The sequence below is a fragment of the Ascidia mentula genome, chromosome 3 (genome assembly GCF_947561715.1).
Source record: "Ascidia mentula chromosome 3, kaAscMent1.1, whole genome shotgun sequence".
In the NCBI taxonomy this organism is placed as follows: domain Eukaryota; kingdom Metazoa; phylum Chordata; class Ascidiacea; order Phlebobranchia; family Ascidiidae; genus Ascidia; species Ascidia mentula.
Window position 1 is genome coordinate 21,748,781 of NC_138568.1, and position 144,179 is coordinate 21,892,959.

General features: G+C 38.3%; 9 protein-coding genes and 1 long non-coding RNA gene across 10 annotated transcripts; 2 read left to right on the forward strand and 8 right to left on the reverse strand.

Moving 5' to 3' along the window:
- Positions 1–4,912: 4,912 nt before the first annotated feature.
- Positions 4,913–6,666, reverse strand: LOC145895213 (uncharacterized). Its single transcript, XM_082983983.1, has 2 exons — positions 5,863–6,666; positions 4,913–5,711 (listed from the first exon to the last, which is right to left on the reverse strand). The coding sequence occupies exons 1-2, from the start codon at positions 6,612–6,614 to the stop codon at positions 5,561–5,563; spliced, it is 903 nt and encodes a 300-aa protein (XP_082840109.1). The 5' UTR covers positions 6,615–6,666; the 3' UTR covers positions 4,913–5,560.
- Positions 6,667–32,401: 25,735 nt separating this feature from the next.
- On the reverse strand, positions 32,402–33,331 carry LOC145894589 (uncharacterized). The gene is made up of 2 exons (XM_082983206.1): positions 32,979–33,331; positions 32,402–32,609 (listed from the first exon to the last, which is right to left on the reverse strand). Exons 1-2 carry the CDS (start codon positions 33,311–33,313, stop codon positions 32,402–32,404), a joined length of 543 nt encoding a protein of 180 aa, XP_082839332.1. The 5' UTR covers positions 33,314–33,331.
- Positions 33,332–41,377: 8,046 nt separating this feature from the next.
- On the forward strand, positions 41,378–42,843 carry LOC145895237 (uncharacterized). The gene is made up of 2 exons (XM_082984009.1): positions 41,378–42,184; positions 42,317–42,843. Exons 1-2 carry the CDS (start codon positions 41,397–41,399, stop codon positions 42,393–42,395), a joined length of 867 nt encoding a protein of 288 aa, XP_082840135.1. The 5' UTR covers positions 41,378–41,396; the 3' UTR covers positions 42,396–42,843.
- Positions 42,844–46,687: 3,844 nt separating this feature from the next.
- LOC145894044 (uncharacterized) lies at positions 46,688–56,946 on the reverse strand. Its single transcript, XM_082982484.1, has 18 exons — positions 56,183–56,946; positions 55,517–55,870; positions 55,086–55,283; positions 54,268–54,663; positions 53,797–53,991; positions 53,078–53,476; positions 52,654–52,833; positions 52,041–52,166; positions 51,923–51,985; positions 51,320–51,543; positions 50,487–50,737; positions 49,868–49,999; positions 49,527–49,700; positions 48,905–49,201; positions 48,415–48,595; positions 47,975–48,143; positions 47,451–47,659; positions 46,688–47,019 (listed from the first exon to the last, which is right to left on the reverse strand). Exons 1-18 carry the CDS (start codon positions 56,389–56,391, stop codon positions 46,742–46,744), a joined length of 4,035 nt encoding a protein of 1,344 aa, XP_082838610.1. The 5' UTR covers positions 56,392–56,946; the 3' UTR covers positions 46,688–46,741.
- Positions 56,947–57,117: 171 nt separating this feature from the next.
- On the reverse strand, positions 57,118–59,029 carry LOC145895332 (uncharacterized). Its single transcript, XM_082984125.1, has 4 exons — positions 58,775–59,029; positions 58,108–58,461; positions 57,676–57,873; positions 57,118–57,254 (listed from the first exon to the last, which is right to left on the reverse strand). Exons 1-4 carry the CDS (start codon positions 58,981–58,983, stop codon positions 57,161–57,163), a joined length of 855 nt encoding a protein of 284 aa, XP_082840251.1. The 5' UTR covers positions 58,984–59,029; the 3' UTR covers positions 57,118–57,160.
- A 4,857-nt stretch (positions 59,030–63,886) lies between these two features.
- On the reverse strand, positions 63,887–70,962 carry LOC145894045 (uncharacterized). Its single transcript, XM_082982485.1, has 4 exons — positions 66,289–70,962; positions 66,040–66,156; positions 65,371–65,481; positions 63,887–64,723 (listed from the first exon to the last, which is right to left on the reverse strand). The coding sequence occupies exons 1-4, from the start codon at positions 66,993–66,995 to the stop codon at positions 64,552–64,554; spliced, it is 1,107 nt and encodes a 368-aa protein (XP_082838611.1). The 5' UTR covers positions 66,996–70,962; the 3' UTR covers positions 63,887–64,551.
- A 7,097-nt stretch (positions 70,963–78,059) lies between these two features.
- LOC145895109 (uncharacterized) lies at positions 78,060–80,628 on the reverse strand. Its single transcript, XM_082983864.1, has 2 exons — positions 79,725–80,628; positions 78,060–79,574 (listed from the first exon to the last, which is right to left on the reverse strand). Exons 1-2 carry the CDS (start codon positions 80,477–80,479, stop codon positions 79,424–79,426), a joined length of 906 nt encoding a protein of 301 aa, XP_082839990.1. The 5' UTR covers positions 80,480–80,628; the 3' UTR covers positions 78,060–79,423.
- A 4,282-nt stretch (positions 80,629–84,910) lies between these two features.
- On the forward strand, positions 84,911–85,930 carry LOC145895335 (uncharacterized). Its single transcript, XR_014401617.1, has 2 exons — positions 84,911–85,175; positions 85,319–85,930. It is a non-coding gene; the product is annotated as an uncharacterized LOC145895335 (long non-coding RNA).
- A 4,136-nt stretch (positions 85,931–90,066) lies between these two features.
- LOC145895957 (uncharacterized) lies at positions 90,067–99,736 on the reverse strand. The gene is made up of 19 exons (XM_082984726.1): positions 99,673–99,736; positions 99,159–99,306; positions 98,500–98,853; positions 98,071–98,268; positions 97,240–97,635; positions 96,770–96,964; positions 96,045–96,443; positions 95,621–95,800; positions 95,048–95,173; positions 94,930–94,992; positions 94,339–94,562; positions 93,826–94,076; positions 93,213–93,344; positions 92,870–93,043; positions 92,249–92,545; positions 91,755–91,935; positions 91,311–91,479; positions 90,782–90,990; positions 90,067–90,344 (listed from the first exon to the last, which is right to left on the reverse strand). The coding sequence occupies exons 1-19, from the start codon at positions 99,734–99,736 to the stop codon at positions 90,067–90,069; spliced, it is 4,038 nt and encodes a 1,345-aa protein (XP_082840852.1).
- A 23,446-nt stretch (positions 99,737–123,182) lies between these two features.
- LOC145895958 (uncharacterized) lies at positions 123,183–135,899 on the reverse strand. Its single transcript, XM_082984727.1, has 21 exons — positions 135,836–135,899; positions 135,303–135,450; positions 134,636–134,989; positions 134,204–134,401; positions 131,987–132,340; positions 131,556–131,753; positions 130,738–131,133; positions 130,267–130,461; positions 129,548–129,946; positions 129,124–129,303; positions 128,511–128,636; positions 128,393–128,455; positions 127,830–128,053; positions 126,984–127,234; positions 126,352–126,483; positions 126,009–126,182; positions 125,384–125,680; positions 124,904–125,084; positions 124,461–124,629; positions 123,940–124,148; positions 123,183–123,490 (listed from the first exon to the last, which is right to left on the reverse strand). Exons 1-21 carry the CDS (start codon positions 135,897–135,899, stop codon positions 123,213–123,215), a joined length of 4,590 nt encoding a protein of 1,529 aa, XP_082840853.1. The 3' UTR covers positions 123,183–123,212.
- Positions 135,900–144,179: the final 8,280 nt, after the last annotated feature.

The window sequence follows — 144,179 nt, forward strand, 5'->3', positions numbered from 1 at the left end:
AACGCACAAAAACTAAGCCATATTACCACACAACCATTAATAAATATTCGCACACGAACCTTACCCAATATTACGGTTCGTACAAATAGAAAAATTGTGCTGAAATGTTCAGGTTACATCGCAAGTCACCGCAATATGACGACAGTTGTGCCATCAGATTTCGCGAGTCTGGCCATATGCATACGCGTCACACACTTTCGCCGATAAATGTTGGCATAAACCGAGTCGCAAGCTTTTCTTTTTCACAAACAATCTTAACCATCCCTTTATCGAATGAAATCAAAGTTGAACCAATTCAGTCGAACTGATATGCTAAATTCAACGATGACTTACTCCAACCCGACCGTCGCCCGCCGCTCTTTTAAGCCGTCAAGCCATATGCATCCGCGGCACACCTTTGCAACATCTCGACTTTTGCAATAAAGAATCAAATATTTCAAAAGTTTGTAGCAATTTTCTGGCAAATCGCTGAAAGAAATAATTTTACGATTTGCCTGCGGACCTACTGGCCAACATAAATAAAGCATTCTTCAATACATCATATGGACACAATGCAAGAGGAACCTTAATAATGACAAACTTGCGCCATACAAAACTACGAATCTTTATTGACAGGAAGCAAACCATTTTAAAACTCCAACAGTGATTTCTGGTCGCAACTTTTCGCGATGATCTGTTGAATTTGTTAATGGGTCGAACGATCGCCGTCATGTTTGGCATTTTCTATGCACGTGACCTCCGTATCCCAATCGTAATTTTTTATGGCTGTTTCTTCCCTCCAGATTGCCTCGTTAGCGAAAACCCCCAAAACATGTTGAAAAGTTGAAAAATGAACTCCAATGCAAGTTGTTCGTTATCGGACAAATTACCGCCAGGCGTGCCTGCGTTTGTGGTTGCGTCATATCAATCAAAATCGCTGGCGTCAAACACCGAGTCAGCCTTTTCAAACGCTTTAAACTTAATCGTAATCTTCACCGTTCAATTATCACGTAGAAGGTGGCACCACTTTGCGTAATGACGTTTAATAAAACACAGAAAAAGAACACTACCGTATATCTGACTCCTGCTAAAGTAAGTCTTAAACCCAAGGTCAATCACTTAATTTAATCACAACATTATCAAAATCACAACGACACTTTATAACCTTACTAAGTGCATCAAGATTATATGACACAATCGGTCACACTCACAATACAATTCGTTGCTAATGTTGTCAGGTAGGTAAGTGTATAATTCACAACTCGAAACCTGTTACCCTTGCTGTCAGACATGTTGCCCAACAGGTGCTGTACGGTGTCCAAGGCTTGACATGCGGACGAACTTACGAGAGGAGCAGGTCTTGGCGCAAGGAATGAGTTCCGCGCATGTGATATGGTTTGTATCGACAGCTACTAAACAAAAGCATTTAATCCCTGTATAAAACCCCAGCAAACAACCACCTCGTATCAGGTGAGGGTTCATTTGCAAGGCGGCTGGTCACACATGGCTTAGCAAGTTCGCCCAACGCAGAAACCTATCCCATTTTGCTCCTCACAAAGTTGTTTCTTCCTTTGCAATGTCTATTAATCAACACATCGCAACTCTGCCGTTTCCTCTCTCTAGTCCATTGTTTCCCAAACACGTGGGTCACAAGCCAAAGCTGGGATACCTGAATTTTGAGTTTACGAACTATGTTTTCTGGAATGTTTTTTTCTACTTAAATGCGCACAATATTCAACTGCTACCACATTTAATAACATATCATCCAAATTGTGTAAAGAAACCGGTTGAGAATTTTGAAGATTTTTGATGCAAATTAGGATTCTTTAAAACATTTGGACGCTTTAAAAAACAGGTTGGGAAACTCTGGTCAAGCCTACGTCACCAAACAGACCCATCCCTACCAACATTATTGCCCATCACGCCAATTGTAGTGGTTTATGTTCCAAACTTGTTCCACACAAAACTGCGTTCAATGTCACGAAAACTCTACACACGTCACCACATACTCCGTTTCTATTACAGGAAAATACGCTGTCAAGGTAGTAAGTGCAGCGATGCCTGCTTAAAACAAATATCGCGTTCACCACAACCCCTATTGTTATTCCTCGATTGCGGGAATATTAATTCGCTTATCCTCTAATATTAGAAAACACGCTTTTTATATTGTTACCAAACAATGTCGCGTAAAAACAGTCTAACATACAACTCATTGCAACTCTTTTATAGCGCAGGAGCTCCTAGTCTAGCATTTTCTTTCTTACGTCACACCAGATTCCAGAAACTTCTTTCTGACCTCATCACACCCGATTCCAGACACTCCAGACGCTTTTCATAGTTGTCGAACCTTCTCGAAGACAGACGATCATTGCGAATGGAGCTCTTTGGCGACAGCTTCCGTCCGGACAACGATTAAAATGTGGACACCAACCGTCGCACAGTGTTTTACCGATGCATTGGGTGCGGCCTCGACAAAACTCAACACGACGAATCGCATAAGTTTCAATCCAACCCAGCGAACGGGGCAGCGAGCAACTTTTTCAGTTTAATTGCTCTATCAATTATTCTTATGTGAAAACACAATGTATTTGCGTGTGAAGTCAATACACTAACCAGTACATGTAGTTATTTACGGCGCTCACGCTTTACATACGCAATATATTGACTTTCTGAATTTCTGTCAAACCATACCAGCAATTGTTTATGGCAAAGACTTATCGTATTTGGATAATACAGGACTGGACAACAATAAAACTTTTTTTTGCATTGCTAGTGGGTGGCTTAACTCAGCCTACAGTATAGTTAAACGTACATTAAATATTCCGAAGAAATGTTGGTTTCTTTCATCACTTTTGTCTGGACAGTCCGCGAAGTTGGAACAAAACCGATTTTGTAATATACTGATAAGTCTAAGCAATCACAAATCACATACCTGAAGTACTGGAATGTTGAAAGCTGAGTGAAAGGAGCAGGATTAACAAAATGATGGAGCCCATGTCAGTTTGAAGTAAAATATTTACTGACTATCGTAACATACGATTTTATTAGTGGTAAAGTTATTTAGAAACCAAACACACACCTCCTGCCTCAGCTCGTTAACGTCTAAATGCAATTAGAAATTGCAATTCCCTGCTATTTATATTGATTAATTGACAACACTTTGCACTAAGCATCAGTATCCGCCCCACTAATACGTGTGTAAATGAATGCAATAAATTTACGGACTTCATCAGGAGTTTGACAGGTTGTGATATCTTTCACTCTAAATATGGGAAGTCTGCGTCAGTTGATTTAACGCGCGAGCGACGCGTGTAGGTACAATAACCTCGTCAAAAGTTAGACGGGCAACCGCTTGTGGCCGATGCATAGATATCTTATCTGGGTTTTTTGTGTTACAAAAAGTGCCTACAAAATCTAAACCTTTCAACTGAAAATTTATAAACTGAATCTAAATCCGTCGTGCATAAATTTTACTAACCCGATTATGAGGTAAAAATCCGCCTGCAAAGTTCGCATTCTTGGCGTCACCAAACATGACCGGTTACCATTCAATATCGGTTAGCCAGGTTCTTTGTGCAGTTTTTTTTGTTGAAGATCACATGAAGTTTTAGAACCCAGCGTTTACGGAAAGAATTCGTTTTTAACCAAACAATTTTGTATCTAGTCATTTTAAAGCTTTGCTTCTGTAAAGCTCCATACTAATTACATGTGGTGGATTGGGTATGGATCAGGATGCGTCAAGAGCGCATCCTTATTCCAGCGTCATCAAGTTGTGTTTACAAGAAAAATCTATAATTATCAGGTTGTGAGGAGGTTGTTGTGGTGGGATCAGGTTCTTTCTCCTATCACCCTCAAATTTAAGACGCCAAACAATCTTTGCCAATCTTTTAAATCTTTGCATCTCTTCAGCTGTCTCAGTCCACATGGTGATGCCAGAGAGCCAGATTTCCAATTCTACAATTTCTGATTTGTTCAATTTGTTGATAAAAGGAAATATAATGCGTAATTTTTGTATTTGGTGAAGCCGCTATAAAATTTATTGTAACATCCATACGTATCGCAGCTTGTTTTCCGAAGTTCAAGTGGACGAGTTTCATGCCACAACATCCCACAACACCCCACAACACCCCACAACTAATGAATATCCTTTTCAAATTTCGGTTCCTACTTCAGTGCGAATCCGTTGTTGCAAAAGTTGTTGAACTTCAACCTGAACATTCCGGGTTGGTTAAAAATACGCTTACTCAGTCATGCGAGAATTTAATTCCGAAAAGTTCGCGACTACTGTTGCCGACTGCAACAAAGACAAGAGTGTTAGTTTTTGGAACTCATCTTATTGTTCTGCCGTAATTCCTTGCGTGCATTATTCATTCCCGTATAATTTCGTCACACCTGACTAACTCCAAGTTTCTCGGTTGTAAACACCAGTCAAGCATTTCGTTCAACTCAATTGTAGACCAGGTGGAATGCCAGTCGCCTGTATAACCAGGTTTAATTATATAGGGACCGTGCATTACTGGCGAGCGGTGCTGCCTATTATGCTGTTTCACGACCATTGTGATTTACACCATAACAACCGACTGATTCAACGCTTCACCGGTTTTTAACGCCTTCTTCACTCAACTGGATTGAAAATAGTCATCGAGTTACCTGGGGTTTTCCATTTCGTTTCACTGTTAAAAAAGATTCGTTCATTGTTTTTAGTTTAGTTTTGCGATTTGCTGGTTTCTGTTGAATGGAAGGTTTAAGCTGGCTTTATCCCTGCAATTTCATTCGGTCGCTCCAAAAAGTATCCCGAAATCTTGTTTTCAAGCTTGTATGAAGTTTATTTACAGAATTAGAGAACAGCAAACTTGGTATAATTTACTACACTGGGGATAGTCATACAAAAATATGCGCTACATGACGATAAAACGATGAAACGTAGGGAAAATACGATGAGGACATTTTCATTCAAAAACTTGTGAACATAATCTTGTTTAATATCGGTCAATGATTCAACATAAATTTACTGTTTGACGAGATCATGTCACGATTATAAACACATTCCATGAAATCGGATTTAGATGCGAATTAAATTTGCTTGCTTTTAATTGTAAACACATTAAAAACAAACAAAGAAACTAACTAAACTCCTCTTGTAAAAACAACAACGATTTAATATCGGTTGCCTAGAAAAAGCTGCATCAAAAAGCAGTATCTGATTTTGCTAAATATGGTCCACAAGAATTTATAATTCAATGCATAATTGTTGATTCAAAGTTTCACCAGCAAACAGTTAAATCCGAACAAACAGTGTATTATCATTCTTTGGGAATAAATTACCGAATTTAAGATAAAAGAAAGAACGATCTTATTGGTTGATTTAGTCACATTAGTGAAGTTGCATTAGTAGTAAACAATGTTCCGACTTGCTGGTAAACTAGCCATGCCCAGAAGTAAAAGCAAAGTGCTAAAAAAATGCTGGACTTTACTTGTTTACTAGCGACAGAGTAGTGCTATAGTCACCAACTGCAGTGACGAGACTTGTTTGCTTCTGAGGGTAAACCATTGTTTTTTTTATCTTTACTTTCTTCTATTCTCAGGTAGTGGGACCCCCTGACTCCGAGTCTTCAGAACTAGAATTTTCATCAGATACAGTGTCTTGGTCATTATTTTCTGTACTTCTAAATTGTGGATTAAACAATGTTTTCATCAGAGCTTCTTTTTCTTCCTGCCTATTTCCGTAGTATCTGTGAAAATATTAAATTCATTAGAGCGGTATAAAGTTTCTATTTATTTTTTAGCGATTGTTTATGAATGGAATGCCCATCCAACGGACAAGAACAATTCATTTTATTATTCTACAATTTTAGGTTTATTGTTTCATGACTTTGTATTAACCTTGTAAAAATTCTTTCCGCTTCCTCTTTCCGTTTTTTGACTGTGCCTTTAAATATACTGGATTCCTCAGTTTCTCTCAAGATATAAATGTTTTTTTCCAAAAGACAGACGACGATGCAAGACATCACTGGAACGGAACGTTGTTCATCATTTTTAACAAGTCGTCTGGCGATTTCAAACAACAGCAGGACGGCGATGTCGAAAAACTGACCTTCCTTTTTCGACTTATACTCGGTACGAACCGATTTAGTCATAAAGTTTTTGAAATAAGCTGGAAATTTATCAAGATCTGATTTCGCTCTCAGAGTGGCTTTTATAGTTTTTGGAGTAAATTTTTTTTTTAACCTTATAACTTCCTTACTGTCTGCAGAGGTTATAATTGCGCCATTTCCAGGTTGCTTTTTAGTTGGATTGGCAAGCAACATAACGTTCTGTTTGGTACCACAATCGAAGTAGAAATAGTTTCCCTCCTTAAATTTGTTTTCGTTTCGCACAATGTCAATGAACGTGTAAAGTAACTCCTGTCCGTTGCGTTCTTTTTGAAATGTGTAGCTGTCTACCAGGTTTTCTGGAGGGGGAGGTGGAGGAAGATGTGACTCTTCTTTTTTTTTATTTTTGCACCACAACTCCAAATCATCCCGCAGTTTGCCGTGTGTTGCTATACGTTCATCAGGATCAATCCCTTTGCGTTCCAACAACTGGGTGCGAAATTGTTTGTCAAAATCTAGAAATTCCTCGAAAGATTCTCCCATTGTTTCAGTTATAAATAAATCAACTCTCTTTGATAAAATCTAAACATTCAATTTAGCGACTTGTTGACAGAAAAAAGTAACAGTTGGGTAAATTTTACATATAGGACACACATCATATATTTGATCAAAGATTTTTTTTTAAGTATTTGTTTCCTTCATCTATACACTAACACGCTTGAAAATACCCAAAGTAGTTGCTCGATATCTGTGTGATCAATTCATCCAGATCTTGCCTTTCATGAAACTTTACGGTCATGTTTTGCGAGCCTGAAATTACCTTGTGCTTTGCTTTGTACGGAAATTTGATTCTGTGTAACTTCTAACTCCACAGTGTCTCTCTCTATATGTATCCGACCCTTTGATTCTAAACACAATCTTTGTTGTGATTGCTGTAAATGCTTTCCAAAACGAAGTTCGATGGATCGTTTTGCTTTCGGCCACGATTTCAAACCTGAATACCCGAAATTCTAAACCAGCGCATGTGGCGTTACCAACATGCTTTTTTTGCATCGTTACGAAACAATATCACTTGGCGACATAACCAATTTAACAAACACAGTTCGACGTGGATTATTCAGCGACAAACTTTTCCCACAGTAATTTGACGATGAGATTACAAACCGACGACGGATCAATGGGAAAAGTTTTAAACTTCAACTAACAAAGAAGAGTCAGGTTGATTAGCAAACATTTTACACACACATTGGTTAAGTTTGAAGTTTTCAAACCTATTTAGTTTATCGACGCCCAATTTCAAACACCTTTTCGTGATTCCCCCCGGGGGTAAACACCATCATACACGTGTGTTTTGTTGATATTTCTTGTGGTTGTACGTCTATGTATATGTGCCAACACTGTTAAGAGATTGGGAAACCTTGCGAACTAAAGTTGACTGGCAAATGTTTTTGTTTCAAGTATAAGCTATGAAGGCAATGATGCTTTTTTTAGTGAGTTGCGGACAAGGTGAATGATGTTTCCATCTAACAGGTCTCATCAGTGCAGCTATGGCGTAACTTACAACGGTCTTGTCAGCTAAATATATTTTTCTTTTATTTGTCTTAAATATATTTGTATCAAGTAGTTAATGGAATGTTTAGGCTACATGCAGTCAAGCGGAAAATATTTTCTTAACTTTTACTATAAGAAAGAATTAAGACAAGGTCGGAGGCGAACAAATATGAGGCACTTGCTTCTTATATGTGACGTATTAAGGTTTTGTGATACAACAATCGTTACTGATGATCAATTTTTTGTACAAATGTATGTCTTACCCAAAAAGTCAGCCATTTTGGTGCAACCATGTTACAAGTCGCAAACAATCACGCTGTGAGCAGCAAACCGCTTACAAGTTTTAAATTTCATTTTTTTTATATCAATATGACGACCTCGGGAATAATTATATCCTTCTGCGGCAATCTTTGTTTCGATTCCCCGCGGGCTATTTTTGTCTAGTATTAACTTTACGTGGAAATTATTTGGGAAAGCTCCACGCTTCGTCACATTAGCGAGAGATTACGATCAAATGCCAAATCATCACACGATGTTAATTTAAAGGCGTAATGATGTTTGTGTTGCGGCTTGAGATGCATTTCTTTGCATAATTTTGCAAACACCCAATCAATAACTTTATTTTTATACATATAGATTAATAGGCTATGTAGCTATTGAGCTTGCAGTTCAAATACAAAACAATCCCATTAATTACGATAACGTCAGGTAAATATTTGGATCACTATCAAATATAACTGCAATAAGTAGAACCAAAGTTTGGAAAGTTTGGAACACAGTGTAGAGCAAAAACAAACGTGGGTCCTAACTGCATACACACAAACATAAACACCCACATATTCTAATACTTTTCGCTTAAATAAGCGTCTGTCAAAAATAATCAAAAATTTTTGGGAAATTATTCCACTACACACACAGAGTAACACATAGCACCGATGTTCATCCAGAACGTGCATACCTTTCGTTAAAACTTAAGGTAATGTTTTGTGGACCTGTCATATTAACCTGGTGCCTTGCTAACTCCACGGAAAAACGAATATGTGTAACTGTCTTCTACTGCATAGTGCCTCCCTATATATATCCAACCCTTTGTGAATTGGTCACGATTTAAAACCTGATTACTCGAAATTTCACCCGAAATTCTACTTCACCACCAAGCGATACCAACCGCTTTTTATATTGTTACCAAACAGTATCACTTACGTTGCTTCCACCTAGGTTTAACCACGTGATTCGAGTTTGTAAGCAAACAACTCACAAACCAAAACAAACTAATGACGACCGAGTATATGCTGTTGTTTATCTGAGTTGGTATCTGGCAGTTTCCCATCCTTTCAACCTTCCCAAACCTTCGTACGGTTAATCTACAGCTAACGTTGGTATTGGTTCCGCCCCCTGTACCCGCAGTCGTCACGTTTGTCGTGCCAGTCTCTGGAGACCAGGTCTGTCAATAGCGAACCTAACCAGATATACAAGGTTAATATTTGCGAGCGCTCGACTCAAACTATAGCTACAATGCAGTTTGTAATTTGACACAAAGTCTTAACCAAGCAAAATCAAAGCACGTCAAAACACATGATTTTCAGGGTTACAGCCCAGAGAGTTTAATAAGACGTACGTTTAACAACATTTATAATTATATGGAAGCAAATAAGCCACAATAGAATCATTGCGCTGCAGACATTAAAGCAGTACGCCAGCCTGCAAGATTTCATCAGTGCGGGTGGTGACCGTAGGGGTGGACTAGATGTTAAATTGCAACTGCAGTTTGAAACATTGTGCACTGCTGTCTGCAACAATGAATACAACGCAAAATTTGACAAAAATAATTGATTTGAAAGCGTTTTCCTTCAAAGTAACTAAAAATTCAAACTGAAACAACAAACCCAAACTAACACACTTGCAAACAAACATCAATTTACAACAATTTAATATCGCGCGTAATATTCGGTAGCTACGCAATACAATGCTTTCAAAATGCCAAAGCGTTTCTATACCACTAACCTAAGCAGACTGTAAATATTCATAGGCTTCAACGTCCGCCCTTATGCCTCCATTGCACGCCATTGAATGGTTAAAACTGCCTATCAATCTATTGTTACGTTGCTTCCGCCTTCCTCCAACTTCCTGTTTACTCTGCTATATCTCTATGACCTAATGCAGCTGGCATTGCTGCCAAACGTGCGTTATTTTGTACTCTAACTGCACTTTAGTGTGGATAAATTTGGCCAATTGTGTACGGTGCAAAGCCATGTAAAACGAATTGTTGAGGCAAATATGACTTATTTTAAATGATTGCTAGTTGTACATTTCGCCGTAAAGTATATTGCAAATGGTCAACGCAAGCCTCACACTTTGTAGAAACAATGCAACGGAAAAGTACTTTTAAACTGCACCAGACACATAACCGAATCCCAGACAAATACAGCCTGCCCTAATTATGTTGCCTTTTTTACCTAACGAAAATAATTGCTAGAACCGCCGGAGAAAGTAATCCATAGATTTCTCACATCAAAATGGAAAACTTTTGAACAAACTTCTATGCACGATCACAACACAAATGTCGAACTTCTGAAAAAGTCTATTCGGTTCCTTTTGGTCGTGACCTGTTCCAGTGTCATTTGCAGCTAGAAAAGGGACAATCCTCCGCTGTACGTGAAATTTTTTGTTGCTCCATATCTCCATCTTGCGCCAGTTTTTATGAGGTCTTAAATAAAGCAGAAAAATTGCAAACATACAAAAAAATAAGCAGAAACGCGGTGTTTATTGTGAAATTAGTACGGAATAATTCTTTGTATAATACATGCGTGAAACAAAAATAAATCACAATGAAAATCGACACAGTTAAAAGCGCTATTATAAAGTACAAGTATCTAAGTGCCCTTTATTAATACATTGAACTTAGTGCAAAACGAAACACAGTTTACATCGCAAAAGCTAACACATGCACATTTACGGATTGTGAAATTGCAGACAACGTATTGCACATTCAAATAACATTATGCGATAAATGTAAATAAGTATTATCCTTGCAATCGCGAAAGTTTTAACTTATGTTAACAAATGGTTTGTGGATATTCACAAACATCTTTGTCGTCCAGTTATGTACATCATTGTTTAATATCGGTTGCAGCTGGATTGAAGAGTCGTTTCACAGCTGAATACTAGAGCTGTGATCGCCAAATATAAAGGGCCTGTGCAGTGGGGCGATCCCGCCTTGCTATGCGTAAGCATGGCATTACTTCTGCGTTGTCTGATTACGGTGGTGGAGATCCTCTACGCATGTGAAGGTCGCCTGACAAGTTGTGCGCTTGCGCACCAGTGAACCTTGGCCACAATATACCCCGTGAAGCCACTGAGCTCCTGTAGCTCAGTTGGTAGAGCGTCGGGCCTGGTTAGCCCAGGGTCGTAAGTTCAAACCTCACCGGGAGCTTGATTTTTCAGATCTCGCTCCGACTTGTCGGGAAAAGTGGCTGATCCAGCTTGGCTGCAATGCCTTGGCTGCGAAGCCTGTGAACCTTGTGATCAGAATACTAGAGCTGTGATCGCCAAATATAAAGGGCCTGTGCAGTGGGGCGATCCCGCCTTGCTATGCGTAAGCATGGCATTACTTCTGCGTTGTCGTTTCATTAGTTTTTCTTTTTCTTCCTTCGTACCTCCTTCCACGTAAAACCTATTTTAACCCAACCAAAAAGTTATAAATATAACGTGTTTTAAATATATTTGTATATCCAGTCCAATGTCTCAAATTTTAATGGGCAGCGTAGACTCAGTTACACTACGATGTGCATTTTGTAGAAACGAGCGATTCGAAAGCAAATCCTGAAAACATTTTTACTTGTGACGTTCTTTGCTTTTACTTGTGTAAAACGATTTAGGGATATGTAGAAAAAACTTCAAGGTAATTGGGGGCCAGCATTTTATTTTCTATATGCGCTCTGATAAATAAGAGTTAGTTTCAGTTTTTCAGGAGATATATGATCCCTTCCACACGCAAATGTGCACAGGCGAAAATATTTTCTACACCAACCATAGAGAACATGTCACGAATGACTACAGGAAGCAGTCTGTTTGACCGACGGATTTGTCTTTTTACGCATCAACATTTGCCGGAAACTCGAAAGGGAGTAAGTGTTCTTGCTGTTAAGTTTTGTTGTGATTTTTGTTTTTTTTTGCTATTCTTTTAGACAGAAACCGAGAATGCCAATAGGCACAATTATTATTTCTTTCAAAAACAAAGACCTTGCATTGGCGCTTATCGTCTGTCACCCCCTCTCGAGTTTCCGGACAGCACTAACCTCTTCAGGATGGTTCTTGTTGCATTTTTCCTCATATCCAAATCCCCTTGAAACACTTTTTCCAGCTGCCTAAATACATCTAACTCATTTTCCTTTCTCTCTGACATGGAAATCCTCAACATAGAAACGGAGATGCAGGATGACACAGGGATGGATTGGTGTACATCACCATCAGCAAGTCGTCTGGCAATCTCAAACAACAAGAAAACAGAGATCTCGAAAAATCTACCACTAAAATTTCTGTGGGTTTTGATGTAAACTGATTTTGTCATAAACTTTTCAAAGTAATGCGGAAAACCTTGAAACTCGTATGTTTTTGGCGGTTGAAGCAAGTATTTGAATGTGTTTGGTTGGTTTGTGAGGGAAGAGGTCATTATTAAACCATTCCCGGGTTGATTGGAAGTTGGGTTTGCGAGCAAGATAATATCTCGATTCTCACCGGGTCCACAACGGAAGAAGAAGTAATTTCCTGCTTCATACATTTCTCTGTGTTGAACAATATCAATGAACTTGTACAGCAACTTTTGACCCCTGACCACCTCAAAGTTGTAACTTGCCACTCGTTTACCAGGAGCCAGGATCTTCTTTTCATCGCAATATTTTTCCAAATTTGTCAAGAGGTGATGGTTGGTTGGCATGACAACTTGTGGAAAATTGCTTCGAAATATTTTGTCGTACTTTCTAAACTCATTATAACTTTCTGTCTTGATCCCAATGTTTCGTTTCCACGAGACTTGTCCACTCCATATTTTACAAGACTGCAAAACGCCGTAACATTTAATTACTCTGGCCATCCAATACCTTTTAACCAACTAGCAACAAATCTTTCGACTAACAAAATTCTGTGGTTAAAATAAAATTAATATTTCGTACCAAGTCTACCCAGTTGGGAACCCAACCGATCGGTCGTCTAACAGCCATCCCAGTGCCAGAGTCACCAGCTGCACTGATGAGACCTTTCAGGTAGAAACAGTGCGTACATTTGTCTCTCAATCTTGTAGTTCAGTTTAAGAACTCTTTACCGATATTTTGTGTTATCAGATCTTTCGCTTGCAATATATATTGTGGAAAACACACAAACTTGTCCTTATATCGACCCTGTTGTCCGAACTTGCCCGGTTGCTGCTACAGTATCATGATGGTGTTTTGTTGTGACAAACAACAACCACGTTACCTCAACGAAGCCACAGAAGTTTAAACAAAAACCCGCTAATGTAAACACCAGGAAACTACTTACTCCTTCACAAGAGTTTGTAAACTCAAATATCAACACTAGTATTCTCATAAAATTTGGTAAATTGTTCACCACGAACTAGCAGGCGCACCATGTCGCACCACTACTACATCATGCTCATTAATAGGAGTTCGAAATTTGAACATGTGGTCTTTACTTCACGTGAAAATTTTGCTTTTTTCGTGAGAAAACACATATATTCCTATCGATGTTCACACCAGGTAGATACGCCAATTTTCAGGCCATGACATATTCGCAAACTGTCGTAGATCAACGTTTTAATATAAACGTTTGGAACAACATTCATTGAGCTGCTGACATTGTACGCAGTTTCGACCTGCCAGGTCTCATCAGTGCAGCTGGTGAATGGAGTTGGTCATGCCGACTAGCTAACTATAACCAGACGGATACTATTCCACTGTGGTGAATTTACATTCGACGTCGTTAGGAACCAAACTGCAGGTACGACATACCGGGAACGAACCACAGAGCGCACAATGGGTAAGCAATCGGTTGAAAACCGATAGTGTTGTCGGCTATTGTCACCAAAACAAAGAGCTTATAGGTCGAAACAGTGGCCATCTGTATGCAGCTCACAGAAATCATATCATTAGCTCCATTTGCTCATATATATGCGACAACGTTTCTATACCACTGACCTGAGCTGACGGTAAATATTTTTATATGCTTTAGCCTTATGCCTCCATCGCACGCCATTTTATGGTAATCACTGCCCATCAATCTATTGTTAAGTTGCTTCCGCCTTGGTTAACTTCCCGTTAACTCTGCATTCTCAGGTCTTCTCCCTTTGGTATTAATATCAGTGGTTTTTTTGCCATTGTACTTTTGCGATTGCGATCCCTCTGCTAAAGTTTGTGACAATTTTATTCATTCAAATGTTTAACACTGGATTTCATTCAGACAAATTGTGCGACCGGTTTTAGAGGTGATGTCACATATAGGAAAAAGAAAACAGTCGTGTTGCATGTCAAAAATAAACAACCAACTAACGAACTAACTGATGAAAATCCATAATTTGTGCCCTCCGTTACCTGGACAACGTGGATCTGACGTAATGCACCACATTCTTGCGCAATTTATCCAAAGCGAAGGAGTATGTGATAGGGCAATGGCGCTGGAAAGGAGAATAGCTGCTGAAAAGATGCAAGACACAAGGAATTAACCACGTGAACAATTAAGTGTACTGGAGAACATACATTGCTAACAATACACATACTCTAACCATACAAAAACCTACTATGGGGAAAACTAGTACACAGCCAACATAATCTCAATTTTGGGTAAATCAGTTCCAATTTACTCATTCTTATGTTTCTACCCAAAATAACTCCTTGTTTTACCGAGCTTCGGATTCTGTGATGTTTTGGTTTTCTCATCGGATAACACTGTACATTAATGCCATATAAATATTCTTGATCAGGCTTATGCTGTTCATGTGTCGTTAATCACCTTCTGGGAATTCTGGCGTCTCAACTTTTTGTAAATTCATAACTTACAAGATGCACCAACATTCAACATATTAAGGCACCAGAAATGGCATGTTTTTCTATTGCATCAGGCAAACCCCGACTGTTCAAACCTGCACAGAATTGCCACAGCAAAGTTAGTCTTTCAACAGATGTTATGTTTGCATTACCTGAAAGACATACTCAATGATACGTATTATGGAACAATAAACATTGCGTATCGAGACCGCCAATCCCCGCCAGTAATGCCATCGAATTTGTTCATTTATTTCGTCACTTCGTGCTATTAACCTACGAACCAAAGCGAAGTTGGAACACATTTTAAAGTTATAACGATATTTTTATGAGCAAATTCGGAACGTTTAACGACAACAAACGACTGCGTTTCCCGGGACATGTGTGACACGACCAGACTAGTCCACATTTGCCCGTAACCGACAAAGAGCAAACCCAGATACAAACGATAGGTTTTATTAACTGCAAGCATTTGTTTGATCGCTTACAGCTGTATCAACCCACCAAGTTCGGTTACCAACTGACTGAGTTACAAAAACATTAGTCTGAAAATGTCAAAGTGCTTAACTTAAAACAACTGACGCAAATCGCATTTTTAAGTAAACACTATTTTCTTTTGTCAATAATTTACATAGACAGTATACAACTAAAATTCCTGGGGAGCTGTCATGTAACAATGGTCATATAGCCATGCAATATGTATTCAAGCTGAAAAAAAAACATTTTTTTCAAATATTTACTGGTTATTAATTTGTTATAGCTGCAAAAACTGTGCCTCGCTGCAACACTGTATGTCACTCTTATATGATGGTTATTTTGTACTCTATCTGCACTTTAGTGTGGATAAATTTGGCCTATTGTGTAAGGTGCAAAGCCATGTTAAACGAATTGTTGAGGCAAATATGACTTATTTTGATTTATTACTAGTTGTACATTTCGCCGTAAATATATTGCAAATGGTCAACGCAAACCTCACACTTTGTAGAAACATTTGTACCGGAAAAGTACTTTAAAACTGAACCAGACACACAACCGAATCCTAGACAAACAAAGCCTGTCTTACTTTTGTTGCCTTTTTTCACCTAACGACAATAAATGCATGTTTGCTAGCACGGCTGGAGAAAGTAATCCATAGCTTTCTCACATTAAAACGAAAAACTTTTTAACAAAGTTCTATGCACGATCGCAACACAAAAGTCTTCCAGGAACAAGCAAAGTCCTGTCGACTTTCTGAAAACGTCTATTCGGTTCCGTTTGGTCGTGACCTGTCCCAGTGTCATTTGTAGCTAGAAGGAACAATTCTCCACTGTACGTGGTATGTTTTGTGGCTCTATACCTCCATCTTGCGCCAGTTTTTATGACGTAAAAAAAAAACCGGAAACGCGGTGCTTATTGTGCAATTAGTACACAATAATTCTTTGTATAATACCTGCGTGAAACAACAAAGAAATCACAGTGAAAATCGACACTGTTCAAAGCGCAATTATAAAGTACAAGTATCTAAGTGCCCTTTATGAATACATTGAACTTAGTGTAAAACGAAACACAGTTTACATCGGAAAAGCTAACACATGGACATTTACGGATTGTGAAATTGCAGACAACGTATTGCACATTCAAATAACATTATGCGATAAATGTAAACAACGCAGTAATATTTCATGCAATGGCATGATTGGCAGGATCGCCCCACTGCGCAGGTCCTTGCTTGGCGATCACAGCTATCGTATCGCGATCATTAGGCTTTTTCCTAACAAGTCGGAGCAAGATTTAAAAAATCAAGCTCCAGGTGAGGTTTGAACTCACGACCCTGGGCTAACCAGGCCCAACGCTCTACCAACTGATCTACAGGAGCTCAGTGGTGTCACGGGGTATACGGTGGTAGAGATCCCCTGCGTATTGCTTAATACTGCTCTTCTGGCAAACTTTATTGTATTTACGCTTCTCGACGTTTCGGCTATTATGCAACAGCCTTCATCAGGAGGAAGTATCTAAGTTTGGCACAGTGGACAATTTGAGGCACATAAACAAAAACGCTACAAAAGAAAGAAGAAGTGTTCGCTTTTTCGTTGTTTCACTTCTTCTTTCTTTCGTAGCGTTTTTGTTTATGTGCCTCAAATTGTCCACTGTGCTAAACTTAGATACTTCCTCCTGATGAAGGCTGTTGCATAATAGCGTAAACACAATAAAGTTTGCCAGAAGAGCAGTATTAAGCAATAAAATATGCCTGGCAGCATCAGTAACAATTTATCCCCTACGTATATGTGAAGGTTGCCTGGCAGGTTGTGCGCTTGCGCACCAGTGTACCTTGGCCACAATATACCCCGTGAAACCACTGGGCTCAGTTGGTAGAGCGTTGGGCCTGGTTAGCCCTGGGTCGTGAGTTCAAACCTCACCGGGAGCTTGATTTTTCAAATCTTGCTCCGACTTGACAGGAAAAAGTGGCTGATCCAGCTAGGCTGCAATGCCTGGGCTGCCAAGCCTGCAAACCTAATGAAATGTAAACAAGTATTATCCTTGCAATCGCGAAAGTTCAAACCTACACAAAATTGCCACCCAGTGACAGCAAAGTTAGTCTTTCAACAGATGTTATGTTTGCATTACCTGAAAGACATACTCAACGATACGTATTATGGAACAATAAACATTGCGTATCGAGACCGCCAATCCCCGCCAGTAATGCCATCGAATTTGTAAATTCATTTCGTCACATCGTGAGAATAACCTACGAACCAAAGCGGAGTTGGAACACTTTTTATTGTTTAACGGGATTTTTAAGAGCAAATTCGTCCCTTATAACGCAGAAAAATGACTGCCATCCCCGAGACAGGTAGGGCCACGCGTATACCAGTCGAAATTGCTCGGCACCGGTTAAGAGCTTTGTTTTTTTCTAGCACCAGCTTCGGGCGATTACAAAGAGAACGTAACGCCCATTTTTTGAACTGGTCTCAAATGTCCGAATTGACCCCGGTACCGGGGTAACATCGGACGTGACCGGGGATATTTCGGACAGCAAGATTTAACAAACGTTTTTTTTTTGCTTGTTTAACAAATAACTGAAATCAAACTTGGTGCAGTATCAGCATTGGGGCATTAGCGCTTAAAATATCATTCAAGCTTCTAGGAATCGGGGCGTGGCCACTTGTCGTTTCGACCCTTCCACACGTTCGTGCTTTGGGTAACTCGTGTACTTTTTACGGAGCACGGATATCATAGATTTTCGGGTCAACAAACGATTTTTTATCTTTGGGGCTTTTTCTTACTGTCAAAATTCGATCATTTCATCCAGACTCTGTTTATTCTCTACTATGACCGATAATTTTTCATAAAACTCAAAAAGTGTTGTCTTCTCGCGATTTCTTGCCACGATGTCCGAAGTATCCCCGACCACGTGACGACAAAAAAAATTATTAAAATACGGCCTTATTTTTAAAGGTTACACAAAATCATCATTGGCCTATCCAAGAATACGTATTTATACAAAAATTACTGCATTTTGATTAACTGTGACAGATATATAGCCTTACACATACAAATAGAAAAACTTGGTTTCACTGATAAATTGACATTTTCGATTATAATTTTCTAAGCAGACATGATTTAATTCCAAAGTTCCTGTTAACCTTTGATGAAGACATGAAGCTTTTGTATAAGTGTCGTAACAATATCTAATTGTGACGTAAAATACCTGGTCCGAAGTATCCCCGTGTCCGAGGTATCCCCGGTCTCCCCTATATTAATACATTAGAAGCAAGGAAAATGTTTCCAAAATATGCGGATTTCGTGATTACTTACCAGCTGGCTTTTACGCAATCGTCGTTCAAATGCATTTAAATCACACACAATGTACCCACGTAACGGGACAACGATTAAGCGAGTAATCAGTTTGTGGAAAAGCAAACATTATGTGACATGGAAGACCATGCGTTGCTTTTGTGGCATCATATAAACACCAATTAATGATTAACTTCACACAAAAGTTGGCGCAAAGTTCAACAAACGCATCCTTTATAACCCAGCATAGCTCTTCAATCGTTACTGCTCCAACTCCGTTTGTAGTAAATCAGTAACAATGAAATTTTATTAAAAATTTATTGCAGTTACACCGTCGTTTGTGTCTTCCAGCTGCCTCTTTTCAACACAAGAATCATCACCTATGCCGCGCAATTTAAGGTTCTTTTCGGCTAAGTATTTTTTCACTTTTAATTTGTTAATTTAAGATGTGCTTTAATGTACTGACACCTCTGGACGAAATTTATGTCTGGTGCTTGGTTTCCATGTACTTTTCTGTTTGAAGGTCATCTGAAAAATGAGATAATTTCCACTGGAGAACGATATTGTGTTTTTGTGAATGAAGACAAAGTAGCCGTAGGGTTCGTGTGTGGCATATAAAATCAGTCCGATTGGTGTACCGGATCGCAAGTATCCGAAGAGAAAAAGTCTGGACGCCCAATTAAGCCGGGTTTTTAGCGGGCCCAAAACGTTTTGGTTTGGTCGAGTTAAAAACATGGCTATGTGGTTTCACGCGTCGAGGTGTTAGCCGCCATCGATTGTAAGCGCACGTAAATGTTAAAAGCAAACTTAGGTGCCCTTCAACAATAATTGTCAACAAATCTGTCGTTTAAATTGTCATTAGCTGGGACAAATTTAAACGGGGTCGATGAGACTTTTTGATTAGATTGGCATGTTTTGCCTGGATTTAAGTCAGGACTAACAGGTCACGATGTGCTTCACGAACGCAATTTAGACTGCGCCCGTCTTTGGACGCACGATGCAACGCAGAAAGTAATTCGCCGGTATGAGCATGTCGGTTTCAGGCATAAATAAAAACCCATGCGTCATCTTGATCGCGAATCAACCTTAACGCCTAATACGCACACCACGACCTGAACTGAGGGGCACGACTTCAACTGAGGGACAAGGATCTAACAAGGGACAACGCTAAAAGTCTTTCAGAGTTTTTCTCTGCACTCTTTTCTTTTTGAGGAGAATTGTATCGTACTCCTTATCATGACCGGTAAACAGAGAGTAACTGTATCTCCGTGAGACGATTGATTTGCCATTTAAAAAGCAAATTATGAAATGTGCCGCATCAGTCTTACGTCTACAAACTGAATTATCCGGGTTGGGCACTTTTTAAGAAGACTGACTGTTGTTTTGTAAAGTTCACAAGCATGTGAGACACAGGTTTCGGCCGGAAAAAGTAAAATGATTGTCATGTAGCGGCCTATAATCCAACTTTGCCTACAAATGTTTCTAACGATGACCCAGCAGGCATTTTTATGTTATGATATATCAGTTTTTAGGAGGGATGAACCCATGTATTCCAAACAATATCTTCGCATATATGGAATACATTTGCCTCGTAGGTTTTCAACAATTTCTTGGGCATCATTGCTGATGTAGTTTCTCAGGCTAAGGTAACCTTCATATTTGCAGTTGTAGAACCCACATACTCATGACTGAAAGTGGTTCTGGCATTTAATTGCGGTGTCGTAGGCATTTCAAAGAAACATAAGAACATTCTGTGTACACAAAATGATATTTAAAAGACAGAAATAGTCTTTCGAGTAAAATTTCAAACAAAACAACACAATGTCAAATGAAAAAACTTGAAAAATTATAACGACAACGGTTTTTGGTTGAACAGTGTTTGCAGGAAATCAGTAATTAACAAACTGATTAATACACTCAATAAAATGTGTAAGACTCTTTTGACACATGCGATAATCGACAGCCAAAGCATCTTGAAACACAGTCACAAGTGAAGGGTTATTGATCAAGTACAATTAAGTGCACACAACTAACAGTTAATCAATAGATGAAAAGCATTCTACGTCATAGCTATGACATCAGAGAACATGAACATTGAACATTTAAAGGTTCTAAAAAATATGTCTCTCGTCACAACATAACGTATATATAAAACTAGAACATAAAGCAAAGCACAAATCGAATATAAGTTGACAGCCTATATATATATGTATATATATGGATATGTGGAACTGCAATTCATAAGAACAAACAGAATATATTGGAAACTGGTTTCACGAAAGTTTAATGTTTTCTCACTTTAAGATTTGTTGATGCTTCGTCAACAAGTTTTCGCTTTCTTCCAACTCTTTGATCAGTGAAAATTTTTGTATTATTGACAAAAGCTGGTTTAAAGAGTTGTTTCATCAGTTGTTCTTTTTCTTCCTTCACACATCTTTCCTGTTTAAACCTATTTTAAACGAACACATTTTACAAACACATTAGAATACACAAGCGTGCAGAGCTTTCTTTGGGTGTTATTAATAAAATACAACAGACTAAGTGCAAATGAAATTGTTTCTGTTAAAAGTTGAGTTGAAGGGTATTTTTTAAAACTAACCTTTCCAGCATTGTTCTTGCGGCTTCTTCTCTTTCTTCAAATTCCATTCGAAAAATGTAAATCAGATCTTCGATTATATTCTCTTCCCATTCTTCCGACTCCTCATCAGTCTTCTTCCTGGCGATTCTCAATAGACAAGCGGCGATGCAGGATGACACAGGAATGGAATCAAGCTTTTTCTTCATATCTGGACTATTTTCATTGTCTGGAACAAGTCGTCTGGCAATCCCGAACAAAAAGAGAACAGAAAGCACGAAGAACGGCCCTCTTTGCGTTTATTGCGGCCTTCGGTGTTGACTGATTCTGTCATAAACTTCTGAAAGTAATCACAAAACCCAAGCAATTTGTGGACGTGATCATCATTCATAAAGTAGCTGTAACCGTTGGGTTGTTCTGTAAGAGCAGAGGTAATTATTAACCCGTTCCCAGGTTGGTTATCAGTTGGATTGGCGAGCAAGATTATATCTCGATCCCCAGCATCAGATCCGCAGCAGAAGAAGTAATAATTTCCTTTTTTATAGTTGGATCTGTTTTACACAACTTCAATGAATGTGTAAAGTAAGTCTCGTCCCTTGAGACCTGTAAGTTTGTATCGAGGCATTAAATCTTTCGATGGCAAACAATGTTCATATTTTTCACAATGTCTGTTTAAGTTTCTTAGCAAAATTTCATTGAGTAACGTTGATGGATCAGGTTCAATTCCTGGTCTAGTTAGTTGATCGGAGAATTTTTTGTCAAACTCCGCAAACTTCTCATAATCATCGGACATGGCAGCAGTTGAAGCCTTTTCAGATTCTTTATTTCAAACCTAAGCTGAATTATTGAAACAAATAATTTCCCTTTTGTAATCGTTACTATTTATGACCAAATATGATAACAATTTGTACAAACGTTTAAAAAAACACAACGAGTCCCTAAGGTTCTCGGAAGTTATCAGACTCAGGTCTATACTCACTGTACGCTTGATATCATATCTGGCTTCAAAATATTATGGCGTCACACTAATATGCCACTTTTATGCGCAGTAAATGGCCACTTCCTGCTTATTGTTTGTCTGTGCGTCCCAGTATGCGTAAGTGCATCAGTCTCCAGTAGGGATGTGCCAAATGGACAAAGATTCGGGTTCTTGCGAATCCGAATAATTAGAAACATCATTCGTGCGAACCCGAATATATTCGCATGTAAGTGTGACGTCAATAATAGTTGGTCGTTTGCATCACGTGCGCAAGTATGTTGCTTCCCCAACTATTGTTTTGATATCATACGACAAATAAATTGCGTACAGTTGATTTCTGCAAAGTTTATTACACTTTTGGAAACCAACAACCGAGTCTATACTATACCTCAGACGAACAGTGGCCTTTACCGCTAGTGTTTAGGAAAAACGATACTTTGATTGACATAACGTAGTAAAGCCGTTTTGTCATGATTGACCAAATATAATGTTGAACAATACAAGACTTCCGTTCTTTTGTTTTCAAATGCGCTTCTGTATTTTGGTGACGAAAACCCGTGCTACGAGTAGCGCCCAGAACTATAATACGATGTTAGACCACCGGGATTTTGCTAAAATCGCAACGGTATTTTCGTCACGTTTTGTTCAATCGTGGTGATAAACCAATAGAAAAAATGACTACACCAGTTCTCGTGGCGTTATAAGCGGTGTGCTACCGTTATTGGTCATGCGAAAAAGACAAAAACTTTGGCGGTTGTATTACACAACTATATTATGCTTCAATAAATATTCGCACACGAATCTTGCGCAATATTCGGGTTCGTACGAATATGAAATCTGTGCTAATATTCGGCGAATCTATTCGGGTTCGGGTTCGCCTTGGCACATCCCTAGTCTCCAGTGGCACGCATGGGGCATACAATGCAAAACATAAAGGAGAAAGTTTTTTTTATTTAAATAATGTAACATTTTCCCTTATCCTGCTATGGGGAAAACCAGTAGACAGCCATCAGAATCTCAATTTTGGGCAAATCAGTTCGAATTTACTTATTCTTATATTTCCACCAAAAATAAAATCTAACTAGCATCAAATCTTTCGGCTATAAAAAATATTGTTGTTACTTTCGTAACTAGTCTGCCTCGTTGAGAACCCAACCGACCGCCGATTGGCCGAAAGGAAATCTGTGTCTTCTCGTCTAACAGCCAGCCCGGTGCCACAGTCACCAGCTGTACTGATGAGATCTTACAAGTTCAGTTTAAGAATTCTTTACCGATATTTTGTGATATCTGATCTTTCGCTTGCAATATATATTGTGGAAAACACACAAACTTGTCCTTATATCGACCCTGTTGTCCGAACTTGCCCGGTTGCTGCTACAGTATCATGATGGTGTTTTGTTGTGACAAACAACAACCACGTTACCTCAACGAAGCCACAGAAGTTTAAACAAAAACTCGCTAATGTAAACACCAGGAAACTACTTACTCCTTCACAGGAGTTTGTAAACTCAAATATCAACACTAGTATTCTCATAAAATTTGGTAAATTGTTCTCCACGAACTAGCAGGCGCTCCATGTTGCACCACTACTACATCATGCATATTAATATAAGTTTAAAATTTTACCAGTGTACTGGAGAACATACATTGCTAACAATACACATACTCTAACTACACAAAACTTACTATGGGGAAAACTAGTACACAGCAAACAGAATCTCAATTTTGGGCAAATCAGTTCCAATTTACTCATTCTTATGTTTCTACCCAAAATAACTCCTTGTTTTAACGAGCTTCGGATTCTGTGATGTTTTGGTTTTCTCATCGGACAACACTGTACATTAATGCCATATAAATATTCTTGATCGGGCTTATGCTGTTCATGTGTCGTTGATCACCTTCTGGGAATTCTGGCGTCACAACTTTTTGTAAATTCATTACTTACAAGATGCACCAACATTCAACATATTAAGGCACCAATGCCAGTTTCCTAACGCAATAATATTCCGTCAGGGATAGTCCATGCGTATGTTAACCATGACTTCAACTAAAACTTGCAACAAAATGACGTAATACTATTTTTGTGAAGAAACAAGTACAAAATCTTGCATTGACTTGTTGGGTAAAAGTAGCTATGTTTTTTTCTAGCACGAGCTTCGGGCTCTAATTCGATTTATTATGGAACGTAATAAAAAACGCTAACCAAAATGCAATGCAAACAAGTAGGCTTAATATTGGTGGTAGGCCAAGGATTAAACTCTCCGCAAAACACGTAAACTTGATCAAAGTGCAACGAAATTCTCATAACGGTGGTCACGAGCTTGTGGCAAGAATTACTTGCGTTAACTTCTATGGACCGTCTTGATGATACCCCCCGAATATTATCAAGTGATTTAACCACGTGATTCGAGTTTGTATGCAAACAACCCACAAACCAAAACAAACTAATGACGACCCAGTATATGTTGTTGTTTATCTGAACCCTTTAACCTTCCCAAACCTTCGTACGGTTAATCTACAGCTAACGTTGGTATTGGTTCCGCCCCCTGTAGCCGCAGTCGTCACGTTTGTCGTGCCAGTCTCTGCAAGCCCAGGTCTGTAAACAGAAAACCTAACCAGGAATACCAGGCTAATATTTGCGAACGCTCGACTCAAACATTAGCGACAATGCAGTTTGTAATTAGACACACAGTCTTAACCAAGCAAAATCAAAGCACGTCAAAACACATTATTTTCAGGGTTAAAGCCCAGAGTGTTTAATAAGACGTAAAGAACGTTTACCAACATTTATAATTATATGGAAGAAAAATACCAGAATGCAATCATTGCGCTGCAGACATTAAAGCAGTACGCCAGCCTGCAAGATTTCATCATGCAGTGCGGGTGGTGACCGTATAGGGGTGGACTAGATGTTAAATTGCAACTGCAAATAGAAACATTGTGTACTGCTGTCTGCAACTCAATGAATACAACGCAAAATTTGAGAAAAAGCAATTGATTTGAAAGCGTTTTCTTCCAAAGTAACTCAAAACTCAAATTATAATAGCAAACCAAACTAACACACTTGTAAACCAACAGAAATATACAACAATTTTACTCCGGGCGTAGTATTCGGTAGCTAAGCAACACAATGCTAACCAGAAATTTGCAATTAGGCTGATTGCGTTTGTGATATAAAATAATAAATTTTCAGATTTTCCAAATGCCAGCACTCAAAATCTTAGCATGTTTTACATTTTCTTGTCGAAATCTTTGGAGAGTTCATCAATTTCGCTCCCCCAACTATCATCTAGTTCCTCTTCTTCATCCCTGTTGAAAAGATCTTTCTTCTTTTGTTTCAGCGCTTCATTTTCACCTCCTCCGGTTTCCAGGTGACTATTGTAATCAATCAAGATTATCAATGAAATGCGTTTAGTGTCTGCCTTAATCAACAAGTTCCTAATTCCAACACTCAATGCTACATATCAATACATGAATTGTAACTTAGTTAAGGAAATTAAAAACAACGATAAAGAAATCGATTGCACCTATTCAACATTCTGTTTGCTGCATTTTTTCTTTCATTAAGACTTCCTCGAAAAACTTTCACCAACTCTTTTATCAATTCTTCCTCACTTCTCTGGAGTTCCTTTGCTACGCTCAAAATACAAGCGGCAATGCAGGATGACACAGGAATGGAATGGTAGCCATCACCGTCGGCAAGTCGTCTGGCAATCTCGAATAACAAAAGAACTGACAACTCGAAATAACGACCCTCGTTGCTTCTGCAGTCAGGGGTGTCGACTGATTCTGTCATAAACTTCTCAAAGTAATTACACAACCCACGCAATCGGTAGGCATAATTGCCAAGAAAGTATCTGTAACTGTTGGGTTGGTTTGTAAGAGCTGAGGTAATGATTATTCCGTTTCCAGGTTGATCATGAGTTGGGTTGGCGAGCAAAATGATACTTCGATCCCCAGCATTAGATCCGCAGCGAAAGAAGAAGTAATTTCCTGTTTGAAACTTTTCCCTGTTTTGGACAATTTCAATGAAAATTTTTAGTAAATCCTGGCCTTTCCACGCTCTGAACCTTCCCATAAGTCAATGTGGAAGACACTGGATGCCCATATCTCTCAGGTAATTCTCCAATATTTTTTGGAGCTTTTTCATGAGCTCATCCTCTTCTTCTTCCTCTTCTTCTTCTTCTGTTTCCTCTTCCTCGTCATCTTTATCATCTTTCTTTTTCCCTTGCCCACTGTTACCACCTTGCTTTTTCTTTTCTTCTTCGTTTTCTTTTATCTTTTTCTGACCCATCAGCTCCTCCCTTCTCCTTTTATTTCCCTCTTCCTCTTTCTCTTCTTCTTTTTCTCCGTCTTCTTCTCTCGTAAGTGTTTCAACCAGACGATTATGCAATTCAACCAACGTTATTACTCCTCCACCCAAAATCGCGTTAAACAGCGGCATGTTTTCCTACAAATGCCTGTCTGAAGTTTGCACAGAGCTATCAAGTTCAATTAATTAATCCATCGCGAATACATGCCATTACCCGCCCTTTCAAGCCAACACGGGCTTAGTTCAAGGTACAAACCTTGATATTTGCGTTACCACTGCGCCCACTCTGACATTTTGATGCCTCTGAGTAAATTTACTTCAACATCGTGCAGTGTCTACTATGACATGAGAATCACTCACGCAGAAGTTAAAACAATTCAAATATACTCGTTCATTTTTTGATTATCGGGATTTGTTTAAAGCTTTTCATGTTTTAAGAAGGCAATTATGTGGCTAGTAAATCAACAGCGGGCATTGTTATTGACCGACATTATGCGGCGAACTAACAGGCGCGTCTGTGCCAGTCCCAACTCGCCGAGTTTGGTAAAGAACAAGCCCTGTTATTTAAACCATAGGTTAATATTTGCGAAGACTCAACGGCTCAGCCCCAGGATGAAATATCCATGTAATATTCTGCTGCAAGCTCAAACTTGCCTTTGTTTTACTGTTTCTGGCAACAGACCGGTATTCATTGGAAAACAGCACTTATGTTATTTTAGGTTATTTTTTTGTTAAATACTGCGTTAATTGCTACCACATACAGGTACTATAATGTCTTGGAACTTTGCCTCATTAGAAAATGCAGAAATTTAAGTAAACCGAATTAATTCAAGCCAAGAAATATTATTTGAACGGTTCAAGTAATTGCCGATTGTTTACTATGCAATGATATTAAGTAAAACATCGCCACATGTACAACGCAAAATAAACCCCCTCCCAGGGCTCAGCGTACATTAGTGTTGCCCAAAAATCTTTCATACTGAAGGTTTATGCAATTGTATCTGCCAACCCCTGTGTTAACGCACCCTTTACTTTATGATTACAACATTAAAACCAAATATACTTTGATAGCACTAACACCGTCAACAAGCCTGAAAAAACAACAACATCTAAACATGAAGCCTATCCAGTTGCAGTTTGCCGTAATAGGCCATCTATTGCAACTTGGAGCTAATAAAGAGGTGTTGCAAAGTCAGGTTTTTATAGCTCCGTAGCGCACCCTGGGGCCTGTGTTTTTTAGGTGTTAATATTAACGTAACAATCCATAGTTGCCTAAATTCTAAAAGAGAAAATCAGCAACACCATGACCAAAAAAAATCAACGTGGATGTGCCGTCAAAAATTTATTAAATAATTCATAAACTCAAGAAATAATTTAACACAGAAAAAAACGACAAACAATTTCTCAAATTTGAAATAAAACACGAAAATAAAGTAGTTACATTTTAGTCTTTAGTTTGTGAAAAGTACTGGGGCCAGGAATGCAAAAAAACACCCGAAAACTAAAGAAATAATCAACCGATTTCTTGCATGCTTACACGACTAAAACTTTATGCTACTTTGGATAGTGGTTCGACAGCAAACTTTCCTCAGCAACTCATGGAAGACGATGCCAACGCTGCAGGCAAATTACGGTCTTGAAATTAAAACGACACCTTTCCGTGTTTCAAAAATCATTTCTTGTCTTTAGAATTTAGCGAGATTTTACCGCAACCAAAAGTTTTAAAACAGTGGTCCTTATTTTTCTCTGCGCTAAAAGAATATTTTGTAATATATTTTAAAATAATATTGTAATTTACAGGATTCACAAAGACTAAAAACTCGGATACGAGTCAACTACTCGTGTACATGTTCAACGACAACAAAACGATAAAAAGATAAATTTCGTTTAAATCCAGGCATTGCTTGAGAGGGTGCACAGGCTGATTTCTGTAGTCATTCTGGACATTTACTTTAGTAAAACACATCACGTGTTTTCGGAGAATTTGTGTCGCCTAATTTTTGTGTTTTGCTGCTCGTCGCTTTAGAATCGCAACTTTTGCTGACAAGCTGCATTTTGTTGTTAAGATTATTGACGTTTCGTGTGGTTGGGAAGATTTTCCGTGGGGTTAATTTTAGGCTTTGACCGATACTTTGGTTAGGACGAAAATTTTGAGGAATGTCTTCATGCTCTTTACTTTCCTCTCTGGAACTTTGCTCCTCTTCATAAAAAGGATTGAAGAGATGCTACATCTTCTTTTGCAGTTTTTCCCTACTTTGTTCCTTCGTCTTCGCTGACTCTTTACCGCCTTCCTCAGCTTTGTAATAACTGTTCCAACAATTGACACATGAAAAGAAATTAAAACAGTTACTAATTATGATATCAAATGTATAAAATGCTGCTGTAACCCAATCTCTCAGACTGAACAGACACACATTTTTACTATGTTACCAAACCGTGTTACTCAGCAACGCCAAAAGTTTCAAAGGCGATTTGTGGAACAAAACATCACGTGAACACTAAACCAAATGTTTTTTTGTACAATTTTAAATCCTGATTACACGACACTCGACCTCATTTTCCAGAGATAGCAAACACGCGCTCTTGGCAACGTGATATTAAATTCACATTTTCATCTTATGTTCCACATAATCGTTTTTAGTTTTTTTTTTGAAAATACCGTACACAGGGTTTCAAAAAAAACTAATTTGTGAAGTAAAAATTAACAAAATAAGGTTTTAATCGATCACTATATGCACCACGGAATAATATTAACTTCTATGTATTATATTTCAATGGTATATTTTCAAGCGTTTGGCTTCAAGTTTGTAGATAATTGGCGTATAACAAAATATTTGGTGTATTTTTGGAAATGTACTTGACCCAAACTAATTCCACCACTCAGGAAACAGCCGAAGGGCCGCATGGGTCCCGCGAGCGCTTTGCTCGAAACGCTTGTCTTATGATGCTCGTTTCTGTCGAACACTTGCATTAAAGCCAGGAAAATAAACCGCATTCAAACATATTTCTGGTGTTTACGCCGCAATAAATTTTAAAACCATAGAAGGGTTTTTGCATTGATTGTTTTGCTGTTACTTTTTACTTTTTAAGTTATGATGTCATGACTGACGTAAAGCCAAAACAAGTTTGGGCTCCCTTGATCCAAACCATCACAGAGGAGCGAACCAGTAATGGTTCGTGAGTCACTCGAACAGAAAGCACAACCTCTGAAACATTTTGTCTTCGTACGATTTCAATTTCTGCGATGACAGAACAGAAAGTTTCGGTAACCAAACCACCAGCAACCGTATGTTTTGCAACTAACTTTGATTATTCCGCAGCGGAACATATAGTGCTCAAAATTCGGTTTATTGTGCATAATAATTCATTGTAAACAGTTAAAACTTCGCACAGAACTAACCAAGTAAATTATGAGGATTTTGTAAAACAATAATCAACTTTACGATATATAATACTTTTGTTTCAAAATTCTACTCACAATTTAAAAACTTTTAATTATTTGAGAGTTTTCTGTCTCTCTGCATGTAAATTGCGGAAATCTCCAATAACATTAAGAAAGAAAGAAAAGAGTCGTTGCACTTCATAGGAGCATAATCAAACATTATTTTAAGTAATCACTTTGATATTTATCGTTAGAAAATTATGACATAATTCACAAAACATAAAAACAACGCGTAGGGGTTGAACATCACGTGACATGTGAGTAGGTTTCCACATGTTTTTCCACCAATGACGTTTGTCTAAAAATCAAGGTTTTAATATGTTGTTATTTTTTGGACATGTTGCAACCTTGCCTCTCTACGAAGTATTGTCACCAAAAAACATTTGTTTTTTCCTCTGGTCTCTTGGTCACAAGCTCATTTATATAACACACTGATGAAACAAACGCGACTTCTGCACTTAATGCTTAACAGAATATCAGCTTGAGACTTTTTTGTTTATTATAACACTATTTATAACGCATATATGAATACATTAACATTGCATAAGTTACTTAGAAATAAATCGCGTTTAGCTAAAGTTAGGCAAAATGTTTGTATTGGCTATTTTCCCAACTGAAACTTGTATGCCAATGCTTTCGCAAAGCAGGTCGAATATATCCTAAGCTCTAAACCCCGCAGGCAAACCACACATGTGACTTTGTAACTGCATCTACCCACATGGTGATGCCAGAGAGTCAGTTTTTCCAATTATTTAACTCATTTCTGATTTGTTTCAAGTTTGAAAGAAGGGAGTACAATGCGTACATTTTTGTCTTTGGTGTAGATCGCGCAGACTATTTAGGATTTAATTTGTAATATTAAGTGTTACTACTACATGGGTAAGAGTGGATAAAAGGGCATTGTTCCAGAGTATACTTTGCGAACCAAATGCGCCTTTCTTCTTAAGCGAGACTGACTATTGTTGCTTTTGTGCGGAAACAAACAGTAATTACAAAAAACTACTGTGTTTTTATAAAAATATCATTATTTGTGACAAACCTTTTAAAAATCTTCAAATTTTTGATTTGATGTATTTGTTTTCAGTCCATTGTTACGAGGTTAATGTGGGTACGAATTTCGCCACGTTTGACTGACTCCAAGTTTCATTCGTTGCAAAAACCAGCAATCAAGCATTTCGTTAAAATCAATTACAAGCCAGGTGTGATGCCATACGCCAGTAAATAGACCATACATTACAGGCGAGCGGTGCTAGCAAACCAGAGGGATGTTAATTGACAAAAAAAAATCGCCGGTTAACAAAAGTTTGAACGCGGGTTACTCGGCTACCCTACGAGGTAGCAGCATGATTTTTTGCACGGTATAGTTCGTAGGCTGACCTTTCTAACGATACCAAAATTATGAAAAAAAACATATTCATAATCGGTTATGAATGTGACATGGGTATTATGACATAAGTCGCGAAAACAAGATTCGCTGGCAAAAGTTTTGAAACAGAGCATTCTACGCGCTTAACCCTAATAATGTATTGTTACATGACCACTGTGATTTACAGCATAACAAACCGACTGATTCAACGCTTCACCGGTTTGGAAACTCAGCTGGTTTGAAAGAAGAGTTATCAGGGGTTTTCCATTTCTGTCCGCGGTCCAATATCTTTGTTCAGCGCATTCAGTTCAGTATTTCGCTTAACGGGAAAACGTGGCTTAATAATCTGTTCTTCTGGCAAAGATAAAACGTAACTTTATTCACCGACGTTTCGCCTGTTATTCAACAAGGCTTCCTCAAGGTAATGGTACAGTGCAGCACACAACTAACGCCAAAAAACGTGCCAACACGAAAAAGGGGATAACGCTAACACCGCTTGTAAAATCATGTGATGTATAAAAAATGGGCGGGAAAACTACAGTTACAGTAAGTTGTTGCCTGGCAGCAACAAAAACATTATATTTGGGAAAACGTGGTTTCGGTAGAAAGGTTAAGACGGCTAGATCCAGCTTCACTCAAAACTTTTCACAAAACTTTTATCAAGTTTGTTTATGGTTTATTGACAGAATCAGCTAACTGGGTATAAACGAACTAAACTAGTTAAAGTACATGCAAAATTATGTGCTGCATGACGGTAAAACGATGGTAAAATACGATAAACGACACTTGCACTTAAAAAAATTTGAAAATCTTTATAATGTTTACAACTATTTAAATGGTGAAAATGAAATTTACAGACAAAATCATGTCACTAATATCAACGCAAACTATGCAATCAGGTTTAAAAGTGTTTGCTTCTGTTTGTAAACTCATCAAAAACAAATTGGCGAACTAAGCTACTCATATAAAAGTAACGGCAAGTCAAATTATCTTCCAAACAACGCAATGTTAAACAGCAATTCTGGTTGGGCCAATATCTGTTTTTACAAGAATTTTGCAATTTAAAGAAACGAACAAATCCACATTAAAAAAATTAAACTTTGTGCTGAAAGTAATTCAAAAATCGGCTGACAGAGTGCAAAAGACAAAAGGATGAGGAAATGAGATTATTCGAAACATGAATGATCATGTGAGTAAGTAGATGGTACCCAAGTTATTATTGAGGAGTTCAAATGCTAAATATTAAGTGTTTATGGTTTTGATGTCGGTTTAAGTTTTTGTTTCTCTCATCGTTTCTTCAGGTTCTTGTTTTTCTAGTTTGACTGCTGGTTGCTTTAGAAGAGCTTCTGTTTGGTCCTGAAGTTTCACCAGAACTGCTTATGCTGATGTCACTTACGCCTGCAGTAATTGGATGAACATCAAATTGTGGATTGAAGAGATCTTTCATCTTTTGCTTGAGTTGTTCTTCGAGCTCCTTTGGTGTCATGTTTTTTTCGCTGTAGTAACTGTCGCAACAAAACAAGATATCTGTGAGGGACTTATTACAGGTTTAAGAACAATAATGGCAGAAAGACGGGTAAGAAAATGAAGAGTTAATAATAAAGATTAAACCTTTGCTGAAAAGCAACAAACTGCAAATATTTTTTATTTTGAAGGGAGTTTGACTTAACATGACGATACAGGGTAACGATCCTATTGTTTGCTAACAAAGGGCAGCTATTGTTGATTGAAAACTTAATCTTAGCCGAAGAAAATTTATTTTCTTTATTGCTCGTGCGTAGAGTCAAAAAGGAGTTAATGATTTAAATTAAACCGTTTAAAAATACTAATATAATCTGTTTAGGAGCATTTTGATAACAAGGAATGTATTTTACCAATTTCGCATCTGATCTGCAGCCTTATTCCTTCGTTTAAATTTTTCTTTGGTATAAATTTTTTTATCGCCTGTCGTTTTGGCTCGCATAACATCGATCAACTCTTCTATGATCTCCTCTTCTGGTTTACCTTCCCCACCCGTCGAGACTCTCAAAATACAAGCGGCGATGCAGGACGACACAGGAATGGAATCAAGCTTTTTCTTCATATCTGGACTATTTTCATTGTCTGGAACAAGTCGTCTGGCAATCTCGAACACGAAGAGAACGGAAAGCTCGAAGAAACGGCCTTCTATGTATTTGTCGGTGCGTTCGGTGTTGATAGATTTTGTCATAAACTCCTCAAAATAATAACAAAACTCACTCAGCAGCCTGGCGTAATTTTCAAGAAAGTATCTGTAAGCACTGGGTCGTTTGTCCTTAGATTTCCTACTTGGTTTATAAAGTTTGGCGGAGGTGATGATTAATCCGTTCCCAGGTTGGTTATCAGTTGGATCAGCAAGCAAGATAATATCCGCACTCTCATTAGATCCACAACGGAAGAAGAAACATTTTCCAGCTGTAAAGATTGTTTGGTTTTGCACAATTCCAATGAATGTAGAAAGCATTTTTTGTCCATCGCATCCTTCCAGTTTGTATTTAATCATACTCTCTTTTATCGGGAGAGGGATTTTTGGTTCTTCTCTTCGCTTACTCTCTGTTTTGCAATATTCTTCCAGGTTTTTGAACAGAGTTTCATTGAGTGCTATTTCTAAATCAGAGGATATTCCCTGATTAGGCAGTTTGTCGCGGAATGTTTTGTCATCCTCTACAAATTTCTGATAACCATCAGCCATTGTTGCAGTTACGTAAGACATTGTGTAGTAAATTTCAGCTGCAAAATATTATTTAAAGGTTGCGGCCGTGTCGTTTGTTGCAGCATGCTTGTATAATGTCAATTTATAATTGCGAAAAGATGAAATATATTTAATAGTTAACGGCAATGTTAAAAATGTTGCATTGCATCATAAACAATTAAATCTATGTTATTATGATATTGACGGGCCAATATATTTGTCTGTTCATAACGTTTTGTTATTACGTTTTTATTATTGTTGTATAGTGTCATTATGCCACGTGAATGGTGTGTCCAAGTCAAATATTCAGATAATTGATATCCAGTATTGTCAAGCGATTTTACAAGACTCCGCTGTGGTATGTTACTGCGTGTATAGCAGTGTACCGGACTGATTATGTGAAACACTTTGTGAACCGATCGTTTTTTTTCGACGAAAAGCAGGTTTTCCGTTAGAAATACTGCCAGACGTCGGTAAAGCCAGGGGTAACCATAAACCACCGCGTTTTTTCAACAAACTCGGTGTCGATGGTGGTGCAGAAAACCCTACTACTTATTCACCTGCTTTTCCGTTTCAAAACGCAGCCGCTATTCAGCGTTTTTACCCACTGTCAAACTTGATACAAAAGTAGTTGCTCGATATCTGTGTGATCGATTCATCCAGACCTTGCCTTTAATGAAACTTTATGGTAACGTTTTGCAGGCCTGAAATTACGAAAACTTGATTCTGTATAACTTCTCACTCCACTGGGTCTCTATATATGACAACAATGAACGCAATGTTCATTAAATCGCAGCAATCAATGTTGTTTCTATTATTTATCAAACATGTCTGGTTGTGGACAAAGCGTCGGATCGTTTTGCTTTTGACCACGATTTCAAACCTGCATACCCTGAAATTCTAAACGAGCCTATATGGCGTTACCAACACGCTTCTTGCATTGTTACGAAACAATATCGCTTGGTAACGTAACGAATTTAGCAAACACAGTTCCACGTGCATTGTTTAGCGACAAACTTTTCCCACAGTAACTTGACGATGAGATTACAAACCGACGTCTGATCAATGGGGAAAGTTTAAAACTTTGCGTTGCCAGACACGCTTTTTATATTGTTACGAAACAATACCACTTAGCAACGTAAACAATTAACAAACACCATGTAACGAACATTCTATGTGAGTTGATCACCGACAAATATTATCCCTCGATCATATTATGTATGGATGGCGCGTCCTTCTACACCGTTAACACAAGACAACAAAAAAAGGAGTTTTCATTAAATCATATCAATCAATGTTATTTTCTTTTATACCAATTGGCACAGCTTCTCCTTTGATGGAGATGTACTTCTGTGTGTATCTACATTACAAACGATGGGATTTACCATCAACGCAACCATGGTTAGTCTAAATGTGGATAATTTTAGGCAATATTTAGTAAAAAGCAAAAAACAAGACATGTTGAAACGGTGATAAATTTCGCAGAGAATTCCGCATTGATTTGGCAAACTTGTCTGATTGTGGAGAGAGTGATTGCGGCAAAAAACTTTATCACCAGAACGAAGCGAATGAGATCACTTTGCTTTTGGCAACAATTTCAAACTTGATTGCCCAAAATTCTAAACGAGCCAATATGCCGTTACCAATCCCCTTTTTACATTGTTACAAAACAACATCACTTAGCAACGTAAACAATTCAAATACAATTCCACGTGAATTGTTCAGCGACAAACTTTTCCCACAGTAACTTGACGATCAGTTCACAAACCGACGACGAATCAATGGGGAAAGTTTGAAACATCAACTAACAAGGAAGAGTCAGGTTGATTAGCAAACAGTCTACACAGATAAGTTTGAAGTTTTGAAACCTTTTCAGTTTATCGGCGCCGTTTTTTTATGTTTTGCGATTTAACACCATCTGGTGATTCCCCCCGTGGGTAAACACCATCATGCATGTGTTTTGTTGATATCCTTTGTGGTTGTACGTCTATGTACATGTGCCAACACTGTTAAGAGATTCGGAAACATTGCGAATTAAAATTGACTGGCAAATGTTTTTGTTTTAAGTATAAGCTACGAAGGCAATGCTTTTTATAGTGAGTTGCGGAAAAGGTGAACGCCATTTCAATCTAACAGGTCTCATCAGTGCAGCTATGGCGTGACTTACAACGACCTTGTCAGCTAAGTAGTTAGTGGAATATTTAGGCTACGTGCAGTCATGTGGAAAATATTTTCTTAATTTTAACTAAGGTGGAATTACAGACAGAGGTGGATTTTATGTAAACAAATTCTTGCACAGCTACAGGGTAGGATGCGATTAAGTATGAGGCACTTGCTTCTTATATATGACGTATTGAGGTTTTGTGATACAACAATCGTTATTGATGATCAATTTGGGTTTTGTGACGGAATAATAAGCCTTCAAACAAATTTATGTTTACGCCAAAAAGTCAGCAATTTTGGCGCATCCATGTTACAAACCGCAAACAAGTACGCTGTGGGCAGCAAACCGCTTACCAGTTTTAAATTGCGAATTGTTTAGGATTTTTTTGGTGGTAGTCAATATAACGATCTCGGGAGTAATTCATTCCCTCTGCGGCAATCTTTGTTTCGATTCACCGCGAGCTGTTTTTGTCTGGTATTAACTTTACGTTGAAATTATTTGGGAAAGCTCCACGCTTCGTCACATTAGCGAGAGATTAAGTTCAAATGCGAAATTATCACACGATGTTAATTTGAAGGCGTAGTGATGAGCGAATTGTTTTGTTCATTTCTGCCACCAGATTTTATTTAACTTTGCGGTTTGAGATGCATTTCTTTGCATAGTTTTGCAAAGCAAACAACCAATTAGACAATCAATAACTTTAATTTTTTATAGAGATTGGTATAGACTCTGTATTGAGTTTGCAGTTCAACTACAAAACAATCCCATTAAATACGATAGCGTCAGGTAAATTGGATTACTTTCAAATGTAACTGCAATAAGCAAAAACCAAAGTTTTGCATTTTTTCCGTTAACACAGTGTAGAGCAAAACAAACGTGGGTCCTAACTGCAACAACACAAACATAAACACCCACATATTCTGAAACTTTTCGCTTAAATAAGCGTCTGTCAAAAATATTCCAAACATTTTTGGAGAAAAACATTTTTTTCCTTATTTCACTATACACACAAAGTAACACATAGCACCGATGTTCATTTTGAACGTGCATGGCTTGCGAAACTTTATGGTAATGTTTTGTGGACCTGTCATATTAACCTGGTGCCTTGCTAACTCCACGAAAACACGATTATGTGTAACTGCCACCCCACTCCATAGTGTCTCTCTATATATATCCGGTCCTTCGTCTTTTGTACACGATTCAAAACCTGATTACTCGAAATTTCACTCCATCCCCAAGCGTTACCAACCGCTTTTTATATTATTACGAAAAAATATCACTTGGCAACGTAAACAATTAACTAACACCATGTAACGAACATTCTATGTGAGTTGTTCAGCGACAAATATTTTCCCAAGATCATATTACCTATGGATGGCGCGTCCTTCCACACCGTTAACACAAGGCAACAATAAACACGATGTTCTTTAAATCGCCGCCATCAATGCTATTTTCTTTTATACCAATTGGCGCAGCTTCTCCTGTGATGGGGATGTCCTTCTGTGTGTATCTACATTAAAAACGATGGTATCTAGCATCAAGGTACCCCTGGTAAGTCACAAGTGTTTGTTTTTGTTTAAAGTCACTCCATTGTTACGGGGTTAGCGTGAGTTAAAATTTCGTCACCCCTGACTGGCTCCAAGTTTCTCTGTTGTAAACACCAGCAGTCAAGCATTTTAACGGTGAGGAAGGACGCGCAATCCATACGTAATATGTTCTTGGGGAAATACCTGTAGCTGAAGAACTCACAAAGAATGTTCGTTACATGGCGTTTGCTAAATTGTTTACGTTGCTAAGTGATATTGTTTCGTAACAATACAAAAAGCGTGTTGGTAACGCCATATTGGCTCGTTCATAAATGCGGGTATTCAGGTTTGAAATCGTGGCCGAAAGCAAAATAATCCATCGCACTTCGTTTTGGAGACGAAGCATTTGCCGCAATCACAATAAACATTGTGTTTATTGTTGCCTTTGTTAACGGTGTTGAAGGACGCGCCATCCATACGTAATATGATCTTGGGAAAATATTTGTCACTGAACAACTCACATAGAATGTTCGTTACATGGTGTTTGTTAATTGTTTACGTTGCCAAGTGATATTTTTTCGTAATAATATAAAAAGCTGTTGGTAACGCTTGGGGGTGGGGTAGAATTTCGAGGAATCAGGTTTTGAATCGTGCCCAGAAGACGAAGGATGTGATATGCAGAGGGGCACTGTGGAGTGAGGGGACAGTTACACATAATCATGTTTCAGTGGAGTTAGCAGGGCCCACAGAACATTACCATAAAGTTTTAACGAAAGGTATGCACGTTCTGGATGAACATCGGTGCTATATGTATTACTCTTTGTGTATAGTGTAATAATTTCCCAAAATGTTTTTTTGATAATTTTTGACAGACGCTTATTTATGCGAAAAGTTTTAGAATATGGGGGTATTTATGTTTGTGTTGTTGCAGTAAGGATCCACGGTTGTTTTGCTCTACTATGTGTTAACGGAACAATGCAAAACTTTGGTTTTACTTATTGCAGTTTTATTTGATAGTGATCCAAATATTTCCTGACGCTATCGTATTTAATAGGATTGCTTTGTATTTGAACTGCAAACTCAATAGCTACAGAGCCTACCTATCTCTAAATGTAAATTTAAAGTTATTGATCGTCTAATTGGGTGTTTGCTTTGGAAAACTAAGCAAAGAAATGCATCTCAAGTCGCAAGGTTAAATAAAATCTGGAGTCCGTATTGAACACAACCATTCACTCATCATTACGCCTTCAAATTAACATCGTGTAATGAATTGGCATTTGAACTTAATTTCTCGCTAATGTGACGAAGCGAGGAACTTTCCCAAGTCATTTCCACGGAAAGTTAATACCAAACAAAAACAGCTCGCCGGGAATCGAAACAAAGATTGCCGCAGAGGGAATGAATTTCGTGGTTCCGAGGTCGTTATATCGGCTTCCACAAAAAAATTCTAAACAATTCGCTTCCCACAGCGTAATTTTTTGCGGCTTGTAACATTGATGCGGCTAATTCACGAATTTGTACAAAGGCCTATTATTCCGTAACAAAACCCAAATTTGTCATCAATAACGATTGTTGTATCACAAGACCTCAATACGCCATATATAAGAAGCAAGTGCCTCAAACTTGATCGCCTCCTACCTCGATCCGTAATTCCACGTCTGCTAAAATTAAGAAAATATTTTCCACATGACTACATGTAACCTAAATATTCCACCAACTACTTGATAGAAATATATTCAAGACAAATAGAAGAAAAAAGATATATTAAGCTGACAAGACCGTTTTAAGTCACACCATAGATGCACTGATGAGACCTGTTAGATCGAAACATCCTTTACCTTGTCCGCACCTCACTGTGAAAAGCATTATTGGCTCCATTTGTTTTTCTTAAAAAAGAAAGAAAAACATTTGCTAGTCAGTTCGCAAGGTTTCCCAATCTTTTAACACTTTTGGCACATAAACATAGACGTACAACCCACAAAGGATATCAACAAGGCACACGTGTGTGATGGTGTATCCCCCGGGGAATCACCAAATGGTGTTAAATTGAAAATCATAAAAAATAGCGCCGGTAAACTAATTGGTTTCAAAACTTCAAACTTATCTGTGTAGACGGTTTGCTAATCAACCTGACTCTCCCTTGTTAGTTGAAGTTTTATAAACTTTCCTCATTAATCATTCTTTACGTTGCTAAGCGATATTGTTTTGTAACAATGCGAAAAGCGTGTTGGTAACGCCGTGAGGTAGGGTAAAATGTCGGGTAAATCAGGTTTAAAATTGTGGCCAAAGCAAATGACTAATTTCTTGTTTCTGATTTTTGCGACACAAGCCGACAACACTATCGGCTTTCTAGCGGTTGTCTGGCAATAGCGTGCTCTGTGGTCAATTTTGCGGTAGTGGTGCAACATGGTGAACCTAGTGGTTCATGGTGAACAAAAATAAAATTTTATGAAAATACTAGATTTGATATTTGAGTTTGCAAACTCCTGTGAAGAAGTAAAGTAGTTTCCTGGGGTTTACATTAGCGGGTTTTTGTTTAAACTTCTGTGGCTTCGTTGAGGTAACGTGGTTGTTGTTTGTCACAACAAAACACCATCATGATACTGTAGCAGCAACCGGGCAATTTCGGACAACAGGGTCGATACCAGGACAAGTTTGTGTGTTTTCCACAATATTGCCAGCAGAAACGAGGTTTAACAAAATAATGACAAAAACGTTAAAAAATCGTTGTATCAATAAAGTAACAAGCTTTGGTTCAATGCCAGCTGATGTAGTATTAATTGCAGAATCAATATTGCATACTTCCTATAAACATTACCAGTTTCCGCAAATAAAAACACATGTATTACAGCGGTAATATAATGTCGCTGAGATAAGATAATGCCTTAGCGGGGTACGGGTTCTTTAAACTTTTATTGAGCTAATCTAACTAGAAGATTAAATATGCAAGTCATGTTAAAGCCACTTTTTCCCGACAAGTCAGTGCAAGATTTTGTACTTGTTGCTTCACAGAAGTATCATTACGTCAATTTGTTGCAAGTTTTAGTTCAAGTCAGGATTAACATGCGTGTGGATTATCCCTGACGTGTCCGGAATATTGTTGCATTGATAAACTGTCATTACTGCTTTAATACCTTGAACGTTGGTGCATCTTGTAAGTAATGAATTTACATAATGTTGTGGCGCCAGAATTGCCAGAAGGTGATCAACGACACATGAACAAATAAAGGACATCCGTGCGAGTTATTATAGGCCATCACTTTTAAAAAGAACATTTGGCATGAGCCGATCAGAAATCTTGACATTAATGTACAGTGACGTTGTCCGCTAAGGAAACCAAACAACACAGAATCCGAGACTCTTTAAAACAGTTTGTCATTTTATTAGCAACATAACAATAAGTAAATTGGAACTGATTTGCCCAACATTGAGATTCTGATAGCTGGCTCCTGGTTTTCCTCATAGTAGGATAAGGAAAAATGTTACAATAATAACAAAGCAACTTTTACCTTTATATTTTGCATTGTCTATCCTGTGCGTGCCACTGCAAACTGTTGCACTTACGCATACTATGGGACGCACAGACACACAATATGCAGGAAGTGGCCATTTACTCCTACGCCATACGAAATGGAAATATGAACGTGGCGCATAAGGTGATTAAAAGTAGCATATCAGTGTGACGCCATAATAATTTGAAGCCAGATATAATATCAAGCGTACAGTGAGTATAGACCTGAGTCTGATAACTTCCGAGAACCTTAGGGACTCCTTGTGTTTTTTTAAACGTTTGTACTATTTATTATCATATGTTGTCATAAATAGTAACGGTTACAAAAGGGAAACTAAATGCTTCAATAATTCAGCTTAGGTTTGAAATAAAGTATCTGAAATGATTTCAACTCCTGCCACGTCCGATGATTTTGAGAAGTTTGCGGAGTTTGACAAAAAATTCCGTGATCAACTATCTAGACCAGGAATTAAACCTGATCCATCAACATTAGTCAATGAAATTTTGCTAAGAAACTTAAAAAGACATTGTGAAAAATACGTAGAAACAGACATGTTTTCGCCATCGGAAGATTTAATGCCTCGATACAAACTTACGGGTCTCACGGGACGAGACTTACTTTACACATTCATTGAAGTTGTGCAAAACAGATCCAACTATAAAAAAGGAAATTATTTCTTCTTCCGCTGCGGATCTCATGCTGGGGATCGAGATATTATCTTGCTCGCCAATCCAACTGATAACCAACCTGGGAACGGGTTAATAATTACATCTACTCTTACAGAACAACCCAACAGTTACAGCTACTTTATCAATGAAGATCACGTCCTCAAATTGCGTGGGTTTTGTGATTACTTTCGGAAGTTTATGACAGAATCAGTCAGCACAGTAGGCCCCACGGTAGACGAGGGTCGTTTTTTCGAGCTTTCCGTTCTCTGGGTGTTCGAGATTGCCAGACGACTTGTTCCAGACAATGAAAATAGTCCAGATATGAAGAAAAAGCTTGATTTCATTCCTGTGTCATCCTGCATCGCCGCTTGCCTGTTGAGAATCGCCAGGAAGAAGGCTGATGAGGAGCCGGAAGAATGGGAAGAGAATATAATAGATGATCTGATTCACGTTTTTCTAGAGGAATTTGATGAAATAGCCGCAAGAACAATGCTGGAAAGGTTAGTTTTAAAAAATACCCTTCAACTCAACTTTTAACAAAGAAGCAATGTCATTTGCACAAATTCTGCCAAAGAAAGCTCTGCACGCTTGTATATGCTAATGTGTTTGTAAAATGTGTTCGTTTAAAATAGGTTCAAAGAGCAAAGATGTGTAAAGGAAGAAAAAGAACAACTGATGAAACAACTCTTCAATCCAGCTTTTGTCCAATAATACTAAAATGTTCACTGATAGAAGAGTTGGAAGAAAGCGAAAACTTGTTGGCGAAACATCAACAAATCGTAAAGTGATGAAACATTGATTTGAAACTTTCGTGAAACCATTTTAGAGCATATTCAGTTTGTTCTTATGTATTGCAGTTCCATATATATACAGATAGTCAACTTATATTCTTTTGTGATTTGCTTGATTTTCTAGTTCTATATATACGATATGTCGTGACGAGAGAAATATAATTTAACGTTCTCTGATGTCATAGTTATGACGTAGAATGTTTTTTCATCCATTGTGTAACTGTTAGTTGTGTGCACTTAATTGTACTTGATTAATAACGCTTCACTTGTGACTGTGTTTAAAGACGCTTTGACTGTCGATTATCGCAAGTGTTAAAAAGAGTCTTACGCATTTTATTGAGTGTAATTAAGTTTGTTAATTACTGATTCCCTGTAAACACTGTTTAATCAAATATCGTCATAACTTTTCAAGTTTTTTTTATTTGACAATGTGTTGTTATGTTTGAAATTTTACTCGAAAGACTATTTCTGTCTTTTTAATATCATTGTGTGTACACAGAATGTTCTTGTGTTTCATTGAAAAGCCTAAGACACCGCAATTAATGCCAGAACCACTTTCAGTCAAGAGTATGCGGTTCTACAACTGCAAAATGTGATAGGTTACCTTAGAATGAGGAACTACATAATCTATGATGCCCAAGAAATTGTTGAAAAACTTCAAGGCAAATATATTCCATATATGCAAAGATGCAATATATGAGTTCATCCCTCCTAAAAACTGATATATCATAACATAATATGCGTGGTCATCGTCAGAAACATTTGTAGGCAAAGTTGGATTAAGTCGCTACATGACAATCGTTTTACTTTTTCCGGCCGAAACGTGTGTCTCACATTGTTTGTGTACTTTAGAATACAACAGTTAGTGTTCTTAAAGAGAGCCCGCCCGGATAATTCAGTTGGTAGACGTAAGACTGATACGGCACATTTCATAATTTGGGGTCTTTCCGTTTCCTATACGTATACATTTAAATGGCAAATCGTCTCACAGAGATACTCACAGGTACTTTCTGTTTACCGATCCTGATAAGGAGTACGATACAATTCTACTTAAAACGGAAAGAATGCAGAGAGAAACTCTGAAAGACTTGTCCCTTGTTAGATCCTTGTCCCTCAGTTGACTCTTATTGTGCCTCAGTTGAAGTCGTGGTGTGCGTATTCGGCGTTAAGGTTGATTCGCGATCAAGATGACGTCAGGGTTTTTTATGCTTGGAGCCGACGTGCTCTGACGGGTGAATTATTTGCTTTTTTCTGTTTCGCTGCTGTCCCTTTACAGGTTTTATTTGCACCCCTAATGATTATCTATTGCACCATTTCAGCACTTCTTCTTCTGCTGCTTTCGTTGAAATTTTTTGTGTGGATCAATGTCGTCCAAACGAAAATTCTTTTCGACACGAAAAACATTGATCAATTCCATGTGGCAGTTTTCAATTAAGGAGTGGATTGATGGACATCACCATCAATAAGTCATCTGACAATCTCGAACACCCAGAGAACAGAGAGCTTGTGTAAAAATCCACCTTGTCTTCAATAAACTTCTAGAGCGAGTCGTGCCCTCCTCCATCAAATACGTATACTTCTATTATAAATACCAGAATGTCTGGTGCAAAATCTATCCTTAAGTTCCATCAACTCCCGATTGCTTTGTTTCTGAACAAATTCGTTGCATGACGACAACTGACTGGGAATTCTTTTTTATCAAATTAAAACAGGGGCGGAAAAATACACAAAAGAATCTAAAAAATATACCAATAAACGATTGATGTTACAAATTCTGAAACGGCCATTTTATTTCCTGTACATTTCCACAAAAAGTTTACATTGTTACTCAATAATCATATTAATATTCTCGAAATATTCGCTTTCTTTGTGTGCAAGGTTCAGGGAATTACATAATTTTGACATCACCATTCAACGGGTTACAATCAACAGGTACACTTAAAATATTAACTTGTTCTTCCGAAACTTTGCAAATCCAGGCAATATATCATTCAGGCATCGTTAAACTTTCCGTATGAAGATCCCGTATATTGACCACATTAGCCGTCGAAAACGCATGTTTATTACATTTTGCCAATCACCGTTGGTTAAATTTGTTGGTTTGCTTTGCTTTCAGCCAATGGACAAATTTTTGTTTTCTGTAATTCCAACCAGCGTGTTGTGGTTTTCAACAAGTGAAATTACCTTTATGCATGGGTGTCTAGTTCTGTTACTCCACTCTAAACATTAGCGGTAAACCTAGTGTTAAATGTTGGAAATCGTGACTGCCTTTACAAACTTTATGAGACCTTTTAGGTCGAAACAGTTGCCATCCGTCTGCAGCTTACACAATTTATTTAGTACGTTAGTGATATTTTTTTAATGCAAAATTTTTCAAATCGAACCACGATTGAAACATTGGACCGGAAAGTCGGTGACGTCATTTCAGCACAAAACCAATCGAGCCAGGTGTTCTTGTTCATTGTGGTCAAATGATTGTTGCGTGTTTCAACCTGGACAGTAATTTGACATTTTTACTTCGATTCAACCTGAGGTCTTTCGTTGTTGTTAAACCATGAACAAAATCTTCACCTCCTGCATCCTTCTCCTCCTCATCAGTACCAGCGTCGCCATGACATTCCGAGGTGAGGTTGATTTTGAGTTCCTTTGTACGGGAATTTCTCACATATTATTACGTAGCTGGTTTAAACCTGAATTTTAAAGATGGTTGTTGGTTCGTTTTACTAAATATATTCCGGATAATTATTTTTGGAACTGGTATGGTCACGTGCGCCTCATGACACGCGATTATTAGTTGATAGGTTCAGTTACTTTATTCCTTTTTTGTTTGAGCAAACGATAACCAAAACACATGAGGCCTTGCCGTATAGTGAGCGAAAATATCGGTAAAAATTTACTCCACTTGAACGCATGAAAATATTTATAAAAATCTACGTTAGGTGAAGAATTATAAATTACGTTTTGTTGAATCAGTTGCAAAATAAAGTGGTTATTTTCCAGGAATGTCATGTGATTTCACCAGGCCCCCAGTGATATTACGTGGATATTACTGCACAGATGGGGGTTCACCGGATTGTCGTTCTGCAGCAATTTGCGCACCCAAGCTTCCATTCGATCAACTAGAACCTCACTACTGTTGTTTGTGTCTGGAGAGAAGGAGCTTTTGCTTAAGTAAACCCAAAATTTGTGAATAATCTGGAACAAATTGTCGCTTATAAATCACCTTCTGTTACAAAAATACCTGAACTGACTTAAACATGTTTCAAAGAGTTGCACAAAAGGTTTCATTTCCTTTTGTAAGTGTTAATGTTGTTAACCGTTAAAACAGTTCCATTGCGAATGCCATCAAGCACTTAATTCAAATTCTTCTGGCCAAAGGTATAATAGCACATATATATTTTTCGGTATATACCATATCGTTATACTTAAAACGCTCAAAACGAATCAACGGTACATTAACGTCCACAACAATCCTAACAGAAGTTTTTGTTGAAATAAGTTGAAATACCATAGTTGTAATTGGTAATTTATTATCATTTTGCTTGTTCATAAAGTGTATCAAAATTGATCTGTTCATGTTTAATCATCTTTTTATGCAGATGCAATTCCCCGTGATCACGACATTCCGGAACAATAATGCTTTGTACGTGAATTTAATGCTTTTCGCGTTGCTTAGCAACGGTGCTTGCCAATAAACAACAGTGGCATGGTTTGTTTGAATTTGCTTCAGTCAGAGGCCAGCATTAACTAAACGCAACCTTTCGCATTCATTATCAGATTGAATTTATAGTTGTTCAGTCGGACTTTGGAATGAATCCAATGTCCGAAGGTAATTCAACCTCTACTGCATATGTGATGATTCACTTTAAATTCCGCCGCATCCGTTTGAGACTTTAAACTTCCGTTCCGATTCGCTAGGTTTGTTCATTGTACCGACCTTAGAATTTCTGCACGTCGATCGAATATTGCACTGATTTGGTCACAGGATGTTAAGTTTAAATATCAAGCTTTTGTCACAAACGTCACAAATTAATAAGATTCCCTGCCGCGTCACGAGTGATGACATCATGGATCGACCTACAGTCCTTATCCAATCGAGGGAAAAGGTTACACCGTATCGAAAACATCAAATATTTACTGCACAATATTCTGTTTGCAGTCAGTTATACAAACAACCAATATTACTTCAATACATTATAAATACATTGTTGCAAAAAGCGCAAATCAACCGCGTTATGAAATGTTTCTGTGCGGTTTTGGATCGTTTTAAACTTGGGCGGTTTGAAAAGCCGTGCTTTGGGTTATCGGTTGCCTGGACAACTTTGAGCTGACTTTGTGAACCACACTCTTGCGCAATTTATCCAAAGCGGTGGAGTATATGAGAGGGTTGATGGCGCTGTTAATTGGAAGCAGAATAACTGCCGACACGACGTAAGCCACAGAGGGCAAAGTGAAACCGGTGAAATGGAGGAAAGTCATCAGGGAAAGTGGAATCCAGCTACAGAAGTCGGTGAGGATGAGGATTATGATTTTGTTCTGCATATCTGCAACACAACAGGAAGATACATAGATGTGACAAAATGGGAGGCGGTTATTTCGGCTAAAATTTAAGTCATATTCACGTCATACAAATACATCCAATGGTTTACAATTGCAAGGTTCCGCAGATAAAAGTCGACAATGCAGTGCTTGAACGCAGTTTGTGACGACTAACATAGAAAATTTAATCACGCAACACACGAATAAATTCGTGAAAAAATTTCATGTTATGTTAAACGTGGATATAAGTGGAGCATGGAGGCGAGGCCGTTAAATACCGGAAGATGCATTTTTACTTTGGTATTAAAAACTACAGCGCGTACATTGGTGATGTAAGGGTTTTGTAGAAGAGGTGACTTGAGTTACTTTTCAGAACTAGTCAGTGAGGGTCTGTATATTATAGGATGACAGTCGACGAAGAAAGTTTTAATCAAACCTTTATTTTTCTTTGAAACTCGTGCATTCTGACCATTGTTGACAATCCGCCCACTTTTGGTCGTCTTTCTGTAGATGAGAAAGTACGAGAAGGCAACGTACAAGAAAGCGGCAAAGTTAAAAGATATAATAGACATCGTATAACTCCACGCCTCATCCGACGAAGTGACGAACAATCTGCTTATGCACACACTGTTGCTGCTGTAATATCTGAAATAAAAAGAAGGCCATTTTTCTTTTACAGTTTATATTTCAGGACGTTCCAAATGCAAGTTGCCGAAATACAAAGAAATTGAACTGATGGATAGAAGATAAACAAATAAACATAATATTTTGCTTCGGTAAAGAATTCACGTGATTTCATACAATCGGGTTTTACGTGGATAAAACGGTTAGGCAGAGTTCATAACACAAGCTTTGCAAGGGAGGATTCTGCTGACTGGCGAGCGTACGCTACCGATAAAAGAACAACGAATTCACCAAAGCGGATGTGTGTGTGTGTACCCAACCTCGGACTGATCGTACCCGAGATATCCTTTCGGTTTATCCAGTATATGGTATCCACCTCGGATGAGCACACGGTAAAGATCCGACCATGACGTAGCAAGGTTTGTTTGTTTCCAGGCGGAAGTGAAGTCGGTGTGGTTTACGTCGGGATAAAACTCCACCACTCGCTTCACAAAAGTTTTCATGTCTGTATAGAAACAAAAGTAAGCGTTTGTAAATTCTAACGAATACAAATTTGAAAACACACAACAATGTGTTACGGAACAATGGAATAAACTTGATGCTTATGTAGAGAACTATACCTCTAACTTACAACATGCAGCTTAACAATGAAAAGAATAATTTTATTCATTGCCATAAAGTTTCGCCACTTTTACGTAAACGCTCTGCCATTAAATTCAATGATAATTTGGGTCAAATCCAGTTGCAATACTACAACTTTGGTCAGAATATTTTACCGGAAAAATCGACCGTGACGTCACGAAAGACCATATTTTTTTCGATCCAAGCTTTGGTTTGGAATTTTTCTTCAAACTCGACCGTGAGTGGCAGCAACGCGATGAAGAACGACACGAACCAAGTCATGAAGACTGACAACATCACAATGCGCGTGCTGGGGTTTGAAGATGCTTGGAAAGGCTAAAAATTCAAGTGATCTGTTTGTATGAAGATGTAGCTGTTGTTCCTTGATTGTTATTGAGGTTGTTTGTTCAGTTTATTGTATGTGATGTCCTACAGTGTTACTTCGTGTTTTCTTTTTCGGTTTGTTGCATATTACAAACATTTGTAAAAGTAAAACTATAATATGATATCCAGAAACCCAACTGAAAACAGTTATTGAATGAAAGCCTTTAGCAACATTAAACACAAATGCCTGTCGTTATCCTGTCGCCACACGAAGTTCTCAGTCTACGTTCACAACTAAAACGTTCCACACATAGGTTTTACCTTAAAGACGGCGTAGAGACGAAACGTAGTCAGCAGAACCATGGTTAGCACTGAAGTTTCGCTCGACAGCGCCACCATCACCCCGAGGGCAACACATGCCCCACTGGACCGCCACGAGAGGTCGCTGCTGCAGTATTCTCCCGAGTAATGAACCCCCATAGATCCAAGTATGATAAGGTAAACTCCCATGAGAAAATCTGAGGCACTGAGGTTGAACACTAGAATGTGATTGGCGCGCGACGATGCGTGATTACCACGTGACTGTGTTGCCGGTTTTATTTCTTTTAACATCACCATCTGCAAAAAACAAAGGTTAGTTTAATTTTTTCGAATTATACCCAATAATTTGTAGGATGTATGATCAAATGTATTAAAAAGAACTTATTCATTAAAGTAAGCACTTCGCACTAGACAAATCCATTCAATGTCACCAGATTTCATATAAGGTTGGGTGGTTGAAAAACAGTGGTGTAGTGCAAATATTTAAGCATTTGCTTGGGGACACAGACAATATTCTATGTCGTGTTCTGTGACGTGTTTTCTACAGCCGTAAGGCGAACACTTAGTTTTCTGAGTAAGCAGACTAAAGTTGAAACCACAGTCAGACTTTACCAGATAAAACCCTAATACTTTCCATGTTGCCTAAAGTTGCTGCGAGTCCCATGATCCACACAGCCCCACGTAACAAAGGGTTCGCGATTAATTCGTATCTCGATGAAAACGACATTTCACTTGATGACGTCACCGAGGGACATTCGTCACTCCAGTCACTGCAATCTCCGACGCCATTGAATTTCTACACAGTAGTTTGAGTCTTGTTATTAAGAACAAATCCACCATGAAGATTTATGTTTATAAAAATAGCTGCAAATGTTCCGACTTTCGTTTTGAAAAATGGCAACTAGGGAACGTCCATCGGAAAAAGAAGAAAGAATGCTCATTGTTAAAAATATCATCTCATACCAGTTTTTTCGGCACAAACAGAGGTTTTCCACTTTCGCAATAAAACCTTCCGTCGTCTGAGCATCCCAGTTCATCTTCCGACGAATCACAGTTTATCTGACCGTCGCAAATTTGATGCTTGCCGATTGAAAGCTGACAGAAAAGAAAACAGAAAATTATTAATAATTTGTGATGGAAATCAATTTCAAAGTTTTTAGACAGGTTATTTAATAACTTGTCTGTGAAGTTTCCACGTGTGTCCACGCAGAAGAAGTGTTATTTGAATAAGGTTAAAGGTTGAAAGCGTTTTTGAAAAAAAGCGTAATTGAAAAAAGTCGGAGGAAAAAGTGGCTGATCCAGCTAGGCTGCCAAGCCTGTGAACCTATTGATCGCGATACGATAGCTGTGATTGCCAAGAAGGACCTGCGCAGTGGGGCGATTCAGTCAATGATGCCAATGCATGAAATATTACTACGTAATTAAAAACAAATTACTATTTTAAAACAAACATTATTTAAAACAATAACACTTTTGTGTTACACCGTACTGGCTTGTTCAAGTTCCTGCTTCCATGCATCATAAAGTGCACTTCAACGCTTGTATGCAATTTAGGAACCTTCGGATTTAACTAATTACTCACCGCAGCGCCACCAAGCGACTGGCAATGAATACGACCTGGGCACAATTCTCCATTTTCGTCACTTCCGTCCACGCAGTCGACGAAACCATCGCACACTTTCAGTTGATCGATGCTGACATAACCTTCCACTGTGTTGCAAGCGAACTTCGACGTGCAGATCGTCGGGTCTTCATCGTGGTAAACGTAAACGTCGTTGAAGTAAGCGTGGTTGCATTCAATGAGTCCGTTACATAGCTTAGGTCTAACGTGATCTGGGAAAAAGAAGGTTTGATAAGAAACGTGTCGAAAGTTGAATCCCTCAGAAATTACAACATGTCTGTCATCAGAACCACGAGCAAAGAACCTTGTTTTTTCATTAACTGTAATTCTGTGTAGTTTTCAATTAAGTCGGTCAAACGTTTTGAACACTATACCGTGTTCATCAACAACAAAGGAGTCGTTTGGTATTTTTTTTTATTTAAGTTTTTTTTTTGAAGTTGCGTTTTGGAAATTTCGAACTAAATATCGGTCAGGGTTATTAGTATATGTTTCACAAAAATGCCATAAAATTTAATGACTGAAATGCTGCCACCAATTCCCAGATTGGACAAAATGCCCCAATCGTGTTCAAGTTCATTTGAGGGTTATGAAAATCATTTTAGCGCCCAAAGTGAAGAGCGCAGGTGAGTCCCTGAGAAAATACTACTCGGTAGTTTCCATGCAAATATTGTGGCATGATTGCCAGTATAAATTCATTCGAGCAAATAGAGAAACATGATTATAAAATGTTATAAATTCACATTGTTGCTGTCCCATTTGTACTACAGTGCAGCTAATGTAACATGGTCACTTACAGTCGCTGCATTCAAACAGTGGAACCAGATGTTGATCCCTGCATCCAGTATTAATTTCGGGTTTGGACGAATTTCTTGTAAATTTTTCACAAACTTCCGTACACTCGTCCTCGGCCGGTGAATTGTAATCTCTCCGACTTCCAGGTGAAGTTACGCATTCGCTTCTTCCATCGCAGAAAATGGCTGTTTTCTGTTCGCAAGTTTCGGATGCTAAATGACTGCATCTAGTCAACAAATTCAATTTTACTGCCCGAAAATTTGAAAATAACCTCTCATTTACGCGTATAGTTTCAAATATTACTATAATGACTTTGTGTCAACGCTTCTATTTTTTTAAGAACTGATGATGAGAAACATCTTTTATTTTATATTGAACCAAAGTCAAAATAAAAGCATGAGGTTGCTATGGTGAGTGGTTGTACACAAGCTCCATCGAACAAAAAATAGTTGAAAATTTATGTTTTTTGCGTAACTGAGATTCAGATATTTGTGCAAACAAATTTCCACAACAGTCATGCAAAACATAAATTTTAAACCACTTTCTTGTACCTACCTTGTAACTTGTACCCAGTTTTAACAATGATGTTTTAAATTTCAATTTACCGGCATAGTTTTCCTGGCACCGTCTGGTTTCCACAAGGTGCTGTTCCACTGCATAGCTCCGACCTGAAGCACAACATGCATTTGTATTATGTAGTTTATAACTCTTTTTATGGCTTACATTTCGTCCGATCCATCGTCGCAATCCATATTTCCGTCGCAGACCTGACGAGTGTCAACACATATTCCACTTCCACAATCAAACTTACCTCCGTTGCACCTGGATACGCTTTGTTGGGAGATGACGCTGAATGGAAGCGTTAGGGTCAACTAAGGTTAAATATATATAAAAAAAAATTTCGGCCATTTTGGTTTCAGGTTGCAGTCAACAGGAGCTCGTCATCGGTTGGGTTGGATTGAGTATTGTTGCCCACCACGCCAACATACAAATGAGGACTTTGGTTATTGCTTGGATGTTGGTGGTGTTGTACACAGACCATGTTAAAAAACTATATTGGACTGGAGCTTGTTCCAAACGGGTAGAAACCGATGTTACATTTCGCGTTGCAACCAATGCAAGCTAAATTTTTCATCACAAGCCAAACTAGAGTGGTTACAAATGTCGAAGTCTTGCAACACAACATTATTTACACCAGGGGTTCTAAGACCTTTTAGGGCCACGACACACGGTTTAAGAAACCCCGGTCTACCCCATTACCCAGTTTGATTATTATTAACTGCCCATAGTAATCATTCAAAATGCTTTGGATTCTTTGAGATATGAGAGATCTTACTGTGGTTGTAACTTCGCACAGAGATCAGGAAGTTGACCTTCACAGAAGCATTCGTCACTCATGTCGTAACAATCTATGACGTCGTCGCATACGCTGGTTTTAGGAATGATGAGGTCACCATATAGGCAGTGGAAGCACAGGGAGTGATTGAACTGGGCCCACATCGATGATCGAATGTCGCTGTGGAAAAAATCGAGATGTGTTGTTTTGTTACAATTTGGAGAAATACAATTTGGTATTATTTGTGTGCGGCCACTTTTTTGGTGCCACGAAAACATAAGTTTTTAAATTCTTTCCACTTTTACGCGCCTAAAAGGAAGTTAAATAGCGTTCACTTTAAATTGAAACAAAATTATTTTAGATATTTAGTTTAAAGTATTGATGGCAGCCCCCACAAGAAACAACAACATTTGAAGCAAATTACTTCGGATTGTCGGTGAGAAGTCCTTCGTTGTCAAGGAAACAAAGGTCACTCCCGTCATCGCAGTCTTTTACTCCGTCCCACAGAAACATCTGAGGCAAGTTGCAATCACTGCCCTTCCGCGTGCATTTGAACCCGTGCCCGTTCTGCCATCGGAGGTGGGACGAGCAATCGTTGCAGGTATCGTCATCACAGATGGTGGATCGATGGAGGCAGGTGGTGTCGGGACAACGGAAGTGCGTCGGGCATTCCATGTCGCACGGGACGCCAGAGTTACACGGGTGGACGAGGGAATCGCACAACTGACGTTTGGTTTTGTTGCAGTTCATGTTGGGGTCATCCGGGTTCAAATGGTTGTGACACGTGTTTGAATCGTCGAAACATTCGCAAGTTCTCACGAGGCTGAAAGTGAAATAAGAAAATTATGTTTGTAAAATCAATAAATAGGGCTCACAATTTGAAAATTGTAATTGGTGAGCATATAATTCATACAACAGGAAGGGCCTTCAGTTTGCACTCAATGAAAAAAGTTGACAAACAAACAGCATTTTGAGAATGGGTTAACCAATAGTGTCGCTGCAAAACCTGCTATTTAAAGATCATATGTGCATTAAAATGGAATGAGAAAATTACAATTTGGATTGCATGGCAACCATGCAACCTCTATATACACATTCACCCATAAATTCAAAACAATAAGAGACACTTAAATTCACGCTCACCTTGGGTTTGAGGCATATGACGTAGCATGACGACACAAATCTGGGGTTTCCCCGCCACAAGAACATTCATCACTTAAGTCAGGGCAATCGATGACGTCATCACACACGCTTTTGCTGGAGATTATCGTTTCGTTGTCGTGGCAACGGAAGCAAGCGGAATTGTTGAATTCAGCGAATATCGATTGTCTGACGTCGCTTTAAACAAAGTGATGTTTTACTTGTATGACTTAATTCACAACAGAAACTTGTTGATTGTTGGTAAGTATTCCGTCTAACCAAATCATATAAATACAGAATACCCTCATGGTACATTAGCACCCTTGCCTGAGCGTTAAAATGATTTTGCTGCATTAATTTAATAAACTTTAACCATTTCGAATTATATCTTGCGGCAATGTAAAAGTAATGGTAACCGGTAACTCCATTCACATTTAGATAAGGTTTGGTGAGAAAAATGTGATTTCTATGTACCTGGGATTTCCCATTAAAACCGTGTCGTTTTCCTGGCTTACGTAACACAAATCTATTGCGTCATCACAGTCCGCAATCCCGTCGAATAACAAGATTTGTGGCAGAACACAAGATCCCCCGTTCCTCGCGCACTTGAAACCGTGTCCGTTGTTCCATCTCTGTGATGACGAACAATCGTTGCACACGTCACCGTCACACACGGTTGACCTTGGTAGACACGTCATATCCGGACACCGGAAGTGGTAGGAGCAGAGCATGTCGCAGGGAAAGTCTTGGTTGCATGAGTTCGACAGGTGGCAAGCTGGAGGTGAAGTTTGAGCGCACGTGGTTTTGTTGAGAGTTAAGATATTGTGACAAATTCCGTTCGAATCAAAGCAGTCGCATTTCTTTATCATTCTGCGAAGTAAAAACATGTAGATAAGCAAAGTGGAGCCAATAATATGATTTCTGTGAGCTGCAGGCAAAGAAGAGTCGCACCAAGCTGCACTCATGAGATCTCGATGACCGAAACAGTGACCATCTGTATGCAGCTCACATAAAAAACATGTTTAGTTGTGGATGAATTTTTACCGAGACATGCATAAATTTGCCGGTGAATAATACAGCATTACTAGTGAAATATTAATTTGTTGTAGACGACATCATTAATTTAATATTTTTGACCACATCTCAGCCAAATTTTTTTCTAATATGTTCCTGTATTCATATGTGATGTGACTGTCGCCATATTTAAAGAAACTGTTTTCAATTTTACGCTTGCTTCGACGCAAACCCTGTGACCCTTAGTTGAAACTTAGGCCGCTTATAAATCCACTTACGTCGGGTGTTCTTCATATTTGCTGACATAACCACATATTCCTTGTGCTTCCTTCTCACATTGGCACTCGTCCTTCAGGTTGGGGCAGTCAACCTTCCCATCACACACGTTTGAACTCGATACGATCGTGTGTTGTTCGTCTCGACACGCGAAACATATGGTGGAGTTAAAGAAGGACCCGGTTCGGTTTCTGACGTCTCTGTAAATAAATTGTTTTTGCAAAACATTATTAGTCAGTAAACTTTAAATTTGCAGTTATATCGTTCCAAGCCAACCAGTGGGCCCAAAGCGTTTTACATCACGAAAAAGCGAAATGCAAAAAATGCAAAGTACATTACAGAATCAAGCCCAAGTTAAACCATAAACACCATAATCACTAATAAAAACTTTTACACCCACTTATATATTTCATTATAAACACATTAAACTTACCTTGGGTCACCATTCAGATTACTCCCACTTTGAACATAGCATAAATCCGTACCATCGTCACAGTCAGAAATTCCATCAAACAGAACGTTTTGTGGCAGATTGCATAACCTTCCATTTCTCAAACACTTAAACCCGTGTCCATTGTCAAACCTTCTCGAAGACGGACAATCGTTGCAGAATTCATCATCACACAATGAAGCTCTTTGGCGACAACTTCCGTCCGGACAGCGATAAAAATCTGGACACCAACCGTCGCACAGTGTTTTACCGATGCATTGGGTGTGGCCTCGACAAAACTCAACACGACGAATCGCACAAGTTTCTATCCAACCCAGCAAACGGGGCAGCGAGCATCTGAAATGCAACGCAGGTTTTTAATTGTTCTGAAAATTATTCTAATATAAAGCACTGACACATTTTTGTGTGTACTTGAATTAATACAATAACCAGTATATGTAGTTATTTACGGCGCTAACGCCTTGCAAACGCAATATATTGACTTTCTGAATTTCTATCAAACCATGCCAGCAATTGGCAAAGTCTTATCGTAAGTGGAGAATACAGGACTGCACAAAAATAAATTAACTAAAACAAATTTTGCATTGCTGTGGGATGGCTTAACTCAACCTACAGGCTTAACTCAACTTACAGTATAGTTAAACGTACATTAAATATTCTGAAGTAAGGTTGGTTTCGTCCGACACAATTTCTGGTTTTCTTTCGTCGCTTTTGTCTGGACAATCGGCGAAGTTGGAACAAAACCGATTTTGTAAAATTATTGTTCCGTCGTCGCAGATAAAATTCGGTTTCCACTCTGTGGGGGTAAATAATGTAATCAACTCTGTTAAGCAAGTTTGCATGAGTCGTACAACCATCTGGTCAAGCGCATAAAATATGCAGCATTTTTTTTTGAAAAACACGTTTTTCGAATATTTGATGACGCATGCAGTTTATAATATGAAACGTCTCCATTTTTTATCATAGGAATATGCCTGACAGCCTCAGTAACTCAGTGTGTGTACTTCGTAAAATAAAATTAAACGGATTAATTAAGAATCCCAAATCATGTTTGATCATAACCTTCAGAAAGAGTGACTCTGTGGTTTGGATATTTTTGTTCAGAATTGATCACCAGACGATTTCCAAACCAGTCAGTTACATGTATAGATAAATAAGTTTAACCAATCACAAATCACATACCTGTAGACCTGGAGTTTTGAAAGCTGAGTAAAAGGAGCAGGATTAACAAAATGAGGGAGCCCATGTCAGTTTAAAGCAAAATATTCACTGACTATCGTAACATACGATGACGTATTAGTGGTAAAGTTATTTGGAAACCAAACACAAACCTCCTGCCTCAGCTCATTAACGTCTTTAATAAATGCAAACTATTCGTTTCTGCTAATTATATTAATTGACAACACGTGGTACTAAACATCACTATACGCCCCTCTTATACGTGTGGAAATAAATGGAATGAATTTAAGCACTTCATCAGAAATTTGACAGGTTGTGACAACCGCTCACTCTGAGGACGGGAAGTCTGCGTTAGTTGAGTTGCCACGCGAGCGACGCGTGCAGAAAAAATAACCTCGTTAAAAGTTGGACGGGTAACTGAAAATTTCTAAACTGAATCACCAAACATTACCGTTTACAATTCAATGTCGCGGCGTTGTTGAGAGTTAAGAGATTGTTACAATTTCCGTTCGAATCAAAGCAGTCGCATTTCTTTATTATTCTGCGAAGTAAAAACGTGTAGATGAGCAAAGTGGAGCAAACAATATGATTTCTGTGAGCTGCAGGCCAAGAAGAGTCGCACCAAGCTGCACTCATGAGACCTTATGGGTCGAAACAGTGGCCATCTGTATGCAGCTCACAGAAAAACATGTTTAGTTGTGGATGAATTATAACCGAGCCATGCATAAATTTGCCGGTGATAAATATAACATTACAAGTAAAATATTATTTTGTTGTAGACGACATCATTAATTTAACATTTTTGACCACATCTCAGTCAAAATTTTTTCTAACATGTTCCTGTGTTCATATGTAATGTGACTGCCGCCATATTTAAAAAAACTGTTTTCAATGTTACGCTTGCTTCGACGCAAACTATGCGACCCTCAGTGGAAACTTAGGCCGCTTATAAATCCACTTACGTCGGGTGTTCTTCATATTTGCTGACATAACCACATATTCCGTGTGCTTCCTTCTCACATTGGCACTCGTCCTTCAGGTTGGGGCAGTCAACCTTCCCATCACACACGTTTGAACTCGATACGATCGTGTGTTGTTCGTCTCGACACGCGAAACATATGGTGGAGTTAAAAAAGGACCCGGTTCGGTTTCTGACGTCTCTGTAAATAAATTGTTTTTGCAAAACATTATTAGTCAGTAAACTTTAAATTTGCAGTTATATCGTTCCAAGCCAACCAGTGGGCCCAAAGCGTTTTACATCACGAAAAAGCGAAATGCAAAAAATGCAAAGTACATTACAGAATCAAGCCCAAGTTAAACCATGAACACCATAATCACTAATACGTAACTTTTACACCCACTTATATATTTCATTACAAACACATTAAACTTACCTTGGGTCACCATTCAGATTACTCCCACTTTGAACATAGCATAAATCCGTACCATCGTCACAGTCAGAAATTCCATCAAACAGAACGTTTTGTGGCAGATTGCATAACCTTCCATTTCTCAAACACTTAAACCCGTGTCCATTGTCAAACCTTCTCGAAGACGGACAATCGTTGCAGAATTCATCATCACACAATGAAGCTCTTTGGCGACAACTTCCGTCCGGACAGCGATAAAAATCTGGACACCAACCGTCGCACAGTGTTTTACCGATGCATTGGGTGCGGCCTCGACAAAACTCAACACGACGAATCGCACAAGTTTCAATCCAACCCAGGGAACGAGGCAGCGAGCATCTGAAATGCAACGCAGGTATTTAATTGTTCTGGAAATTATTCTAATATAAAAGCATTGACACATTTTCGTGTGTACTTGAATTAATACAACAACCAGTACATGTAGTTATTTACGGCGCTAACGCCTTGCAAACGCAACATATTGATTTTCTGAATTTCTATCAAACCATGCCAGCAATTGGCAAAGTCTTATCGTAAGTGGAGAATACAGGACTGCACAAAAATAAATTAACTAAAACAAATTTTGCATTGCTGTGGGATGGCTTAACTCAACCTACAGGCTTAACTCAACTTACAGTATAGTTAAACGTACATTAAATATTCTGAAGTAAGGTTGGTTTCGTCCGACACAATTTCTGGTTTTCTTTCGTCGCTTTTGTCTGGACAATCGGCGAAGTTGGAACAAAACCGATTTTGTAAAATTATTGTTCCGTCGTCGCAGATAAAATTCGGTTTCCACTCTGTGGGGGTAAATAATGTAATCAACTCTATTAAGCAAGTTTGCATGAGTCGTACAACCATCTGGTCAAGCGCATAAAATATGCAGCATTTTTTTTGAAAAACACGTTTTTCGAATATTTGATGACGCATGCAGTTTATAATATGAAACGTCTCCATTTTTTATCATATGAATATGCCTGACAGCCTCAGTAACTCAGTGTGTGTACTTCGTAAAAGAAAATTAAACGGATTAATTATGAATCCCAAATCATGTTTGATCATAACCTTCAGAAAGAGTGAATCTGTGGTTTGGATATTTTTGTTCAGAATTGATCACCAGACGATTTCCAAACCAGTCAGTTACATGTATAGATAAATAAGTTTAACCAATCACAAATCACATACCTGTAGCTCGGAGTTTTGAAAGCTGAGTAAAAGGAGCAGGATTAACAAAATGAGGGAGCCCATGTCAGTTTAAAGCAAAATATTCACTGACTATCGTAACATACGATTTTATTAGTGGTAAAGTTATTTGGAAACCAAACACACACCTTCTGCCTCAGCTCATTAACGTCTTTAATAAATGCAAACTATTCGTTTCTGCTAATTATATTAATTGACAACACGTGGTACTAAACATCACTATACGCCCCTCTTATACGTGTGGAAATGAATGGAATGAATTTAAGCACTTCATCAGAAATTTGACAGGTTGTGACAACCGCTCACTCTGAGGACGGGAAGTCTGCGTTAGTTGAGTTGCCACGCGAGCGACGCGTGCAGGAAAAATAACCTCGTTAAAAGTTGGACGGGTAACCGCTTGTGCCCGATATATCTTGTCTGGGGTTTGTGTGTTACAAAAAGTGCTACAAAAGCTAAACCTTTCAACTGATAATTTCTAAACTGAATCACCAAACATTACCGTTTACAATTCAATGTCGTGGCGTTGTTGAGAGTTGAGAGATTGTTACAATTTCCGTTCGAATCAAAGCAGTCGCATTTCTTTATTAATCTGCGAAGTAAAAACGTGTAGATGAGCAAAGTGGAGCAAACAATATGATTTCTGTGAGCTGCAGGCCAAGAAGAGTCGCACCAAGCTGCACTCATGAGACCTTATGGGTCGAAACAGTGGCCATCTGTATGCAGCTCACAGAAAAACATGTTTAGTTGTGGATGAATTATAACCGAGCCATGCATAAATTTGCCGGTGATAAATATAACATTACAAGTAAAATATTATTTTGTTGTAGACGACATCATTAATTTAACATTTTTGACCACATCTCAGTCAAAATTTTTTCTAACATGTTCCTGTGTTCATATGTAATGTGACTGCCGCCATATTTAAAAAAACTGTTTTCAATGTTACGCTTGCTTCGACGCAAACTATGCGACCCTCAGTGGAAACTTAGGCCTCTTATAAATCCACTTACGTCGGGTGTTCTTCATATTTGCTGACATAACCACATATTCCGTGTGCTTCCTTCTCACATTGGCATTCGTCCTTCAGGTTGGGGCAGTCAACCTTCCCATTACACACGTTTGAACTCGATACGATCGTGTGTTGTTCGTCTCGACACGCGAAACATATGGTGGAGTTAAAGAAGGACCCGGTTCGGTTTCTGACGTCTCTGTAAATAAATTGTTTTTGCAAAACATTATTAGTCAGTAAACTTTAAATTTGCAGTTATATCGTACCAAGCCAACCAGTGGGCCCAAAACGTTTTACATCACGAAAAAGCGAAATGCAAAAAATGCAAAGTACATTACAGAATCAAGCCCAAGTTAAACCATAAACACCATAATCACTAATACGTAACTTTTACACCCACTTATATATTTCATTATAAACACATTAAACTTACCTTGGATCACCAATCAGATTGCTTCCAATTGGAACATAGCATAAATCCGAACCATCGTCACAGTCAGAAATTCCATCAAACAAAAGGTTTTGTGGCAGATTGCATAACCTCCCATTTCTCAAACACTTAAACCCGTGTCCATTGTCGAGCCTTCTCGAAGACGGACAATCGTTGCAGAATTCATCATCACACAATAAAGCTCTTTGGCGACAACTTCCGTCCGGACAGCGATAAAAATCTGGACACCAACCGTCGCACAGTGTTTTACCGATGCATTGGGTGTGGCCTCGACAAAACTCAACACGACGAATCGCACATGTTTCAATCCAACCCAGCAAACGGGGCAGCGAGCAACTGAAATGCAACGCAGGTTTTTCATTGCCCTGGCAATTATTCTGATATAAAAACACAGACACACTTTCGCGGTACTTTGAATGAATACACTAACCAGTACATGTGGTTATTTACGGCGCTCACGCCTTGCAAAGGCAATACATTGACATTCTGTATTTCTACCAAACCATGCCGGCAATTGTTTATGGCAAAGTCTTATAGTAATTGGAGGATACAGGACTGCACAAAAAAAACTAAAACAGTTTTCTGCATTGCTATTAGTGCGTGCGCTGGCTTAAATCAACCTACAGTATAGTTAAACGTACATTAAATATTCCGAAGTAATGTTGGTTTCTTGTGACACAATTTCTGGTTTTCTTTCATCACTTTTGTCAGGACAATCCGAGAAGTTGGAACAAAACCGATTTTGTAAAATTACTGTTCCGTCGTCGCAGATAAAATTCGGTTTCCACTCTGTGGGGGTAAATAATGTAATCAACTCTATTAAGTAAGTTTTTATGAGTCATACAACCATCTGATCAAGCGCAAATACAATATGCGGCATTTAAGAACGTGTTGGAAAACGCATGCAGTTTATAATACATGACGTCTCCACACAATTTTGTAATACAGCATCGCAGTAGCACAGTGCATTGTTCGTAAAAGCAGATGAAATCGACTATTAAAGGATCTCGCCACGAATGAAGTTCTGCTCTAACCTTTGGTTACAAAGAGTAAATCTGTGGTTTGGTTGTTTTTTTACAGTTGGTCACCAGACGATTTCCAAACCAGTTAGTTGCTGGTACATGTATCAGATAAACAAGTTTAACCAATCACAAATCACATACCTGAAGTACTGGAGTGTTGAAAGCTGAGTGAAAGGAGCAGGATTAACACAAGGAGGGAGTCCATGTCAGTTTAAATGAAAAAGTCACGGAATATCTTAACATAAGATGACGTAATAATGGTAAAATTATTTAGAAACCAAACACACACAGATTACCCCAGCTCATTTACGTCTATAAAAAGCAAACTACTCGCTCCTCCTATTCATATTGTCAACACGTTGCACTAAGCATTAATATACACCCCACTAATACATGTGGTAATGAATGGGATGAATTTACGCACTTCATCAGGAATTTGACAACACAAATTTTGCGGGAACAGCGAAGTTGTGGCAACCTGTCACTCTCAGGAAGGGAAGTCTGCGTCAGTTGAGTTACCGCGCGAGCGACCCGTGCAGAAAGAATAACCTCGTTAAAAGTTGGACGGGCAACCGCTTGTGGCCGAGATATCTTGTCTGGGGTTTGTGTTTAGAAACGATTACATAATGGGCATCAACACGTCAGCAACAAAATGTGCTGCATGGAAAACATTTTCTTATAGTTATGTTCTACGACTTTCCTGTTCTTGCAACAAGCTTAAAGTTTAGAGTTTGATTTTTTCAGATATGGAATCCTGTTACGGTTGATGTCATAGTTGGTTATTACGTGGCTAAACTATGCCCTGTACCTCCGGTCTTTCTTTTTGAGCAATAATATAACTTTTTTTAGTATCCAAACACAACTCATTTAGAGGTTGTGGGTGACGTCAGAAGTAAAGCCAGGTGTAATTATAAACACAGCGACGCTGGTTAATATGATGTCACATGACCATTGTTATTTACATCCGACTTAATCAGGATGACACAGGAATGGACTCGTTTGCATCATCATCAAATAGTCGTATGACAATCTCGTGTTTAGAAACGATTACAGAAGGGTTGAACAGATCCTTGTCCCAAACCCAGACTGCCAAACAAAGTTTGTAATTTTATAACGTGACCAGCCCACAAGGTGATGCCAGAGAGCCAATTTTTCCAATATTGGCAGCATTGGTCAAGCGCCCGACCCATATACCAAGAAGAAAACCTAATCGGGATTCGTGGCCAGGATATCAGTGGTTCGAATCCCGGTGTGGTAAAAAAAACAACTTATTTCTGATGTTTTTGATTTGCTGATGAAAGCAAATATAATTCATATAACTTGTATATTTTGTGAAGATTTTGTCTCCTTAAACTTTAGTATGTAGCATCTTATCTTGCTTTTATAAGTTTATGCGGACGTTTCCCAATCCAGCCATATTGGATTCAAGAAACCCATAAATTATTCGACTTCCTCAGAAACATTGGGATTTCTACGTCAATAAGCTCAGTGCGTTTTGCAAAGTTTTCAAACCTCAACCCCATCTTTTCAAGATGTTTGAAAAAAGGTTATGCTCACGCAGTCATGCGAGAAGTTATTTTCGAAAAAATCGCGAGGATGTTTCGTTGCAGTCACTTGTGTGAATATTCATTTGCGTAGTGGTGTTTTGATCAAACCAGAAACGAATGTCCCTTTCTTCTTACGCGAGCTGCAATATTGCTGCTTCTGTCTGCACAGAAACAGTATTTGCGTAAACTGAACAACGGTGTTTTTTAATCCCACCATTATTTGTGTCGAACGTTTTGGAAATCATCAAGTTTGGTTTAATATGTTGTTGCACAACCATTGTGATTTACATCATAACGACCGACTGATTCTGCGCTTCACCGGTTTTCAACGCCTTCTTCACTCAACCGGATTAAAAGAAGAGTTATCAGGGGTTTTCCATTTCTGTCCGCGGTCCAATATCTTTGTTCAGCGCATTCAGTTCAGTATTAAACTGGAAAACGTAGTTTCTGTAGAAAGGTTAAAACTTTTCACAAAACTTTTTATCAAGCTTATTTCCAGTTTATTCGCAGAACTAGGAACAGCAAACTGGGTATAATTGAACTACACTAAATGCGCTAAATGACGATAAAACGATGGAAAAGCACGTTGGAAATACTTTCATTCAAAATTTTGTGTAAATAAGTACGTTGAAAACCAGTTAATGCCTAAAAATAAATTTGCAGTTTGACGAATCATGTCATAATTTTCAACACAAATTATGCAATCAGATTTAGATACGATAAAAATTTAGGGATGCACCGAAAGTTCGGTTTGCCGAATTTATTTCATTTTTGCAAAATTTGGCTGAAACGGAAACTTTTTTACTGCAAGCAACGTTGATACGCAAAGTTTAGTATAGATTCAAATCATTGTTCAAACTATACGATTGTGTTCGTTTTATTTGTTTATTGTCACCGAAATAATGAAAATAAACTTTAAGCAGTTTGTACAGCAGTAGAAGCTATTCTTTAAGTGCCAAAAAAAGGGTTTATGATAGGATTAGGTCCAATCCAGCACATGTTTGTTTAAATGTATTGCTTTTAAAAGAGATGAATACCAAAATTAGTTTCGGTTTATTCGGCCGAATTTATTCGGCAACTTTTGCCGAATATTCGATTTCGGCCGAATAAAAAAATTGCTGTTTCGGTGCATCACTATTAAAAGTGCATTTGATTACACTTGTAATAACAAACAATTAATCTCAATGAGCTAAGTTTTTAGTCAAAATCAAGCCTTTCCATTTCCTCAGTGATGTCACCAGTTTGTGGATCAGTGATTGCATCATCATTAAATTGTGGATTGAAGAGATCTTTCATCTTTTGCTTGAGTTTTTCTTTGAGCTTCTTAGGTTTCATTTTTTCATCATTTAAATACCTCACTTGGTAGTAACTGTTGCAACGAAACGAGAGGTCGGTTAGGGACTTATTACATGTTTTAAAACAGCAACGCAATAATAACAGGAAAAAAAATTAAGGTTGAACATATGTTTCGGTTTGGGTGATATCTTAAGGGAAATGCCTACCTCGTGTACCATGTCTTAAAACTTTTTTGCTGGTAGACACTTTAACCACCTCACGGGCGGGCGATTACGTAGTATGCGTGACACATACGACTGAAGCCCGTCATTGAACTGATGTAACCCCGTGGCGCGATAGGGATTTCCCCATATCGCCCGTCCGTGAGGTGTTTTTAGTGTCAACCACTGAAGTAACCCTGTTCAGTTTCACTTAAATTTGCCTAAATAAACCACACAGCATGGTAGACACTTTAACCATCTTTCGATCCAGTTTACACCAAAATATTATTTCACGTTTGAATTCGCAGTCTTTCAACTAACTATCAAGAATATGATTAACAATCCTATTATCACCGAACAAAACCCTACTGTTGCTCGAAAAGTAAACTTAAACTTGAATTAAACCAAAAGAAAGTGCTTTTTTCTGTTCCCTGTTTGAATAATATATTTGTAAACAGCAATATCAGTAAACATGCAGTAAGGTAGAGTGAATTGTAATCTTCAATAAATCTCTACACACCGGTCATGCATTTGTTTCGCTGCTGCTTCTCTTTCATCAAAGCCAAAACGAAAAACGTTGATTAATTCCTCTATAATTTCTTCCTCATAACCCAGCACTTCTCTTGTTACACTGACAACACCGGAAAAACATCATTAATAATTACATTGTTACAAGCAAGAAATACTCAACAAATGGTCTACACATTAGGTTTGCAGGCTTGGCAGCCCAGGCATTGCAGCCTAGCTGGATCAGCCACTTTTTCCTGACAAGTCGGAGCAAGATTTGAAAAATCAAGCTCCTGGTGAGGTTTGAACTCACGACCGTGGGCTAACCAGGCCCAACGCTCTACCGACTGAGCTACACGAGCTTTGCGGTTTCACAGGGTATATTGTGGCCAAGGTACACTGGTGCGCAAGCGCACAACTTGTCAAGCAACCTTCATATTTCCGTAGAGGATCTCTACCACCGTATCCGATAACGCAGTAATATTTCATGCAATGGCATGATAGGCAGGATCGCCCCACTGCGCAGGTCCTTGCTTGGCGATCACAGCTAACAAGCAAGGACATGCGCAGTGGGGCGATCCTGCCTATCATGCCATTGTATGAAATATTACTGAGTTATAAGGGCTATATTTACTTCTTTGTTAGGAAATATGCAAACATCGATAAAAACTTTTTAACCGACCTTTTCTGCAATGCTTTTTCTGCATCTACTTTTTGAGTTAAAAACTCCTGAAACATTTCTTCCATCGCTTTGTCTTTTCCATCAACATCTGGTTCGTCTTCAATTATTTTGAGAACACTAAGGACAAAATAATTATATAGCATTAATCGTTTTAGATAGATTAAAAGCAAGCGTTTCGTGAAAACTGAACAGTATAAATATATTTCTGTTGAAAACGAATACAGAATCTCGAAAAGCTTGATAACCGACCTTGTCTGCAGTTCTTTAACTTTGTTTGAATTGTTGTCAAAATGTTTGTCCAATTTCGTTACCACAGCCTTTCGGCTTTCTTCTCTCAAAATACAAGCGGCGATGCAGGATGACACAGGGATGGATTGGTGAACATCACCATCAACAAGTCGTCTGGCAATCTCGAACACGAAGAGAACAGAAAGCTCGAAAAACCGACCCTCTTCCTCCTCGGGGCCTTCGGTGTTTACAGATTCTGTCATAAACTTCTGAAAGTAATCACAGAACCCACGCAATTTGTAAGCTTTATTTAGAAAGTATGTGTAACTGTTGGGTCGGTTTGTAAGAGCTAAGGTAATGATTAAGCCGTTCCCAGGTTGATCATCTGTTGGGTTTGCGAGCAAAATAATATCTCGATTCCCAGCATCAGATCCGCAACGGAAGAAGGAACAATTTCCATTTTTAAACTTTGCTTTGTTCTGCACAATTTTAATGAATCTAGAAAGCATTTCTTGTCCATCGCATCCTACCAGTTTGCATTTAATCATACCCTCTTTTCTCGGCGTGGGGATTTTTGGTTTGTTTTCATTTTCTCTTCGCTCATTCTCTGTTATGCAATATTTTTCCAAGTTTTCAAACAGAGTTTTATTGAGTGATATTCCCTTATTAGGCAGTAGGTCGCGGAATGCTTTGTCACCCTCTTTAAATTTCTGATAACCATCAGCCATTGTTGCAGTTACGTAAGATATTGTGTACTAAATTTCAGCTGCAAAATATTATTCAAAAAGGTTACGGCCGTGTCGTTTGTAGCAGCATGCTTGTATAATGTCAATTTGTAATTGCGAAAAGATGCAATATATTTAATAGTTAACGGTAATGTTAAAAATGTTGCATTGCAACGAAAACATTTTGATTTATATCATTATGATTTTGCCGGGCCAATATTTTGTCCCGTCATAACGTTTTGTTATTGTGTTTTTTTTATTTTTGTAGTGTCATTATCCCACGTGAATGATGTGTCCTATTTAGCGATTTTAAGCCTCCTCTGTGGTATTTTTTGGATATTACTGCGTGCATAGCAGTGCACCGAACTGACAATGTGAAACACTTTGTAAACCGATCTTTTCTTTTGTTTCGACGGAAACCAGGTTTTCCGTTAGAAATACTGCCAGACGCCGGTAAAGCCAGGGGTTACTATAAAACACCGTGTTTTATCAACAAAAACTCGGTGTTGGTGGTGGTGCAGAAAACAGAAACAGTACTTTTCTGTTTGCTGCCTGTAATTCCCAACTGGTGCTTTGACAAAATTGCATATAGATTACTTGCTTACATTGAGGTTCGATTGTCCACAGCACGAAGCAAGTAAGACAAACCCACCAAACCCTATCAGTCATTCACCTGCTTTTTCGTTTTAAAACGCAGTCGCTACTCTGCGGTTCTACCCACTGTCAAACATTTGGGCAAAACTTGATACAGAAGTATGTTGCAAGATATCTGTGTGATCTATTCATCCAGACCTTGCCAGTCATTATACTTTACGGTAACGTTTTGTGAGCCTGAAATTACCTTGTGCTTTGCTTTGCACGGAAACTTCATTCTGTGTAACTTCTCATTGCTCAGTGTTTCTATATATATCCGATACTTCGATTCTGGCCACGATATAAACCTGATTACTCGAAATTCTACCCCAACCAACGGCGTTACCAACACGATTTTTGTATTGTTCCAAAACAAAACCGCTTAGCAACTTAAACAATTTAATAAACACGGTTCCAAGTGGATTGTTCAGCGACAAACTTTCAATGGGAAAAGTTTGAAACTTCAACTAACATGGATGAAGCAGGTTTATTAATCCACAGTCCACATATATTCGTGGGTAGTAGGACAATCATCATCATACACGTGTATTTTGTTGATATTCTTTGTGGTTGTACGTCTATGTATATGTGCCAACACTATTAAGAGATTCGGAAACCTTGCGAACTAAAATTGACTGGCAAATGTTTTTGTTTTAAGTATAAGCTATGAAGCAGGCAGTGATGCTTTTTATAGTGAGTTGCGGACAAGTTGAATGATGTTTCGATCTAACAGGTTTCATCAGTGCAGCTATGGCGTGACTTAGAACGGTCTTGTCAGCTAAATATCTTGTCCGTTTTTTCTTTTGTTTGTCTTGAATATATTTGTATCAAGTAGTAGTACAGTCTACGAACAGTCATGTGGAAAATATTTTCTTAATTTTGACAAACGTGGAATTACGAATCAAAGTGGGTTTTATAGAAACAAATTCTTGCACAGCTGCAAGGCAGGAGGCGATCAAATATGAGGCGCTTGTCTCTTGTATGTGACATATTGAGGTTTTGTGATACAACAATCGTTATTGATGACTAATTTGGGTTTTGTGACGGAATAATAAGCATTTGTACAAATTTATGTTTTAGCCAAAAAGTCGGCAATTTTGGCGCAACCATGTTACAAGCCGCAAACAAGTACGCTGTGGGCAGCAAACCGCTTACAAGTTTTAAATGGCAAATAGTTTAGGATTTTTTTTATAGTGGTAGCCAATATAACGACCTCAGGAATAATTCATTCCTTCTGCGGCAATCTTTGTTTCGATTCACCGCGAGCTGTGTTTGTCTGGTATTAACTTTACGTTGAAATTATTTGGGAAAGCTCCACGCTTGGTCACATTAGCGATAGACTACGTTCAAATGCGAAATCATCACACGATGTTAATTTAAAGGCGTATAAGTGATGAGCGAATGATTGTGTTCATTTCTGCCTACAGATTTTATTTAACCTTGCGGCTTGAGACTTTTCGTTTCATACTTTTGCAAAGCAAACACCCAATTAGACGACCAATAACTTTAAATTTATATGTAGAGATTGATAGGCTCTGTAGCTATTGGGTTTGCAGTTCAAATACAAAACAATCCCATCAAATACGATAGCGTCAGGTAAATATTTGGATCACTATCAAATATAACTGCAATAAGTAAAACCAAAGTTTTGCATTGTTCCGTTAACACAGAGTAGAGCAAAACAAACGTGGGTCCTAACTGTAACAACACAAACATAAACACCCACATATTCTGAAACTTTTCGCTTAAATAAGCGTCTGTCAAAAATATTCAAAACATTTTTGGGAAATCCTTATTCCACTACACAAAGAGTAACACATAGTTCTAATGTTCATCCAGAACGTGCATACCTTGCGTTAAAACTTATGGTAATGCTTTGTGGACCTGTCATATTAACCTGGTGCCTTGCTAACTCCACGGAAACACGATTCTGTGTAACTGTCTCCTCACTCCATAGTGCCTCTATATATATAGCCGATCCTTTGTCATTTGGTCACGATTCAAAACCTGATTACTCGAAATTTCACTGCACCCCCAAGCGTTACCAACACGCTTATATTGTTACGAAACAATATCACTTAGCAACGCAAACGATTAAGCAACGCAATAAGTCGCCGCAATACGACGACATCGGATTTTGCGTGTTTAGCCATATTTATACGCGTCGGTAAAAACCAAATCAAACTCTACTTTTGCATAACAATCTTAAATCATCCCTCTATCAAATAAAGTCCAATTAGAACCAATTCAGTTTGAGGCTGAATGATAAATTTAACGATGACTAAATTTAACAACAACCACAAAAACTAACCTTATTACATGTTCATATTACAAAATTATGTTTGGGCGACTTCTGATCGACACAAATTGGGTGATTATGGATTCTTCAATATAAGCAAACACAAACTGAAAGTCATTCAATCTCATTGAGAAACCAATTGCAAACGGCGAAGCTACGACACACATTGTTACGAAATATGGTGAAGTCGTTTATTCGAAACTGGTTGAATGTTTATACCCAGCCAAAGGTAAGAACGCATTTTCGAACAAAATATATTTATGTTTAAATTCATTTACTTCATTTGCAGCTTCCCGGAGTGGAAAAGTATGTGGGGAATATCAAACAATGTGGCGGGTTTCCGTAAAAAGCAGTCGGAAACGGTTGCTGTATATTTCCGACAGAAATGCTCGGAAACACGTTTCGCTTTTTGAGATAAAACCGTCCAAGCCTAAGATAAAGTGTGAAAAAATCATGCCGCTACCTCGTAAGTTGGCTGAGTAACCAGCGTTCAAAGTTTTATTTAACAGTTATTTAACAGTGGGTCGCACACACAATATTATTTGTTGCTGACGCTGCAGTCATGTAGGTAAGTGTAGCGATGCCTGTGTAAACAATTATCGCGGCTTCCACAAACCCCATTGTTATTTCACGAATGCGGGAATATTAATTCGCTCAATCTGACTTGCAGGTGCTCGGGAAACATATCAGCATCTTATAATTGATTAGGAAAAACAAACCAAACCAACAAATCCCTCGCTTACAGGACTCAACAAAAAGTAACTCGTATCGTGTTCTGAGGTGAGCGATTTCTGATACTTCAGTCACAAACATCACTTTGTTACGTCACTATTGCCTTGTTTCACTCAATCCACATTAAATTTCACAAACCAAAAATTTCCGCGCAAATCTTTTCAAATCAAACCTGCAACATATTACGATTCTTCCTGCAGTTATAATCTGCTATGACGCATAACATTTGAACTTCCTCGTTGATTTACATTATGTTCCCGCGCTGTATTCCGACGAACACCAAAGATTATTTACCGTAACTTCTCGCGATGTTCTAGAATGTGTTAATGGGTCGAACTTTCGCCGTCGTGTTTGGCATTTTCTATGCACGTGATCTCTATATCCCAATCGTAATTATTTTCGTTTGTCTCCCCCCTCCAGATTGCCTCGTTAGTAAAACCCTCAAAACATGTTGAAAAGTTTAATAATTCCCTGCACAAAACCCAGCAGCTCGACAATGAACTCCAATGCAAGTTGTTCTCTATTGGACAAATTAACGCCTGGCGTGCCCGCGTTCGTGGTTACGTCATACCAACCAAAATCGCTGGCGTCAAACACCGAGTCAGTCTTTTCAACCGCTTTAAATTTAATCGTAATCTTAATAAACTGTGGAATTAAACCAGTAGCCTTTTTCGATATTATGCTGTGCTGCTAAAACATATTAAATTAGGGGTTAAAATGCCCGTTAAATTATCTCATTGAAGGTGACAACACAGTGACGTTTAATAAAACACACAAAAAGAAACACTACCGTATATCTGACACCTGCTAAAATAAATCTTAAACCCAAGGTCAATCACTTAATTTAATTCAACATTATCAAACCCTCAACGACACTTTATAACCTCACTAAGTACATTCAGATTATATGACACCGTTCAAACAGTCGGTCGCACTCACAATATAATTCGTTCCTATTGCTGTCAGGTAGGTAAGTGTAGCTCATCATTCGAAACCTGATGCCGATGCTGACAGGACTATTGCCAGGAGATGCTGTGAGGTATCTAAAACCAATGCACACATACTTTCTATAGCAGGTGGTGTACAGTGTCTACAGCTCGACTTGAGGCCGAACTTACGAGAGGAGCAGGTCTGGGCGCAAGGAATGCAATCCGCGCGTTTCCTATGGGTTGTGTCGACGGCTGCTAAATAAAAGGTGTAGAGCACAATTGTGCTACCTTTTTTTGGTTATAAACAGCACGGTTAAAATGAGAATATTATTTTCTACGGTGATTATCGTCGTTATGGTTGTAATCACACGTTGAGTGCAGGTTCTATAACAGGCAATGATAACTGGGTGATTGACCTAAGCCTCGGCATGATAAAAAACTTGATTATTCCAAACTCTACCCTATTATTAGGATGCACGCCGTTTATATAATTTTTTTTTAGTTTTGTAAATATTTGTCTCTGTGTAAACCCCTGGACACCATAAAGTATAAAATAATTTCAAAGACTGTAAAAAATATCACAACGCATTAAATCCCTGCATAAAACCCCAGCAGACGAACAACAACCTCATATCAGGTGAGGGTTCATTTTCAAGGCGGCTGGTCACCCATGGCTTAGCAAGTTCGCCAACGCAGAAACCTATCACATTTTGCTCCTCTCAAAATCGTTTCTCTCTTTGCATCATCTATTAAACAACACATCGCAACTCTGCCGTATCCTCTCTCTAGCCCATTGCTTTCCACACGTGTGGGTCACGAGCCAAAGCTGGGATACCTGAATTTTGGGTTCACGAACTATGTTTTCTGGTATGTGTTTTCTACTTAAATGCGCACAACATTCAACTGCTACCACATTTAATAACATATCATCCAAATTTAGTTAGCAAACCGGTTGAGAATTTTGAAGATTTTTGATGCAAATTTGACATTTGGAGGCTTTAAAAAAGGCTGGGAAACTCTGGTCAAGCCTACGTCACCAAACAAACCCATTCCAACCAACATTATTGCACATCACGCCAATTGTAGTGTATTATGTTCCAAACTTGTTCCACACAAAACTACGTAACTCTACACATGTCATCATTTCCTCATTTTCTATTGGAGGAAAATACGCTGTCAAGGTAGGTGAGTGAAGCGATGCCTGCTTAAAACAAATATCGCGTTCACCACAACCCCTATTGTTATTCCTCGATTGCGGGATTATTAATTCGCTTATCCTCTAGTATTAGAAAACACGCTTTTTATATTGTTACCAAACAATGTCGCGTAAAAACAGTCTAACAAACACAACACATTGTTACTCTTTTTCAGCGCAGGAGCTCCTAGTCTAGCATTTTCTTTCTTACGTCACACCCGATTCACTGTTGTGCTACGTTTTATAGTTGTGCTACGGTGTAGAGCACTGTTGTGCTACGTTTTATAGTTGTGCTACGGTGTAGAGCACTGTTGTGCTACGTTTTATAGTTGTGCTACGGTGTAGAGCACTGTTGTGCTACGTTTTATGGTCATAAACAGCACGGTTTGAAACAAGAATATTATTTTATACAGTGGTCAGCGTCCTTATGGTTGTAACCACACGTTGAGTGCAGGTTCTATAATAGGCAACGTTAACTGGGTGATTAACCTAACCCTCGGCATGATAAAAAACTTGATTATTCCAAACTCTACCGTATTATTAGGATGCACGCAGTTTATAATCGTTTTTTTAGTTTTGTAAATGTTTGTCTCCCTGTGTAAAATCCTGTACATCATAAAGTATAAAATAATTTCAAAGACCGCAAAAAATATCACAACGCATAAAACCCCAGCAGACGAACAACCACCTCGTATTAGGCGAAGGTTCATTCTCAAGGCGGCTGGTAACACATGGCTTAGCAAGTTCCCCCAACGCAGAAACCTATCACATTTTGCTCCTCTCAAAATCGTTTCTCTCTTTGCATCATCTATTAAACAACGCATCGCAACTCTGCCGTATCCTCTCTCTAGCCCTTTGCTTTCCACACGTGTGGGTCGCGAGCCAAAGCTGGGACGCCTGAAAAATATTTTGGGTTCACGAGCTGTGTTTTCTGGTATGTTTTTTCTACTTAAATGCCCACAACATTCAACTGCTACCACATTTAATAACATATCATCCAAATTTAGCAAACCGGTTGAGAATTTTGAAGATTTTTGAATGCAAATTAGGATTCTTTAAAACATTTGGACGCTACAAAAAAGGTTGGGAAACTCTGGTCAAGCCTACGTCACCAAACAAACCCATTCCCACCAAAAATATTGCCCTTCACGCCAATTGTAGTGATTTATGTTCCAAACTTGTTCCGCACAAAACTACGTCACGGAAACTCTACACACGTCACGATGTTCTGGAATTTGTTCATGAGTCGAGCACTCGCCGTCCTGTTTTCATACACGTGACCTCCGTATAGCAGTTTGCTTCTACTGAAGCCTTGTTGCTCGTTAAAATAAGGGGCATTGAAAGAACGCGGTCGTTATATTACTCCATTGCCCCATGCTTCGAACCGAAGAACACCAACATGTAACGGTAATTTGTTTTGGGAACACGTGGCCATGTCGGATCCAAAATATTTGTAAAGCCAATGTCAATCACTTAATTTGATTCAACATCATTAAACGCACTAGCACACTTCAAAACCTTGGCACCGTTTAACAGTGGGTCACACACTCAATACAATAAATAACTTAATTTGATTTAAGTTTTGTAAATGTTTGTCTCTCTGTGTAAAATCCTGTACACCATAAAGTATAAAATAATTTCAAAGACTGTAAAAATATCACAACGCATTAAATCCCTGTATAAAACCCCGGCAGACGAACAACACATGACTTACCAAGCTCGCCCAACGCAGACACCTAACACAGTTTCACTCTAAACAAAATCGTTTTTCTGTTACTGTATACTACATCACAGCAACTCTACCGTATTCTCCAGCCCACCGTCACCAAACAAACCAATTTCCGTAAACACTTTGCCCATCACTGCAATTGTAGTGGTTTGTATTGCAAACTTGCGTCACACGACTACTAGTAAGTTATTGGGCACTGAAAGTAAATTGCAGTGATAGTCTCTCTTTATCAACTGTAGAATTTTGGCGGCACGAACCCACTTTACGCCACACAGTTTGGGGACCCCGATCTTACCATAACCGACCTCCCGTCTGACGCAACCCTTTTATATCCGTTCACCTCGGGCATGACGACATTATTGCGAAACCTGGCCCTGATTCTAGAAATTTCTTTCTGACGTCACACCTGATTCTAGAAATTTCTTTCTGACGTCACACCCTTCTTCACTTGCCGCGCCCATGATTTAGCTTTGGTATCACGGGGCGGCCTAAACACACAAACAATAGTTGCTGAAGCGCAGGAGCTCCCAGTCTAGCATTTTCTTTCTAACGTCGCACTAGATTCCATAAACTTCTTTCTGACTTCATCACACCCGATTCCAGATAATCCAGACGCTTTTTTCTGTTGCAAAATTCTCCATCACACAATGAAGCTCTTTGGCGACAGCTTCCGTCAAGACAGCAAAAAAATCTGGACACCAACCGTCGCACAGTGTTTTACCGATGCATTGGGTGCGGCCTCGACAAAACTCAACACGACGAATCGCACAAGTTTCAATCCAACCCAGGGAACGGGGCAGCGAGCAACTTTTTTAGTTTAGTTGCTCTATCAATTATTCTAATATGAAAACACAATATATTTGCGTGTGAAGTCAATACACTAACCAGTACATGTGGTTATTTACGGCACTCACGCTTTACAAGCGCAATATAATGACTTTCTGAATTTCTATCAACCATGCTAGTATTTGAAGCAATGCGTGACATTTCTTGTGCAAATAATTTTTGTATATTTGCAAAGTCTTACCGTCGTTAATGAATACAGGACTGTACAAAGAAAAAAATGATTGAAACAGTTTTTTTTGCATTGCTAGTGCGTGGCTTAACTCAACGTACAGGCTTAACTCAGCCTACAGTAGTTCAACGTACATTAAATATTCCGAAGTAATGTTGATTTCTTGTGACACAATTTCTGGTTTTCTTTCATCACTTTTGTCAGGACAATCCGCGATGTTGGAACAAAACCGATTTTGTAAAATTACTGTTCCGTCGTCGCAGATAAAATTCGGTTTCGGTTTCCATCTGTGGGGGTAAATAATCTAATCAACTCTATTAAGTATGAGTCATACAACCATCTGATCAAGCGCAAATAAAATATGCGGCATTTAAGAACGTGTTGAAAGACGCATGCAGTTTATAATACATGACGTCTCCACACAATTTTGCAATACAGCATCGCAGTATCACAGTGCGCATTGTTCGTCAAAGCAGATGAAATCGACTAATAAAGGATCTCGCCACGAATGGATTTCGACCATAACCTGAGGTCAGAATGATTGAATTTGTGGTTTGGTTGTTTTTGTTCACAGTTGGTCACCAGACAATTTCCAAACCAGTTGGTTGCTGGTACATGTATCAGATAAATAAGTCTAAGCAATCACAAATCGCATACCTGAAGTACTGGAGTGTTGAAAGCTGAGTGAAAGGAGCAGGATTAACAACATGAGGGCGACCATGTCAGTGTAAAGTAAAATATTCACAGATTGGCAAACGTTGTGTCTAACGTAACATATGATGTATTAATGGTAAACTTATTTAGAAAACAAACACACCTCCTGCCTAATGTCCTTGACGTCTTTAATAAATAGAAACTTTTTGTTCCACCTATTCATATTGTCAACACGTCGCACAAAGCATTATACACCCCACTAATACGTGTGAAAATGAATGGAATGAATTTACGCGGTTCGCCAGGTATTTGAGAACGCGAGTTTTACGGGAACAGCGAAGTTGTGACAACCTGTCACTCTCAGGAAGGGAAGTCCGCGTCAGTTGAGTTACCGCGCGGGAGAGTCGTGCAGAAAGAATAACCTCGTTAATAGTTGGACGGGCAACAGCTTGTGGCCGAGATATCTTGTCTGGCGTTTGTGTGTTACAAAAAGTGCTAGAAAATCTAAACCTTTCACCTGAAAATAGCTAAACTGAATCTAAACCCGTCGTGTATAAATTTTACTAACCCCATTTTCTGCGTCACCAAACATGACCGGTTACCATTCAATGTCGGTTAGCCAGGTTTTTCGTGCTTTTTTTATTGAAGGTCACGTGAAGTTTTAGAACCCAGCCTTTGCGGAAAGAATTCTTTTTAACGCGAGTATTTGTAGTCATTTTAAAGCTTTGCTTTTGTAAAGCCCCATACTAATTGCATGTGGTGGATTGGTTATGGATCAGGATACGTCAAGAGCGCATCCTTGTTCCAGCGTCATCAAGGTGCATTTACAAGAAAAATCTATAATTATTAATTTGTGGGGCGGTTGTTGTAGTGGGAGCCGGTTCTTCCTCAAATCACCCGAAAATTTAAGAATCCAAACAACCTTTGCTAATCTTTTAAATCTTTGCGTCTTCGCAGCTGTCGTAGTCCACATGGTGATGCCAGAGAGCCAGTTTCCCAATTCTACAACTTATTTCTGAATTGTTCAATTTGTTGATCAAAGGAAAAATGACGCGTAACTTTTGTATTTGGTGAAGGCTTCATAAAAATTTATTATAACATCCATACGTATCACAGCTTGTTTTTAAAAAGTTCGCAAATTTCGTCAAACCTCAACCTGAACATTCCGGGTTGGTTAAAAATAATTGACGCTTACTCAGTCATGTGAGAAATTTTTTCCGAAAAGTTTGCGACAACCGTTGCCGACTGCAACAAAGACAAGAGTGTTGGCTTTTGGAACTAAACTTATTACTCTGTCGTAATTACTTGCGTGCATTATTCATTCGCGTAGTAGTGTCAATCGCGTAGTATTTCTACACGCCTGACCGACTCCAAGTTTCTCCGTTGTAAACACGAATAATCAAGCACTTTTTATAACTCAATTACAGACCAGGTGGAATGCAAGTCGTCGGCATAGCCAGGTTGAATTATAAAGTGTCCGTGCACTGCTGGTAAGCGGTGCTGGCTAATATGTTGTTACACGACGATTGTGATTCACATCATAACGACCGACTGATTCTGCGCTTCACCGGTTTTTAACGCCTTCTTCACTCGACTGGGTTTAAAAATAGTCATCGAGATACCAGGAGGTTTACATTTCGATCCATGGTTAAACTTATGGTTAAACTTAGTGTTTTTAGTTTAGTATTGCGATTTGCAAGAAAACGTGGTTTCTATTAAATGGAAGGGTTAAGTTGGCCGTATCCCTGCAATTTCATTTGATCGCTCTAAAAATTTGTTTTCAAGCTTGTTAGTAGTTTATTTACAGAATTAGCAAACAGCAAACTGGGTATAATTGAACTACACTACATGCACTACATGACGATAAAACGATGGGAAAATACGAATAAGACACTTTCATTCAAAAACTTGTGAACATAATCTTGTTTAAAATCAATCAATGATTCAGCGTAAATTTACTGTTTGACGAGATCATGTCACAATTATAAACACATTCTATGCAATCGGATTTAGATGCGAATTAAATGCGCTTGTTTTTATTTGTTAACACATTAAAAACAAACGAAGAAGTTAACTAAGCTCCTCATGTAAAAACAACAACGAGTTAATATCGGTTGCCTAGAAAAGCTGCATCAAAAAGCAATATATGATTTTGCTAATTTCCACAAGAATTTACAATTCAATGTGGGAATGAATCCGAAGCCGGTGAATAGGTTATAGAGTCTCAATAATAATTGCAGCGTCTTGCCACCGAATAGAAGATCAGAGATAGAACGATGATTCCGAATAGAATATAAATGGAGACCAATGGAAAGAGCCAAATTAACAGGCGCTGATGACTATTTGTGATTGGGTTATCGGAAACTTATTGGTTTATGTAGTCACGTGATGTTATGCAACACTTGTAACAAAATGCGTGGGGGCAAATACTGCAGAATAAAGCAACAGTATTTACACAGAGGATGTGGCGTTATATAGGATAATGTTCAGTAGAGACATTCAAGTTCGGGTATGGGATTGTCAGACGGGAAATAGGCAGACGGCTCGTTAGGAAACCAAAAGACATTTACACTTGCTTAAATATTTTGCTAATTTCTTAAGAAGAGTAGGCCTTTCCAAAAGGTCGTTGCCCATGAGTGTTTTGAAATAATGAAAAAGAATTAAACCCGAAGAAGTGCAAGCAAAACCGAAATATTTAATAAGGTGTTCCGACAAGGGTCTCTAATCGTGACCAAATGTCATGAGAAAAGTGTTTTGGAACATTGTATGTAAAGATTTTTTGTATTGCTGGAAGGAAGGTATGATTTGTTGATAACAGGAAAGGAAAACATAAATTTGGCAAAGACTGAAAAGCGCTGAAATGTAAGCGTGCCACCATTCGTGCACATTCTAAAACAGACAGAGGGTGAAGGTTAGAAGTCACACTTGTCCACCGAAAGACGTCAATCACATAGGAAACGATACCACCGTTTCTGTAACGTCAACGAAACGAAAAGAATCATCAAATAACGTGCAGTCACTTTATAAATTTGTAGTGAAGTTGCATTAGTGGTGAACATTGTTCCGACTTTCTGGTAAACTAGCCAGGCCCGGAAATAAAAGCGAAGTGCTACGATGTAAAGAATGCTGAACCTTGCTGGTTTACTTAGCGCACGTCTAGTGCTACAGTTACGAACTGCAGTGACGAGACTTGTTTGCTTCTGAGGGTAAACCATTGCTTTTTCTATCTTCACCTTCTTCTTTTCTCAGGTAGTGGGACCCCCTGACTCCGAGTCTTCAGAACTAGAACCTTCTTCAAATTGAGCGTCTTGTTCATTATTTTCTGTACTTCTAAATTGTGGATTAAACAATGTTTTCATCAGAGCTTCTTTCTCTTCCTGCCTATTTCCGTAGTATCTGTGAAAATATTAAATTCATTAGAGCGGTATAAAGTTTCTATTTATTTCTTTAGCGATTGTTTATGAATAAAATGCCCATCCAACAGACAAAAACAAGGTTTTATTATTCTACAATGATGGGTTTATTGTTTCATGACTTTGCATTAACCTTGTAAAACTTCTTTCTGCTTCCGCTGTCCGTTGTTTGAATGAGCCTTTAAATATACTGGATTTCTCAGTTTCTCTCAAGATATAAATGTTTTTTTCCAAAAGACAGACTACGATGTAAGACATCACTGGGACGTAACGGAGTTCATCATTTTCAACAAGTCGTCTGGCGATTTCGAACAACAGAAGGACGGCGATGTCAAAAAACTGACCTTCCTTAGTCGACTTATACTTGGTACAAACCGATTCAGTCATAAAGTTTTTGAAATAAGTTGGAAATTTATCAAGATCTGATCTCGCTCTCAGAGTGGCTTTTATAGATTTTGGAGTAATTTTTTTTTCTTTTGACTTTATATCTTCTTTGCTGTCTGCAGAGGTTATAATTACGCCATTTCCAGGTTGCTTTTTAGTTGGATTGGCAAGCAACATAACGTCCTGCCTGGTACCACAATTGAAGTAGAAATAGTTTCCCTTCTTAAATTTGTTTTTGTTTCGCACAATGTCCATGAACGTGTAAAGTAACTCCTGTCCGTTGTGTTCTTTTTGAAATGTGTAGCTGTCTACCAGGTTTTCTGGAGGGGGAGGAGGAGGAAGATGTGACTCTTCTTTTTTTTTATTTTTGCACCACAACTCCAAATCATCCCGCAGTTTGCCGTGTGTTGCTTTACGTTCACCAGGATCAATCCCTTTGCGTTCCAACAACTGGGTGCGAAATTGTTTGTCAAAATCTAGAAATTCCTCGAAAGATTCTCCCATTGTTTCAGTTATAAATAAATCAACTCTATTTGATAAAATCTAAACATTCAATTTAGTGACTTGTTGACAGAAAAAAGTAACATTTGGGTAAATTTTACATATAGGACACACATCATATATTAGATCAAAGATTTTTTTTAAGTATTTGTTTTCTTCACCTATACACTAACACGCTTGAAAATACCTAAAAGTAGTTACTCGATATCTGTGTGATCAATTCATCCAGATCTTGCCTTTCATCAAACTTTATGGTAACGTTTTGCGAGCCTGAAATTACCTTGTGCTTTGCTTTGTGCAGAAATTTGATTCTGTGTAACTTCTAACTCCACAGTGTCTCTCTCTCTATATATCCGACCCTTTGATTCTAAACACAATGTTTATTGTGATTGCTGTAAATGCTTTATTTCCAAAACGAAGTGCCATGGATCGTTTTGCTTTCGGCCACGATTTCAAACCTGAATACCCGAAATTCTAAACGAGCCCATATGGCGTCACCAACACGCTTTTTATATTGGCACGAAATAATATCGCTTAGCAACGTAAGCAATTTAACAAACACAGTTCGACGTGGATTATTCAGCGACAAACTTTTCCCACAGTAATTTGACGATCAGATTACAAACCGACGCCGGATCAATGGGGAAAGTTTATAAAAACTTAAACTAACAAGGAAGAGTCAGGTTGATTAGCAAACAGTTTATAAAAACACACATACGTGAAAAAAGTTTTGAAACCAAAAAAAATTTAAAACACCTTCTGGTGATTCCCCCGGGGGTAAACACCATCATACACGTGTGTTTTGTTGATATTCTTTGTGGTTGTACGTCTATGTTTATGTGCCAACACTGTTAAGAGATTCGGAAACCTTGCGAAATAAAATTGACTGATAAATGTTTTTGTTTGAAGTATAAGCTATGAAGGCAATGCTTTTTATAGTGAGCTGCGGACAAGGTGAATGATGTTTCGATCTAACAGGTCTTATCAGTGCAGCTATGGCATGACTTACAACGGTATTGTCAGCTAGATATATTTTTCTTTTATTTGTTTTTAATATATTTGTATTAAGTAGTTGGTGGAATATTTAGGCTAGGAGCAGTCATGTGGAAAATGTTTTTTTAATTTTAACTATAAGAAAGAATTACGACAAGGTAGGAGACGATCGAATATAAAGCACTTGCTTCTTGTATGTGACATATTGAGGTTTTGTGATACAACAATCGTTATTGATGACCAATTTAGGTTTTGTGACGGAATAATAAGCCTTTGTACAAGTTTATGTTTTAGCGAAAAAGTCGGCCATTTTGGCCCAACCATGTTACAAGCCGCAAACAATTACGTTGTGTGGGCAGCAAACCGCCTACAAGTTTTAAATGGCAAATAGTTTAGGATTTTTTTTGTGTGGTGGTAGCCAATATAAAGACCTCAGGAATATTTCATTCCTTCTGCGGCAATCTTTGTTTCGATTCCCGGCGAGATGTTTTTGTCTGGTATTAACTTTACGTTAAAATTATTTGGGAAAGCTCTACGCTTGGTCACATTAGCAAGAGATTAAGTTCAAATGCGAAATCATCACACGATGTTAATTTGAAGGCGTATAAGTGATGAGCGAATGGTTGTGTTCATTTCTGCCTACAGATTTAATTAACCTTGCGGCTTAAAACGCATTTATTTGCATAGTTTTGCAAAGCAAACACCCAATTAGACGACCAATAACTTTAAATTTATATGTAGAGATTGATAGGCTCTGTAGTTATTGAGTTTGCAGTTCAAATACAAAACAATCCCATTAAATACGATAACGCCAGGTAAATATTTGGATTACTATCAAATATAACTGCAATAAGTAAAACCAAAGTTTTGCATTTTTCCGTTAACACAGTGTAGAGCAAAACAAACGTGGGTCCTAACTGCAACAATACAAACATAAACACCCACATATTCTAAAACTTTTTGCTTAAATAAGCGTCTGTCAAACATAATCAAAAAATGTTTTTGGCAAATCCTTATTCCACTATACACACAAAGTAGCACATAGCACCGATGTTCACCCAGAACGTGCATGCCTTTCATCAAACATTATGTTAATGTTTTGTGGACCTGTCATATTAACCTGGTGCCTTGCTAACTCCACGGAAACACTATTGTGTGTAACTGTCTCCTCACTCCATATAGTGCCTCCCTATATATATCCGATCCTTTGTCTTTTGCGCACGATTCAAAACCTGATTACTTGAAATTCTACCCCACCCCCAAGCGTTACCAACCGCTTTTTATATTGTTACGAAACAATATCACTTAGCAACGTAAACAATTAACAAACACCATGTAACGAACATTCTATGTGAGTTGTTCAGTTACAAATATTTTCCCAAGATCATATTACGTATGGATGGCGCGTCCTTCCACACCGGTAACACAAGACAACAATAAACACAATGTTTATTAAATCACGACAATCAATGTTATTTCTTTTATACCAATTGACGCAGCTTCTCCTTAGATGGAGATGTAATTCTGTGTGTATCTATATTACAAACGATGGTATTTAGCATCAAGGTACCCCTGGTAAGTCACTAGTGTTTGTTTTTGTTTAAAGTCACTCCATTGTTATGGGGTTAGCGTGGGTTAAATTTCGCTACGCCTGACTGACTCCAAGTTTCTCTGTTGTAAACACCAGCAGTCAAGCATTTTAACGATGTGGAAACACACGCTATCCGTACGCAATATGTTCTTGGGGAAATACCTGTAGCTGAACAACTCACAAAGAATGTTCGTTACATGGTGTTTGCTAAATTGTTTACGTTGCTAAGTGATATTGTTTCGTAACAATACAAAAAGCGTGTTGGTAACGCCACATGGGCTCGTTCACAAATGCAGGTATTCAGGTTTGAAATCGTGGCCGAAAGCAAAACGATCCGACACACTTCGTTTTGGAGACGAAGCATTTGCCGCAATCATAATAAACATTGTGTTTATTGTTGTCTTGTGTTAACGGTGAGGAAGGACGCGCAGTCCATACATAATATGATCTATGGAAAATATTTGTAACTGAACAACTCACACAGAATGTTCGTTACATGGTGTTTGTTAATTGTTTACGTTGCTAAGTGATATTGTTTCGTAACAATATAAAAAGCGGTTGGTAACCCTTGGGGGTGGGGTAGAATTTCGAGTAATCACGATTTGAATCGTGGCGAAAAGTCAAAGGATCGGATATATATAGAGAGGCACTAAGGAGTGAGGGGACAGTTACACGGAATCGTGTTTACGTGGAGTTAGCAAGGCACCAGGTTAATATGACAGGTCCACAAAAACATTACTATAAACTTTTAAGGCAAGGCATGCACGTTCTGAATGAACATCGGTGCGAGGTGTGTTACTCTTTGTGTATAGTGGAATAATTTCCCAGATTTTTTTTGGATTAGTTTTGACAGACGCTTATTTAAGCAAAAAGTTTTAGAATATGTGGGTGTTTATGTTTGTGTTGTTACAGTTAGGACCCACGTTTGTTTTGCTCTACACTGTGTTTACGGAAAAATGCAAAACTTTGGTTTTACTTATTGCGGTTATATTTGATGGTAATCCAAATATTTACCTGACGTTTTGGTATTTGATGGGATTGTTTTTGTTAGGAAGTGGCCATACGTTGAAAACATCAACGTGGCGCATAAAAGTGGCATATTAGTGTGACGCCATATTAATATATATATATATATATATTATTAAGCCAGATATGATATCAAGCGTACAGTGATTATAGACCTGAGTCTGATAACTTCCGAGAACCTTAAGGACTCGTTGTGTTTTTTGAACGTTTGTACAAATTGTTATCATATTTGGTCATAAATAGAAACGATTACAAAAGGGAAATTATTTGTTTCAACAATTCAGCTTAGGTTTGAAATAAACAATCTGAAATGGCTTCAACTGCTGCCATGTCCGATGATTATCAGAAGTTTGCGGAGTTTGACAAAAATTTCCGCGATCAACTAACTAGACCAGGAATTGAACCTGATCCATCAACATCAGTCAATGAAATTTTGCTAGGAAATTTAAAAATACATTGTGAAAACCATGAACATTGTTTGCAACCGAAAGATTTAATGCTTCGATACAAACTTACAGGGCACAAGGGACGAGACTTACTTTACACATTCATTGAAGTTGTGAAAAACAGATCCAACTATAAAAAAGGAAATTATTTCTTCTTCCACTGCGGATCTGATGCTGGGGATCGAGATATTATCTTGCTCGCCAATCCAACTGATAACCAACCTGGGAACGGGTTAATAATTACCTCTGCTCTTACAAAACAACCCAATGTTTACAGCTACTTTCTCCATGCAGAACACTTCCACGAATTGCGTGGGTTTTGTGATTACTTTCGGAAGTTTATGACAGAATCATTCAACACCGAATGCAACACGGGAAACGAAGGTCGGTTTTTCGAGCTTTCTGTTCTCTTCTTGTTCGAGATTGCCAGACGACTTGTTCCAGACAATGAAAATAGTCCAGATATGAAAAAAAAGCTTGATTCCATTCCTGTGTCATCCTGCATCGCCGCTTGTCTATTGAGAATCGCCAGGATGAAGACTGTGTCGGAAAAATGGGAAGAGAATATAATCGATGATCTGAGTTACGTTTTTCTAAGGGAATTTCATGAAAGAGAAGAAGCCGCAAGAACAATGCTGGAAAGGTTAGTTTTAAAAAATACCCTATAACTCAACTTTTAACAAAGAAGCAATTTCATTTGCACGTAGTCTGTTGTATTTGACTGCAAACACATGCAGCACGCTTGTATATTCTGATGTGTTTGTAAAATGTGTTCGTTTAAAATAGGTTTAAAGGGGCAGAATGTGTGAAGGAAGAAAAAGAACAACTGATGAAACAACTCTTTAATCCAGCTTTTGTCCAATAATACAAAAATGTTCACTGATCAAAGAGTTGGTAGGAAGCGAAAACTTGTTGACGAAACATCAACAAATCTTTAAGTGAGAAAACATTAAACTTTCGTGAAACCAGTTTCGAATATATTCTGTTTGTTCTTATGAATTGCAGTTCCATATATCCATATATATATATCGGTTGTCAAGTTATATTCGATTTGTGCTTTGCTTTATGTTCTAGTTCTATATATACAATATGTTGCGACGAGAGAAATATATTTTAAATCCTTTAAATGTTCAATGTTCATGTTCTCTGATGTCAGAGCAATGACGTAGAATGTTTTTTCATCTACTGATTAACTGTTAGTTGTGTGCACTTAATTGTACTTGATTAATAACGCTGTACCTGTGACTGTGTTTCAAGACGCTTTGACTGTCGTTTATCGCTAGTGTAAAAAAGAGTCTTATGCATTTTATTGATTGTAATATTAAGTTTGTTAATTACTGATTTCCTGTAAACACTGTTTAATCAGAAATCGTTGTCGCTATAATTTGCAAATGTTTTTATTTGACAATGTGTTGTTTTGTTTGAAATTTTAATCGAAAGACTATTTCTGTCTTTAAAATATCATTGTACACAGAATGTTTGTGTGTTTCATTGAAAGGGTTAAGAAAACCACTTTCAGTCAAGAGTATGCGGTTCTACAACTGCTAAATGTGATAGGTTACCTTAGAAACTACACAAGCAATGATGCCCAAGAAATTGTTGAAACCCTTCAGGGCAAATGTATTCCATATATGCGAAGATATTGTTTGGAATACATGGGTTCATCCCTCCTAAAAACTGATATATCATAACACAAAAATACCTGCTGGGTCATCGTTAGAAACATTTGTAGGCCAAGTTGGATTTTAGGCCGCTACATGACAATCATTTTACTTTTTCCGGCCGACACGTGTGTCTCACATGCTTGTGTACTTTAGAATACAGCAGTCAGTCTCCCTTCCGAAAGAGAGCCCAACCCGGATAATTCAGTTGGTGGACAGAACACTGATACGGCACATTTCATAATTTGGGGTAAGAGATAGTTTTTCCGATTCCCACGTGTGAATTTTAAATTGCAAATCGTCTTACGGAGATATTCACAGATACTTTCTGTTTACCGGTCTTGATAAGGATAAAATTCTCCTTAAATCGGAAAGAGTGCAGATAAAAACTTTGAAAGACATTTACAGTTGTCCCGTGTTGGTTCTTTGCCCCTCATTTAGTCGTGGTGAGCGTATTCGGCGTTAAGGTTGATTCGCGATCAAGATAACGTGTGGGTTTTTTTTATGCCTGGAACCGACGTGGTCAGACGGGTGAATTACTTGCTTTTTCCTGTTTCGATGCTGTCCCTTTAAAGCTTTTGTTAGCACTCCTAATAGTTATCTAATGCACTATTTCAGCACTTTTTCTGCAGCTGTTTTTCGTTCAAAATTTTCTGTAGATCAATGTCGTCCAAACATTGATCAATTCCATATGGCTGTTTTCAATTAAGGAGTGGATTGATGGACATCACCACCAATAAGTCATCTGACAATCTCGAATACCCAGAGAACAGAGAGCTCGAAAAATCCACCTTCCTTCGTTTGCAGTGTAGACTACGGTGCTGACTAATTTGTCATAAATTTCTGAAAGCAATCCCAAACCCACGCAAAAAGGCATAAACTCCACAAAAGAAGCTATAATGGTTTGGTTTGGTTTGGTTTGTAAGAGATGATGTATTAATCCATCCATTCCCAGATTAATCATCAGTTGGGTTGGCAAGCAAGATAATGCTCGATCCCAGCATCAGATTTGCAGCGGAAGAGGAAGTATGGAAACTGAAAATAGGTTGTGACCACGTTCTTCTGGTGAAAAACAACACATATACACCATGCCTGGCTTTATTCCCAAAACTTGTCTTCAATAAACTTCTAGAGCGATTCGTCCCCTCCTCCATCAAATACGTATTCTATTATAAATTTAGTAGGTGTTGGTTTACCAGAATATCTCGTGCAAAATCTATCTATAAGTTCCATCAACTCCCGATTGATTTGTTTTTGAACAAATTCGTTGCAAGACGACAACTGACTGCAATCTATTTTATCATTTTCGTTTTTTGTCATTGCTTCAGGAACAAAGAAATTGAAATAAGAGCAGAAAAATACATGAAAAAATCTGAAAAAATTCTACCAATAAATAATTTATGTCACAAATTCTGAAACGGCCATTTTATTTCCTGTACATTTCCACAAAAAGTTTACATTAGTACTAAATAATGATAATAATAATCTCAAAATATTTGCTTTCTTTGTGTGTAAGGTTGAGGGAAATACTTAATTGACATCACCATTCAACGGGTAACGATCAACAGGTACGCTCAGAATATTAACTTGTTGTTCTGAAACTTTGCATTTCCAGGGAATATATCATTCAGGCATGGTTAAACTATACGTATGATATTCCCGTATATTGACCAAATTATCCGTCAAAAACGCAATGTTTATTAAATTTTGCCAATAAACGTTGGCTATTTTTTTGCCAATTACCTTTGCTTTGCTCTCAGCCAATGGACAAATTTTTATGTTCGGTAATTCCAACCAGCGTGTTGTGGTTTTCAACAAGGGAAATTACTATTATGCTTGGGTGTCTAGTTCTGTTACTCCACTCTATACATTAGCGGCAAACCTAGTGTTAAATTTTAATTTAATAGTCTGTTCTTCTGGCAAAACAAAAAACGTTACTTTATTAACCGAGGTTTCCCCTGTTATCCAACAAGTTAATAAAGTTACGTTTTTATTGTGCTAGAAGATCAGACTATTAAATCACAATATGCCTGGCAGCAACAGAAACATTATACTAGTGTTAAATGTTGGAAAGCGTTACTGCCTTTACCAATTTTGTTTAGTACGCTAGTGACACTTTTTTTAATACAAAAATTTTCAAATCGAACCATGATTGAAACATTGGACCGGAAAGGCGGCGAAGTCATTTCAGCATAAAACCAATCGAGCCAGGTGTTCTTGTTCATTGTAGTCAAATGATTGTTGCGTGTTTCAACCTGAAAAGTTGTACGGGAATTTCTCACATATTATTACGTAGCTGGTTTAAACCTGAATTTTAAAGAAGGTTGTTGGTTCGTTTTACTAAATATATTCCGGATAATTATTTTTGGAACTGGTATGGTCACGTGCGCCTCATGACACGCGATTATTAGTTGATAGTTTCAGTTACTTTATTCCTTTTTTGTATGAGTAAACGATAACCAAACACATGAGGCATTGCCATATGGTGAGCGAAAATATCGGTAAAAATTTACTCCACTTGAACCCATGAAAATATTTCATAAAAATCTACGTTAGGTGAAGAATTATAAATTACGTTTTGTTGAATCAGTTGCAAAATAAAGTGGTTATTTTCCAGGAATGTCATGTGATTTCTCCAGGCCCCCAGTGATATTACGTGGTTATTACTGCACAGATGGTGGTTCACCGGATTGTCGTTCTGCAGCAATTTGCGAACCCAAACTTCGATTCGATCAACTAGAACCTCACTACTGTTGTTTGTGTCTGGAGAGAAGGAGCTTTTGCTCAGGTAAAACCAAAATTTGTGAATAATCTGGAACAAATTGTCGCTTATACATTGCTTTCGGTTACAAAAATACCTGAATTGACTTAAACATGTTTCAAAGAGTTGCACAAAAGGTTTCATTTCCTTTTGTAAGTGTTAATGTTGTTAACCGTTAAAACATTTCCATTGCGAATGCTAACAAGCACTTAATTCAAATTCTTCTGGCCAAAAACTATAATAGTACATATATTTTATTCGGTATATACCATATCGTTATACTTAAAAAGCTCAAAACGAATCAACGGTACATTAACGTCAACAACAATCCTAACAGAAGTTTTTGTTGAAATAATTTGAAATACCACAGTTGTAATTGGTAATTTATTATTATTTTGCTTGTTCATAAAGTGTATCAAAATTGATCTGTTCAACTTTAATCTTCTTTTTATGCAGATGCAATTCCCCGTGGTCACGACATTCCGGAACAATAATGCTTTGATTGAGTTTAAAGCTTTTCGCGTTGCTTAGCAACAATGCTTGCCAATAAACAACAGTGGCATGGTTTGTTTGAATTTGCTTCAGTCATTTGCACAGAGGCCAGCATTAACTCAACGCAACCTTTCGCATTCAATATCAGATTGAAATTATAGTTGTTCAGTCGGACTTTGGAATGAGTCCAATGTCCGAAGGTAATTCAACCTCCACTGCATATGTGTTGATTCACTTTAAATTCCGCTGCATCCGTTTGAGACTTCCGCTAGGTTTGTTCATTATACCGACCTCAGAATTTCCGCACGTCGATCGAATATTGCACTGATGTGGTCATAAGATGTTAAGTTTAAATATTAAGGTTTTGTCACAAACGTCACAAATTAATAAGATTCTCTGCCGCATCATCAGTGATGACATCATGGATCGATCTACAGTACTTTTCCAATCGAGGGAAAAGGTTACACCGTATCGAAAACATCAAATATTTACTGCACAATATTCTGTTTGCAGTCAGTTATACAAACAACCAATATTACTTCAATGCATCATAAATACATTGTTTCAAAGAGCGCAAATCAACCGTGTTATGAAATGTTTCTGTGGGGTTGTGGATCGTTTTAAACTTGGGCGGTTTGAAAAGCAGTGCTTTGGGTTCTCGGTTGCCTGGACAACGTTGAGCTGACTTTGTGAACCAAATTCTTGCGCAATTTATCCAAAGCGGTGGAGTATATGAGAGGGTTGATGGTGCTGTTAATGGGAAGCAGAATAACTGCCGACACGACGTAAGCCACAGAAGGCAAAGTGAAACCGCTGAAATGGAGGAAAGTCATCAGGGAAAGTGGAATCCAGCTACAGAAGTCGGTGAGAATGAGGAATATGATTTTGTTCTGCATATCTGTAACACAACAGGAAGATACATAGATGTGACAAAATGGGTGGCGGTTATTTCGGCTAGAATTTAAGTCATATTCACGTCATACAAATACATCTAATGATATACAACTGCAAGGTTCCACAGATAAAAGGATAACTGAAAGGTCGGCTATGCAGTGCTTAAACGTAGTTTGTTCCTACTAGCATAGAAATCTTATTCACGCAACACGCGAATAAATTCGTGAATCAATTTCATGTTATGTTAAACTTGAATATACGTAGAGCATGGAGGCGAGGCCGTTAAATACCTGAGGTTGCATATTTACTTTGGTATTTAAAAACTACAGCGTGTGATGTAAGGGTTTTGTAGAAGAGATGACTTGAGTTACATTTCAGAACCAGTCAGTGAGGGTCTGTATATTAGTGGATGAAAGTCGACGAAGAAAGTTTTAATCAAACCTTTGTTTTTCTTTGAAACTCGTGCATTCTGACCATGGTTGACGATCCGCCCACTTGTTGTCGTCTTTCTGTAGATGAGAAAGTACGAGAAGGCAACGTACAAGAATGCGACGAAGTTAAAAGATATAATAGACATCGTATAACTCCACGCCTCATCCGACGAAGTGACGAACAATCTACTTATGCATACACTGTTGCTGCTGTAGTATCTGAAATAAAAAGAAATTTTTCCAATTGTTCTGGTTGATATTTCGGGACATTCCAAGTGCAAGTTGCCGAAATACAAAGAAATTGAACTGATGGATAGAAGATAAATTGAATAAAAAAAATATTTTGTTTCGTTAAATAATTCACTGTGTGATTTCATTAAATCGGGTATTACGTGGTTGAAGCAGTTAGGCAGAGTCCATAACACAAGCTTTGCACTGGAGGATTCTGCTGGCTCGCGAGCCTACGCTATCGATAAAGGAACAACGTTTACGACTGCGCAAATCGTGTGTGTGTAAACCCAACCTCGGACTAGTCGTACCCAAAATATCCTTTCGGCTTATCCAGTATATGGTGTCCACTTTGGATAAGCACACGGTAAAGATCCGACCATGACGTCGCAAGGTTTGTTTGTTTCCAGGAGGAAGTGACGTCGATGTGGTTTACGTCGGGATAAAACTCCATCACTCGCTTCACAAATGTTTTCATGTCTGTGTGGAAACAAAAGTTAGCGTTTGTAAATTCCATCGAATACAAATTTGAAAACACACAACAATGTGTTACGGAGCAGTGGGAGAAACTTGTTTGATGCTTTTGTAAAGAACTATACTTCTAACTTACATTGTATGGCTAAACAATGGAAAGAATGATTTCATTCATTGCCATAAAGTTTCGCCACTTTTACGTAAACGCTTTGCCATTAAATTCATTATCAATTTGGGTCAAATCCACTTGCAAAACTACAACTTTGGTCAGAATATTTTACCGGAAAAGTCGACTGTGACGTCACGAAAGACCATATTTTTTTCGATCCAAGCTTTGGTTTGGAATTTTTCTTCAAACTCGACCGTGAGTGGCAGCAACGCGATGAAGAACGAGACGAACCAAGCCATGAAGACTGACAACATCACAATGCGCGTGCTGGGGTTTGAAGATGACTGGAAAGGCTAAACATTCACTCAAGTAAGCAGTTTGTATGAAGATGTTGCTGTTGTTTCTTGATTGTTATTGAGGTTTTGTCTACAATGCGTGTTTTTAAATTAATTCTAAGTTATATAAAATAGTTTTACTCTGTTTTTTTCGGCAACTTATACTCTTTAGGTGGGTTGCATATCACAAACATTTGTAAAAGTAAAACTATAATAGTTATTAAAAACAAACCTTTAGCAACATTAAACACAAATTTCTGTCGTTATTCTGTCGTCACGCGAAGTTTTCAGTCTAAGTTTACAACTGAATCGTTGCACACATATTTTTCACCTTAAAGACGGCGTAGAGACGAAACGTAGTCAGCAGAACCATGGTTAGCACTGAGGTTTCGCTCGACAGCGCCACCATCACACCAAGGGCAACACATGTGCCACTGGACCGCCACGAGAGGTCGCTGCTGCAGTACTCTCCCGAGTAATGAAACCCCATAGATCCAAGTATGATGAGGTAAACTTCCATGAGAAAATCTGAGGCACTGATGTTGAACACTAGAATGTGATTGGCGCGCGACGATGCGTGACTACCACGTGACTGCGTTGCCGGTTTTATTTCTTTTAACATCACCATCTGCAAAAAATTTCTGTTTGTTTAATTTTTTCGAATTATACCCAATAATTTGTAGGATGTATGATCAAATGTATTAAAATGAACTTATGCATTAAAGTAAGCACTTCGCACCAGAAGAAATCCATTTAATGTCACCAGATTACATATAAGATGGGTGGTTGAAAAACAGTGGTGTAGTGCAAATATTTAAGCATTTGCTTGGGGACACAGACAATATTCTATGTCGTGTTCTGTGACGTGTTTCTACAGCCGTAAGGCGAACACTTAGTTTTCTGAGTAAGCAGACTAAAGTTGAAACCACAGTCAGACTTTACCAGATAAAACCCTAATACTTTCCATGTTGCCTAAAGTTGCTGCGAGTCCCATGATCCACACAGCTCCACGTAACAAAGGGTTCGCGATTAATTCGTATCTCGATGAAAACGACATTGCACTTGATGACGTCACCAAGGGACATTCGTCACTCCAGTCACTGCAATCTCCGACGCCATTGAATTTCTACACAGTAGTTTGAATCTTGTTACTAAGAACAATCCACCACAATGAAGATTTATGTTTGAAAAAAGAGCTGCAAATGTTCCGGTTTTCGCTTCGAAAAATGGCAACTAGGGAACGCCCCTCGGAAAAATTAGAAACAATGCTCATTGATAAAAATATCACCTCATACCAGTTTTTTCGGAACAAACAGAGGTTTTCCACTTTCGCAATAAAACCTTCCGTCGTCTGAGCACCCCAGTTCATCCTCCGACGAATCACAGTTTATCTGACCGTCGCAAATTTGATGCTTGCCGATTGAAAGCTGACAGAAAAGAAAACAGAAAATTATTAATAATTTGTGATGGAAATCAATTTCAAAGTTTTTAGACAGGTTATTTAAACTTGACTGTGAAAGTTTCCACGTGTGTCCACGCAGAAGAAGTGTTATTGGAATAAGGTTAAATGTTGAAAAAAAGCGTAATTGAAAAAAGTCGGAGGAAAAAGTGGCTGATCCAGCTAGGCTGCAATGCCTGGCTGCCAAGCCTGTGAACCTAATGATCGCGATACGATAGCTATAATTGCCAAGAAGGACCTGCGCAGTGGGGTGATTCAGTCAATCATGCCAATGCATGAAATATTACTGCGTAATTAAAAATAAATTACTATTTTAAAACAAACATATTTTGAAACATATTTGTGTTGCACCGTATTGGTTTGTTCAAGTTCCTGCTTCCATGCATCACACAGTGCACTTCAACGCTAGTATGCAATTTAGGAACCTTCGGATTTAACTAATTACTCACCGCAGCGCCACCAAGCGACTGGCAATGCATACGACCTGGGCACAATTCTCTATTTTCGTCACTTCCGTCCATGCAGTCGACGAAACCATCGCACACTTTCAGTTGATCGATGCTGACGTAGCCGTCCATTGTGTTGCAAGCGAACTTCGACGTGCAGATTGTCGGGTCTTCATCGTGGTAAACGTAAACGTCGTTGAAGTAAGCGTGGTTGCATTCAATGAGTCCGTTGCATAGCTTAGGTCTAACGTGATCTGGGAAAAAGAAGGTTTGATAAGAAACGTGTCGAAAGTTGAATCCCTCAGAAATTACAACATGTCTGTCCTGAGAAAACACTACTTGGTAGTTTCCAAGCAAATATTGTGGCATGATTTCCAGTATAAATTCATTCGAGCAAATAGAGAAACATGATTATAAAATGTTATAAATTCACATTATTGCTGTCCCATTTGTATCAAGTACACCAGAATGGTTTATTAACAGCTACAGTGCAGCTAATGTAACATGGTCACTTACAGTCGCTGCATTCAAACAGTGGAACCCGATGTTGATCCCTGCATCCAGTTTTAATTTCGGGTTTGGACGAATTTCTTGTAAATTTCTCACAAACTTCCGTGCACTCGTCCTCGGCCGGTGAATTGTAATCTCTCCGACTTCCAGGTGAAGTTACGCATTCGCTTCTTCCATCGCAGAAAATGGCTGTTTTCTGTTCGCAACTTTCGGATGCCAAATGACTGCATCTAGTCAACAAATTTATTTTACTGCACAGAAACTTGAAAATAATCTTTCATTTACGCGTATAATTTCAAATATTACTAAAATGACTTATTTTCAACGCTTCTATTTTTTTAAGAACTGATGATGAGAAATATGTTTTATTTTATATTGAACCAAAGTCAAAATAAAAGCATGAGGTTGCTAATGTCAGTGGTTGTACACAAGCACCATCGAACAAAAAATAGTTGAAAATATATGTTTTTGCGTAACTGATTCAGATATTTGTACACACAAAACAGTCATGCAAAACATAAATTTTAAATCATTTTCTTGTACCTACCTTGTAACTTGTACCCAGTTTTAACAATGATGTTTTAAATTTCAATTTACCGGCATAGTTTTCCTGGCACCGTCTGATTTCCACAAGGAGCTGTTCCACTGCATAGATCCGACCTGAAGCACAACATGCATTTATATTATGTAGTTTACAACTCTTGCTATGGCTTACATTTCGTCCGATCCATCGTCGCAATCCATATTTCCGTCGCAGACTTGACGAGTGTCAACACACATTCCACTTCCACAATCAAACTTACCTCCGTTGCATCTGGATGCGCTTTGTTGGGATATGACGCTGAATGGAAGCGTTTGTGTCAACTAAGGTTAAATATATGAAATGAGCTCGTCATCGTTTGCAGTGGATTGTGACAACATACAGAACCACGTCAACATACAGTTGAGGACTTTGGTTATTGCTTGGATGTTGGTGGTGTTGTACACAGACCATGTTAAAAAACTATATTGGACTGGAGCTTGTTCCAAACGGGTAGAAACCGATGTTACATATCGCGTTGCAACCAATGCATGCTAAATTTTTCATCACAAGCCAAACCAGAGTGGTTACAAATGTCGAAGTCTTGCAACACAACATTATTTACACCAGGGGTTCTAAGACCTTTTAGGGCCACGACACACGGTTTAAGAAACCCCGGTCTACCCCATGGCCCAGTTTGATTATTATTAACTGCCTATAGTAATCATTCAAAATGCTTTGGATTTGTTGAGATATGAGAGATCTTACTGTGGTTGTAACTTCGCACAGAGATCAGGAAGTTGACCTTCACACAAGCATTCGTCACTCATGTCGTAACAATCTATGACGTCATCACATACGCTGGTTTTGGGAATGATGAGGTCATTATCTAGGCAGTGGAAGCACAGGGAGTGATTGAACTGGGCCCACATCGATGATCGAATGTCGCTGTGGAAAAAATAGAGATGTGTTGTTTTGTTACAATTTGGAGAAATATAATTTGGTATTATTTGTGTGCGGCCACTTTTTTGGTGCCACGAAAACATAAGTTTTTAAATTCTTTCCACTTTTGTTCGCCTAAAAGGAAGTTAAATAGCGTTCACTTTAAATAGAAACAAAATTATTTTAGATATTTAGTTTAAAGTATTGATGGCAGCCCCCACAAAAAACAACAACATTTGAAGCAAATTACTTCGGATTGTCAGTGAGAAGTCCTTCGTTGTCAAGGAAACAAAGGTCACTCCCGTCATCGCAGTCTTTTACTCCGTCCCACAGAAACATCTGAGGCAAGTTGCAATCTCTGCCTTTCCGCGTGCATTTGAACCCGTGCCCGTTCTGCCATCGGAGGTGGGACGAGCAATCGTTGCAGGTATCGTCATCACAGATGGTGGATCGATGGAGGCAGGTGGACTCGGGACAACGGTAATGTGTCGGGCATTCCATGTCGCACGGGACGCCAGGGTTACACGGGTGGACGAGGGAATCGCACAACTGACGTTTGGTTTTGTTGCAGTTCATGTTGGGGTCATCCGGGTTCAAATGGTTGTGACACGTGTTTGAATCGTCGAAACATTCGCAAGTTCTCACGAGGCTGAAAGACAAATAAGAAGAAGCGTAATTATGTTTGTAAAATTAATAAATAGGGTTCACAATTTGGAAAATGGTAATTGGTGAGCATATAATTCATACAACAGGAAGGGCCTTCAGTTTGCACTCAATGAATAAAGTTGACAAACAAACAGCATTTTGATATAGGGTTAACCACTAGTGTCGCTGCAAAACCTGCTATTTAAAGATCATACGCATTAAATTAGAATGAGAAAATTACAATGTGGATTGCATGGCAACCATGTAACCCCTAAATACACATTCACCCCTAAATTCAAGACAATAAGAGACACTTAAATTCACATCCACCTTGGGTTTGACGCATATGACGTAGCATGACGACACAAATCTGGGGTTTTCCCGTCACAAGAACATTCATCACTTAAGTCAGGGCAATCGATGACGTCATCGCACACGCTTTTGTTTGAGATTGTCGTTTCGTTGTCGTGGCAACGGAAGCAAGCGGAATTGTTGAATTCAGCGAATATCGATTGTCTGACGTCGCTTTGAACAAAGAGATGTTTCACTTGTATGGCTTAATTTACAACAGAAACTTGTTGATTGTTTGTAAGTATTCGTCTAAACAAATGATTTAAATACAGAATACCCTCCTGGTACATTAGCAATCCTGTCTGGGCGTTGGAATGCTTTTGATTCAACAATTTATTAAACTTTAACCATTTAGAATTATATCTTGCAGCAATGTAAAAGTAATGGTAACCGGTAACTCCATTCACATTTAGATAAGGTTAGGTAACAAAAATGAAATTTCTATGTACCTGGGATTTCCCATTAAAACCGTGTCGTTTTTCTGGTTTACGTAACACAAGTCTATTGCGTCATCACAGTCCGCAATCCCGTCCAATAACAAGATTTGTAGCAGAACACAAGATCCCCCGTTCCTCGCGCACTTGAAACCGTGTCCGTTGTTCCATCTCTGTGATGACGAACAATCGTTGCACACGTCACCGTCACACAAGATTGACCTTGGTAGACACGTCATATCCGGACACCGGAGGTGGGAGGGGCAGAGCATGTGGCAGGGAAAGTCTTGGTTGCATGAGTTCGACAGGTGGCAAGCTGGAGGTGAAGTTTGAGCGCACGTGGTTTTGTTTAGAGTTAAGATATTGTTACAAATTCCGTTCGAATCAAAGCAGTCGCATTTCTTTATCATTCTGCGAAGTAAAAACGTGTAGATGAGCAAAGTGGAGCCAATAATATGATTTCTGTGAGCTGCAGGCCAAGAAGAGTCGCACCAAACTGCACTCATGAGACCTTATAGGGCGAAACAGTGGCCATCTGTATGCAGCTCACAGGAAAACATGTTTAGTTGTGGATGAATTGTAACCGAGCCATGCATAAATTTGCCGGTGATAAATATAACATTACAAGTAAAATATTAATTTGTTGTAGACGACATCATTAATTTAATATTGACCACATCTCTGTCATTAATTTTTGACCACATCTCTGTCAAAACATTTTCTAATATGTTCCTGTATTTAAATGTAATGTGACAGTCGCTATGTTTCAAAAAAACCTGTTTTCAATGTTACGCTTGCTTTGACGCAAACTATGCGACCCTCAGTGGAAACTCAGAATCCACTTACGTCGGGTGTTCTTCATATTTGCTGACATAACCACATATTCCGTGTGCTTCCTTCTCACATTGGCACTCGTCCCTCAGGTTGGGGCAGTCAACCTTCCCATCACACACGTTTAAACTCGATACGATCGTGTGTTGTTCGTCTCGACACGCGAAACATATGGTGGAGTTAAAGAAGGACCCGGTTCGGTTTCTGACGTCTCTGTACATAAATTGTTTTTGTGTTTGCAAAACATTAGTCAGTGAACTTTACAGTTATATCGTCCCAAGTCAACCAGTGGGCCCAAAACGTTTTACATAACGGAAAAGCCAAATGCAAAAAATGCGAAGTACATTACAGAATCAAGACCAAGTTAAACCATAAACACCATAATCACTAATACGTAACTTTTACACCCACTTATATATTTCATTGCAAACACATTAAACTTACCTTGGGTCACCATTCAGATTACTCCCACTTTGAACATAGCATATATCCGCACCATCGTCACAGTCAGAAATTCCATCAAACAGAACGTTTTGTGGCAGATTGCATAACCTCCCATTTCTCAAACACTTAAACCCGTGTCCATTGTCAAACCTTCTTGAAGACGGACAATCGTTGCAGAATTCTCCATCACATAATAAAGCTCTTTGGCGACAACTTCCGTCCGGACAGCGATAAAAATCTGGACACCAACCGTCGCACAGTGTTTTACCGATGCATTGGGTGCGGCCTCGACAAAACTCAACACGACGAATCGCACAAGTTTCAATCCAACCCAGCGAACGGGGCAGCGAGCAACTGAAATGCAACGCAGGTTTTTCATTGCCCTGGCAATTATTCTGATATAAAAACACAGACACACTTTCGCGGTACTTTAAATGAATACACTAACCAGTACATGTGGTTATTTACGGCGCTCACGCCTTGCAAAGGCAATACATTGACATTCTGTATTTCTACCAAACCATGCCGGCAATTGTTTATGGCAAAGTCTTATAGTAATTGGAGGATACAGGACTGCACAAAAAAAACTAAAACAGTTTTCTGCATTGCTATTAGTGCGTGCGCTGGCTTAAATCAACCTACAGTATAGTTAAACGTACATTAAATATTCCGAAGTAATGTTGGTTTCTTGTGACACAATTCCTGGTTTTCTTTCATCACTTTTGTCAGGACAATCCGCGAAGTTGGAACAAAACCGATTTTGTAAAATTACTGTTCCGTCGTCGCAGATAAAATTCGGTTTCCACTCTGTGGGGGTAAATAATGTAATCAACACTATTTTGTAAGAGTCATACAACCATCTGATCAAGCGCAAATACAATATGCGGCATTTAAGAACGTGTTGGAAAACGCATGCAGTTTATAATACATGACGTCTCCACACAATTTTGTAATACAGCATCGCAGTATCACAGTGCTTTGTTCGTAAAAGCAGATGAAATCGACTAATAAAGGATCTCGCCACGACTGAAGTTCTGCTATAACCTTTGGTTACAAAGAGTAAATCTGTGGTTTGGTTGTTTTTTTACAGTTGGTCACCAGACAATTTCCAAACCAGTTAGTTGCTGGTACATGTATCAGATAAAAAAGTTTAACCAATTAAAAATCACATACCTGAAGTACTGGAGTGTTGAAAGCTGAGTAAAACGAGCAGGATTAACACAAGAAGGGAGACCATGTCAGTTTAAATGAAATAGTCACGGAATATCTTAACATAAGATGACGTAATAATGGTAAATTTATTTAAATAACCAAACACACACAGATTACCCCAGCTCATTTACGTCTTTATAAAAAGCAAACTACTCGCTCCTCCTATTCATATTGTCAACACGTTGCACTAAGCATTAATATACACCCCACTAATACATGTGGTAATGAATGGGATGAATTTACGCACTTCATCAGGAATTTGACAACGCAAATTTTGCGGGAACAGCGAAGTTGTGACAACCTTTCACTCTCAGGAAGGGAAGTCTGCGTCAGTTAAGTTACCGCGCGAGCGACGCGTGCAATAAAATACCCTCGTTAATAGTTGGACGGGCAACCGCTTTTGGCCGAAATATCTTGTCTGGGGTTTGTGTTTAGAAACGATTACAGAAGGGGCAACAACACGTCAACAAGAAAATGTGCTGCATGGAAAACATTTTCTTATAATTATGTTCTACGACTTTCCTGTTTTTGCAACAAGTTTAAAGTTTAGAGTTTGATTTTTTCAGATATGGAATCCTGTTACGGTTGATGTCAGAGTTGGTTATTGCGTGGCTAAACTATGCCCTGTACCTCCGGTCTTCCTTTTCGAGCAATAATATAACTTTTTTTAGCATCCAAACACTCATTTAACTCATTTAGAGGTCGTGGGTGACGTCAGAAGTAAATCCAGGTGTAATTATAAACACAGCGACGCTGGTTAATATGATGTCACATGGCCATTGTTATTTACATCCGACTTAATCAGGATGACACAGGAATGGACTCGTTTGCATCATCATCAAATAGTCGTATGACAATCTCGAGTTTAGAAACGATTACAGAAGGGTTGAACAGATCCTTGTCCCAAACCCAGACTGCCAAACAAAGTTTGTAATTTTATAAAGTGACCAGCCCACAAGGTGATGCCAGAGAGCCAATTTTTCCGATATCTACAACTAACTTGTTCTGATGTTTTTGATTTGCTGATGAAAGTAAATATAATTCATATAACTTGAATATATTGTGAAGATTTTGTCTCCTTAAACTTTAGTATAAGAACTTACCTTGCTTTTACAAGTTTATGTGGACGTTTCCCAATCCAGCCATATTGGATTCAAGAAACCCATAAATTATTCGACTTCCTCAGAAACATTGGGATTTCTACGTCAATAAGCTCAGTGCGTTTTGCAGAAGTTTTCAAACCTCAACCTCATCTTTTCAAGATGTTTGAAAATGGTTATGCTTACGCAGTCATGCGAGAAGTTATTTTCGAAAAAATCGCGAGGATGTTCGGTTGCAGTCACTTGTGTGCATATTCATTCGCGTGGTTGTGTTTTGATCAAACCACAAATGATTTGATTTGTGATATCGCGTGGTTATTACTACATGGGTAGGAGTGGATCATTGTATCGTACCAGAGCATTGTGCGAAACAAATGTCCCTTTCTTCTTACGCGAGCTGCAATATTACTGCTTCTGTCTGCACAGAAACAGTATTTGCGTAAACTGAACAACGGTGTTTTCAAATCCCACCATTATTTGTGTCGAACGTTTTTGAAATCATCAAGTTTGATTTGTTTTAAAAACGAGGAACAATCAACATACGCTACGTCACTATAAGTGTTTGTTTTTGTATGAGTTAACTCCGTTGTTACGAGGTTAATGTGTTTAATACTTTGCCACGCCTGTATGTCTCCAAGTTTACAAACCTTAGCTGTCACACATTCCATATAACTCAATTACAAGCCAGGTGTTATGCCATACGCCAGTAAATAGACTGTACATTGCCGGCGAGCGACGCTACCTAATATGTTGTTGCACAACCATTGTGATTTACAGGATAACAGCCGCATGATTGAACGCTTCACCGGTTTGTTACGCCTTCTTCACTCAACCGGATTGAAAGAAGAGTTATCATGGGTTTTCCATTTCTGTCGCTTAACTGGAAAACGTGGTTCCGGTAGAAAGGTTAGGACGGCTAGATCCTAACAGCTTCATTAAAAACTATTCACAAAAATTGTTATCAAGCTTAAAAAAAGTTTATTTACAGAATCAGCGAACAGCAAACTGGGTATATTTGAACTACACTAGTTGTAGTACATGCAAAAATATGCGCTGCATGACGATAAAACGATAAACGATGGTAAAATACGATAAAAGACACCTTCATTTCAAAAAATTTGAAAATCTTTATAACGTATATAACTATTTAATGCTTAAAATGAAACAAAATTATGTCACTAATATCAACGCAAAATATGCAATCAGATTTAAATGCCATTGCTTCTGTTTGTAAACACATCAGATACAAATTAAAAGGCGAACTAAGCTACTCACACAAAAGTACCAACAAGCAAAATTGTCATCCAAGCAACGCAATGTTAAAAAACAATTCTGGTTGGGCCAATATATGTTTCTGCAGGAATTTTGCAAATAAACTGAGTGAACAACTCCACATCAGTAAAATTAAATTTTGTGCTGAAACTAATTCAAAAATCGGCTGACAGAGTGCAAAAGACAAAAGGATGAGGAAATGAGATTATTCGAAACATGAATGATCATGTAAGTAAGTAGATGGTACCCAAGTTATTATTCAGGAGTTCAAATTCTAAATATTACATGTTTTATGGTTTTAATGTCGGTTTAATTTTCTGTTTCGCTGATTGTTTCTTCAGGTTTTTCTTTTTTTTTTGACTGCTGGTTGCTTTAGAAGAGCTTCTGTTTGCTCCTGAAGTTTCACCAGGACTGCCCATGCTGGCGTTACGTACGCCTGCAGTAATTGCATTAACATCAAATTGTGGATTGAAGAGATCTTTCATCTTTTGCTTGAGTTTTTCTTCGAGCTTCTCTGGTGTCATGCTATTATCGCTGTAGTAACTGTTGCAACAAAACAAGATATCTGTGAGGGACTTATTACATGTTTAAGAACAATAATGGCAGAAAGACGTGTAACAAAATGCAGAGTTAATAATTAAGATTAAACTTTGCTGAAAAGCAACAAACTGCAAATAGTTTTTATTTTGAAGAGAGTTTGACTTAACATAACTATAAAGGGTAACAATAGTATTGTTTGCTAACAAAGGGCAGCTATTGTTCATTGAAAACTTAATCTTAGCCGAGGAAAATTTATTTTGTTTATTATTCGTGCGTAGAGTAAAAAAGGAGTTAATGATTTTAATTAAACCGTTTTAAAAATACTAAAATAATCTGTTTAGGAGCATTTTGATAACAAGGAATGTATTTTACCAATTTCGCATCTGATCTGCAGCCTTATTCCTTCGTTTAAATTCTTCTTTGGTATAAATTTTTTTATCGCCTGTCGTTTTGGCTCGCATAACATCAATCAACTCTTCTATGATCTCCTCTTCTGGTTTACCTTCCCCACCCGTCGAGACTCTCAAAATACAAGCGGCGATGCAGGACGACACAGGAATGGAATCAAGCTTTTTCTTCATATCTGGACTATTTTCATTGTCTGGAACAAGTCGTCTGGCAATCTCGAACAAGAAGAGAACAGAAAGCTCGAAAAACCGACCATCTTCTCCCGTGCTGTCGCCTTTGGTGCTGACTGATTTTGTCATAAACATCTCAAAATATTTACGAAACCCACGCAATTTGTAGGCGTGATCCCCTAGAAAGTAGCCGTATGTATTGGGTTGGTTTGTGAGAGCGGAGGTGGTGATTACACCACTACCAGGTTGATCTTTAGTGGGGTTTGCGAGCAAGATAATATCTCGATTCTCACCGGGTCCACAATGGAAGAAGAAGTAATTTTCTTCTTCATACATTTCTCTGTGTTGAACAATATCAATGAGAGTGTAGAGCAACTTATGACCCTTGACCTCCTCAAAGTTGTAACTTGCCACTCGTTGGTCGGGAGCCCGGATCTTCTTTTTTTTGCAATATTTTTTCAAATTTGTCAAGAGGTTGGTTGGTATGACAACTTGTGGAAAATTGCTTCGAAATATTTTGTCGTACTTTCTAAACTCATCATAACTTTCTGTCTTGGTCCCAATGTTTCGTTTCCACGAGACTTGTCCACTCCATAGATTACGAGACCCCAAAATGCCGTAACATTTAATTACTCTGGCCATCCAATTCTATTTAACCAACTAGCAACAAATCTTCGGTGTGTAAGAATTTCTGTGTTAAAAATAAAGGTTGTACTTTCGTACTAAGTTATGAATCGAGTGTCATCAGATGAACTGCACGCCTTTCACATAATATTTAATCTTCTAGTTAGATTATCTCAATAAACCTGTGAAGAACCCGTACTTCGCTAAGGCATTATCTTATCTCAGCGACATTATATTACCTCTATAATACGCGTGTTTTTTATTTGCGGAAACTGGTAATGCTAATAGTAGGGATATCGATTTTGCAATTAATAATACATCAGCTGACATTGAACCAAAGCTTGTTACTTTATTGATACAACGATTTTTTTACGTTTTTGTCATTGTTTTGTTAAACCTCGTTTCTGCTGGCAATATATTGTGGAAAACACACAAACTTGTCCTGGTATCGAGCCTGTTGTCTGAACTTGCCCTGTTGCTGCTACAATATCATCATTGTGTTTTGTTGTGACAGACACAAACCACGTTACCTCAACGACTCAGTATACGATGCTGTTTATCTGAGTTGGTGTCGGGCAATTGCCCGCCCCTTTAACCTTCCCAAACCTTCACACGGTTTCGCACAGCTAACATTGGTATTGGTTCCGCCCCCTGTAGCCGCAGTCGTCACGTTTGTCGTACCATGCAAGCCCAGGTCTGTAAACAGTAAACCTAACCAAGAATACCAGGCTAATATTTGCGAACGCTCGAATCAAACTATAGCAACATTTGTACTTTGCTCTTAACCTTCACCACGCAAAATCAAAGCACGACAAAACACACTGTTTTCAGGAAAGTTTTAATTTCCAAAGTGTTTAAGAGGTACAGAATCAATGAATACAAGGTAAAATTTGACATCGATTTTATTTTATTCCAGTAACTAAAAACTAAAACTACAATAGCAAACTAAACTAACACACTCGCAAACAAACAGAAATATACAACAATTTAATACCGCGCGAAATATTCGCTACCTAAGCTAACTAGAAATTTGCAATTATCCACTCCTCCCAAGCGGTAATCAATTGTCGGCCCTTTTAAAGTCGACAAAAGACCGTGTACCCGGAACAGGAATTGTCACCCCCGGACCAGTCCTGACTTGTCCCGTATCGGTAAAGAGAAAATCTAGTTAGAAATTATACGTTTATTCAACTACGGGAACTTGATTGGCCGCGTACCGCACACAAGTCTCAATTGCCAAACAGAAATCAGGTAAAGTCAGCATAAAAGTAAAAGCCCTGGCGACCTGTCATATAACAATGCTTATTATCAATACATTATATTTATGTTAATATTGTTATTATTGTTAATATGTTGTTGTATTTGTCTTGATACAACGTCACATTGCACCCTCTAAATATCCTATGTCCGATAATCACAGCTATATTTGTTTGTGATTCATTATTCTATCTCATGATCTAATGCAGTATTAATTGCTGCCAAACGTGCGTTATTTTGTACAATGGATGCAGGTAACCTCACCATCATTTTGTCACATGGGCGTAAAATTCTTTGGTAAATCTTCCTCTACAAAAAACTTCGGAAGGACCGCAATAATTGATTCGGATCGTTGCTAATTTTCGACAAGTAAAATATCTTTTTTCATGTTATCATGCGTATTCGGCTTAGGATCCAAAATGTTGGTCCATGCGAGTAAAAAGTGGTCCAATATTGTTTACACTACACTTGAATAACATAATGCCCTCTAAATACTGGAAATACATGCCAGAACATTCAAAGAACATACATCCATCTATTAACTACATCCATTCATATTAATCCCTAATTCATATCAACTCCCTTTCGGTTCATGACCAAAACCTCAACCTGCAAGCTGCCCTTATCTGTTTTGTTCTCGTAAAACAGATGGGACAGCCTGTAGGTTGCGTGGCGCAACCGTGTTGACAAATTAAGTCAACAATATCGCGGTTGAGTGCTATATGACACGGTGTACAAAACATATATGATCCCCAATCGCAAGGTTGTAACATCGTAATAACAATTTAAACGGAAATGGAATTGTGAAAAATGTTTCTTGCAGACACTTTACAGGTATATGGCCCAAAACTGAACCAAAGATACCGACCCCTGTTTTAAAACTTGACAAAATTTGCATAAGGTGTTCAAAATAATTTGTACTGTTCGAAATATCAACAACATGCGTCGCAAACCAACGAATTAAGGCGAGTTTAATTTTAATAAACTGATTAATGTACGTATATTAATGCATTAGAAGCAAGGAAAATGTTTCTAAAATATGCGGATTTCGTGATTACTTACCAGCTGGCTTTTACGCAATCGTCGTTTGAATGCATTTAAATCTCACACTATGTACACACGTAACGGGACAACGAGTAAGCGAGTAATCAGTTTGTAGAAAAGCAAACATTATGTGACATGGAAGAACATGCGTTGCTTTTGTGGCATCATATAAATACCAATTAATGATTAACTTCACACAAAAGTTGGCGCAAGTTCAACAAAGGCATCCTTTATAACCCAGCATCGCTCTTCAAACGTTACTGCTTCAACTCCGTTTGAAGTAAATCTGTAACAATGAAATTTTATTAAAAAATATATTGCAGTTGCACCGTTTTTGGTCGTTTGTGTCTTCCAGCTACCTCTTTTCAACACAAGAATCGTCACCTATGCCGCGCAATTTAAGGTTCTTTTCGGCTAAGTATTTTTTCGCCTTTAATTTGTTAATTTAAGATGTGCTTTAATGTACTGACACCTCTGGACGAAATTTAAGTCTGGTGCTTGGTTTCCATGTACTTTTCTGTTTGAAGGTCATCTGAAAAATGAGATAATCTCCACTGGAGAACGACATTGTGTTTTTGTGAATGAAGATAAAGTGGCCGTAGGGTTCGTGTGTGGCATATAAAATCAGTCCGATTGGTGTACCGGATCGCAAGTATCCAAAGAGAAAAGTCTGGACGCCCAATTAAGCAGGGTTTTTAGCGGGCCCAAAACGTTTTGGTTTGGTCGAGTTAAAAACATGGCTATGTGGTTTCACGCGTCGAGGTGTTAGCCGCCATCGATCGTAAGCGCACGTAAATGTTAAAAGCAAACTTAGGTGCCCTTCACCAATAATTGTCAACAAATCTGTCGTTTAAATTGTCATTAGCTGGGACAAATTTAAAAGGGTCGATGAGACTTTTTGATTAGATTGGCATGTTTTGCCTGGATTTAAGTCAGGACTAACAGGTCACGATGTGCTTCACGAACGCAATTTAAACTGCGCAAATTGTGCGACCGGTTTTAGAGGTGATGTCACATATAGCAAAAAGAAAACAGTCGTGTTGCATGTCAAAAATAAACAACCAATCAACGAACTAACTGATGAAAATCCTTAATTTGTGTCCTCCGTTACCTGGACAACGTGGATCTGTCGTAATGCACCACATTCTTGCGCAATTTATCGAAGGAGTATGTGATAGGGGTAATGGCGCTGGAAAGGAGAATAGCTGCTGAAAAGATGTAAGACACAAGGAATAATCCACGTGAACAATTAAGTGTACTGGAGAACATACATTACTAACAATACACACATACTCTAACCATACAAAAACCTACTATCGGGAAAATTTAGTACACAGCTAACAGAATCTCAATTTTGGGCAAATCAGTCCCAAATTACTCATTCTTATGTTTCGACCCAAAATAACTCCTTGTTTGAACGAGTTTCGGATTCTGTGATGTTTTGGTTTTCTCATCGGACAACACTGTACATTAATGCCATATAAATATTCCTGATCGGGCTTATGCTGTTCATGTGTCGTTGATCACCTTCTGGGAATTCTGGCTTCACAAATTTTTTTAAATTCATTACTTACAAGATGCACCAACATTGAACATATTAGGGCACCAATGCCAGTTTCCTAACGCAATAATATTCGGTCAGGGATAATCCGTGCGCATGTTAACCATTACTTCAACTAAAACTTGCAACAAAATAATGTAATGATATTTTTGTGCAGCAACAAGTACAAAATCTTGCACTGGCTTGTCGGGAAAAAGTAGCTTTGTTTTTTTCTAGCACGAGCTTCGGGTTCTAATTCGATTTATTATGGAACGTAATAAAAAACGCTAACCATCATGAAATGCAAACAAGTAGGCTTAATATTGGTGGTAGGCCAAGGATTAAACTCTCCGCAAAACACTTGATCAAAGTGCAACGAAATTCTCATAACGGTGGTCACGAGCTTGTGGCAAGAATTATTTGCGTTAACTTCTATGGACCGTCCTGATGATACCCCCCGAATATTGTCAAGTGATTTAACGACGTGATTCGAGTTTGTATGCAAACAACCCACAAACCAAAACAAACTAATGACGACCCAGTATATGTTGTTGTTTATCTGAGCTGGCATCTGGCAATTTCCCGCCCTTTAACCTTCCCAAACCTTCGTACGGTTAATCTACAGCTAACGTTGGTATTGGTTCCGCCCCCTGTAGCCGCAGTCGTCACGTTTGTCGTGCCAGTCTCTGCAAGCCCAGGTCTGTAAACAGAAAACCTAACCAGGAATACCAGGCTAATATTTGCGAACGCTCGACTCAAACATTAGCGACAATGCAGTTTGTAATTAGACACACAGTCTTAACCAAGCAAAATCAAAGCACGTCAAAACACATTATTTTCAGGGTTAAAGCCCAGAGTGTTTAATAAGACGTAAAGAACGTTTAACAACATTTATAATTATATGGAAGAAAAATACCAGAATGCAATCATTGCGCTGCAGACATTAAAGCAGTACGCCAGCCTGCAAGATTTCATCATGCAGTGCGGGTGGTGACCGTATAGGGGTGGACTAGATGTTAAATTGCAACTGCAGATGGAAACATTGTGTACTGCTGTCTGCAACTCAATGAATACAACGCAAAATTTGAGAAAAAGTAATTGATTTGAAAGCGTTTTCTTCCAAAGTAACTCAAAACTCAAATTATAATAGCAAACCAAACTAACACACTTGTAAACCAACAGAAATATACAACAATTTAACTCCGGGCGTAGTATTCGGTAGCTAAGCAACACAATGCTAACCAGAAATTTCCAATTAGGCTGATTGTGTTTGTGATATAAAACAATAAATTCTCAGATTTTCCAAATGCCAGCACTCAAAATCTTAGCATTTTTACATTTTCTTGTCGAAATATTTGGAGAGTTCATCAATTTCGCTCTCCCAACTATCATTTAGTTCCTCTTCTTCATCCCTGTTGAAAAGATCTTTCTTCTTTTGATTCAGCGCTTCATTTTCACCTCCTCCGGTTTCCAGGTGACTATTGTAATCAATCAAGATTATCAATGAAATGCGTTTAGTGTCTGCCTTAATCAACAAGTTCCTAATTCCAACACTCAATGCTAAATATCAATACATTAATTGTAACTTAGTTAAGGAAATTAAAACCAACGATAAAGAAATCAATTGTTACCTATTCAACATTCTGTTTGCAGCATTTTTTCTTTCATCAAGACTTCCTCGAAAAACTTTCACCAACCCTTTTATCAATTCTTCCTGACTCCGTAGGAGTTCCTGTGCCGCGCTCAAAATACAAGCGGCAATGCAGGATGACACAGGAATGGACTGGTAGCCATCACCGTCGGCAAGTCGTCTGGCAATATCGAATAACAAAAGAACTGACAACACCGCAATAACGACCCTCGTTGCTTCTGCAGTCAGGGGTGTCGACTGATTCTGTCATAAACTTCTCAAAGTACTTGCAGAACCCACGCAATCGGTAGGCATAATTGCCAAGAAAGTAGCTGTAACTGTTGGGTTGGTTTGTAAGAGCTGAGGTAATGATTATTCCGTTTCCAGGCTGATCATGAGTTGGGTTGGCAAGCAAAATTATACCTCGATCCCCAGCATTAGATCTGCAGCGAAAGAAGAAGTAATTTCCTGTTTGAAACTTTTCCCTGTTTTGGACAATTTCAATGAAAATTTTTAGTAAATCCTGGCCTTTCCACGCTCTGAAACTTCCCATAAGCCATTGTGGAAGACACTGGATGCCCATATCTCTCAGGTAATTCTCCAATATTTTCAGGAGCTTTTTCATGAGCTCATCCTCTTCTTCTTCTTCTTCCTCTTCTTCTTCCTCTTCTTCTTCTCCTGTTTCCTCTTCCTCGTCATCTTTATCATCTTTCTTTTTCCCTTGCCCACTGGTACCCACTTGCTTTTTCTTTTCTTCTTCGTTTTCTTTTATCTTTTTCTGACCCATCAGCTCCTCCCCTCTCCTTTTATTTCCTTCTTCCCCTTTCTCTTCTTCTTTTTCTCCGTCTTCTTCTCTCGTAAGTGTTTCAACCAGACGATTATGCAATTCAACCAACGTTATTACTCCTCCACCCAAAATCGCGTTAAACAGCGGCATGTTTTTCTGCAAATGCCTGTCTGAAGTTTGCACAGAGCTATCAAGTTCAATTAATCAATCCATCGCGAATACATGCCATTACCCGCCCTTTCAAGCCAACACGGGCTTAGTTCAAGGTACAAACCTGGATATTTGCGTTACCATTGCGCCCACTCTGACATTTGATGCCTCTGAGTAAATTTACTTCAACATCGTGCAGTGTCTACTATGATCACTCAAACAGAAGTTAAAACAATTCAAGTATTCTCGTTCATTTTTTGATTATCGGGATTTGTTTGAGGCTGTCATGTTTTAAGAAGGCAATTATGTGGCTAGTAAATCAACAGCCGGCATTGTTATTGACTGACATTCCGCGGCGAACTAACAGGCGCGTCTGTGCCAGTCCCAGCTCGCCGAGTTCGGTAGGACAAGCCCAGTTAATTTACCCATAGGTTAATATTTACGATCAGTCAATGGCTTAGCCAGGATGAAATATCAATGTAATATTCGGCTGCAAGCTCAAACTTGCCTTTGTTTCACTGTTTCTGGCAACAGAAGAAAAATCTTGTTGATGGTGTTAGTGCTATCAAATTGTATTTGGTTTTAATGTTGTAATTATTAAGGGTGCGTTAACACAGGGGTTGGCAGATACAATTGCATAAATCTTCAGTATGAAAGTTTTTACGGCAACACTAATGTACGCTGAGCTCTGGGAGGGTTTTTATTTTGCGTTGTACATATGGCGATGTTTTACTTGATCACATTGCATAATAAACAATCCGCAATTACTTGATCCGCTCAAATTTATTGGCTTAAATGAATTCGGTTTACTTCAATTTGTGCATTTTCTAATGAGGCAAATTTCCAACCCCTGTGTTAACGCACCCTTAATAATTACAACATTAAAACCAAATACAATTTGATAGCACTAACACCATCAACAAGATTGTAAAATCCTGTCAACATCTAAACATGAAGTCTATCCAGTTCCAGTTTGCCGTAACAGACCAACCATTGCAACTTGGAGCTAATAATGAGGTGTTTTATAGCTCTGTAGCGCTGCCTAGAGTCTGTGTTTTTTAGGTGGTAATATTAACGTAACAATCCATGATTGCGGCACCCGAAAATTCTGAAAGAGAGAATCAACACCACGACCACAAAATCAACGTGGAGGTGCCGTCAAAAATTTGTTAAATAATTTAAAAAAACGGCAGCAAACTTTCCTCAACAACACATGAAAAACGATGCAATGCTGCAGGCATAATATGGTTTGAAATTAACTATGGTTTTGAATTTATGGAAACAACTTTCCCTGTTTCAAGTAAATAATTTTTTGCCTTTTGAACATGACGAGATTTCTCCACAAACAAAAGTTTTAAAGCAGTGGCCCTAATTTTTTCTGTGCTAAAAATATGCCAGATATATTTTTATTCAAGTTCGAATATTGCTTATTTACAGGATTCACGAAGAGCAAGCTAGGATACTAGTCAACTACACGTGTAACGTTCAACGACAACAACCACAATAAAAATAAAAAATATACAAATTTTTTCTTAGAGTTATCGTTTACATCCAGATTTTGCTTGAAACTGCGTAACAAATCAAAATCTTTGCTCAAACTTCATCACGACGATCAACGTAAGCTCCGCGATTAGAAAATATGTTTTGTTACGTTCTTTCCTTATTGTCAACAAAGTAACCACAAACCAAAGTACAACAGCAATTTAAAAATCAAACGCTACGTACATCAACGTCGTAACGAGTATTCATGCAACAAGATGCTGATTGCCAAGCAAGCAATTTAACAATGAATTAAATGTGAATAATCGTAAATCCATGGTGCCCAAGGTATTGTTCGCCACTACAGTTTAAATAACTTAAGTTGTCACAACCATCTACATAATATGTGAAATTGAGACAAAAACATATTTTATATCAAATCACTGGTATTGGGATCCTCGTAAAAGAGGTTTCCAATCATTTCTTTCAATTTTTCTTCAGAATCTTTCTCTTTAATTTCTTCTTCGTATCTGTTGTAACATGTATGGTTCTCAATGCCTTGTTTATATGTAAATTTCCGAAATGGTTCTTAGCGTTGACTAATGGCGATAAATAACAACAACAATGCATATTTTTTTTCTGCTGTCTATAAAATATAATCTGAATTGCAGCAAATATTTCTCGAAAAACCTCGATCAACTCCGGATATATAACCTTCCCTAACTTTTCAGTTGATAGTTTTATTTGCTGAATTCTAAAACAAACAACAATTGGTGTAGACAAATACTAAAAATAGTGTTATTATCATTATGTATTGTTTTTTATTCATTTGATTCTATTTTACCAACCTTTTGGACAGTTCTTCTTCTGCAATACTGCGGCATTCTGCAGGTTCTTCGGAATCACATTGTAAATATTCCTCTACATCCACTTCGCATTTTCCAGAAATCGCATTTTTCTCCAGTACTTCTTGTCTCAAAACACATGCGGCGATGCAACACAACACGGGAATAGAATCGTACTTCTTTTTTAGCGGACTATAAATCTCATCATTATCATCTACAAGTCGTCTTGCAATCTCGAACACCCACAGAACAGCGAGCTCAAAAAATAGGCCCTTCTGGGTATCAACATGTTCTCTCATAAACTTCTTAAAGTAGTTGCAAAATCCACCCAACTCATCAGCATGGTATTTTAGAATTTTATAATAAGTGTTAACCTCCGATTTAAGAGCTGAGGTTATAATTACACCATTGCCAGGTTGTGCTTTGAATGGGTTGGCAAGCAATATAATATCCCTATTGCCATCAGATCCACAACGAAAGAAAAAGTAACTTCCTGCTTTATACATTTCTCTGTTTCGTACAATCTCAATGAAAGTGTAAAGCAAATCTTGCCCATTTTTAATACAATTGTAACAGGCTGCTAGCTTTGTGGGACGTTCCGGATTGGGATACGGAGAATTTGGTTTGTATTCCAAGCAATAATTATCTAAACTTTGCAGCAAGTTTTGCAGCAAGTCCTCATTCATCATTGGTTGAATTCCCGGGAATTTATTCTTTAACTCCTGCCCAAATTCTTTTTCAAGATTTTCATAAAATGAGTACGGGTTCATAATTTGCATTGTTACATAAATTAGTCCAGTGCAATTAATTCTAAACCTCAATGACGTATTTTTAGATTTATTGCTTTTTGCTTAGCAACGTAGACAATCTACATTGAAGCAAACATTCAATGAAATGTACCACTATTTTTGCTGCCAGGCATAGTAAATCATGGGAATTGTTCTTCTGGGATTTAAGTTTCGAAAGTGTTTATTGAAACCTACGTTTCGTTTGAAACCTATCATGCATGTGTGCCTTGTTGATATCCTTTGTGGTTGTTCGTATGTATATGTTCCAACACTATTAAGAGATTCGGAAACCTTGCGAACTAAAATTGACTGGCAAATGTTTTTCCGTTAAGGATAAGCAATGGAGTCAGGTCTCATCAGTGCAGCTATGGCGTGACTTAGAACGGCCTTGTCAGCTAAATATATTTTTTTTCTTTTATTTGTCTTGAACATATTTGTATTAAGTAGTTAGTGGAATATTTGGGCTAGGAGCAGTCATGCGGAAAATATTTTTTTAATTTTAACTAAGGTGGAATTACGGACCAAAGTGGGTTTTATGGAAACAAATTCTTGCACAGCTGCAGGGTAGGAGACGATCAAATATGTGGCACTTGCCTCTTATATATGACGTATTGAGGTTTTGTGATACAACAATCGTTATTGATGACTCATTTGGGTTTTGTGACGGAATAATAAGTCTGTTTTATGTTTCTGCCAAAAAGTCAGCCATTTTGGCGCAACCATGTTACAAGCCGCAAACAATTGCGCTGTGTGGGCAGCAAACCGCTTACAAGTTTTAAATGGCAAATTGTTTAGGATTTTTCTATAGTGGTAGCCAATATAACGACCTCAAGAATAATTCATTCCCTCTGCGGCAATCATTGTTTCGATTCCCGGCGAGCTGTTTTTGTCTGGTATTAACTTTACGTGGAAATTATTTGGGAAAGCTCCACGCTTCGTCACATTAGCGAGAGATTAAGTTCAAATGCGAAACCATCACACGATGTTATTTTAAAGGCGTGTAAGTGATGAGCGAATGGTTGTGTTCATTTCTGCGTACAGATTTAATTAACCTTGCTGCTTGAGATACATTTCTTTGCATAGTTTTGTAAAGCAAACACTCAATTGGACGATCAATAACTTTGAAAGGCTGCACGTTCTGGATGAACATATATCTATATGTATTACTCTTTGTGTATAGTGTAATAATTTCCCAAAATGTGTTTTTTGATAATTTTTGACAGACGCTTATTTATGCGAAAAGTTTTAGAATATGGGGGTATTTATGTTTGTGTTATTGCAGTTAGGATCCACGGTTGTTTTGCTCTACTCTGTGTTAACGGAACAATGCAAAACTTTGGTTTTACTTATTGCAGTTTTATTTGATAGTGATCCAAATATTTACCTGACGCTATCGTATTTAATGGGATTGTTTTGTATTTGAACTGCAAACTCAATAGCTACAGAGCCTACCTATCTCTAAATGTAAATTTAAAGTTATTGATCGTCTAATTGGGTGTTTGCTTTGGAAAACTAAGCAAAGAAATGCATCTCAAGTCGCAAGGTTAAATAAAATCTGTAGTCCGTATTGAACACAACCATTCACTCATCATTACGCCTTCAAATTAACATCGTGTAATGATTTGGCATTTGAACTTAATTTCTCGCTAATGTGACGAAGCGAGGAACTTTCCCAAATCATTTCCACGTAAAGTTAATACCAGACAAAAACAGCCCGCCGGGAATCGAAACAAAGATTGTCGCAGAGGGAATGAATTCCGTGGTTCCGAGGACGTTATATCGGCTTCCACAAAAAATTTCTGAATAATTCGCTTCCCACAGCGTAATTGTTTGCGGCTTGTAACATTGATGCGGCTAATTCACGAATTTGTACAAAGGCCTATTATTCCGTAACAAAACCCAAATTTGTCATCAATAACGATTGTTGTGCCACAAGACCTCAATACGCCATATATAAGAAGCAAGTGCCTCAAACTTGATCGCCTCCTACCTCGATCCGTAATTCCACGTCTGCTAAAATTAAGAAAATATTTTCCACATGACTGCATGTAACCTAAATATTCCACTACTTGATAGAAATATATTCAAGACAAATAGAAGAAAAAAAATATTCAGCTGACAAGACCGTTTTAAGTCAAACCATAGATGCACTGATGAGACCTGTTAGATGGAAACATCCTTCAACTTGTCCGCAGATCAATGTGAAAAGCATTATTGGCTCCATTTGTTTTTCTTAAAAAAGAAAGAAAAACATTTGCTAGTCAGTTCGCAAGGTTTCCCAATCTTTTAACACTTTTGGCACATAAACATAGACGTACAACCCACAAAGGATATCAACAAGGCACACGTGTGTGATGGTGTATCCCCCGGGGAATCACCAAATGGTGTTAAATTGAAAATCATAAAAAATAGCGCCGGTAAACTAATTGGTTTCAAAACTTCAAACTTATCTGTGTAGACGGTTTGCTAATCAACCTGACTCTCCCTTGTTAGTTGAAGTTTTATAAACTTTCCTCATTAATCATTCTTTACGTTGCTAGGCGATATTGTTTTGTAACAATGCGAAAAGCGTGTTGGTAACGCCGTGAGGTAGGGTAAAATGTCGGGTAAATCAGGTTTAAAATTGTGGCCAAAGCAAATGACTAATTTCTTGTTTCTGATTTTTGCGACACAAGCCGACAACACTATCGGCTTTCTAGCGGTTGTCTGGCAATAGCGTGCTCTGTGGTTAATTTTGCGGTAGTGGTGCAACATGGTGAACCTAGTGGTTCATGGTGAACAAAAATAAAATTTTATGAAAATACTAGATTTGATATTTGAGTTTGCAAACTCCTGTGAAGAAGTAAAGTAGTTTCCTGGGGTCTACATTAGCGGGTTTTTGTTTAAACTTCTGTGGCTTCGTTGAGGTAACGTGGTTGTTGTCACAACAAAACACAATGATAATATCGTAGCAGCAACCGGGCAAGTTCAGACAACAGGGTCGATACCAGGACAAGTTTGGGTGTTTTCCACAATATATTGCCAGCAGAAACGAGGTTTAACAAAATAATGACAAAAACGTTAAAAAATCGTTGTATCAATAAAGTAACAAGCTTTGGTTCAATGCCAGCTGATGTAGTATTAATTGCAGAATCAATATTGCATACTTCCTATAAACATTACCAGTTTCCGCAAATGAAAACACACGTATCGTAGCGGTAATATAATGTCGCTGAGATAAGATAATGCCTTAGCGAGGTACGGGTTCTTTAAACTTTTATTGAGCTAATCTAACTAGAAGATTAAATATGCAAGTCATGTTAAAGTCACTTTTTCCCGACAAGTCAGTACAAGATTTTGTACTTGTTGCTTCACAGAAGTATCATTACGTCAATTTGTTGCAAGTTTTAGTTCAAGTCAGGATGAACATGCGTGTGGATTATCCCTGACGTGTCCGGAATATTGTTGCATTGGAAAACTGTCATTACTGCTTTAATATCTTGAACGTTGGTGCATCTTTTAAGTAATGAATTTACATAATGTTGTGGCGCCAGAATTGCCAGAAGGTGATCAACGACACATGAACAAATAAAGGACATCCGTGCGAGTTATAATAGGCCATCACTCTAAAAAAAGGTAGGACATTTGGCATGAGCCGATCAGAAATCTTGACATTAATGTACAGTGACGTTGTCCGCTAAGGAAACCAAACAACACAGAATCCGAGACTCTTTAAAACAAGGTGTTATTTTATTAGAAACATAACAATAAGTAAATTGGAACTGATTTGCCCAACATTGAGATTCTGATAGCTGGCTCCTGGTTTTCCTCATAGTAGGATAAGGAAAAATGTTACAATAATAACAAAGCAACTTTTACCTTTATATTTTGCATTGTCTGTCCTGTGCGTGCCACTGCAAACTGTTGCACTTACGCATACTATGGGACGCACAGACACACAATAACAGGAAGTGGCCATTTACTTCTACGCCATACGTAATGGAAATATGAACGTGGCGCATAAGGTGATTAAAAGTAGCATATTAGTGTGACGCCATAACAATTTGAAGCCAGATATAATATCAAGCGTACCGTGAGTATAGACCTGAGTCTGATAACTTCCGAGAACCTTAGGGACTCCTTGTGTTTTTTTAAACGTTTGTACTATTTATTACCATATGTTGTCATAAATAGTAACGGTTACAAAAGGGAAACTAAATGCTTCAATAATTCAGCTTAGGTTTGAAATAAAGTATCTGAAATGACTTCAACTGCTGCCATGTCCGATGATTTTGAGAAGTTTGCGGAGTTTGACAAAAAATTCCGTGATCAACTATCTAGACCAGGAATTAAACCTGATCCATCAACATTAGTCAATGAAATTTTGCTAAGAAACTTAAAAAGACATTGTGAAAAATACGTAGAAACAGACATGTTTTCGCCATCGGAAGATTTAATGCCTCGATACAAACTTACAGGTCTCACGGGACGAGACTTACTTTACACATTCATTGAAGTTGTGAAAAACAGATCCAACTATAAAAAAGGAAATTATTTCTTCTTCTGCTGCGGATCTCATGCTGGGGATCGAGATATTATCTTGCTCGCCAATCCAACTGATAACCAACCTGGGAACGGGTTAATAATTACATCTACTCTTACAGAACAACCCAACAGTTACAGCTACTTTATCAATGAAGATCACGTCCTCAAATTGCGTGGGTTTTGTGACTACTTTCGGAAGTTTATGACAGAATCAGTCAGCACAGTAGGCCCCACGGTAGACGAGGGTCGTTTTTTCGAGCTTTCCGTTCTCTGGGTGTTCGAGATTGCCAGACGACTTGTTCCAGACAATGAAAATAGTCCAGATATGAAGAAAAAGCTTGATTCCATTCCTGTGTCATCCTGCATCGCCGCTTGTCTATTGAGAATCGCCAGGAAGAAGGCTGATGAGGAGCCGGAAGAATGGGAAGAGAATATAATAGATGATCTGATTCACGTTTTTCTAGAGGAATTTGATGAAATAGCCGCAAGAACAATGCTGGAATGGTTAGTTTCAAAAAATACCCTTCAACTCAACTTTTAACAAAGAAACAAATGTCATTTGCACAAATTCTGTCAAAGAAAGCTCTGCACGCTTGTATATGCTAATGTGTTTGTAAAATGTGTTCGTTTAAAATAGGTTCAAAGAGCAAAGATGTGTGAAGGAAGAAAAAGAACAACTGATGAAACAACTCTTCAATCCAGCTTTTGTCCAATAATACGAAAATGTTCACTGATAGAAGAGTTGGAAGAAAGCGAAAACTTGTTGAAGAAACATCAACAAATCGTAAAGTGATGAAACATTGATTTGAAACTTTCGTGAAACCATTTTAGAGCATATTCAGTTTGTTCTTATGTATTGCAGTTCCATGTATATATATAGGTTGTCAAGTTATATTCGATTTGTGATTTGCTTGATGTTCTAGTTCTATATATACGATATGTTGCGACGAGAGAAATATATTTTAAATCCTTTGAATGTTCAATGTTCATGTTCTCTGATGTCAGAGCAATGACGTAGAATGTTTTTTCATCCATTGTTTAACTGTTAGTTGTGTGCACTTAATTGTACTTGATTAATAACGCTTCACTTGTGACTATGTTTAAAGACGCTTTGACTGTTGTTTATCGCAAGTGTTAAAAAGAGTCTTAAACATTTTATTGAGTGTAATTAAGTTTGTTAATTACTGATTTCCTGTAAACACTGTTTAATCAGAAATCATCATAACTTTTCAAGTTTTTTCATTTGACAATGTGTTGTTTTGTTTGAAATTTTAATCGAAAGACTATTTCTGTCTTTTAAATATCATTATGTGTACACAGAATGTTCTTGTGTTTCATTTAAAAGCCTAAGACACCGCAATTAATGCCAGAACCACTTTCAGTCAAGAGTATGCGGTTCTACAACTGCAAAATGTGATAGGTTACCTTTGAATGAGGAACTACATAATCTATGATGCCCAAGAAATTGTTGAAAAACTTCAAGGCAAACATATTCCATATATGCAAAGATGCAATACAAGAGTTCATCCCTCCTAAAAACTGATATATCATAACATAATATGCGTGGTCATCATCAGAAACATTTGTAGGCAAAGTTGGATTATAGGCCGCTACATGACAATCGTTTTACTTTTTCCTGTCGAAACGTGTGTCTCACATGCTTGTGTACTTTAGAATACAACAGTTAGTGTTCTTAAAGAGAGCCCGCCCGGATAATTCAGTTGGTAGACGTAAGACTGATACGGCACATTTCATAATTTGGGGTCTTTCCGTTTCCTACGTATACATTTAAATGGCAAATCGTCTCACAGAGATACTCACAGGTACTTTCTGTTTACCGATCTTGATAAGGAGTACGATACATTTCTCCTTAAAACGGAAAGAATGCAGAGAGAAACTCTGAAAGACTTGTCCCTTGTTAGATCCTTGTCCCTCAGTTGACTCTTATTGTGCCTCAGTTGAAGTCGTGGTGTGCGTATTCGGCGTTAAGGTTGATTCGCGATCAAGATGACGTCTGGGTTTTTTATGCTTGGAGCCGACGTGCTCTGACGGGTGAATTATTTGCTTTTTTCTGTTTCGCTGCTGTCCCTTTACAGGTTTTATTTGCACCCCTAATGATTATCTATTGCACCATTTCAGCACTTCTTCTTCTGCTGCTTTCGTTTAAAATTTTTTGTGTAGATCAATGTCGTCCAAACGAAAATTCTTTTCGACACGAAAAACATTGATCAATTCCATATGGCAGTTTTCAATAAAGGAGTGGATTGGTGGACATCACCATCAATAAGTCATCTGACAATCTCGAACACCCAGAGAACAGAGAGCTTGAAAAATCCACCTTCCTTCGTTTCCAGTGTAGACTACGGTGCTGACTGATTTTGTCATAAACTTCTGAAGGCAATCCCAAACCCACGTAATCTGTATAGGCATAAACTCCACGAAAGAAGCTATAATGGTTTAATTTGGTTTGTAAGGGATGATGTATTAATCCATCCATTCCCAGGTTCATCATCAGTTGGGTTGGCAAGCAAGATAATAGCTCGACCCCACCATCAGATTTGCAGCGGAAGAGGAAGTAATTTCCTGGTTTTATTCCCAAAACTTGTCTTCAATAAACTTCTAGAGCGAGTCGTGCCCTCCTCCATCAAATACGTATACTTCTATTATAAATACCAGAATGTCTGGTGCAAAATCTATCCTTAAGTTCCATCAACTCCCGATTGCTTTGTTTTTGAACAAATTCGTTGCATGACGACAACTGACTGGGAATTCTTTTTTATCAAATTAAAACAGGGGCGGAAAAATACACAAAAAAATCTAAAAAATATACCAATAAACGATTGATGTTACAAATTCTGAAACGGCCATTTTATTTCCTGTACATTTCCACAAAAAGTTTACATTGTTACTCAATAATCATATTAATATTCTCGAAATATTCGCTTTCTTTGTGTGCAAGGTTCAGGGAATTACATAATTTTGACATCACCATTCAACGGGTTACGATCAACAGGTACACTTAAAATATTAACTTGTTCTTCCGAAACTTTGCAAATCCAGGCAATATATCATTCAGGCATCGTTAAACTTTCCGTATGAAGATCCCGTATATTGACCACATTAGCCGTCGAAAACGCATGTTTATTACATTTTGCCAATCACCGTTGGTTAAATTTGTTGGTTTGCTTTGCTTTCAGCCAATGGACAAATTTTTGTTTTCTGTAATTCAAACCAGCGTGTTGTGGTTTTCAACAAGTGAAATTACCTTTATGCATGGGTGTCTAGTTCTGTTACTCCACTCTAAACATTAGCGGTAAACCTAGTGTTAAATGTTGGAAATCGTGACTGCCTTTACAAACTTTATGAGACCTTTTAGGTCGAAACAGTTGCCATCCGTCTGCAGCTTACACAATTTATTTAGTACGTTAGTGATATTTTTTTAATGCAAAATTTTTCAAATCGAACCATGATTGAAACATTGGACCGGAAAGTCGGTGACGTCATTTCAGCACAAAACCAATCGAGCCAGGTGTTCTTGTTCATTGTGGTCAAATGATTGTTGCGTGTTTCAACCTGGACAGTAATTTGACATTTTTACTTCGATTCAACCTGAGGTCTTTCGTTGTTGTTAAACCATGAACAAAATCTTCACCTCCTGCATCCTTCTCCTCCTCATCAGTACCAGCGTCGCCATGACATTCCGAGGTGAGGTTGATTTTGAGTTCCTTTGTACGGGAATTTCTCACATATTATTACGTAGCTGGTTTAAACCTGAATTTTAAAGATGGTTGTTGGTTCGTTTTACTAAATATATTCCGGATAATTATTTTTGGAACTGGTATGGTCACGTGCGCCTCATGACACGCGATTATTAGTTGATAGGTTCAGTTACTTTATTCCTTTTTTGTTTGAGCAAACGATAACCAAAACACATGAGGCCTTGCCGTATAGTGAGCGAAAATATCGGTAAAAATTTACTCCACTTGAACGCATGAAAATATTTATAAAAATCTACGTTAGGTGAAGAATTATAAATTACGTTTTGTTGAATCAGTTGCAAAATAAAGTGGTTATTTTCCAGGAATGTCATGTGATTTCACCAGGCCCCCAGTGATATTACGTGGATATTACTGCACAGATGGGGGTTCACCGGATTGTCGTTCTGCAGCAATTTGCGCACCCAAGCTTCCATTCGATCAACTAGAACCTCACTACTGTTGTTTGTGTCTGGAGAGTAGGAGCTTTTGCTTAAGTAAACCCAAGATTTGTGAATAATCTGGAACAAATTGTCGCTTATAAATCACCTTCTGTTACAAAAATACCTGAACTGACTTAAACATGTTTCAAAGAGTTGCACAAAAGGTTTCATTTCCTTTTATAAGTGTTAATGTTGTTAACCGTTAAAACAGTTCCATTGCGAATGCCAGCAAGCACTTAATTCAAATTCTTCGGGCCAAAAGCTATAATAGTACATATATTTTATTCGGTATATACCATATCGTTATACTTAAAAAGCTCAAAACAAATCAACGGTACATTAACGTCCACAACAATCCTGACAGAAGTTTTTGTTGAAATGAGTTGAAATAGCATAGTTGCAATTGGTAATTTTTTATTATTTTGCTTGTTCATAAAGTGTATCAAAATTGATCTGTTCATGTTTATTCATCTTTTTATGCAGATGCAATTCCCCGTGATCACGACATTCCGGAACAATAATGCTTTGAACGTGAATTTAATGCTTTTCGCGTTGCTTAGCAACGGTGCTTGCCAATAAATAACAGTGGCATGGTTTGTTTGAATTTGCTTCAGTCATTTGCACAGAGGCCAGCATTAACTCAACGCAACCTTTCGCATTCATTATCAAATTGAATTTATAGTTGTTCAGTCGGACTTTGGAATGAATCCAATGTCCGAAGGTAATTCAACCCCTACTGCATATGTGATGATTCACTTTAAATTCCGCTGCATCCGTTTGAGACTTTAAACTTCCGTTCCGATTCGCTAGGTTTGTTCATTGTACCGACCTCCGAATTTCTGCACGTCGATCGAATATTGCACTGATTTGGTCACAGGATGTTAAGTTTAAATATCAAGCTTTTGTCACAAACGTCACAAATTAATAAGATTCCCTGCTGCGTCACGAGTGATGACATCATGGATCGACCTACAGTCCTTATCCAATCGAGGGAAAAGGTTACACCGTATCGAAAACATCAAATATTTACTGCACAATATTCTGTTTGCAGTCAGTTATACAAACAACCAATATTACTTCAATACATCATAAATACATTGTTGCAAAAAGCGTTATGAAATGTTTCTGTGCGGTTGTGGATCGTTTTAAACTTGGGCGGTTTGAAAACCCGTGCTTTGGGTTATCGGTTGCCTGGACAACTTTGAGCTGACTTTGTGAACCACACTCTTGCGCAATTTATCCAAAGCGGTGGAGTATATGAGAGGGTTGATGGCGCTGTTGATGGGAAGAAGAATAACTGCCGACACGACGTAAGCCACAGAGGGCAAAGTGAAACCGCTGAAATGGAGGAAAGTCATCAGGGAAAGTGGAATCCAACTACAGAAGTCGGTGAGAATGAGGAATATGATTTTGTTCTGCATATCTGCAACACAACAGGAGGATACATAGTTGTGACAAAATGGGAGGCGGTTATTTCGGCTAGAATTTAAGTCATATTCACGTCATACAAATACAATGGTTTACAATTGCAAGGTTCCACAGATAAAGGGATAATTAAAAGGTCGGCAATGCAGTGCTTGAACGTAGTTTGTGACGACTAACACAGAAATCTTATTCACGCAACACGCGAATAAATTCGTGAAAAAATTTAATGTTATTTCAAACGTGGATATACGTAGAGCATGGAGGCAAGGCCGTTATAATACCGGAAGATGCATATTTACTTTGGTATTTAAAAACTACAGCGCGTACATTGGTGATGTAAGGGTTTTGTAGAAGAGGTGACTTGGTTTGCGGAGTACTTTTCAGAACCAGTCAGTGAGGGTCTGTATATTATTGGATGAAAGTCGACGAAGAAAGTTTTAATCAAACCTTTATTTTTCTTTGAAACTCGTGCATTCTGACCATGGTTGACAATCCGCCCACTTTTGGTCGTCTTTCTGTAGATGAGAAAGTACGAGAAGGCAACGTACAAGAAAGCGGCAAAGTTAAAAGATATAATAGACATCGTATAACTCCACGCCTCATCCGACGAAGTGACGAACAATCTGCTTATACACACACTGTTGCTGCTGTAGTATCTGAAATAAAAAGAAGGCCATTTTTCTTTTACAGTTTATATTTCAGGACGTTCCAAATGCAAGTTGCCGAAATATAAAGAAATTGGACTGATGGATAGAAGATAAATAAAATAAACATAATATTTTGCTTCGGTAAAGAATTCACGTGATTTCATACAATCGGGTTTTACGTGGGTAAAACGGTTAGGCAGAGTCCATAACACCAGCTTTGCAAGGGAGGATTCTGCTGGCTCGCGAGCCTACGCTACCGATAAAAGAACAACGAATTCACCAAAGCGGATGTGTGTGTACCCAACCTCGGACTGATCGTACCCGAGATATCCTTTCGGTTTATCCAGTATATGGTATCCACCTCGGATGAGCACGCGGTAAAGATCCGACCATGACGTCGCAAGGTTTGTTTGTTTCCAGGCGGAAGTGACGTCGGTGTGGTTTACGTCGGGATAAAACTCCACCACTCGCTTCACAAAAGTTTTTATGTCTGTATAGAAACAAAAGTTAGCGTTTGTAAATTCTAACGAATACACATTTGAAAACACACAACAATGTGTTACGGAACAGTGGATCAATTTGCTTGATGCTTACGTAGAGAACTATACCTCTAACGTACAACATGCAGCTTAACAATGGAAAGAATAATTTTATTCATTGCCATAAAGATTCGCCACTTTTACGTAAACGCTTTGCCAATAAATTCATCAATAATTTGGGTCAAATCCAGTTGCAAAACTACAACTTTGGTCAGAATATTTTACCGGAAAAATCGACGGTGACGTCACGAAAGAACATATTTTTTTCGATCCAAGCTTTGGTTTGGAATTTTTCTTCAAACTCGACCGTGAGTGGCAGCAACGCGATGAAGAACGACACGAACCATGTCATGAAGACTGACAACATCACAATGCGCGTGCTGGGGTTTGAAGATGCTTGGAAAGGCTAAAAATTCAAGTGATCTGTTTGTATGAAGATGTTGCTGTTGTTCCTTGATTGTTATTGACGTTAGTTGTTCAGTTTATTCTATGTGATATCTTACAGTGTTACTTCGTGTTTTCTTTTTAGGTTTGTTGCATATTACAAACATTTGTAAAAGTAAAACTATAATATGGTATTCAACAACTCAATTAAAAACAGGTATTAAATGAAGGCCTTTAGCAACATTAAACTCAAATTCCTGTTATTATTTGTCGTCACACGAAGATCTCAGTCGATACATTTACAACTGAAATGTGTTTTACGTTAAAGACAGCGTAGAGACGAAACGTAGTCAGCAGAACCATGGTTAGCACTGAGGTTTCGCTCGACAGCGCTACCATCACCCCAAGTGCAACACATGTGCCACTGGACCGCCACGAGAGGTCGCTGCTGCAGTACTCTCCCGAGTAATGAACCCCCATAGATCCAAGTATGATGAGGTAAACTCCCATGAGAAAATCTGAGGCACTGAGGTTTAACACTAGAATGTGATTGGCGCGCGACGATGCGTGACCACCACGTGACTGCGTTGCCGGTTTTATTTCTTTTAACATCACCATCTGCAAAAAAATTCTGTTTGTTTAATTTTTTCGAATTATACCCAATAATTTGTAGGATGTATGATCAAATGTATTAAAAAGAACTTATTCATTAAAGTAAGCACTTCGCACTAGAAGAAATCCATTCAATGTTACCAGATTTCAGATAAGATGGGTGGTTGAAAAACAGTGGTGTAGTGCAAATATTTAAGCATTTGCTTGGGGACACAGACAATATTCTATGTCGTGTTCTGTGACATGTTTTCTACAAACATAAGGCGAACACTTATTAGTTTTCTGAGTAAGCAGACTAAAGTTGAAACCAGAGTCAGACTTTACCAGATAAAACCTTAATACTTTCCATGTTGCCTAAAGTTGCTGCGAGTCCCATGATCCACACAGCTCCACGTAACAAAGGGTTCGCGATCAATTCGTATCTCGATGAAAACGACATTTCATTTGATGACGTCACCGAGGGACATTCGTCACTCCAGTCACTGCAATCTCCGACGCCGTTGAATTTCTACACAGTAGTTTGAATCTTGTTATTAAGAACAATCCACCACCATGAAGATTTATGTTTAAAAAAAGAGCTGCAAATGTTCAGGTTTTCGCTTCGAAAAATGGCAACTAGGGAACGTCCCTCGGAAAAAGAAGAAAGAATGCTCATTGTTAAAAATATCACCTCATACCAGTTTTTTCGGCACAAACAGAGGTTTTCCACTTTCGCAATAAAACCTTCCGTCGTCTGAGCATCCCAGTTCATCCTCCGACGAATCACAGTTTATCTGACCGTCGCAAATTTGATGCTTGCCGATTGAAAGCTGACAGAAAAGAAAACAGAAAATTATTAATAATTTGTGATGGAAATCAATTTCAAAGTTTTTAGTCAGGTTATTTAATAACTTGACTGTGAAGCTTCCACGTGTGTCCACGCAGAAGAAGTGTTATTGGAATAAGGTTAAAGGTTGAAAGCGTTTTTGAAAAAAAGCGTAATTGAAAAAAGTCGGAGGAAAAAGTGGCTGATCCAGCTAGGCTGCAATGCCTGGCTGCCAAGCCTGTGAACCTAATGATCGCGATACGATAGCTGTGATTGCCAAGAAGGACCTGCGCAGTGGGGCGATTCAGTCAATCATGCCAATGCATGAAATATTACTGCGTAATTAAAAACAAATTACTATTTTGAAACAAACATTAATTAAAACAATAACACTTTTGTGTTACACCGTACTGGCTTGCTCAAGTTCCTGCTTCCATGCATCATAAAGTGCACTTCAACGCTTGTATGCAATTTTGCAACCTTCGGATTTAACTAATTACTCACCGCAGCGCCACCAAGCGACTGGCAATGCATACGACCTGGGCACAATTCTCCATTTTCGTCACTTCCGTCCACGCAGTCGACGAAACCATCGCACACTTTCACTTGATCGATGCTGACGTAACCTTCCACTGTGTTGCAAGCGAACTTCGACGTGCAGATCGTCGGGTCTTCATCGTGGTAAACGTAAACGTCGTTGAAGTAAGCGTGGTTGCATTCAATGAGTCCGTTGCATAGCTTAGGTCTAACGTTATCTGGGAAAAAGAAGGTTTGATAAGAAACGTGTCGAAAGTTGAATCCCTCAGAAATTACAACATGTCTGTCATCAGAACCACGAGCAAAGAACCTTGTTTTTGTCATTAACTGTAATTCTGTGCAGTTTTCAATTAAATCGGGCAAACGTTTTAAACACTATACCGTGTTCATCAACAACAAAGGAGTCGTTTGGTATTTTTTTTATTTAAGTTTTTTTTCGAAGTAGCGTTTTGGAAGTTTCGAACTAAATATCGGTCAGGGTTATTAGTATATGTTTCACAAAAATGACGGAAATGCTGCCGCCAATTCCCAGATTGGACAAAATGCCCCAATCGTGTTCAAGTTCATTTGAGGGTTATGAAAATCACTTTAGCGCCCAAAGTGAAGAGCGCAGGTAAGTCCCTGAGAAAATACTGCTTGGTAGTTTCCATGCAAATATTGTGGCATGATTGCCAGTATAAATTCATTCGATTAAATAGAGAAACATGATTATAAAATGTTATAAATTCACATAGTTGCTGTCCCATTTGTGTCAAGTACACCAGAATGGTTTATTAACAGCTACATTGCAGCTAATGCAACATGGTCACTTACAGTCGCTGCATTCAAACAGTGGAACCCGATGTTCATCCCTGCATCCAGTTTTAATTTCGGGTTTGGACGAATTTCTTGTAAATTTCTCACAAACTTCCGTACACTCGTCCTCGGCCGGTGAATTGTAATCTCTCCGACGTCCAGATGAAATTACGCATTCGCTTCTTCCATCGCAGAAAATGGCTGTTTTCTGCTCGCAACTTTCGGATGCCAAATGACTGCATCTAGTCAACAAATTCAATTTTGCTGCACGAAAACTTGAAAACAACCTCTCATATACGCGTATAGTTTCAAATATTACTATAATGACTTTGTGTCAACGCTTCTATTTTTTTAAGAACTGATGATGAGAAACATCTTTTATTTTATATTGAACCAAAGTCAAAATAAAAGCATGAGGTTGCTATGGTGAGTGGTTGTACACAAGCTCCATCGAACAAAAAATAGTTGAAAATTTATGTTTTTTGCGTAACTGAGATTCAGATAAATTTTAAACCACTTTCTTGTACCTACCTTGTAACTTGTACCCAGTTTTAACAATGATGTTTTAAATTTCAATTTACCGGCATAGTTTTCCTGGCACCGTCTGGTTTCCACAAGGTGCTGTTCCACTGCATAGATCCGACCTGAAGCACAACATGCATTTGTATTATGTAGTTTATAACTCTTTTTATGGCTTACAGTTCGTCTGATCCATCGTCGCAATCCACATTTCCGTCGCAGACTTGACGAGTGTCAACACATATTCCACTTCCACAATCAAACTTACCTCCGTTGCACCTGGATACGCTTTGTTGGGAGATGACGCTGAATGGAAGCGTTAGGGTCAACTAAGGTTAAATTTAAAAAAAAAAAAATTTCGGCCATTTTGGTTTCAGGTTGCAGTCAACAGGAGCTCGTCATCGGTTGGGTTGGATTGAGTATTGTTGCCCACCACGCCAACATACAAATGAGGACTTTGGTTATTGCTTGGATGTTGGTGGTGTTGTACACAGACCATGTTAAAAAACTATATTGGACTGGAGCTTGTTCCAAACGGGTAGAAACCGATGTTACATTTCGCGTTGCAACCAATGCAAGCTAAATTTTTCATCACAAGCCAAACCAGAGTGGTTACAAATGTCGAAGTCTTGCAACACAACATTATTTACACCAGGGGTTCTAAGACCTTTTAGGGCCACGACACACGGTTTAAGAAACCCCGGTCTACCCCATTACCCAGTTTGATTATTATTAACTGCCCATAGTAATCATTCAAAATGCTTTGGATTCTTTGAGATATGAGAGATCTTACTGTGGTTGTAACTTCGCACAGAGATCAGGAAGTTGACCTTCACACAAGCATTCGTCACTCATGTCGTAACAATCTATGACGTCATCGCATACGCTGGTTTTAGGAATGATGAGGTCACCATATAGGCAGTGGAAGCACAGGGAGTGATTGAACTGGGCCCACATCGATGATCGAATGTCGCTGTGGAAAAAATCGAGATGTGTTGTTTTGTTACAATTTGGAGAAAAACAATTTGGTATTATTTGTGTGCGGCCACTTTTTTGGTGCCACGAAAACATAAGTTTTTAAATTCTGTCCACTTTTACGCGCCTAAAAGGAAGTTAAATAGCGTTCACTTTAAATTGAAACAAAATTATTTTAGATATTTAGTTTAAAGTATTGATGGCAGCCCCCACAAGAAACAACAACATTTGAAGCAAATTACTTCGGATTGTCGGTGAGAAGTCCTTCGTTGTCAAGGAAACAAAGGTCACTCCCGTCATCGCAGTCTTTTACTCCGTCCCACAGAAACATCTGAGGCAAGTTGCAATCACTGCCCTTCCGCGTGCATTTGAACCCGTGCCCGTTCTGCCATCGGAGGTGGGACGAGCAATCGTTGCAGGTATCGTCATCACAGATGGTGGATCGATGGAGGCAGGTGGAGTCGGGACAACGGAAGTGCGTCGGGCATTCCATGTCGCACGGGACGCCAGAGTTACACGGGTGGACGAGGGAATCGCACAACTGACGTTTGGTTTTGTTGCAGTTCATGTTGGGGTCATCCGGGTTCAAATGGTTGTGACACGTGTTTGAATCGTCGAAACATTCGCAAGTTCTCACGAGGCTGAAAGTGAAATAAGAAAATTATGTTTGTAAAATCAATAAATAGGGCTCACAATTTGAAAATTGTAATTGGTGAGCATATAATTCATACAACAGGAAGGGCCTTCAGTTTGCACTCAATGAAAAAAGTTGACAAACAAACAGCATTTTGAGAAAGGGTTAACCAATAGTGTCGCTGCAAAACCTGCTATTTAAAGATCATATGTGCATTAAAATGGAATGAGAAAATTACAATTTGGATTGCATGGCAACCATGCAACCTCTATATACACATTCACCCATAAATTCAAAACAATAAGAGACACTTAAATTCACGCTCACCTTGGGTTTGAGGCATATGACGTAGCATGACGACACAAATCTGGGGTTTCCCCGCCACAATCACATTCATCACTTAAGTCAGGGCAATCGATGACGTCATCGCACACGCTTTTGCTGGAGATTATCGTTTCGTTGTCGTGGCAACGGAAGCAAGCGGAATTGTTGAATTCAGCGAATATCGATTGTCTGACGTCGCTTTAAACAAAGTGATGTTTTACTTGTATGACTTAATTCACAACAGAAACTTGTTGATTGTTGGTAAGTATTCGGTCTAACCAAATCATATAAATACAGAATACCCTCATGGTACATTAGCACCCTTGCCTGAGCGTTAAAATGATTTTGCTGCATTAATTTAATAAACTTTAACCATTTCGAATTATATCTTGCGGCAATGTAAAAGTAATGGTAACCGGTAACTCCATTCACATTTAGATAAGGTTTGGTGAGAAAAATGTGATTTCTATGTACCTGGGATTCCCCATTAAAACCGTGTCGTTTTCCTGGCTTACGTAACACAAATCTATTGCGTCATCACAGTCCGCAATCCCGTCGAATAACAAGATTTGTGGCAGAACACAAGATCCCCCGTTCCTCGCGCACTTGAAACCGTGTCCGTTGTTCCATCTCTGTGATGACGAACAATCGTTGCACACGTCACCGTCACACACGGTTGACCTTGGTAGACACGTCATATCCGGACACCGGAAGTGGTAGGAGCAGAGCATGTCGCAGGGAAAGTCTTGGTTGCATGAGTTCGACAGGTGGCAAGCTGGAGGTGAAGTTTGAGCGCACGTGGTTTTGTTGAGAGTTAAGATATTGTGACAAATTCCGTTCGAATCAAAGCAGTCGCATTTCTTTATCATTCTGCGAAGTAAAAACATGTAGATGAGCAAAGTGGAGCCAATAATATGATTTCTGTGAGCTGCAGGCAAAGAAGAGTCGCACCAAGCTGCACTCATGAGATCTCGATGACCGAAACAGTGACCATCTGTATGCAGCTCACATAAAAAACATGTTTAGTTGTGGATGAATTTTTACCGAGACATGCATAAATTTGCCGGTGAATAATACAGCATTACAAGTGAAATATTAATTTGTTGTAGACGACATCATTAATTTAATATTTTTGACCACATCTCAGCCAAATTTTTTTCTAATATGTTCCTGTATTCATATGTGATGTGACTGTCGCCATATTTAAAGAAACTGTTTTCAATTTTACGCTTGCTTCGACGCAAACCCTGTGACCCTTAGTTGAAACTTAGGCCGCTTATAAATCCACTTACGTCGGGTGTTCTTCATATTTGCTGACATAACCACATATTCCTTGTGCTTCCTTCTCACATTGGCACTCGTCCTTCAGGTTGGGGCAGTCAACCTTTCCATCACACACGTTTGAACTCGATACGATCGTGTGTTGTTCGTCTCGACACGCGAAACATATGGTGGAGTTAAATGAGGACCCGGTTCGGTTTCTGACGTCTCTGTAAATAAATTGTTTTTGCAAAACATTATTAGTCAGTAAACTTTAAATTTGCAGTTATATCGTTCCAAGCCAACCAGTGGGCCCAAAGCGTTTTACATCACGAAAAAGCGAAATGCAAAAAATGCAAAGTACATTACAGAATCAAGCCCAAGTTAAACCATAAACACCATAATCACTAATAAAAACTTTTACACCCACTTATATATTTCATTACAAACACATTAAACTTACCTTGGGTCACCATTCAGATTACTCCCACTTTGAACATAGCATAAATCCGTACCATCGTCACAGTCAGAAATTCCATCAAACAGAACGTTTTGTGGCAGATTGCATAACCTTCCATTTCTCAAACACTTAAACCCGTGTCCATTGTCAAACCTTCTCGAAGACGGACAATCGTTGCAGAATTCATCATCACACAATGAAGCTCTTTGGCGACAACTTCCGTCCGGACAGCGATAAAAATCTGGACACCAACCGTCGCACAGTGTTTTACCGATGCATTGGGTGTGGCCTCGACAAAACTCAACACGACGAATCGCACATGTTTCAATCCAACCCAGCAAACGGGGCAGCGAGCATCTGAAATGCAACGCAGGTTTTTAATTGTTCTGAAAATTATTCTAATATAAAGCACTGACACATATTTTTGTGTACTTGAATTAATACAATAACCAGTACATGTAGAAATTTACGGCGCTAACGCCTTGCAAACGCAATATATTGACTTTCTGAATTTCTATCAAACCATGCCAGCAATTGGCAAAGTCTTATCGTAAGTGGAGAATACAGGACTGCACAACAAATAAATTAACTAAAACAAATTTTGCATTGCTGTTGGATGGCTTAACTCAACCTACAGGCTTAACTCAACTTACAGTATAGTTAAACGTACATTAAATATTCTGAAGTAAGGTTGGTTTCGTCCGACACAATTTCTGGTTTTCTTTCGTCGCTTTTGTCAGGACAATCGGCGAAGTTGGAACAAAACCGATTTTGTAAAATTATTGTTCCGTCGTCGCAGATAAAATTCGGTTTCCACTCTGTGGGGGTAAATAATGTAATCAACTCTATTAAGCAAGTTTGCATGAGTCGCACAACCATCTGGTCAAGCGCATAAAATATGCGGCACACGTTTTTCGAATATTTGATGACGCATGCAGTTTATAATATGAAACGTCTCCATTTTTTTATCATAGGAATATGCCTGACAGCCTCAGTAACTCAGTGTGTGTACTTCGTAAAATAAAATTAAACGGATTAATTAAGAATCCCAAATCATGTTTGATCATAACCTTCAGAAAGAGTGACTCTGTGGTTTGGATATTTTTGTTCGAATTGATCACCAGACGATTTCCAAACCAGTCAGTTACATGTATAGATAAATAAGTTTAACCAATCACAAATCACATACCTGTAGACCTGGAGTTTTGAAAGCTGAGTAAAAGGAGCAGGATTAACAAAATGAGGGAGCCCATGTCAGTTTAAAGCAAAATATTCACTGACTATCGTAACATACGATGACGTATTAGTGGTAAAGTTATTTGGAAACCAAACACAAACCTCCTGCCTCAGCTCATTAACGTCTTTAATAAATGCAAACTATTCGTTTCTGCTAATTATATTAATTGACAACACGTGGTACTAAACATCACTATACGCCCCTCTTATACGTGTGGAAATGAATGGAATGAATTTAAGCACTTCATCAGAAATTTGACAGGTTGTGACAACCGCTCACTCTGAGGACGGGAAGTCTGCGTTAGTTGAGTTGCCACGCGAGCGACGCGTGCAGGAAAAATAACCTCGTTAAAAGTTGGACGGGTAACCGCTTGTGCCCGATATATCTTGTCTGGGGTTTGTGTGTTACAAAAAGTGCTACAAAAGCTAAACCTTTCAACTGAAAATTTCTAAACTGAATCACCAAACATTACCGTTTACAATTCAATGTCGTGGCGTTGTTGAGAGTTGAGAGATTGTTACAATTTCCGTTCGAATCAAAACAGTCGCATTTCTTTATTATTCTGCGAAGTAAAAACGTGTAGATGAGCAAAGTGGAGCAAACAATATGATTTCTGTGAGCTGCAGGCCAAGAAGAGTCGCACCAAGCTGCGCTCATGAGACCTTATGGGTCGAAACAGTGGCCATCTGTATGCAGCTCACAGAAAAACATGTTTAGTTGTGGATGAATTATAACCGAGCCATGCATAAATTTGCCGGTGATAAATATAACATTACAAGTAAAATATTATTTTGTTGTAGACGACATCATTAATTTAACATTTTTGACCACATCTCAGTCAAAATTTTTTCTAATATGTTCCTGTTTTTATATGTAATGTGGCTGTCGCCATATTTAAAAAAACTGTTTTCAATGTTACGCTTGCTTCGACGCAAACTATGCGACCCTCAGTGGAAACTTAGGCCTCTTATAAATCCACTTACGTCGGGTGTTCTTCATATTTGCTGACATAACCACATATTCCGTGTGCTTCCTTCTCACATTGGCATTCGTCCTTCAGGTTGGGGCAGTCAACCTTCCCATCACACACGTTTGAACTCGATACGATCGTGTGTTGTTCGTCTCGACACGCGAAACATATGGTGGAGTTAAAGAAGGACCCGGTTCGGTTTCTGACGTCTCTGTAAATAAATTGTTTTTGCAAAACATTATTAGTCAGTAAACTTTAAATTTGCAGTTATATCGTTCCAAGCCAACCAGTGGGCCCAAAGCGTTTTACATCACGAAAAAGCGAAATGCAAAAAATGCAAAGTACATTACAGAATCAAGCCCAAGTTAAACCATGAACACCATAATCACTAATACGTAACTTTTACACCCACTTATATATTTCATTACAAACACATTAAACTTACCTTGGGTCACCATTCAGATTACTCCCACTTTGAACATAGCATAAATCAGAACCATCGTCACAGTCAGAAATTCCATCAAACAGAACGTTTTGTGGCAGATTGCATAACCTTCCATTTCTCAAACACTTAAACCCGTGTCCATTGTCAAACCTTCTCGAAGACGGACAATCGTTGCAGAATTCATCATCACACAATGAAGCTCTTTGGCGACAACTTCCGTCCGGACAGCGATAAAAATCTGGACACCAACCGTCGCACAGTGTTTTACCGATACACTGGGTGTGGCCTCGACAAAACTCAACACGACGAATCGCACAAGTTTCAATCCAACCCAGGGAACGAGGCAGCGAGCATCTGAAATGCAACGCAGGTTTTTAATTGTTCTGGAAATTATTCTAATATAAAAGCACTGACACATTTTCGTGTGTACTTGAATTAATACAACAACCAGTACATGTAGTTATTTACGGCGCTAACGCCTTGCAAACGCAATATATTGACTTTCTGAATTTCTATCAAACCATGCCAGCAATTGGCAAAGTCTTATCGTAAGTGGAGAATACAGGACTGCACAAAAATAAATTAACTAAAACAAATTTTGCATTGCTGTTGGATGGCTTAACTCAACCTACAGGCTTAACTCAACTTACAGTATAGTTAAACGTACATTAAATATTCTGAAGTAAGGTTGGTTTCGTCCGACACAATTTCTGGTTTTCTTTCGTCGCTTTTGTCAGGACAATCGGCGAAGTTGGAACAAAACCGATTTTGTAAAATTATTGTTCCGTCGTCGCAGATAAAATTCGGTTTCCACTCTGTGGGGGTAAATAATGTAATCAACTCTATTAAGCAAGTTTGCATGAGTCGCACAACCATCTGGTCAAGCGCATAAAATATGCGGCATTTTTTTTGAAAAACACGTTTTTCGAATATTTGATGACGCATGCAGTTTATAATATGAAACGTCTCCATTTTTTATTATATGAATATGCCTGACAGCCTCAGTAACTCAGTGTGTGTACTTCGTAAAAGAAAATTAAACGGATTAATTAAGAATCCCAAATCATGTTTGATCATAACCTTCAGAAAGAATGAATCTGTGGTTTGGATATTTTTGTTCAGAATTGATCACCAGACGATTTCCAAACCAGTCAGTTACATGTATAGATAAATAAGTTTAACCAATCACAAATCACATACCTGTAGACCTGGAGTTTTGAAAGCTGAGTAAAAGGAGCAGGATTAACAAAATGAGGGAGCCCATGTCAGTTTAAAGCAAAATATTCACTGACTATCGTAACATACGATGACGTATTAGTGGTAAAGTTATTTGGAAACCAAACACAACCTCCTGCCTCAGCTCATTAACGTCTTTGATAAATGCAAACTATTCGTTTCTGCTAATTATATTAATTGACAACACGTGATACTAAACATCACTATACGCCCCGCTTATACGTGTGGAATGGAATGAATTTAAGCACATCATCAGAAATTTGACAGGTTGTGACAACCGCTCACTCTGAGGACGGGAAGTCTGCGTTAGTTGAGTTGCCACGCGAGCGACGCATGCAGGAAAAATAACCTCGTTAAAAGTTGGACGAGTAACCGCTTGTGCCCGATATATCTTGTCTGGGGTTTGTGTGTTACAAAAAGTGCTACAAAAGTTAAACCTTTCAACTGAAAATTTCTAAACTGAATCACCAAACATGACCGTTTACAATTCAATGTCGGTTGAGCCAGGTTCTTTGTGCAGTTTTTTTTATTGAAGATCACATAAAGTTTTAAAGCCCAGCCTGTACGGAAAGAATTCGTTTTAAAGCGAACAATTGTATATCTAGTCATTTTAAAGCTTTGCTTTTGTAAAGCCTCATACTAATTACATGTGGTGGATTGGTAATGGATCAGGATACGTCAAGAGCGCATCATTATTCCAGCGTCATCAAGGTGCATTTACAAGAAAAATCTATAATTATTAATTTTAGGGGCGGTTGTTGTAGTGTGAGCAGGTGAAACCCTCTTATCACCCTAAAACTTAAGACGCCAAACAATCTTTGCTAATCTTTGCGTCTTTCCAGCTGTCTCAGTCCACATGGTGGTGCCAGAGAGTCAGTTTTTTAATTCTACAGCATATTTCTGATTTGTTCAATTTGTTGATAAAGGGAAATATAAGGCGTAACTTTTGTATTTGGTTAAGCCTTCATAAAATTAATTATAACATTCGTATTTATCACAGCTTGTTTTTCAAAGTTCAAGTGGACGAGTCTCATGCCACAACATTTGCTCGATGAACATCCTTTAATTATTTCACTTCATTCAGAATTCGGTTCCTAGTTCAGTGCGAATCAGTTGTTGTAAAATTCGTCAAACCTCAACCTGAACATTCCGGGTTGGTTAAAAATAGTTGACGCTTGCTCAGTCATGTGAGAAATTATTTCCGAAAAGTTTGCGACAACCTTTGTTGACTGCAACAAAGAAGAGTGTTGACTTAGGGAACTCAACTTATTGCTCTGTCGTAATTACTTGCGTGCATTATTCATTCGCGTAGTAGTGTCAATCGCGTAGTATTTCTACACGCCTGACCGACTCCAAGTTTCTCCGTTGTAAACACGAGCAATCAAGCACTTTTTAACTCAATTACAGACCAGGTGGAATGCAAGTCGCCTGCATAGCCAGGTTGAATTATAAACGGTCCGTGCACTGCTGGTAAGCGGTGCTGGCTAATATGTTGTTACACGACGATTGTGATTCACATCATAACGACCGACTGATTCTGCGCTTCACCGGTTTTTAACGCCTTCTTCACTCGACTGGGTTTAAAAATAGTCATCGAGATACCAGGAGGTTTACATTCCGATCCATGGTTAAACTTATATGTTCAGTGTTTTTAATTTAGTATTGCGATTTGCTAGAAAACGTGGTTTCTATTAAATGGAAGGGTTAAGTTGGCCATATCCCTGCAATTTCATTCGGTCGCTCTAAAAATTTGTTTTCAAGCTTGTTAGTAGTTTATTTACAGAATTAGCAAACAGCAAACTGGGTATAATTGAACTACACTACATGCACTACATGAAGATAAAACGATGGGAAAATACGATGAAGACACTTTCATTCAAAAACTTGTGAACATAATCTTGTTTAAAATCAATCAATGATTCAGCGTAAATTTACTGTTTGACGAGATCATGTCACAATTATAAACACATTCTATGCAATCGGATTTAGATGCGAATTAAATGCGCTTGTTTTTATTTGTTAACACATTAAAAACAAACGAAGAAGTTAACTAAGCTCCTCATGTAAAAACAACAACGAGTTAATATCGGTTGCCAAGAAAAGCTGCATCAAAAAGCAATACATGATTTTGCTAATTTCCACAAGAATTTACAATTCAATGTGGGAATGAATCCGAAGCCTGTGAATAGGTTATAGAGTCTCAATAATACCACCGAATAGAAGATCAGAGATTGAACGAAGATTCCGAATAGAATATAAATAGAAACCAATGGAAAGAGCCAAATTAACAGGCGCTGATGACTATTTGTGATTGGGTTATCGGAAACTTATTGGCTGAATTAGTCACGTGATGTTATGCAACACTTGCAACAAAATCCGGAGGGCAAATACTGCAGAATAAAGCAACAGTATTTACACAGAGGATGTGGCGTTATATAGGATAATGTTCAGTAGAGACATTCAAGTTCGGGTATGGGATTGTCAGACGGGAAATGGGCAGACGGCTCGTAAGGAAACCAAAAGACATTTACACTTCCTTAAATATTTTGCTAATTTCTTAAGAAGAGTAGGCCTTTCCAAAAGGTCGTTGCCCATGAGTGTTTTGAAATAATGAAAAAGAATTAAACCCGAAGAAGTGCAAGTAAAATCGAAATATTTAATAAGGTGTTCCGACAAGGGTCTCTAATCGTGACCAAATGTCATGAGAAAAGTGTTTTGGAACATTGTATGTAAAGATTTTTTGTATTGCTGGAAGGAAGGTATGATTTGTTGATAACAGGAAAGGAAAACATAAATTTGGCAAAGACTGAAAAGCGCTGAAATGTAAGCGTGCCACCATTCGTGCACATTCTAAAACAGACAGAGGGTGAAGGTTAGAAGTCACACTTGTCCACCGAAAGGCGTCAATCACATAGGAAACGATACCACCGTTTCTGTAACGTCAACGAAACGAAAAGAATCATCAAATAATGTGCAGTCACTTTATAAATTTGTAGTGAAGTTGCATTAGTAGTGAACATTGTTCCGACTTTCTGGTAAACTAACCAGGCCCGGAAATAAAAGCGAAGTGCTACGATGTAAAGAATGCTGAACCTTGCTGGTTTACTTAGCGCACGTCTAGTGCTACAGTTACGAACTGCAGTGACGAGACTTGTTTGCTTCTGTGGGTGAACAATTGCTTTTTCTGTCTTTACTTCTTCTATTCTCAGGTAGTGGGACTCCCTGACTCCGAGTCTTCAGAACTAGAACCTTCTTCAAATTGAGCGTCTTGTTCATTATTTTCTGTACTTCTAAATTGTGGATTAAACAATGTTTTCATCAGAGCTTCTTTCTCTTCCTGCCTATTTCCGTAGTATCTGTGAAAATATTAAATTCATTAGAGCGGAATAAAGTTTCTATTTCTTTCTTTAGCGATTGTTTATGAATAAAATGCCCATCCAACAGACAAAAACAAGGTTTTATTATTCTACAATTATAGGTTTATTGTCTCATGACCTTGCATTAACCTTGTAAAAATTCTTTCTGCTTCCGCTGTCCGTTGTTTGAACGTGCCTTTAAATATTCTGGATTTCTCAGTTTCTATCAAGATATTAATGTTTTTTTCCAAAAGACAGACTACGATGTAAGACATCACTGGGACGTAACGGAGTTCATCATTTTCAACAAGTCGTCTGGCGATTTCGAACAACAGCAGGACCGCGATGTCAAAAAACTGACCTTCCTTAGTCGACTTATACTTGGTACAAACCGATTCAGTCATAAAGTTTTTGAAATAAGTTGGAAATTTATCAAGATCTGATCTCGCTCTCAGAGTGGCTTTTATAGATTTTGGAGTAAATTTTTTTTCTTTTGACTTCATATCTTCTTTGCTGTCTGCAGAGGTTATAATTACGCCATTTCCAGGTTGCTTTTTAGTTGGATTGGCAAGCAACATAACGTCCTGTTTGGTACCACAATTGAAGTAGAAATAGTTTCCCTTCTCAAAATTGTTTTTGTTTCGCACAATGTCAATGAACGTGTAAAGTAACTCCTGTCCGTTGCGTTCTTTTTGAAATTTGTAGCTGTCTACCAGGTTTTCTGGAGGGGGAGGAGGAGGAAGATGTGACTCTTCTTTTTTTTTATTTTTGCACCACAAATCCAAATCATCCCGCAGTTTGCCGTGTGTTGCTTTACGTTCATCAGGATCAATCCCTTTGCGTTCCGACAACTGGGTGCGAAATTGTTTGTCAAAATCTAGAAATTCCTCGAAAGATTCTCCCATTGTTTCAGTTATAAATATATCAACTCTATTTGATAAAATCTAAACATTCAATTTAGCGACTTGTTGACAGAAAAAAGTAACATTTGGGTAAATTTTACATATAGGACACACATCATATATTAGATCAAAGATTTTTTTTAAGTATTTGTTTCCTTCACCTACACACTAACACGCTTGAAAATACCCAAAAGTAGTTACTCGATATCTGTGTGATCAATTCATCCAGATCTTGCCTTTCATCAAACTTTAGGGTAACGTTTTGCGAGCCTGAAATTACCTTGTGCTTTGCTTTGTACGGAAATTTGATTCTGTGTAACTTCTAACTCCACAGTGCCTCTCTATATATATATCCGACCCTTCGATTCTCAACACAATCTTTATTGTGATTGCTGTAAATGCTTTATTTCCAAAACGAAGTTCGATGGATCGTTTTGCTTTCGGCCACGATTTCAAACCTGAATACCCGAAATTCTAAACGAGCGCATGTGGCGTTACCAACATGCTTTTTGCATTGTTACGAAACAATATCACTTGGCAACGTAACCAATTTAACAAACACAGACTTAAATATATTTTTTCTTTTAATTGTCTTGAATATATTTGTAGTTAGTGGAATGTTTAGGCTACGGGCAGTCATGCGGAAAATATTTTTTTAATTTTAACTATAAAAAAGAATTACGACAAGGTAGGAGACGATCGAATATGATGCACTTGCTTCTTGTATGTGACGTATTAAGGTTTTGTGATACAACAATCGTTACTGATGATCAATTTTTTGTACAAATGTACGTTTTAGCCAAAAAGTCAGCCATTTTGTTGCAACCATGTTACAAGTCGCAAACAATTACGCTGTGAGCAGCAAACCGCTTACAAGTTTTAAATTGCATTTTTTTTATATTGATAGTCAATGTGACGACCTCGGGAACAATTATATCCTTCTGCGGCAATCTTTGTTTCGATTCCCCGCGGGCTGTTTTTGTCTAGTATTAACTTAACGTGGAAATTATTTGGGAAAGCTCCACGCTTCGTCACATTAGCCAGAGATTACGATCAAATGCTAAATCATCACACGATGTTAATTTAAAGGCGTAATGATGAGCAAATGTTTGTGTTGATTTCTACCACCAGAATTTATTTAACGTTGCGGCTTGAGATGCATTTCTTTGCATAATTTTGCGAACACCCAATCAATAACTTTATTTTTATACATATAGATTAATAGGCTACGTATCTATTGAGCTTGCAGTTCAAATACAAAACAATCCCATTAATTACGACAGCGTCAGGTAAATATTTGGATCACTATCCAATATAACTGCAATAAGTAAAACCAAAGTTTTGCATTTTTCCGTTAACACAGTGTAGAGCAAAACAACCGTGGATCCTAACTGCAACAACATAAACATAAATACCCCCATATTCTAAAACTTTTCGCATAAATAAGCGTCTGTCGAAAATTATCAAAAAAAATTGGGAAATCCCTATTCCACTATACACACAGAGTAACACATAGCGCCGATATTCATCCAGAACGTGCCTCACTTGCGTTAAAACTTATGGTGATGTTTTGCGGACCTGTCATATTAACCTGGTGCCTTGCTAACTCCACGGAAGCACGATTATGTGTAATTGTCTCCCCACTCCATAGGGTCTCTCTATCCTTCCACGCCGGTAACACAAGACAACAATAAACTCGATGTTTCTTGTGATTGCGGCAAAACCTCGATATGTCATGCATATAAGAAGCAAGTTCCACATACTTGATCGGTTTCCACCTTGCAGGTGTGCAAGAATTTGTTTCCATGAAACCCACCTCGGTTCGTAATTCCACCTTGATCAAAGTTAAGAAAATATTTTCCACATGACTGCATGTAACCTAAACATTCCACTAACTACTTGATACAAATATATTCAAGACAAATAAAAGAAAAAATATATTTAGGTCACAAGAACGTTGTAAGTCACGCCATAGCTGCACTAATGTGACCTGTTTGATTGAAACAGCATTCACCTTGTCCGCAGCTTACTATGAAAAGCATTATTGCCTTCATTGCTTATATTTGAAAGAAAAAAAAATTGCCAGTCAATTTTATTTCTCTTATATCTTAATAGTTTTAATTAAAAACCCTTAATAGTGTTAGCACATATACTCAGACGCACAAACACAAGGAAATCAACAGGGCACACATGTATGTTGGTATTTAGTCACGGGGAATCACCAGATGGTGTTTGAATTGTAAAACATAAAAAACGGCGCTGGTAAACTAACTAGGTTTAACCACGTGATTCGAGTTTATAAGCAAACAACCCACAAACCAAAACAAACTAATGACGACCCAGTATATGATGTTGTTTATCTGAGTTGGTGTCGGGCAATTGCCCACCCTTTTTACTTTCCAAAACCTTCGCACGGTTAATCAACAGCTAATATTGGTATTGGTTCCGCCCCCCTGTAGCCACAGTCGTCACGTTTGTCGTGCCAGTCTCTGCAAGCCCAGGTCTGTAAACAGAAAACCTAACCAGGAATACCAGGCTAATATTTGCGAACGCTCGACTCAGTTTGTAATTGGACACACAGTCTTAACCAAGCAAAATCAAAGCACATTATTTTCCGGGTTAAAGCCCTGAGTGTTTCCTAAAGACTTAAAGAACGTTTAACAACATTTATAATTATATGGAAGCAAAAATACCAGAATGCAATCATTGCGCTGCAGACATTAAAGCTGTACTCCAGCCTGCAAGATTTCATCTGTGTTGGACTAGATGTTAAATTGCAACTGCAGTTCGAAACATTGTGTACTGCTGTCTGCAACTCAATGAAAATAACGCAAAATTTGACAAAAATACTTGATTTGAAAGCGTTTTCTTCCAAAGTAACTCAAAACTCAAATCATAACAACAAACCCAAACTGACACACTTGTAAACAAACAGAAATATACAACAATTTAATATCGCGCGTAACATTCGGTAAGCAACACAATGGTTTCAGAGTGCTAAAACGTTTCTATACCACTGACCTGAACAGACTGTAAATATTCATAGGCTTCAGCGTCCGCCCTTATGCCTCCATTGCACGCCATCGAATGGTAAAAACTGCCTATCAATCAATTGTTACGTTGCTTCCGCCTTCCCCAGGTTAACTTCCTGTTAACTCTGCTATATCTCTATGACCTAATGCAGCTTGCATTGCTGCCAAACGTAGGTTATTTTGTACTTTAACTGCACTTTAGTGTGGATACATTTGACCTATTGTGTAAGGTGCAAGGCCATATAAAACGAATTGTTGAGGTATATATGACTTATTTTAAATGATTACTAGTTGTACATTTCGCCGTAAAGTATATTGCAAATGGTCAACTCAAACCTCACACTGTGTAGAAACAGTGCGACGGAAAAGTACTTCAAGACTGCACCAGACACACAACAGAATCCCAGGCAAACAAAAGCCTGCCTTACTTTTGTTGCCTTTTTTACCTAACGAAAATAAATGCATGTTTGCTACAACAGCCGGAGAAAGTAATCCATAGATTTCTCACAATAAAATGGAAAACTTTTAAACAAAGTTCTATGCACAATCACAACACAAAAGTTTTCCAGCAACCAACAAAATCTTGTCGACTTTCTGAAAACGTCTATTCGGTTCCGTTTTCGGTGACCTGTCCCGTGAAATTTTTTGTGGCTCTATACCTCCATCTTGCGCCAGTTTTTATGACGCCTTTAATAAAGCACAAAAATTGCAACACACAAAAAAATAAGAAGAAACGCAGTGTTTATCGTGAAATTAGTAAACAATAAAACTATAATTCTTTGTATAATACCTGCATAAAACAGCAAAAAAATCGCAATGAAAATGGACACTGTTAAAAGCGTTATTATACAGTACAAGTAGCTAAGTGCCCTTTATTTATACATTGAACTTAGTGTAAAACGAAACAAAGTTTACATCGCAAAAGCTAACACATGCACATTTACGGATTGTGAAATTGCAAACAACATGGTGCACATTGAAATAACAATATGCGATAAATGTAAATAAGTATTATCCT

What these genes read in the sequence shown, in the direction of transcription:
- LOC145894045 (XM_082982485.1), bottom strand. Translation starts at nt 66,995, where the DNA reads ATGGCTGATGGTTATCAGAAATTTAAAGAGGGTGACAAAGCATTCCGC. An exon ending in GTTAAAGAACTGCAGACAAG is followed by an intron (nt 66,157 to 66,288) that starts GTCGGTTATCAA and finishes TTTTGTCCTTAG; the next exon opens with TGTTCTCAAAATAATTGAAG. An exon ending in GCGAAACAAATGCATGACCG is followed by an intron (nt 64,724 to 65,370) that starts GTGTGTAGAGAT and finishes TCGTTGCAACAG; the next exon opens with TTACTACCAAGTGAGGTATT.
- LOC145895958 (XM_082984727.1), bottom strand. Translation starts at nt 135,899, where the DNA reads ATGGGCTCCCTCATTTTGTTAATCCTGCTCCTTTTACTCAGCTTTCAA. An exon ending in GACGATGGATCAGACGAACT is followed by an intron (nt 128,456 to 128,510) that starts GTAAGCCATAAA and finishes GTTGTGCTTCAG; the next exon opens with GTCGGATCTATGCAGTGGAA. An exon ending in GCAACATGGAAAGTATTAAG is followed by an intron (nt 125,681 to 126,008) that starts GTTTTATCTGGT and finishes ATTTTTTTGCAG; the next exon opens with ATGGTGATGTTAAAAGAAAT.
- LOC145895109 (XM_082983864.1), bottom strand. Translation starts at nt 80,479, where the DNA reads ATGGGAGAATCTTTCGAGGAATTTCTAGATTTTGACAAACAATTTCGC. An exon ending in GCAGAAAGAAGTTTTACAAG is followed by an intron (nt 79,575 to 79,724) that starts GTTAATGCAAAG and finishes ATATTTTCACAG; the next exon opens with ATACTACGGAAATAGGCAGG.
- LOC145894044 (XM_082982484.1), bottom strand. Translation starts at nt 56,391, where the DNA reads ATGGTTGTACGACTCATGCAAACTTGCTTAACAGAGTTGATTACATTA. An exon ending in AATCTGAATGGTGACCCAAG is followed by an intron (nt 55,284 to 55,516) that starts GTAAGTTTAATG and finishes ATTTATTTACAG; the next exon opens with AGACGTCAGAAACCGAACCG. An exon ending in TCATATGCCTCAAACCCAAG is followed by an intron (nt 53,477 to 53,796) that starts GTGAGCGTGAAT and finishes TTTCACTTTCAG; the next exon opens with CCTCGTGAGAACTTGCGAAT.
- LOC145895957 (XM_082984726.1), bottom strand. Translation starts at nt 99,736, where the DNA reads ATGGTCTCCCTTCTTGTGTTAATCCTGCTCGTTTTACTCAGCTTTCAA. An exon ending in CGTCACAGTCGACTTTTCCG is followed by an intron (nt 91,480 to 91,754) that starts GTAAAATATTCT and finishes GTTTCCACACAG; the next exon opens with ACATGAAAACATTTGTGAAG. An exon ending in AGTTTCAAAGAAAAACAAAG is followed by an intron (nt 90,345 to 90,781) that starts GTTTGATTAAAA and finishes GTTGTGTTACAG; the next exon opens with ATATGCAGAACAAAATCATA.
- LOC145895332 (XM_082984125.1), bottom strand. Translation starts at nt 58,983, where the DNA reads ATGGTTGTACGACTCATGCAAACTTGCTTAATAGAGTTGATTACATTA. An exon ending in CTTACTTCAGAATATTTAAT is followed by an intron (nt 58,462 to 58,774) that starts GTACGTTTAACT and finishes GTTGCATTTCAG; the next exon opens with ATGCTCGCTGCCTCGTTCCC. An exon ending in AAATATGAAGAACACCCGAC is followed by an intron (nt 57,255 to 57,675) that starts GTAAGTGGATTT and finishes TTTACTTCGCAG; the next exon opens with AATAATAAAGAAATGCGACT.
- LOC145894589 (XM_082983206.1), bottom strand. Translation starts at nt 33,313, where the DNA reads ATGACAAAATCTATCAACACCGAACGCACCGACAAATACATAGAAGGC. An exon ending in GCAGATCAGATGCGAAATTG is followed by an intron (nt 32,610 to 32,978) that starts GTAAAATACATT and finishes TTGTTGCGACAG; the next exon opens with TTACTACAGCGAAAAAAACA.
- LOC145895213 (XM_082983983.1), bottom strand. Translation starts at nt 6,614, where the DNA reads ATGGGAGAATCTTTCGAGGAATTTCTAGATTTTGACAAACAATTTCGC. An exon ending in GCGGAAAGAATTTTTACAAG is followed by an intron (nt 5,712 to 5,862) that starts GTTAATACAAAG and finishes ATATTTTCACAG; the next exon opens with ATACTACGGAAATAGGCAGG.
- LOC145895237 (XM_082984009.1), top strand. Translation starts at nt 41,397, where the DNA reads ATGATTTCAACTCCTGCCACGTCCGATGATTTTGAGAAGTTTGCGGAG. An exon ending in GCAAGAACAATGCTGGAAAG is followed by an intron (nt 42,185 to 42,316) that starts GTTAGTTTTAAA and finishes CGTTTAAAATAG; the next exon opens with GTTCAAAGAGCAAAGATGTG.